The sequence below is a fragment of the Adiantum capillus-veneris genome, chromosome 19, assembly GCF_014529385.1.
Source record: "Adiantum capillus-veneris isolate H3 chromosome 19, ASM1452938v2, whole genome shotgun sequence".
NCBI lineage: Eukaryota > Viridiplantae > Streptophyta > Polypodiopsida > Polypodiales > Pteridaceae > Adiantum > Adiantum capillus-veneris.
The window spans coordinates 56,629,667-56,773,845 of record NC_140949.1 but is presented as its reverse complement, the minus strand read 5'-3'; the positions used below and the strand labels follow the sequence as shown (position 1 = coordinate 56,773,845).

Here is a 144,179-nt window from a genome sequence, read left to right as displayed (position 1 = left end):
AAGGGAACCTAACTATGGTTAATCACCTACCCTAGTCAAGTTTAACCTAACCCAAGGTCTTGTACAGCTATAAAAAGGCCCTTTGGCAAGCACAAAAACACACACACCTACTCCATTGCTGCAAATAAGCTCCTCTAAGGTTAGGGAAGCCCTAATCTCTCTCTCCTCTTGTCTCCCTATCCATTTCCTAAGCTCGCTATCATAAGCGGCACCATAGAGAGAGCATCAATATGCTATTGCTACCATTCTCTTGCAAATATTTCTCTTACCATACTCATCCCTAAATAAGGATTGTAGATTCTATATGAGAGCAAGGATATCAAGTTCAATGATCTATCTCATGGTTTGATCAACAAATTGTTGCAATTGGGGTGTCGTCGTCACACTTTTTCTCTAAACGCATGTAAAATTGGTAAGCCTATCTTGGCAGCTTCTCATATTTTGTGCTCATTGGGTTGCTTGTTTGTTGAGAAAGTTTTTGTGCACCATGGTGTCTGTTTGCTTGGCTTCTCTCCTTATGTTGTGTGTAAGTAAGTCTTGGGGCTGCATAGATGGAGAAGAGCTCTCTATGCATGCCGCCTTATGTGTGTAAGTAGTCTCTTCTTTTGGGAAAGGAAAGGAGTTGTCAAGTATTTGTGCATTATGGTGTTTTGAGTTTTGAGGTTTTGTGCTTGCTTTTCTTAGAAGTATATGAGCACTAATATGGTGAAGGTCAATCTTTGCATGTGAGTTTGTGCAGTGTTCAAAGGGATTGCTTAAGGAGTGTGTGTTGAATGGTTGAAGGGCATTTTGTGTTGAAGCACATAAGGAAGGTGTGAGTGTGTATGTGTGTGTGTGTGTGTGTGTGGTATATGGTTTGTTTTGGTTTCCTTCTTTCTCCATAAAAGAGGGTGGTGCCCCTAAGAAATATGCGTGTGTAGGGTCTCACAGAGTGGTTTTCTGGTGGGAGCCTTGAGTTGAGCCCCATCTCAAAAAATCCGCTCTCATAAAAGTGGTGCCCCCACTGAGGAAGTTTCCTAATTGCCTTCTATTCTCCTCATGAACAATAGAGTTGCACCATATGCTTTTCATTTTTCACAACGCATCAGAATTAACATTTGTGTAGATCGCAAAATTTTTTACCAACAACGCATTGTTTTTATGTTTGGAGCAGAAAGACTTGGTGAAATCTTGGCATCTCCAAATCCCATCATTCTTCCATTCATTAATTATGATGATTCATTTGATGTCCATGTTTTTATTTTGTTTTGAGGCAGGAACAAGAGGCGCTTAGATAGCGATCCACTCAAAGGAAACTTTCTTCAAGAGAAAGAAAAAGGAGAACACATTGTCACATGGACCAACCTGGAGTTGCTTCTCCTTTTACACCCATAGCTCGTCAATCTGTGCACATCATAATTGCTACAGAATTTAGATTTCAAGCAACCATTAGGAGAATTTTTGGACCCACTCGCCTTAATGAAATTAATGCCTCAATCAACCCTTTTATTTTGCCTATGATAAATTATGAACTAACACTTGAGGTATATATTTTCATTTTGAAGTGATCACTCATCGTAGTCAAAACTTTGTGGTACACAAGCCTCCTTGTATTGTAAAAATGTCGAGCACTTTTCCTACCTTTCATTCTAAAAATGGTGAGGATGCACAAGAATTTTTGGATAATTTGGAGATGGCACACCTCATCTCTGGGAGAGATCAAGAAGAGGTAAAGCTGCGTGCTTTTCCACTCGTTCTCAAAGGGGAGGCTAAGGCATGGTACGAGGCCTTGCAACCTCAAAACAAAACCAATTGGGAGAGGCTACGTGCAATTTTTCTTGCCAAATTTGGGCAAGGAGATACTCCAGAGGGTCTTTGGAAGTGTCTACTTCAACATAAACAGGTATTCCTTGAAGACTACCCATCTTATGAGGCCGTTTTCCTTAACCTATGGGATAGATGGGAGGCTACCTTACAAAACCAAGGTGGTGCACCAAACTTTCTAAAAAAAGATAGGTTCATGGCTGGCTTGTATCCAATTTTGAAGACCAAGGTAGAGTTAAAATTCCGATCAACATTTGAGGAAGCACATGAGGTGGCCATGGTCAAATTCAAGAAGTTAAATTTTCAAGCACATAGAACAAGGGACCTAAATGAAGTCATTGAGAGGGATTCTTCACCAAGCATGGGAGCACAAGTTAGGGGCTCTCTTGCCCAAACTTCACAAATAGGGGAAGGATCACAACAAGAGATCTTGCAAAGATTAACTCAACAACTAGAGAGTCTCACCTTGAATCTAGTGCAGGGCCTACCCCAACAACGACAACCAAGAGAAGGGAATCGCAATCAACGACGTCAAGCACAAGAGTTGAGATGCTGGAATTGCAACGAAGTTGGTCATGGCATGTATAATTTCCCTCACCCTCGAAGGCTTCCAGGGGACATATACCCTCCTAGACCCCCTCCGCTCATGGTGCAGCAAGAGCATGCTCAAGCCCCGCAAATTCTTCGTCGACCACCACCACCTCCAGTGGCAAACATCCCTCCTGTCCCACCAGTGGAGGAAGAGAGGGGAGTAAATGTCACAAAGCTGGAAGAGGAGATAGAAGTGAGCCCTATACATTTTGATGTTATGCCAGCAGAAAAGCGCACAAGAGCACACAACAAGGATGAAGACACAAGGAATGAAGAGTCAGAACCTGCAAGGAAGGAGAGGAAGAAAAATTCAAAGAAGGAGGAAGGAGGCAAGAAGCAGAGGTCAAGGCGAAGGGAGATCGGCATCAACGATTTTCCATTAGGAAAGAATATGGAACCTTACAACATCTTAGAAGATTTGCAAACTCAAAAGCCCAACATTTCTTGGCCTCAACTCCTACATCTATCACCCAAGGTGAGAAAGCACTGGTCCAAACTTGTAAGCACAAGACTCCCAAGAAAGAAAGAAAAGGTGGCAGTAAAGGCATTGACTTCAAAGCCACAACAAGATGTGGAACCTATTGTAGATGCTTATGTAAGGGGTAGGAAGGTATCCAATGTGTATGTTGATGGTGGAGCACAAATGTGTGTGATTACAGAAAGAGCCATGAATAGACTAGGGCTTGAAATCACTAAATCCTCTAATTGTCAAGCTAGGCTGGCCAACAATGCAAGCGTGAAGTGCATAGGGATCATCGAGAATGTAAAATTTTCTGTATGTAATATAGATGCACGTGTGGACATGTATGTTATGCCAGCCAAGGGGGAGGGCTATCCCATCATCCTAGGGAGGCCTTGGCTCATTGCTGTGAATGCAGATAAAAAATGGGGACGAGGACAATTGATTCTCAAAAAGGGGCAACATGTAGTATACGATTGGCATGAAGGAAAGCAACTCGACATCAACTATGAGACCACGGCTGATGAAGAAAGTGAAGAGAGTTTTGGCTCAAGCGACGAGGAAGGTTCAACCACTACATCCAATAGCGAAGAAGAATCATCTTTGGAGGTAATGGGAATCATCTTCAACACATCAAAAACTCCATCAATAGAGGTTGACCCAACAAAGGAGCAAACAAAGGATGACAAAGGTGACCACAAGCACTTTGAAGACTTTGAGAGGATGCTTGCAAAAGATCTTACCCCTGAGGAGAAGCGGTCCTACATCGATATGCTCAAGAGGTATCCCAATTTGTTTATCACTGATTACTCACAAATTAGAGGTGTGGATGTTATAGAGCATGGCATAGAATTAAAACCAGGTACTAAACCTGTGGCTCAAAAGCTAAGGCGCCTAGGAAAAATACAACAAGAGGCACTTTTGACAGAGGTTAACCGACTCCTCAAAGTTGGTTTCATTTACCCTGTGTCTAACTCTGAGTGGGTGTCCCCAATTGTAGTAACCCCTAAAAAGAACGGAAAATGGAGGGTCTGTGTTGACTACAAACCGCTCAATGCTGCAACAAAGAGGGATCATTTTCCTCTTCCTTTCCAAGATGAAATCTTAAACGAAGTAGCCGGCTATGAATGTTACACTGTGTGTGATGGGTATTCAGGGTATTTTCAAATCAGAATAGCAGAAGAAGATCAGTTAAAAACCACTTTCATCACACCTTGGGGTTGCTTTGCCTATAGAGTGATGCCATTTGGGCTCACAAATGCTCCTAGTACCTTTATAAGGTTTACAACTCTTGTCTTTCAGCCCTTCTTTGGAAAGTCAATTAGGGTTTTTATGGATGACTTCTGTATCTATAGTAGCCAAAGACTTCATTGCCAAAAAGTTGAGGAGGGGCTTAGGAGGCTTCATCAATTTGGGGGACAGCTTAACCCTGAGAAGTGTCACATTGCAGAGTCACAAGTGGTATTGCTAGGTCATGTGGTTTCTTTGCAAGGAATTCAAGTGGATCCATCAAAAGTAAATGCTCTCTTGTCACTACAACCACCAACGACAACCAAGGAGCTCATGACTTTCAACCACAAAGTAAGGTACATATGTGTCTCGTTTCATTCACCTTCTAGCAGAAGCTATTGCACCTTTGCACAAGCTAGCAAACAAGCCCACATTTGAATGGAGAGAGGAACACGAATTATGCTTTACTGAAGTAAAGGGTATTCTCAACTCTCTTCCAACAATAATGCCACCAAATCCAAAGGATACATATTACATCACGCCAAGTGTAGGAATGGAGGCCATCGGTGTACTTCTCATGCAAAAATACCCAAAAACATGCTACATGAGGCCAGTATACTTTGCAAGCAAATTCATGACCGCTGCAGAGAAGGGCTACACCGATATGGAGAAGGTGGTATTCACAATTATGTTTGCGGTAAGAAAGTTTTGATCATATCTCTTACCTGCACCATTTGTCATTCTCACCATGGAAAACAATTTACCATATGTTGTGCAACACGTGAGCCTCTCATCTAGGATAGCCAAATGGGTTCTAGAACTTCAAGAGTTCGAATACACTTTTCTTGTGGAAGATAGCACAAGGGCAGGTCTTGCAGACATTCTCACATACAAAGTGAGAGAAAGGAAAGAGTCACCAAAGGCAGGAGACAAAGCTACACCACAAAATAATGAGGAGGAGATGGACAATGCACACATTTTGTGCTTTGATGGAGCTTACCGACGACAACACGATCAAGCAGCAAGGGGGGTTCTTATTCTAAGTCCACAAAGGGAAGTTCTTGTTAAGAAAGGTATCACCTTGGAAAATGTTCATTCTAATAATGAAGCTGAGTATGTCACCTTAAAGTTGGGGCTTGAAGAATGCAGAAAACTTGGCATTGAAAGACTTATAATAAGAGGTGATTCCTTACTAGTTATTAGGCAAATCCAAGGGATATGGAAGTGCAAGAACCCTACTCTAGTGGAGTGGCTTAGACAGGTGAAGGCTTTGATAAAGAACTTTGAAGCTACGCAGGTACAGCATGTTGTGAGAACCCTCAACAAAGAAGTAGATTATCTCGCCAATGAGAAACTTTTGATCATGGTGGGAGGTGTGAAGCTCTACGAACCAAAGTACCAAGGCCAAGAGGAATTGAAGGACATTATATTTTTCCTCCAAACTGGTGAGTGCCCTAAACACTTGGATAAAGTGCAAAGGCATAGGTTGGTAAAAAAGGCAACTCCTTACCAACTCATAGGAGATGATCTGTATCATAAAGGGAAAGATTTGGTGCTAAGAAGGGTGCCCTCTGTTCAAGAAATAGAGAGAATCCTCTTTTCATGCCATGATGATGTCTGTGGGGGTCATTTTTCTCATGATATTACAAACAGGAAGATTTTGCAAGCAGGGTTTGTTTGGCCAAGTCTACACCGTGATGTCCAGCATTGGTGTAAGTCATGCAAAGGTTGTCAGATTGCTGGAAATCGACGACTCACTTACGAACCTCGAGTTCCAATAACTTCGTATGGTCCTTTTGAGAAGTGGGGTGTGGATGCAATAGGCCCCTTACCTCGCACATCTACCGGGAAGGTCTTCATCATTGTGGGAGTAGATTACATGACACGATGGGCGGAGGCAGCAAGTACAACACGAATTACAGTCGAGGAGGTATCAAAATTTATCTTTGATCACATATGCAGTAGATTCGTCACACCATTAGAGATTTTGTCAGATCGTGGTCCAGGGTTTAGAGCAGAGCTCCTAGATACTCTTTTGGCAAAGTTAAAAGTCAAACATTTGCATTCTACACCTTACTACCCTCAGTGCAATGGGTTGGTTGAAAAGGTGAATGGAATGATATGTAAGATCATTTCCAAGCAGGTTGCAGATCAACCAAACGACTGGGATCATCATTTGACCGCAGCTCCATGGGCATACAGAACATCTTTCAAGGTATCCACTCAATTCACTCCTTTTCATTTGGTATATGGACAGGAGGCACTCCTTCCTATTGAGGTGGAGATTGCAAGCCTACGCATTCTCTCACGGGGAGCAAAGAGGCCAAAAGAAGCTTTGCAGGAAAGAATTTTAGATCTTCAACAACTTGAGCTTGATAGAGAAGAGTCCATCGACTATTACATTGCCCAAGCCACAAGCCAAAGGGACAAAATCAATAAGAAGCTCAAGGGGAAAGGATTGAAGGAAGGTATGTTGGTTCTTCGCTATGATAACCGACTTGATACTCGACTTGACAAAAAGTTTTTGCAAAGATGGGAGGGACCTTTCATGATAAAAACAAAGTTTGGGAATGGTAGTTACAGATTAGCAGATTTATCAGGAAAACTCCACAAGACCAGAGTCAATGGATGGAGATTAAAGCCCTACTTTCAACGTATCAATCCGTTGATAGGAAGTCATCTACCTACATCGTCTAAGCTCCAAATTGGCATGGCTCCCTTCCGCTTGGCAAATGCTCCGCCTATTTTTAAAGCTTTGATGTGCAAAGAAGAACCAGCCTTGGAATCTCAACATACCCAAGGCAACCCTCCCATCTCCGATTTATGGGATTGAGGTAATGAAAAGCAGGTCTAATGGAGTAAAAGAGTGTATATCACTCCTCCTTTTTTTAGAAAAAAACAAAAAAAAACAAAAAAAAGAAGAAGAAAAAAAAACTCTTTTGTTTCATCGAGGAGCATGAATGATCCTAGATGAAGGGGGAGGGCTAATATGAGTAGCGTTAAATGGTAACCTTGCATTTGCACTACATTTCTACTCAAATGTATATATTTTTTATCAAAGTTTTAACCTAGTGTTCATTCTCTCTTTCCGTAATAGCCTTTTTCCATACAAACACGTCCCTACCCTTCTTAGATCTTTATGCATTTACATCATATTTCTCTCTTCATGCTAAATGTAAATAGTAAACTTAATTCTACTCTCCTAGTTTTTTTACTGCATATTCTTTTAACTAATTACCTTTACTAATTTAAAAAGCTATCTACATCCCATAATTTGTAAATAAATAATTTATGGGCACTTATCTTACCCATCTTCTCTCAAGGGTAGGGTTAACCTTGTAGGCCTTCCCTTCCCCACCACTATGTGACCCAAGTCTTGGATCATTTACTTGTGTTGATCAACAAATCTTAAATATAATGTATATCCCCAATAAATCAAACTTTATTGGAGCCTACCTCATTTGTTTAAGGTGGATTCCCTTTTGAAAAAGCATGCTACACCTTGGATGCATGTTAAAGGGCCCCCTACAAGGAGACTTGGTTCAAAAGGTGTTTTGGATGCATCTTGAACGCCTTAGGTCGAGGGTATACTTGAGGAACACTCCAAAATCAGCTTAAACACTTTGAGAAGGTCAACTTTGCCTTTTACAGCACCCAATTCTGAGTTACAGGCTGAAAGTTATGGTGAAAACAAGGTACTGCGGACACTGTTACTGCAGGTCAAAGTTACAATCAAGTAAACCACAAAGGTGAAAAGTTCTCTTGACTTCTTCAACATTCTGAAATACCAATGGGGAGTTAGAAACCACTTGCATGTGGAGGGGTCGGCTCAAGATGCTTCCAGAGACACAACAAACAGGATGGGGACACTCTGCAGGAGCCACTGGAGGGACATCATGGTGGGGCCCACATACATTATCAACCCTTATGGAGCCTCCACGACCTAAAAGGCTATTTTTAATGAAAAATAAGTCCCTTATTTGCATAATTGAAGGAATGGTCAAAAGGGAATCTAACTATGGTTAATCACCTACCCTAGTCAAGTTTAACCTAACCCAAGGTCTTGTACAGCTATAAAAAGGCCCTTTGGTAAGCACAAAAACACACACACCTACTCCATTGCTGCAAATAAGCTCCTCTAAGGTTAGGGAAGCCCTAATCTCTCTCTCCTCTTGTCTCCCTATCCATTTCCTAAGCTCGCTATCATAAGCGGCACCATAGAGAGAGCATCAATATGCTATTGCTACCATTCTCTTGCAAATATTTCTCTTACCATACTCATCCCTAAATAAGGATTGTAGATTCTATATGAGAGCAAGGATATCAAGTTCAATGATCTATCTCATGGTTTGATCAACAAATTGTTGCAATTGGGGTGTCGTCGTCACACTTTTTCTCTAAACGCATGTAAAATTGGTAAGCCTATCTTGGCAGCTTCTCATATTTTGTGCTCATTGGGTTGCTTGTTTGTTGAGAAAGTTTTTGTGCACCATGGTGTCTGTTTGCTTGGCTTCTCTCCTTATGTTGTGTGTAAGTAAGTCTTGGGGCTGCATAGATGGAGAAGAACTCTCTATGCATGCCGCCTTATGTGTGTAAGTAGTCTCTTCTTTTGGGAAAGGAAAGGAGTTGTCAAGTATTTGTGCATTATGGTGTTTTGAGTTTTGAGGTTTTGTGCTTGCTTTTCTTAGAAGTATATGAGCACTAATATGGTGAAGGTCAATCTTTGCATGTGAGTTTGTGCAGTGTTCAAAGGGATTGCTTAAGGAGTGTGTGTTGAATGGTTGAAGGGCATTTTGTGTTGAAGCACATAAGGAAGGTGTGAGTGTGTGTGTGTGTGTGTGTGTGTGTGTACCTATTTATTTTGGCAAAACAAAAAATAGTGAGTGAGAAGCAATCATATGTTCTGATCACCAACCCATTGAAGTTAACTAGGGAATTTATCTCAATTCCTACAAAAATCCCTAATCTTATTTTTATGCAACAAAACGTAAGAAATGACTGTTTTGATGAAAATGTACTGGTCCATCAACTTTGGAGGCTTGGTGTGACCAAAAGATGAGAAATTTTACAAGTTTCTTATTTTTTCCATGTGTTGTAGGCCTTGAACTATAACCTCATGAAAGGATTTTACAAAATGAGTGGATCTACTATGGTTTTGGAGGTTTTTTTCCAAACCCTGAAAGGACACTTTTATGTCCTGTTAGGTTACCAACTTAGTGTTAATGGATCTCCCGCCTTGCTTCACTCTCACCACCTCACACTCACCTTGTTGCATCAACTTCACACTATGAAATGTGTGTAGAAATGGCCTCCTTTTATAGGCCAAAAGGGTTGCCCTCTCTCATGAGAGGCAGCCATGTGTAGCCGCCCTTGTGCGAATAAGTCCAAATTGGACCCTCCAATCCGCCCATGTGTGGCCGCCCTTAAGAAGACAAGTCCGCTTTTGAATTCGGCCACCGGCCCCGCCGGCCATTGACTTCCAACCACCGGCCAACCGACCGGTTGTTTTCCGACCACTTTCCGGCCGCCGGCCGGCCATAATATTCCGGCGAGGGAAAAAAAGTCTCGGGGGCGGGCCCCTAAAGTTGCCCCTGATTCTTGTCCGTGAAAATTTTGCTTTCCGGTGAGTGATTTTCCTTCACGCACGATGGCTTCTCCTCATAATGGGGGCCTTACAAATGTGCGTTTTTACCATAAAAAATTACAAGGGTAAATCAGGCTCCATACTTAACATTTGGGTGCTAGGTGTAAAAGAAAAGGCTTGACACAACATCGATGGCACAGTAGGCAACCGAGTGGGCAAAGGTGCACACCATGCGCAGGGTACTACTCCTTGGCGTGAGCGACAGTGTTGAGTTTTCTTGCTCACAGCCTCGCGCACCCGTCAAGATCCACAGTGCAAGGTTCTGAGCCAGTCGACCCACCACCTCTCCTCGCCCCAAGAGGCCCTGCACACGGATCACCCCTTTGTCTTCGTCCCCGCCTAGCAAGAGGTGAACTCCATGGCACCTTGCATGTACATGCAAAAATCAGAAGACCATGCCCTTGCCTGGCTAATTTTAGCTCTGATACCAATGAGAGGCCCAAGGAACTGCCCAACTAGATTCACCGCCCAACCTCCCTTATATAACCCTTGGCTACCGAATCCCCTGTTCCACACTCACAGTCGGCCACCTACTGGCCCATGTTCGTGACCCCCCCCCCCCCCCGGGTATGCCCTTGGCATGACAGCTTCCTTTGTCTTCTCCAAGCTATGTGCATTTCTTAGCAACCCTAATTCCAACATGTCCAAACATGATCAAATTAGAGGCTATATATGCCATGATAATGAAATCAAGATACTCAAAATGCTGAAAGAACCTCTCCATGACATGTTGAGATATCATAGGCGTATGATTTTTCTTGTAAAATTGACATTTGAGCACTGGGGTATGATGTATATGCTATGTGCATGCCTTGTGTGAATTTTCTGTGAGTTTGGTGCACTCTTCCTATGTATAAGCCCATATTTTGGCCAAGGACTCCAACTGAGGGGTTTTTGGCTAAATGGTGGCTTGATGTGGTCCAAATTGCATGAGACTTGGTGTATGAGTTGTATAATGCATGGTTAAGGGGCTAGTGTGGAAAAAATAGCATTTGCATGTGTAGAAGTGCCAACCAGGCATCATATGTGTATGATGTCTAGAATGCAAAATTTGAGTTTTGATGCATGGGGAGGATGTGTGCCAGTGCCCTAAGACCTACTTGCTAGTTTTCAACTTAAGAAGTCAAATTTTTATCATAGAAACTCCTTGTTTGGAATTTGAGTCTCTAAAATGGATTTCCACATTTGCTTGATCACCTAAGCTTGTAGATGCAGTAGGAACCTTTCCATGGCTTTGGTGTAGCCTTTGGCCTTACAGATACCATTTTTGGTGATTTGTCGCTCAAATTGCATCTTTCTGAGAGGAGATGGTCGGTGATGATTTTCCTTTATGCTTGACCATATGTTTTGGTTGTCGATGGTATGTCGATGATGCCCGTAAAGTTTGGTGGCAAATGGACGCACCGTTTGGCCGTGAGAGCCAAATGACGCTTTGCGTGTTGAAAGCCAAACTTGATGTTTTGGTCCACTTCTGCTAGTTTGATCATTGAGGAAATTACATGGGCTTGTAGACACCCTTGAGCACCGCCTACTCAGGAAGTTTGGTGTCGATCTGACGACTTGTTCCAAATTGATTTTTGCAGGCCCCGAGAAATTAGGGTTTTTCTAGCTTACCTAAACTAGCATAGGAGGACATATCCGTGTTCATTTAGCTTAGGGTTAACCCCCTATCAAATCTTGTAGCTATCGGGTCAGTCAGTGGTTGTTGAGTTACAAAGCCGTTTCGGTCTCTTCCCCCCGATGCCACATTGCCGCTTTTATAGGTTTCTCGCAATGAAGTTAGCATAGAACAAGTAGAGTACAAGGTAATGAGCCTACCTCTCATGTCTGATGTCGGTCGGTGTCTCGTGTGTGACGTACAAATACATAGAAGGTTCGCACGCTCTAGGTCTCTCAAGCTCCCTCTTACTATGAAAAGTGAAAATGAGGTAGTAAATGGGGCCCAAAATATCTTATATCGAGGGTCCTCAGGCCACTTGTCACAAGATCTAACATGTGCTCCTATCTTGTCAAGAAATGCGCTTTAGGCTAAAAAATCTCTCCATTTGGACTCCGTTTGCCCCAATTTTGGTAAATTTGTCATTTTGTCCAAAAATTGGCCGGATTGGGCTTCCGTAACTTTTTTTCATAATTATACCCCACATTTCACCATATGTTGCCCTTGGCTTACTGGTCACTCTTGTATTTTTCTTTTGTCGTTCCATCTCCACTTCACTTGATTTTTCTATTTGTTTTGTTTCTCTCTAGATAAATAAAAAAATTAAAAGTAAAATAGACAAACTAACCCAAAAAATATGAATAAATTAAAATAAATAAAAAATTAGCACAATAAACCATTATGTATAGTCATTTGTAATATTTTTAATTGGATTGCTCTGGTTTTTTTCATTATTATGCATAAAAATTGTTATTTTTACACACACACCTACAGGCTCTTTTCTGGCATTTGTCCTCATGTCTCTCTAGAACTGCATTAGATAAGGGCATATATACTTAGGTTCACCAAAAATTTTTTACAATCAAATGCAACAAAATCCAAAAACATAGAAAACATTGCCCTTTTAGTACTTTCTTAGTCTGTCGGGTTCGCATCATTGAGAATGCATCCCCCCCCCCGTCGGAGTCCTCCCGGATGATGGTGTATCACCCTAGGGTATGTGTTGTGCATATGTTACCAAGTTATGCTAATGCAAGCCATGTAATGCGGCCCTATATCACTAGAATGGTAACCTAACAGGACATAAAAGTGTCCTTTCAGGGTTTTGGGAAAAAATTCCAAAACCATAGTAGATCCACTCATTTTGAAAAATCCTTTCATGAGCTTATAGTTCAATAACTACTACATATGGAAAAAATGAGAAACTTGTAATTTTTCTCATCCCTTGGTCACTACAAGCCTCCAAAGTTGATGGACCAGTGCATTTTGCCCAAAACAGCAATTTCTTACGGTTGATTGCATATAAATAAGAGTGGAGATTTTTGTAGGACATGAGATAAAATGCCCCGTTAACTTCAATGGGTTGGTGACTAAAACATATGGTTGCTTTTACCTCACTAATTTTTTTTTGGGCAAAAAAAATAGGTACAAAAAAGTTGCATTTTTGCCATTCTGCGGACCTATCATCAAAGTTTCTATAGTCACGCTCAATACAGATACTATATACATGTTTTCTTAGTTCCCTTTGGGCCTCTGGATTCAAAAGGAGCCATGGAGCATGTCAAAAGGATAATGGATCTCTTACAATTGGAACCTTGCGGGCAATGATAAAGTGCTAAATACAACAAACATGAAAAAACTGGGTTTAGCATTATGACCTCTAGAAACCCATAGAAACTACTCAATATCTAGCCAAGTTTGTACTCTATGATTAGATATGGTTACTACCTACAAAATACACACAATTGGCCTAAGAAACTAGCAATATTGAGAAAGTTATACTTGCTACTCTAAAATGTATCGTATTCTTCAGCAATCAAAAAACTCAACCATCATCATATACTATGCTATATAGCATATAAGGTCCCCCAAAACTCAAGGAAGATTAGCTTTATGTTATACGTTACACTTACACAATCAAAATTGAATTTGGATATCAAGAAAGCCACCAAAAAAATCATAAAAGTGCTAATTTTGGCCAAAAAACAGGATTATGCAATTCTTGTAAATTGGTCATAACTTTCAATTTTAACACTTAGCTCTCCCTACAAGCATCAAAACATGTTGAGAACTATGAAGGCCTAACCTCTAGCCATCTAAACCTCACAAACATGAAGTTTAGAGTGGTATAGTTGCCAAAAATTGAAAAAAAACCCAAAAACAGGACCCGTTTTTTCACACAGTTTAGGTTCAAAAATGTTGTGCAAGAGTAAGGTCAATGGTGAGATCGATACTAAAAAAAAATGCTAAGTTTTTTTCAGCTCATAAGGAAACTTTGTGGATATATAGCACCTAGAAATTCATTTTCATACTCTTCAAATAATTCAAGCAAAATGGTCACTAAATAGGACACAAAAGTGTCCTGTTACCATTCTAGTGATATGCATACTTGGTCAATGCATGGTAAAATTAATGCGGTTCAAGAGGAGGGTATAAGCAATGTGCTTATTGGCATTTGATGTTGAGGTTTCCTGTTAAGTCAGTACCAATAGGATAGCAGCGAAATAACAATCGTTCTACGTGTGCTGCTCGTTGTTTGATTGACAATGGTTGCTTGGGTACTTCTTGTTTGTGTAGGTGCAAGTGATCAAGCTACTTAAAGTTTTACTCACTCCCAAGAGGTACTGTCTCCCAAATGTTCTCCTCCTTTCAATGAAATAGAGAGTGCTCTCTTATCCTCTATGTAAACCACAAAGACGTGCACTACTGCCATTGGATGCTATGGGCAACAATAAGACTGGTTTCTCCTCCCGTGCAAAGCAAAATGAGAGGATAGGTGATTTTAAGAGTCAAGTACAAGATGAGGGGAACAAAGGGGAGGCTAAGGGAGAGCAAGGCCTAGCCCATGAGACTAAGGAAACATTTTTCATATCTACCTACCATGAAGGCAAGCCTCAGAATGTGCAAGAAGACTTCACAAAGACACTTGGTTGGACAGATGGAATGAATTACTCCCTCGGTTTGGATATTCTGATGGATGCAATGCTAGACTGGGACAAGAGTGAATCATTTGACTGAGATGCTAAGAAAATGAGAGTTAATTCATTGGAAACTTGAAGAGAATTGGTCAAGTGATTCAAATGCCCTTACTCTTCTAGTTTTTGACCCATCCTGAATTGTGTTTGGACTCAACAAGATGTATAGGATAAGAAGGAAATAATTGCAAATATTGTGTAGTTACTAGTGTCTCTGTAATTTTATGCTAACTAGCATCCTCCAACTCCTTGCCTATATGCTACTTAGCATATTCCATCTGTGTCAAGTGTTCATCTACTAGCATCTATGTAATTTTATGCTCATTATCATGCTCCATCTCTCTGATTTCATCTCTGTAATTTTATGCTAATTGGCATACTCCATCTCTCTCTCTCTCTCTCTCTCTCTCTCTCTCTCTCTCTCTCTCTCTCTCTCTATATATATATATATATATATATATATATATATATACACACACACACACACACACACACAAATATATATTACAAATATAAGTCTCCCTCCTAAGGCACACATGGATAGAAATATTCAAAAGCTAGTGTATCCACGTACGCCATAAGAGATTTATCTTGTAACTTTCTTATGCTTTCTTTTATAGCACGCATAGATGCATTCATCTAGAACAGACACAACTTTTTGTGCCATTGGGAAAAAAAAAAGAAAAACAATTAAGCACAGGAGAATAAAAACATCCATGAAAAAAATACCTTTCCTTGTGCTTGGCATGGCTTACTCCTTTCTCTCTGAGATATGGGTAATATTCTAGCTCTCTATAAGAGACGTGGGTGACTTCATGGCACCAATGACAAGAGCAAGGACTACTCTCTCTCTCTCTCTCTCTCTCTCTCTCTCTCTCTCTCTCTCTCTCTCTCTCTCTCTCAACTTCTTTGTTTCAGCTATATTACATTATCTTATAGATTTACATCATCTACAGGAATTCCATAATCAGTTCTTGCTGAGATAAGGGCTGAGCCACAAATTCTTCAATCAAATTATCTTGGATCATATTCCATGGCAGGGTAAAGCTTTGAAAAGAGTGTCTATCAAACATAGCCGAGTTTCTAGCATTCCTCAAAAAAGACAACATCCAAACTCTATGAGAAGTAATACACAAGTCTAATCCTGCAAAGTGTGTTTGTATTGTTCCAATTAATAGTCTAAATTTGGAGACCTTAATCTTCCAATGCACCATACATACATCATACAAGCAATCCCACCAATCATGCATAGTAGGGAAATTCCAACAGAGGTGTTTGACTGTCTCTAGCTAACCACATCTGGGACATTTTGCATCTAGCATTTTCTTTCTTGCTAATAGCTCTCCTATAGGAAGAGCCCCTGCCAGAATCCTCCACAAGAAGACTTTGTGCTTGAAGCTTATAGCAGAGCACCATACATGGTTGAGTTTTTGTAACCACCATTTTTTATCCCTATAGAATTGCCAAATCCTACTACATCTGATTCCCTGCTTCAATAGAGGGTCCATATGTTGAGTTAGCCAGATCTTATTTTTAGTTGAAGTAATCAATGGTTTCAACTTATCCCAAAAATCCACCATGGTTAATCCATAAACACTAGGACTCTTATCATTGCTAACTTTTAAGAGCCCATTGTAGCTTCGATTGATCAAATTGTTGCTCAAGTGTACTGGCGTTTCTCTCCTCCACATGGACCAACTACAGAATGCAAGAGATCAACAACTTTCCACCTTTCAGAAGATTTATCCACTTCCCTATTCAAAATACTCTCAAAGTACCCTTTACATTCTTCCATAAGTGCCTTTGATTGGGTTACCACTGTACCATCTTCTTTCACAATTTTAGCTATACATTCCCTTGAATACTTTGATTTGAGTCAAAATTCTTTTTAATGAACACTATACATCTCTGATTTCGGACCATCTGCACAAAAACCTAGCCCTCCTTTTTGCCATGTCAAAATCGAACTGTTTGAGGGTTAACCTTGCTGCAGATAGATTTACCAGTCTAAGTCTATTAAATTGAATACATCATTGGAAAAAATGTTTTATGTATTTAGATGCATCTGCTAAATGTTCATATCTCTGGGTTGCTACCTACTTATTAACCTTCCTGATGCATTGTTGCATATTAACACACAATAATGCCAAGCTTGCACATTATCTTTTCCATTAAGTAGGTCATTAACCCGATCAATCAAGTTCTACACAAACAATGAAAATAGGGATGCTTCAACAAACTTTTATTAATCATAAGAGGTCTAGCAAGGCCCACATTCCTCATGTTAGAAATATACAAAGCATCATAAAGAGAAAGCACCAATGGAAAGTGGTCCGGCATTGAGCATTGAGTATCCACTGTCATTTCAACATTAATAGGTAACCATTTATTCCCCACAAAATACATCCTATCTATCCTGGACCAAGAAGACAAATGTGACTGAGAGTGAATGGTAAACCCCTGATTTTGATGAGAAGTACAGAGCCATGCATACTTTAAGGCCCCGGCAGCAACAAAGTACTCCTAAGATTTACTTTCTAATTTGGTAATTACAGTGCCATTGGATGTAGTATCTAGGGCCCCACATAGTGAGGCTTGAAGTTAGATGGGTATTAGCCAATCAATTCCACGACTCCCCTTTAAAACTTGGGTTATTATCTGCATATACATTAATAACCAGCAGTGGACCCCATTGAAATTCAATAGAAAAAATAGAGCATCTTCCACTTGGGTGATCCATGATCCATTGCAGATTAAGAGATGCTTTGATACAAGTAAGCACTCTAGAATAACCCCCCTTAGCTCCACCATAAAGCATTGCAATCCCCTATAATGCAAAGTTTGGCCAACTCTATCACGTCTCTTATGTTCTTGCACAAAGAAAATATCAAGTTTACTAGACAACATCAATGTATTAAAGGTATATAACCTGGTGGGGTCATTGAGCCCCTTGACATTGAAGGTAGCACACTTCATAATGGAGTATTGTGAACCACCTGAGTCTCCCCATCACTATCATTATCATGCATGTGCACTTCCAGTTGGATTCTTGGTGGGCTGGCCTCCTCTGAAGTCATTTTCGCTTTTTTAGAGGAATCATGAGCTTCCATGAGATTATCTATGTCAGCTAGGGTCTCAGAGATGGCATGCCCTCCATCAAAGCCTCATAGGAATTATTGGAAATGTACCCAGACAAGAACCTCCTAGCCTTGAAGGTTTTCTTTGGCATAGCAAAACCTTCTAAATCTACCACTCTCACACCTTTATCAACCCGCTTTGGATTGCCAGATGTAGATGCCATCGTGTTCCTACTCTTGGGCGCTTGAGGAGATTCTAGCCCTTGGCGCTCTTGCATACACTGACAAATCATTAGCCTGCTTAGCATTAGTAGACGTACCTTTCCACTTTTATCCCTTGGATGGAGATTAACCAAAGATCTGTTCTTGAGGCACCAGGGTCCTACTCCTAGGGTAGAACAAAATCAACTAAGCTGTCGAAATTACGATGGGGCAATTCTTAGAAAAGTGCCCAAGGTGTCCACAATGAAAACAAGATCCCACCAAGTTCCCCCATTTGAGATAAATCACTACTCTACCTATAGGTTCCAGCTCTATTTCCAACATCTTAGAGAATTTTTTGTTTGTTTGCCATAGGATACATGCTTTATTCCTATTTGGAAACTGAATGGTAGGAGTGAATAGAACCTTTCCAAGAGAAGCAACTAGCTACCCAATACAAAGCCAAAGGAAGGTGGACAGATCTACAAACAATCGTTGAAGACTACCAATTGAGACCAGACCATCGACAAACTCAAGGTAACCTTACGATCCCCTTTGACCTCAATGTGAGGGGTTAGGGCATCTTTCAAGAAATTAGCCATGACCATAGGGTCATGTTCTACAGAGCACTGCCCTAAAATCTCGTGCTCTGCCACAGCGTGAGGGTCTAGCTGAAATGCAAAAAGCAAAGCTATGCTCAATCAATCAAAAGGCTGACATGATGCTTAGGTTGGTAAATATTGCTCCAAAAGCATTTTTTGTCGATGAGAGGGGGTGTCCGTGGTGCAATTGTTGGAATTAGGGTTGCAGAAAAACGCACACAGCTTGGAGAAGACGAAGGAAGCTCAAGGCACACAATAGAGAGTGTGTTACTTAGTGTGCAATGGAAAGATAGATAGCCCTAGAGTGATGGGCGTATATACAATGCTCGGGGGAAAAAACCTTCTAAAGAGGGAAAAAATGCCCCGGCGGTCCTAGTGTGTTTACACACATCACTACCACATGTATATGGTAACAAATCCCCCCTAGAGTGATGCGGTGAACAAGAGTTGGCACATGAGTAAAGGGAAGTGCCATGCCCTGAGGACATGATCAGTCCACAAAGAGGAGTAAGGCCACAGCTTTGCGGAAAGCTTCAAGCTTCTCACGAGACAATGCCTTTGTGAAAAGATCTGCAAGGTTGTCCTGTGTTGGCACATAAGCCAAGCTAATCTCTCCTGCTGAGAGCCTACCCATGACATAGTGTTAATGCACCTCAATGTGCTTTGTGTGAGCATGAAAAACTGGGTTCCTCGCAACTGCCAATGCGCTCTGACTGTCAGTGTAGATAGTGTTGGCAGTGTCCTATCCAACACCCAAATCAGCCATAAGGCGTCTGAGCCATACACACTCAACCATAGCTATGAAGACTGCCATGTACTCAGCCTCACAACTTGAAGCGGCCACAGTAGGTTGCTTCTTTCTCAACCATGATATACATGAACTGCCAAGCATGAAACAAAAACCACTTGTGGACACTCGCGTGTCAAAACAACCAGTCCTGAGTCCGAAAAAGCATGTAAGTCTAGCGGCAATGATCCCCCCTTGGGATAAAACAAGCCAAGATGTAAAGTGCCACTAAGGTAGCGGAAAATCCTCTTTACAGCGTGCATCATATTCTGATTGCATGGCCGCCATCCAATTTTTTGAATTCTGTGCTTCATCAAAAGACAAAGGCTCCTCAACATCATGTAAGCTAGACACAGCCAAAGCATAACAATCTGATGCATAAGATGCATGGCGAGAACTGAATGAGTACGACTAGACAAAGGTGCATCCAATTTACTGTCACGCAAAGTGTGCACCAACCATTTTGGCATACCTCTAGCCTACTCATTTTCAGCCCTTTCCTCATCAAGTACATCATGTACATTTGCATCAGTAATAGGCTGATCTGTAACATTTTCAAAAACCCCCATAGGCTGTACATTTGCCTCATTGTAACATACATTCATATTTCCACCACTAAAAAGAGGCAACAAAGTGTCATAAATGTCCTGTGAGCTTACATTACTGTCTCTAGTACATGGCAGCAAGGGCTGAACAGAATCTTCCACAAACACTACATCTTGTGAAACCAGAATACGTTTTGTTTGTGGATGATACAACCTGTAACCTTTGCTTTCAGCACTATAACCAACAAAAATACATTTGACAGCCTGTGTTTGTGGCACCAAAGCATATGCCAAACAGCCAAAAACACGCATGTGCTCAATAGAAGGCTTTCTATCATGTCATGCTTCATATGGAGTAATAGACTGCAAATCTTTCATAGGACACCTGTTTAGTACATAAGTGGCACACATGATGGCCTCAAGCCAAAAATAATGCGGCAAAGCTTGAATTTTGACCATACATCGTGCCATTTTTGTAAGTGACCAATTTTTCCTCTTAGCAACACCATTTTGTTGAGGTGTTTAAGGCATTGTACATTGGTGTTTTATCACACGACTAGCCAGAAATGCATTGAATTCATGAGACATATACTCCCCCCCTCAATCGGAATGGAGGGTGCCCGTAGTACATTTCGAGACATTTTCAGCCATAGCCAGAAATTGTTTGAAGCACATAAAAATTCGGGCTTTTCTTTAAGCGGAAATACCCATGCATGCCTGGAGTAATCATCAATCAAAGTCACGAAGTAAAGGTAATTGCCCAAGGACGGAGTTTGCATGGGCCCACAAACATCACTATACACAAGCTGCAACCTGCATGTGGCCCGAACTGAACCATCCTTTGGAAACTTAGAACGTTGCATTTTACCCAAAATACAGCCTTCACAAACATGTTTGACAGGTGCTTCAAGAGGCAGCAAAGAAGCAACCATATCAGATTTCTGCAAACGCAACAAACTGGAAAAACTCAGATGACCAAAACATGAATGCCAAAGTTTTGCATCTGAAATAGCCCTTGACTCTGCAACAGCATTTGCAAAATTTTGTCAACACTTGTCATACAAAGTGAGCTTATACAGCCCACGGCACAAAAGGCCAGATGCAACAATTTCATCACCAAAACTGAGATCATGAATTGTACATATGTCATCCACAAATTTGACTACAAGTCCAAGTCTAGTAAGTGCGGATACAGACAAGAGATTCTTCTTGATCCCAGGTACATAAAGTGCATCTACAAGTTTGAAGGAACTGCCATTTGCAGCAGTAAGCACAATCTTTCCAACTCCCTGAACCAGATAAGAGGCATTGTTGGCACAAGTGACTGAATTCCAATGAGGGACAGACTCGAGAGAGGTGAAAAATTCACGATGTGAGGTAATGTGCTTTGTAGCACCACTATCAAAAAACCACACATGTGAATCTGCAGCAACTGATAAGCATGCATCATGGACAGCAAGATTGTAAGTGCACTCTGTGCTAAAAGCCCATTTTGCATCAACATCAACAACACAGTCTCCTTTCACATAAGACTCAACAATGGCTGCATTTGTAGTGGAACCAGCATTTGTTGTGGAGCCACCCTCTTTCTTCTTAGCCTCTTTGGCCTTCAAATTAGGACATGACTTGATCAAGTGATCATTAGCTTTACAATAATGGCAGCGCATTTTCTTTTTGCCCTTATCACGAGAATTTCCAGACGAATTCCTACCAGCAAAAGCATTAGGAACAGAAGTTTTGCCACTCACAGCAGAACCATAAGAAATGGTTGCATTGCTGTTACCACCCTTTCTTTAAGAAGCAATAAAAGCCTGTTCAACTACATGCTGCCTAGTCCTGTTTTTCCTGGAAAGTGACTCTTGCAACAACAATGTGCAAAATGCATCAAACTTGACAACTTCAGGATTTCCTTGGATCATCAATCTCCAAGTACTAGCAAAAGTCTGGTAGGAATATGATAAGGCATCAAGAATAGTCTACACAAGGGAACTGTCTGAAATGACCTCACCTGCAGAAATAAGTTGATCATTGATATCCTTGACACCAGCAAGGAAAGTGTCCATATCATCTTCCTCATACATAATCTTCGACTCCATCTCTTTACGCAGCAAAGCAATTTTAGCCTCACTGTGACTTGCATAAAGACTAGTCAATATAGCCCAAGCCTGTTTTGCATATTTTGCTGAACGGATGTGAGGAACAATGGTGCGCTTCACAGACAACGCAATCAATGCAGAGCCTGCGCATCTTTTACATCCCAACGCGCTTGTTCTGCCGTAGGCAAAACAACTCTAATAGCAGCAATCCTTGCAGCAAGACCTGTAAGATCCTCAACATTGCCTACATCCTTAAAACCAGGACGTACATCAATGTCCTGCACAATATTCCAGACGCCCTTTGACACAAGAACGTGTTGCATCATATAAGCCCACATAGGGTAATTGTCCCCATCCAACCTGTCCTCAACAGCAAACATCTTGAAGACATTTGTGTTGTTGTCAGCCATGGTAAATGTTGCACCTGATGTGAAAACTGCCCGAAAATAGGAGAAACGGAGCAAGAACAACACGTGCTATATAGCACAAACCGTAGAAGACTGTAAGGCACCTGTTATGCAGATATTGGCACTGACAGAAATTCTACACAAAACCTGTGCAGACCTGTCTGTAGTGGAAACAGAGGCCGAAATGAGCCCGAAATATTTGTCGACCTGCGAACGCTTGCCAAACCTCACTGTAATCGGAGAAAGTGAGCAGGCGTGTGCTAGAGCAGTTGGCGACTAAGCCCGGGAGGACGTAACCTGCTCTGATACCAATTGTTGGAATTAGGGTTGCAGAGAAACGCACACAGCTTGGAGAAGACGAAGGAAGCTCAAGGCAAAAAATAGAGAGTGTGTTACTTAGTGTGCAATGGAAAGATAGATAGCCCTAGAGTGATGGGCGTATATACAATGCTCGGGGGAAAAAACCTCCTAAAGAGGGAAAAAATGCCCCGGCGGTCCTAGTGTGTTCATACACATCACTACCACATGTATATGGTAATAGCAATCTCAAAACTTACTTCATGGTGAACCCTAGCAAGTAGAGGCGGTCTTCTCTCTCTCTCTCTCTCTCTCTCTCTCTCTCTCTCTCTCTATATATATATATATATATATATATATATATATATATATATATATATATATATATGTATGTATGTATGTATGTACGTGCGTGTGTGTGTGTGTGAGAGAGAGAGAGAGAGATGAATGTACATAACTCGAATGGTCTCCCTTAGTGAGATCCAATCTTTCTCTCTCTCTCTCTCTCTCTCTCTCTCTCTCTCTCTCTCTCTCTCTCTCTCTCTCTCTCTCTCTCTCTCTCTCTCTCGCAACTGTTTTTTGACCTAGTAGACAATAGTTCACTCTTTTGATCATAACTTCTTCATCCGAACTCCGATTTGGGTGATCTATAGCCTCAATCAAAGAGCACGACTTCCTCTACGCATTGATGTAAAGACAAAAAAATTCAGAGTTATGGAAGGCATTTTTGTAGCAACATTTCTGATGTGAATAGGTTCAAGAAAGTTGACTTTCATCTCTTATTTTACATACAATGTCTTCCGGCACTCACAAGGGTTCCTCTTCAACAAGGTCCACAACCATTGTGGAAAATGATCCAAAATCTCCTAAGTGTGGAGGTAGAAACACAATCACTCAATCCAACGACATCGGAAGCCATGATCATGGCATACTTGGTATCGTTCCAAGAGACCGTAAACAAACAAGGCGAAGACTTACGGGCACTTGCAATGGTGAATGGCACGCTAAGAGTACTTGTGGTTGAGAATGAGAATCTCAAGAGGACACTTGAGATGCAATCAACACGTTTGATGCAGCTTGAACAGGAAGTCAAGTAATGTAAATGCTCACTTGTGGACTTGAATGCTTTGAAGGAGCACATAAGCAAAGTATTGAAAGAGGAGAAATTTAACACCATGAGTCGAGATGTATGCGACATGAAAAATGTATGCACAAACAAGTCTTGGGCTGATGATGTGATAACAATGTGGTTCATAATTTCTCACTCATGCATGTTATGGCCTCAAACAAAAAATGTTGAGAATGTGGATGTGGAGGAGTTGACGGAACGGGAGCGACGTTCCAAGAACATTGTTATTCGTGGAATTCCCCAAGAGAAGTTAGAGATGCCTCCTTCTCTTGCCATTGTTATTGAAGATTTCTTCAAAAGCCACTTTGGCATGTCCGGAGTTATGATCTATGGAGCACATAGAGTGGGTAAGCAAGGAGCTCCTCGCTCGGGAGAACGGCCATTGTATACACCATGATGGATAGAAGCATTGAAAGCCTAATGAATGAAATTTTGTTCTGTCAATATATAATATAATTTTAAATTAAATAAATTGCATAAAACTTTTGAGCACTCACATGCAGCCTATTTGAGCAAGAAAGGGTCTTAAAAATGTCTTCAAACCTTCAAAAATGCACACACACACACACACACACACACACACACACACACACACACACACACACACACACACTATGTTAGATACACATACAAGCAAACTTGAAAAAAATCTCACCTTGATGCTGGGAAGTAGTCCACAGGCAAGAATCTCACCTCCGACAACTCGTTGGGCAACAGATCTGCAGAAGCAGAGCAAGCAGGTGAGGAGGAGGAGGTCAAGAGAAGAGGCAGAGAATGAGGGAAATGTGCAGGGAAAGACCCGGGGGAATAAGAAAAACAAGGATATCTCTTGCGAAGAAAATATACCCAAGGAGGAGGCAAGTCCCTTGAGCAAATAGGGATGCGCAACCTATGAGGCCGAGTTACAATTGAAAATATGCTTTTGGAATTGATGATGGATACCCATGGAATCTGGGGATTGGAATTGATGAACTAACAAGAAAAGCCTATGTTGTACTTTTTGTTGAAACTTGGCAGCATGATACATAAAGGATTAATGGCTTGGAGGATTACAATGTACATTCATTGATGTGGTCAAAGAATCTCAAGCAACGAAGAGGGCAAGGAGGGGTGGCATGTATGGTTAAGAAAGGATTGGAAGATTTTGTATCAATAGTGAAAGATGACAAGAAAAAATATTATGTATGGCTGAAAATTATGACACCAAAAAGAGCACCCATTTTTGTAGACGATTGCTACATTCTTCATCATGATTCCCCCTTTTATGCTTGCATGGATAGAGATCATCCATATTGTTTATTTAGAAGAGTACATTGCTTATTTCAAAGGCAAAGGTGATGTTATTGTATTTGGGGATATGAATGGTCACACAAAAACATTGCAACATGATAACAATTTGATATGCCATACATTTCAAGGGAGTTGGAGGAAGTTCACTTGTATGATTGTACTTCAATGGATGAGAAAGAGCCGGATCATTATGGAAAGTTACTTTTACACATGTGTAATAGCATGGGTATGCTCATTGCTAATGGTGTATCTTTGTGGAGTGGAACCAATGGATTTACATGTAGAAAACATAATGGGAATAGTGTAATTGACTATATGCTACTCTCCGAAGCCATCATGTATCACATAAAGAGTTTTATGTTTGGCCGATGGACCCCGGAATCAGACCATCGGACCTTATGTATTGACCTTGCATGTGGAGAAGCAACTAAGCATGATAATCTCAGCCAAAGGGAAGAGAAGTTATCACTATGTATGGATTTCAAACGGGCACCAATGTACATTGAAATGGTTGAGCAAAAGTTATGGATGAAAAAGCTTCAATATGACGCACCATTGGAAACAAAATGGGAAGCTTTCAAGAAAGTTATTTATTCTTGTGCCGAAGAATTCTTTGCCATAAAGCATCTCCATGGTATCAAAAAAGATAGGTCACACAAAAGGTGGGTTGATAAAGAATGTCAAGATGCTCAAAAGTCCTTGATAAAGCTTGATGCAACTACGGACAAAGAAAACTATCAAAATCATTTGCATACATACAAGGCATTGATTCAAAATAAGAGAAGAAGATGGGAAGTAAAGCAACAACTTTCTCAAGTCCAAGACAATGCACGTGGATGTGGAAGATTTTGGAGAAACTTGAGGGACAAGTAGGTTGAGAATTTTGGTAACTTGAGTCTTGTGGATATGTACACACATTTTAAGCAATTATATGAGCAACCAAATGCTAAAAAAGTGTCATTTTATGGTTCACTCCTATGTATGCCCTCTTTTTTTACTATTGAGGATGTATGCGGTGGGCTTGAAAAGTTAACCACTCGCAAAGCGAGAGATCTTCAAGGTATCAAGCCGGAGATGATCAAATGGACGGGAGATTTTACCCATGAGTGGATGTGTGGTATGTTCAACCTTGCACTTCAACATGGTATGCATTATGATTGGAGTATTATGGGCCTTTGCATAAAGGAGGGGATGTGAAGAATGCTGGACTATAATAATTGGGTCTCTTATGGAAAAGCTGTTTCGGTGCATAATGGAGATGAAATTGAGTGATTGGGTTGAAGAGAATGACAAGCGTGCAAAAGAACAAGCGGGTTTTTGTCGATGCCATAGCACCATTGACTATCTTGTCACTCTTCGTGTTCTCAACTTCTCATGGAGGAAAGTCGGTTGAAAGGAAAGCAATTGTATTGTTGTTTTGTGGACTTTAAGAAAGCCTTTGATATGATTCCACATAGCAATTTGTGGAGAAGGATGGAAGAACTTCAAGTGCCAAGTGAGTTTATGCTTGCGGTTTCTCAAACCTATGAGAAGGTGATGTGTCAATTGCACATGGGAAGAGGAATTTCAAAAAAAATTGTAAGCACTATTGGGGTTAAACAAGGATGTCCGTTGTCACCAACTCTCTTTGGTCTATGCATTGTTCAATTGAAACAAATGGTACTTGACTTTATGCAAGAAGAAGGCATAGAAGAGGTCACTATTTGCAATTTGGTAATCATGCTTTTGTTGTATGCAGATGATATAGTGCTTCTAGCACACACTTTAAAGGATGCACAAAAGCTTATGGTTGTCCTTGAGAACTTTTGCTTGCATAGTGGGCTGATTGTGAATGAATCCAAAATAGAGGTTATGCTTGTAAAAAGCAACCATAAGGATAAGCCATGCATTGTGTACAACAATGAGACACTTGAAGTTTTTGAGAGCTTTAAGTACCTTGGCCTTGAGGTTTCGTTCAATCACAAGTGGCATGAATGTGCTATGCATCATTTGAAAGCGAGAAAGAGAGCATATTATGCATTTGAGAACATGTGTAATGTGGGAAACATCAAGTGTTGGATTCTCAAGAAGTACCTTTTTGATGCATTGGTGACATCGGTTCTTCTTTATGGAGTTGAAGTGTGGGGTGGGAGCATCTCAAAGTCTACTTGGAAAGAGTTTGAGAATGTCAAAAAGCGTTTTCTTACAAATTAGCAAGCATGATTGTCCCAAATCGGATGCTAAAAAGGCAGAGATGGCAAAGGTGTTGTATTCTTTGGCAGTTGACAGTCTCATGTTTTCCATGGTTAGCACACAACCAGACATTGCATATGAAGTGGGAGTGGTCAACAGGTTTATGACAAATCCAGGCAGAAACCATTGGGGAGCGGTGAAGCACATCTTGAGATACATCAAGGGCTCAACTAGCAAGTGCTTACACTTTGGGAACAATGATGCATCCATAGTTGGATACACTGATTCGGATTATGCGAGTTGTGTGGACACTAGGCAATCCACATCTGGTTACGTTTTCTTGTTTGTTGGAGCGGTAGTTTCTTGGAGATCATGTATCCAAAATTGCACTTTGTCTTCCACCAGTGAGGCAGAGTATGTTGCAATTTCTAGTTCCATTAAGGAAGCTGTGTGGTTATCTGGTCATGGGAGACCTTGGTATACACTAGAATCTAGTGCTACATTGCGATAGTCAGAGTGTGATTAAGCTAGCAAAGAACCTCGTGTTTCACTCCAATTTGAAACACATAGAGATCAAGTATCATGTGGTACGGGATATTTGGGCTAGCAAATGCATTGAGTTAGTCAAAGTTCACACGGATGAAAATCCAGCAGATTCTCTAACGAAGAGCTTAGCCTCAAGGCGGTTTGCACATTGCATAGAGATGATAGGTGTAGGGTGAAGCTACAATCATGATTCATGTTTTGTACATTTGTACATAATAGCCCCTACATTCTTTAGCCACTTGGGCCACGTTGGCCTTCAAGTGGGAGATTGTTAAGTTTTAGGCCCCATGACGACGCCCCCCCCATTACTATTCTTTTGGATATAATTCCAATAAGGAGAGTGAGACCTTTAGTCTCACAAGCTCCACCAAAGACCTATTGTGTGCTCATCTCCTTCCCCCCCCTATCTCCTTCCCTCTCTTGCACTCACTGCACATATTCTACACTCCGCATAAGAGTAAAAGCACCTCCAAAAGCACAGAAACCTATCTCCTTCTTCTTCTTTCCCTCTTCCCCCCCATTCAGAGAGAGAGACCCCCAAGATTTTTCAAAGAACCTCTTCTTCTTCTTCCTCTCTTCCCCTTTGTCTTTGTTGAGAGAGAGAGAGAGAGAGAGAGCATAAGAAGATGCCATCCTTTATCTTCCCTTGTGTTCGCTCTTCCTCTTTGTTGAGAGCGAGATCTGCTGTGCAAAAAACCCCTAGTCCTCCTTCTCTGTTTTGCTTCTTTGCCTCCAAAAGCACCTCCAAAAGCATAGAAACCTATCTCCTTCTTCTTCTTTCCCTCTTCCCCCCCATTCAGAGAGAGAGACCCCCAAGATTTGTCAAAGAACCTCTTCTTCTTCTTCCTCTCTTCCCCTTTGTCTTTGTTGAGAGAGAGAGAGAGAGAGAGAGAGCATAAGAAGATGCCATCCTTTATCTTCCCTTGTGTTCGCTCTTCCTCTTTGTTGAGAGCGAGATCTGCTGTGCAAAAAACCCCTAGTCCTCCTTCTCTGTTTTGCTTCTTTGCCAAGAAAGAGAGTGAGTGAGAGCTGTCAAAAATCCCCCTCTTCCCCCTCCATTGAGAGAGAGAGAGAGACCCCCAAGCTTCGTAAAAGAACCTCTTCTTCTTCTTCTTCTTCTTCCTCTCTTCCCCTTTGTCTTTGTTGAGAGAGAGCGAGCACAAGAAGATGACCTCCTTTATCTTCCCTTGTGTTCGCTCCTCCTCTTGTTGAGAGCAAGTTCTGCCGTGCAAAAAACCCCTAGTCCTCCTTCTTTCCTTTGCTTCTTTGCCAAGAAAGAGAGTGAGGGAGAGCCATCAAAAAGCCCCCTCTCTTCCCCCCCCCCCCCCCCCCCCCCCCTCTCGCCCCCTTTCTCCCTTTGTTCGTCACTTCTCCCAAAAACTTTCAAAACATGCCCAAGAACTCTCCTTTTTTCCCTTGTCTCCTTGTCTGCTCATGATGCGTTGCCTTTTCCTTTTTTGCTCAGTAGACTCCCACAAGAGCAGCCAAAAAGAGTTGGGATTTTTGCCAAGGCTCAACTCAACATGTGAACATCCTCAGCATAAGGGACGGCCATGTTGCCCACCCGCATGGGAACCCATAGATCATAGGCTACCAATGGTCGTCACCAATGCACCCACCGATAGCGATAGCGACCGGCACCACCAACGACACAACAATGACACTTGTGCGCTAGGACTCATGCTCACCATTGCTAAAGAGAAGAGGAGTTCCCTCTCTCTCTCTCTCTCTATATATATATATATATATATCTATATATATATATATAAGCTACCAAATGCAAGGCCATGCTTTTGTATTTATGCCACATGCTCCTTGGCCATAAAACCTCGTGTGGGTTTATGTAGTTCCCTGTGACATCATGTAAGCTTCTCCTCCTTTCGAATCCAAAAATCCCCCCAAAAAATAATCCTCAATAGGATTTTTTGGCCACAATATCTCGGGGTATTAACTACAGGTCATCGTATGGTATTAAGTGAGTGTACAATAGGGGGTTTTATAAGAAAAAAAAGATAGATTTTACAAAGGAGGGTCCCCGATTATAGGCTTCAAAGGGAATTTTTGGTGCACGCAGGTGACATCTCCCTATTGCTAATAGTGAATGCCCATGGCACAAAAACCACACCCTAAGCGCGGATGAGCACTTGAAAAGCCCAATAGGTTCTTGAGCCCTCTTTTCAATTTACTGATTTAGAAGGCCAAAGTGACATGACGATTGTGGAAAGAAGATAACAGGTCCTTTCCATCACTTTCATTCTTAATAGTCACTTTTTTGCATGCAATAAGAATTTTCTTTTTCAAAAAATGCAAAGTTCTTTTTAGTCAAGGAAAAAAGAGTGAGGCAATGCTAAAGTAATGCCCTTTGGGCATACCAGAAACAATTTAATGAAATGTACCTTTCTAAGGTCTCTAAATACAAAGATTGTTTCACTAATTAAAATATCAAGAAAAATTTCAATGTTTCAATACTTCACATCATGGGATCAAACTCTTATGAATTCACTCCTTAATGCCTTGTTCTCTGAGGCCTTTTTTAGTAGGCCAACAAGTACAGAACAAAAGTCACATGATTTTTGAAATGAAGGGACCCATTCACACACTTAAAATAAAGCAAACAAACACCTTTCTCCTTCTCCTTAAGGCATCTTGTAGCATGCTAGAAACTTTTGTTGAAAACAACAGCGAGCTAGAATAAGAGTTGAGATTAGTGTGATCTAGAACTAGTAAATTAGTGTGGTCTAGCTCTAATGCATAGTCCCATTGTTTCTTGCCACAAAAAGGTTATGAAAGAATCTTTTTATGAATGAGGTTAAAAGTGTACATGACGTAAACGTGTACCTCTTACTCCAAAGGTACAATATCAAAGTCAATTATTCATCGGTTAGTAACCCTCAAAAGGCTCTAGTATAAGAAGAAGAAAAACATTAGTATCTTTACAAACTTTTAGGATCTTCTCTCTTCTCATCTCACAAAATCAAAGAAAATGAAGTGTGACTACAATTTAATTCCACTAATATTGTTAGTGCATAGTGAGACCTAGCTCTAAGCTGCCTAGAAAGAATTGTTATTACTATTACTTGTTTTGGACATTTCAGCAATTTTGCCTATGTTTTATTCTCAAAACCATTCAAAGGAAGCAATGTAAATAGAACTCTTCTTTACCTACTATTCTTAGAGTTTAAGTGAAAAGCCACCACTTCTATTTTTGGGTGCATGCATGAAGAGAAAGAGAATCCCAAAATCACATCTTCGCGCACATCACACTTTTTTAGTAGGAATTAGCTTCTTGGCTCTTCACGAGGAAGACGAGTGCTCTAAGAGCATCCTGACTAGGGAACCTAGTGTTTTGGTTCTTCATGTAAAAGGTGGAACACACTCTATCATGTTGTTTTGCAAGCACGATGAGAATATCAAGAATTGGATAGCTTTCGATTAGTTTTTCCAAGTTGGAACGTTTCAATACTCACTGTGATTGCCAAATTTAGTTGCATATGGTGGGATGAACATGTTTTATGCAAAGAACACTGCTGAATTACTAGAATGCAAGCAACAGTGATGAATTGCTAGAAATTGAGTATGGGATTGAGCCTAACTTTTCCAAGCTTCAATCAGGTTTGAAACATGCCTGAAATGACCAAGTTAGATTCACTTGTGGATATTTTACAAGTTTTGGGAATTAGTCCATGTGCTGCAATTGAATGTAATGATTGATGTGTTTTGCGATTCACGATCCAAAATTGAAGTTCGGGGTGTGGGCGGTGGGTATTTCAGAATAATAATTTGGAAAGGAAGTGGCAAGTCTCTTAAATCCTTTGATCTTGTTGTTTAAGTGGGACCCTTAGTTACAAATAAGGCATTTGTGATTATGTTTGTATAATGGACAATACAATTTTATACATTATACAATACAATTTTATATTAAACCACAACAAAAATGACATATGATTGTCAACACTTATCCATACTTATTCCCCTCTACTCTCATCCCCTCTTAACTTAACATGCCTTCTTACTTCTCATAACTCTCATCCCCCCTTAACTTAACAAACCTTCCCATTCCTCATAACTTTCATCCCCCCTTAACATGTTTTGTAATGCCAGTTTTTTTGTATGTCTTTAAGTTTGTAAATGAGTGTCCTTCCTATGCCACTTCTTTCGCTTTTAGCTTTCTTTGTTATTGAATGCGAACATGAAACTTCACCTTCCCTTTGTGACATATAGAACACCCAAACATGCTCTTTTTTAGCCTGTGCAAGGCGTGTGTGTGACACAAGCCTTAAGACCATGTCAGACACATCCGGTTGGACCAATCCAAGCAATTGTCATAGCTGCTCCCTGACACACACATCCAAAGGACCTCTCCCTCCATGCTCTGCTAGTGTGCCATGTCATGGGCAACAACCCCTCACAGTTGGGGGACCTCTTTGGGGACTAAGTGACATGGGCATAGGAGGGTGGGATCTACGATGGGAGGATTGTGGACCATAGATATGAGATGCGGGTACCCTAGATTTTTTTTTGTAATCTAGGGTACCTTAGATTACAAAAAGTAATATAAGGTACCCCATTTTGCATCCGTGAGATTTGAACCACGTGACCTTACCCTTGTGAGGCACATGTCTTAACCACTTCGTCTTGCGCACGCTTCTGCAACGTGCAACCCTAATTTATTTAAAACATGTAAGACGACGACGTCAAAAGTAATCTAAGGTACCCTAGATTACAAAAAGTAATGTAAGGTACCCAAAACCAGATTCCTTTCGATGCCGTCGTCAAGATCTACAGTCCGCAATCGCCTCACCGTAGATCCCACCCTCCCATGCCCTTGTCATTTAGTCTCGAGGGGCGACCGCCCCAGTGGCCAAGAAGCATTTCAACAGTATTTTGGAATAGTTTCATTCCTTTTCTATTACTTGTGGCTTTGATATTATAATGTATAACGAATCTTCTGAAATCCGAGATTGTAATTCATTTCCTGGCTTGGCGCACGTAGAGCAGCAAAATTCACGGTCGGTTTCCAAAATTGAACTATGACGGGCCATGCCATCAAATCCCAAAGCTAACCAGCTCAGCCAGCCGCTTCCGATGATAGCAAAATACACCTTTTATTTTATAAAAAATGTATTTCAACCCCTTCCCAGGCCCTCGTCCACCTGCGCCCTGCTGCTCCACTTCATGCCGTGTGTTGACCTCTCTCCCTTCCTCTTGCGCTTCCATTCCCTTCGCCTAGCTTGCTGGTGTTGACGACTGCGCCATCCCAGCTGTTACCCACGCGTCGACAGAAGCACTTTTGGGTTTGCTTTTGATAGGGCATCATCTTAGATTCGACATAATTACATCGTAGGGACATACTTGTTTCTTGCGTTGAATGGGCGCCGCCGGTGTGTGACACAGACCTTAGACAGCTCCGCAAGCCGAAACGTGGCAGAGCTCTAGAGCAACAGGCGCTCAAGCTTACAACGAGCTCACAAGCAGCGGGATGTTGGTTTCTGAGCGCAGGCAACGAGAGCCAGTCGTCTCCTATCTCGCATTTAGCAGAGGCTTTTCATAGCGAGAACTGCAAGCATGGCGCTGTTATTATGCAAGCAGATGGGGTTCATTTTTGTGCGCGAGAGAGACAACTCCAATGGGAAGCTGCCAAATGGATGTGCTGAGAGCCCAAGAAAGCTGAATTTGATCTTAGGCTTTCCATGTAAAAGTGACCAGGGTTGAGGGATCAAGGATGTTGGGTGCTATCAAAGAAGGTATTTCATTTCATCGCATCTTGATTACGATTATGGGGTGCAAAGTTGCCTTAGCTTCTGGATGATGGCTTTACCACCATGGTAGACTGTCCATTTACCTTGTTTATGAGCTTCATGCATCTTCTTAAGCTCGCTTGCTTTAAGCTTGAGTTGATTTGTGGTTAATTCCTTGGTGATCCAAAGCTTCGTCTCCTTGAGGCGATAAGATTGACGTAGTAGCCTCGTCTGTTCTTCTTTGTTTTTGAAAGTGAGGATACATTGATCAATTGACACATGTCTATGTGTATCGTTGATCCAAGAGATAGTGTCAGGCTCGATGTTGATTGGTTGCACAATGTCATTGAGCTTGGTGATGGCTTCTTCGAGAGGATCCTCTTCATTGCACCATGGTGAGCAAAGCCCTCCAATCCGAATCTTGAGGCCGAGGGTTTCTTGTAGCCGACATTCTTGTAAAGCTGCTTGTATTTCGCTATCAATCTTCTTATGTATTTCTTGGTGGTCTTCTTTTTGGGCTTTCTTGACCGTCTCAGTGAGAGAGGATTCGACTTCATGTGTCTTTGCAAGCAAAATTTCACTCTCCTTCGCCTTCGTCTCGAGCTTGCTGAAGCGTTCTTTGAGTTTGGTATTCTCCAAAAGAAGTTCTTGGATCTGATCTGATCTGATCTGATCTGATCTGAGAGAGAGAGAGAGAGAGAGAGAGAGAGAGAGAGAGAGAGAGAGAGAGAATATTAGCCATTGTGTTTGGGTTTGCCCGCATACACATATGGTCTGACGTGTAGTTTGTGCCCTGCAATGTCCGGTGGGTGTTCACACAGTTTTTGCCCTAGCAACCTATCATCGACGGCCTGTGTTCGAGATGGATGTCAAGTCAGCTTTTCTCAATGATGACTTAAGAGAAGGAGGTGTATGTGGAGCAACCTCCAGGATTCTCAGTTCCAGGATTGGGTGACAAAGTTTACAGGTTGTGGAAGGCTCTCTATAACTCGAAGCAAGCTCCTCGAGCATGGTACCGGAAGATCAAGGCTTTCTTCTTGCGATATTCCTTTGTTGTTCAGACTCATATCTATATCTTCTCAGAGAGGGAGAATTCCTAACACTTGTTATCTATTACGTAGATGATCTTGTTACTACAGGTAGCTATGACCATCATATTCACTGTACGATGGAGAGCTTGATGAAGGAGTTTGAGATACAGATCTCGGCTTGCTTCATTACTTTCTTGGACTAGAGATATGGCAAACAAAGGGGGGCATCTGTCTCTCTAAGCAACGCTATGTCCAAGAATGACTCTTGATATAACTGAGTGCAGGTGGATCTCTACTATAATGGATCCCCGCTCTATGATCCCTTAGTTGTAGCTGTCAGCAGCATGCCATATGTTCAATGACTCACTGCTTCAAATAATGCAAGATTCAAAGAGCCTGGTCTAAATGAGACTTTGCACGCTGCTACACGAATGAATTGAGAGGTTCCATAAGGAGACTAATGTCGAAACGGCCGTTCAACAACCAAATAAGAAAATTGACCAGATTCCAAGACTTTGTAGCATACTCTTTGAGGATGGAGTGATTCCAATTTGGGTGGAGATCTAGATGGACAACGGTTGACTACAGGTTACACCCTTTAGTTTGGTTGAGGAGCGATTTTGATTGTGCAAATCCACAGTCGCCTTTTCTTCAAAGTGGTAGAGTATTGTGTTGTTTGCAGTGCTACATGGGAGTCTATTGGGTTATGAAGGCTGCTTCTAGAGATTGGTTTTCCTTAGTAGATGGCCACTATTTATTCAACAACCAAGACTTGTATAGCTATTGTGAGGAACCAAGGGTTTCATGCTTGGACCAAGCATATAGAGATATAGTATCTTGTTGTTGGGGAAAGATCTTGGATGATACTAAACGTCTTCTACGTCTGATAACCTTGTTGATGTGAGTGCGCGTGTGCGGAAGAGAGAGAGAGAGAGAGAGAGAGAGAGAGAGAGAGAGATCACAACGTTATGTGAAGGAAGAGGGGGCGATCAGCCCCCCATGACTACCATGAGCAGAAGACCCTCAGTACAATCAATATAATGGAAGTGTGTACTCCCTGGCCCCATAAATAGGTGCCCAAGGGGAGGTAGGGCAAGGCATGATAAAAATCCCCAAGACCCAACAAGAGTATGATATATGGAAATATATGAGGACGCCCGAACAAGGTGGGCGCCCAGACAATGTAGCCTATATGGATATGCAAAGGGTGGCCAGCCTGGAGGCACACTAGTTGTACATGTATGCCCTATACCTGTGAAGCAACAGAGTGGTATAAATCTCAGGGTTCTGAGGCTGTTTCGTGTGTAAGAGTGCACGTGAGAGAGAGAGAGAGAGAGAGAGAGAGAGAGACCACAAATCAAAAGGCTGGAGTAGAGAAGAGGGGGGGATCGTCTCCCCATGACTATCAAAGCAAGAAGACCCCTTACAACCGTACATGTTAGGTGTAGCGGAATGAATGTTTGCGCTTTGCTCAAGATGAGTGCTCCGAAGTGTGCTCAAGGTTCCTTTTGTTCTTATGGAAGGTAGAGCCTTCCGTTCTTAATGAGAGAATGCTATGATCACAAACAAAGTGAATGGACACTGTGCGTGCAAGTGTATGAGACTGAGAGATAGAGAGAGAAGAGAGATACGACACTAGAGACGTAAAATCCTCCTCCGAAGGTCCCACTCTCGTCAGCGAGAGTGGTCTACTTATGATTGCACAATCTGGTACAAATGGTATGCATGAGACTGATGCAAGTCTAGGCTATGTCAACGATGACGACGGTGATGACGAAGTCGACCTAATGGCTGAAATTTGCAATCTTCCACTTGCTATCCAAAAACGCTATGGGCTGAAATCTGCGATTGAGCCAGAAAGGCTGATTTTGGGGCTGTTTTCGGTGGGTCTTTGACGATGAAAATGTGTAGATTTAGGGCTGAAAACAGAGGTGTCTTTAGGCTGAAAACTGATGATCTTATCAGGTTGAATCTGCAACCTTTCTAGGGCTGATCTTGCAGGTCTTCTGATGACAAAAACGTTGCCTCGTTGAATTTGAAAACGCTGAATCTGGGACCAAAAATGCTAGAGGTTGAAGTTGGACCAAAAACGCTAGGCTAATGTTTCTGCTGGCGAGGATGCTGATGCAAAAACGCTATATGCTGTGTCTTTCTGGCAAGGACTTGCTGATGCAAAAACGCCAATCTTGAGGATGGCTGGCGATGGTTCTTGTTGGAAACGCTAGGCAATGGGGGGATGTGTTGCTTGGAGAGAACCACTAAGGCTTGGTCTTGCTGAGAACTGGCCTGCTGAGCTTGGCTTCTGTTGCCTCTTCTGAAACCGGCCTGTTAAATCCAAAAAGGGCGGTAAACCTTAGACTTAAACTTTATTTGCTTTCACCCATTTAATTTGTCGCCCACTTTACCTGTACTTTCAAGACACAACAAAGGGGAAAGGGATACAGGTTGCTATATTGCACCTGTATGAGAAGACCAACACCAGATTGGCCCCTAAATAGGCGCCCCTTTCGGTATTTCTTTATTCTTTAAAAGAGGGAATAAAAGCTGCGGTTCCCTACAAGCTGCCCTGCACAATCTGGGCTGAAATTCATCTGTTCTGGCCCGATTTCGGTAGCATAACTGTATTAGGACCCTTCACAGTCAGTATCCCCACGCATTAGATGACTTTCCCGATGCATACGGACACTTTGCAAAACCTAGCGAGAATCTGTAGCACGCTGAATTCTCTGTTTTCTGCCCCGAAAATGCGCCAGATCACCTGTACAGCGGTCCCCTCGCGTCCCCGAACCTCCTGGGGGTATTAGGGTCCGTTTAGGGCCGAAACCCTAAACCTGCAAAAATACACAGCAGGCTGTAATTCACTGTTTCGGGCTCCGTTTCGCTTGCCAGTCACATCCGTAGCAAGTCCTCGAGCTCCCGAACCTGTAGGGCTACTTGCCCTTTGAATCGGACGGGATTCCGCACGTGAAACCTCTCCGAATTCACCTGTACCTGCGGGGGATTAGCCGCTAGCTAGTCCAGTATCTGTGCAAGAGGCTCTTGCCTCGGCAATCGCGCATGAACCCACATATCTGTACATTGGTCAAATGAAAAGCCTACTAGAGGGGCATAACATACTGCTCATAGGGGAGAGAGAGAGCAGTGCGTAGGGTGCAGGGTATCACTCCTGGCACCGCATTGTACATAAGAGGGAAAGGAAGCACTCCATAGCTCTTAACCTGTGACAAAGCTGCAAATGAGTCTCCTCTCTCATTTTAGGCGTCCCCTCTCTGGCCAGGAGTAGCATAATGCTCATGGAGTGCCACATGGCACACTTTCTGACTTTGGGTATTCCCGACTAATAATGTCTCAACTGGTGCATCAGTTGACTTTGCAACAGAGCAATAAAATGTTCCTCTCGTCATTCTAGAGCTAATGACGCGAACATATTTTCAGGTCTAAAATAGAAGTTCCCTAAATTTTAGGAGATGCTGCCATTGTATCTTTCTAGGTCATCTGACCCTCTTTGTACACTGCAGCCACACCAAGAACTGAAATGTAGCCTATGTAGCAAAGGATTCCACTTTGGCTAGTCAATTACCCCACTTTGGCTAACCCCTTGTCCAACCTTAGTGCTCTCTTGCCCTTAGGCCTGGACTCCCTCTGAACAGTTCCACACTAGCTATGCAATGCAGGGCAGTTAGATTTCTTGAGCGGTATTTTCAAAAAGTGAAAATAAATAGATAATAAGAAAGAAATCAACAAAAAGGATAGACAATAGTCACATGCTGGTGACATACCCCCCTCTTGAAATCTCAAACGTCCTCGTTTGCATCTATGTCGTACATGCTCACAGTCAACACTCAGGTGTGCGCACACCTGTTGACACATGTACGACACATACATGCTCATTGTCAACCCTGGTGTATTCAACACCTTGTTGATACATGTATTGCCTGCGTCTGAACCCTGTCCCAATGACATAGTGGTAGCTTCGCACTCTGCCATTGCTTTGAGTCATTAACTTTCCAATGACAAAATGGTAGCTACGCATTTTGCCACTGTCTTTTAGTACACGTTGGATCCAGTAACACTTTCGAGCATACCCAAACCGACAGTTTAAGAATGCAGTTACACATGTACTCTTTAATAGAAGCAGTTACTGTATCCTTGACAAACTGACAAGAAATACTCACTTCTATAGCACTAACCAAACTTTTGGACATTCCATAAGAGCAATTGCCAAACTGACAATCTATACAGCTTTAACATTCATGTAACATGTACTTCATTTGGGCTCACTTTCATTTGAGCTCACTTTAAATAACATGTACATCATTTCTTTCAGAAGCCATTGTCACACTGACAATCCATGTAGCTCTGAAACTCAAGGGGTCAAGGTAGGTTGCGAATCGAAGGCTTTAAGGTAAAGTGATAACACAGTTGACTCTGCAAGTTCACCTTCTTCCATCCACTTAGCATTCATTGGTGGATAGTTTCTGAACTTTACCAAGTAACGCCTAGCAACCTTGCCTTTCACTTTTCTTTCTTTATGTGCCAAAACCTGTTCCGGGACCAAGAGCTCGTCAAGTTCCTCAACTTCTGGCTGATCTTCAGCTAGCATATCTTCTGGCACATCACCTACATAGGGTCTGAGAAGACTCACATGAAACGCATTGTGAATCTTCCAACTCTCAGGCAATTTTAGTCTATATGCAACATCATTGATTATGTCGCATACTTGAAAAGGCCCATAGTAATGCATGCTGAGCTTTGGAAACAGTCTTTCCTTGCCCTTCATCTTCTTTAACCTTGCCTTTTCAAAGCGCAGAAGCACTCAATCACCAAGTGAAAATACCACTTCACGACAGTGACGATCAACTGCTTTCTTTTGCTTTGCCTGAGTCTTTTCTAAGGCCACTTTGACCTTCTTGTACATTTCATCCATGTCCTAACATACTTATTTGCTTCAAATATCTTGTCCTTTGTATGCAGTATGGGAGGAACTTTCTTGCCACCTTTAACTATCTCAAAAGGTGTCTTGCCAGTTGATGAATGCACTGTATTATTGTATGCATACTCCACCAATGGCAAATACTGCTCCCACTTTCCTTTATGCTCTGACACATAGCACTTCAGCAGATCTAGGACAGTAGAATTTGCCTCTTCTGACTGCCCATATGTTTGAGGATGAAATGACGAAGAGAATTTGAGCGTTGTGCCATATTCTCAAACGAGCCTCTCCAGAACAAACTTGTCATGCGTGGATCACGATCGCTAACAATCGACTGTGGCATGCCATGATACTTGAAATATTGCTCATAAACAAGCGTGCCATCTGATATGGCTTTATCTTCTTTCTGATAGGAATAAAATGAGCCTGCTTGCTGAATCTGCAAATGATGGTCCAAACACCATCATTTCCTGTCCGCGTTCTCGGAAGATCAAAGATAAAATCCATAGCAATACTTTCCCATGGTTTATCTGGAATAGGCAGTGGTTGCAATAACCCTGGTGCCTTTTGCCTGTCAAACTTGACCTTCTGGCATATTAGGCATTCTCGCACAAAGGCATCGACATCTCTTCTCAATGTAGGCCAGTAGAAGAATGTCTCAACCGCTTCAATTGTAGCATCGATACCACGATGCCCTGCATACGGTGGGACATGACTCTCTTCTATAACTTTGCGTCGCAATGGCTTTGTGACACACAGTTTGCCATGCATCATCATAAAGCCATTTTTGAGAAGATAGTGTTCATGACGTTGTCCATCCATTAGCTTCTCGAATACCCTTGCAAAATCTTCATCATTTGCATACTGTTCCCTCATATCATCAAGCTCATGATGATAAGGAATTGACACAGCTGAAATTTGTGGCTTCCTTGACAAGGCATCAGCCACAACGTTCTTCTTGCCTTCCACATGCACAATCTGAAAATGGAACATGGACAAGATATTTGCCCATCGCATATGCTTCTCAGATAACTTTGCCTGTGTCAAGAAGTATCGCAAGGTCTGATGATCCGTTTGGACAACAAAATCTGCACCTAGCAGGTAGTGTTTCCAACTTAAGAGCGCATGAATCACGGCCTGCAGTTCTTTTTCATAGACTTGCATAGTCTTTTCTGGCCCTTGCAAGATTCTACTCTCATAGGCTACTACCCTGCCATCTTGCATTAGCACTGCACCAATGCTACTACCGCAGGTGTCAAACTGGACTACAAATGACTTCCTAAGATCTGGCAACACAATGATTGGATTTGAAGTCATCTTTTCCTTTAAGAGATTAAAAGTTGAAATCTCTTTTTGTGTCCATCTGAAGGTGACTGCCTTCTTCTGAAGAGCATGTAAAGGTGAAGCAATCTCAGCGAAATTTCGGATAAACCTTCTGTAATAGGAGCATAGTCCCAAGAAGCTTCGGACATCGTGCACCGTCTTCAAATCTGGCCATGACTTGATCGCTTCAACTTTAGCAGGATCCATTCTGACACCATCCTTTGAGACAATGTGTCCCAGTAGTGAATCTCTTCCAGAAAAAATTCACTTTTCTTTGGATTGATGAGCAACCTATGGCTGCGTAGCTCTTTGAACACAATGGCCAAGTGATGCCTATGCTCCTCTTTATTCTTTGAGTAGACTATCATGTCGTCAAAGAATGTACCAACAAACTGCTGGTGTGGACGGAAAATTATGTCCATCATCTTATTGAACGTAGCAGGAGTATTTGTGAGACCAAAGGGCATCACTAAAAATTTGTAAAGGCCAAACGTCGTTCTAAAAGCAGTCTTGTGCACATTCTCTGATCTAATGCGGATCTGATGGTACCCACTCTTTAGATCTATCCTGCTAAACATAGCTGCTGCTTCTAATTTGTCCAGAATATCATCAATTCTAGGTATAGGGAATCTATTCTTGATGGTATTCTTGTTCAGTGCACGGTAGTCGATGCACATACGCCATGAGCCATCCTTTTTCTGCACCAACAGCACTGGAGAACAGAATGGAGATGAACTGGGCTGAATCAACCCCTTTTCTAACAGCTCTTGTACATAGCTGCTCCTTCTAATTTGTCCAGAATATCATCAATTCTAGGTATAGGGAACCTATTCTTGATGGTATTCTTGTTCAGTGCACGGTAGTCGATGCACATACGCCATGAGCCATCCTTTTTCTGCACCAACAACACTGGAGAACAGAATGGAGATGAACTGTGTAACAAACTGTTGACGTGTCAAAGCCTAAAGAATGGAGTCAACTTACAGGGGCCTAAACCCTAATTTCTGCCAAAAACCCTAAAACCCTAATTTTTGCCAAAAACCCTAACTGCTGAAACCCTAATTCCAGAATCCCTAACTGCTGAAACCCTGATTCTGAAAACCCTAACCCTAAAACCTGCAAACCCTAATTTTGAAAACCCTAACCCTAAAACCTACAAACCCTAATTTTGGAAACCCTAACCCTAAAACTGCAACAGCGTGGCTGATTTCCAAAAATTGCGCTTGCATGATGACGTGGCAGGTTGTATGGATTTCCGTGATTTACGCTGGCAGCTTTTGGCATTGCTTTTTGGCAAGAAGCTTTTGAGTTTGAAAGCTTTTCATGTAAACTGCTTTTTGGACCAGAAGCTTTTGATTTTGAAAGCTTTTCATGTAACTGCTTTTCAGGCCAAGGGCCTTTAAATATGAGGCTAGGGCTCATTCTCTGGCATGCTTCCTGGACAAGGTGCAGAGTCGGGAGTACCGGCTTGTACTTTGATGATGCAATATAAAGAAATACCGAAAGGGGCGCCAAGGTTTGGGGCCAATACTCTCTGGGGTGGAATTCCGCCACTCCGTGTCGCGTGTCGTCTCTCTCTCTCTCTCTCTCTCTTTCAGTTCAGTTGTTATTGAAGTGCTAAAAGTCTGTTCAATCTGTCCTTTTCTATTGGCACGTGGTACCCGCCTCGTGACAGTGGTATCAGAGCATCAGGCGTGTGCTTTTCTAAAAGCATACCGGTCCTACAAAAGAGCAAACAGAGCTATTGGAATTTGATTCGAGGTATCTTCGCCCTCCAACCCGGACTTATTAGCCACCCCCACCCTTACTTCATCGCGCATCGGGCGCGCTCCCGTCTTCACCGCAGTGTCTTACAGGGCATAGGCCAATTCAGATCACGTGCAAGAGAAGGATCCAGATTTGTTTCAAGTCACTGTTTTTCTCAGAAGCAGTGCTATGCAGATGTTGATTTCTACAGCTACCAAGCAGCATACTCCAAGTACTTGGCAAGCTTTCAAGAAAATTTTTTGCCCGAAGTTATATGGTTTCTGACATCTTCCTTCAGAGTGCAACTTCTGGCAGAGTGGGGTATCCTGAAATGCTTTCCGTGGAAACCCTAGCAGATTATAACTTGAAGTTTCTCGACATCTCCCAGTAGATGTCTCTTCACAAGCAGATAAACTTGGAGACCGAGTGCGATTGCTATCTTGGGACTACCATCGCCGCCAAAGAAACACTGTTTATCCAAGAGCTGATGGACCATGCTGTGCTCGGCTACCACCTTATGGAAGAAACCTAACCCTAATTTTTGGTGCAGGTTTCAGGATGGAAAGTCAGTCGACTTTTCGAGCTCGACTGATGTCGAGATTGCTTTTTAAGTTTGAGTTCTGTTTGAGCTTGTTTGGTGATCCTGTTTGGAATTTGTTTGAAATGGATGGTATCTGTTTTGAACCTGTTTTGGTGCCGATTTGAATTGTTTGACTCTGGTTTGATACTGGTTTCAATGATTGGTGATTTTACTCCCGGGTGGAGAAGTGGTAAATACTGTTTAGGTATTGTTTGAACCTCGGAACGACGCAGGCCGATGCCTGGGGAGCGTTTGGTTGTATGCTTGTAAAATAATTGTTGTTGTGACTCCCGGCCCGGAACTGGATGGTTATGCGGGAGGAGTATTAAGAAGTCTGAGCAGTGGTTACTCTCAGCACCTCCAAACGACGCAGGCTGCGATCTGGGGGGCGTTTGGTTGTAAAAGGCCTCTATATCTCCCGGCCCGGACCTTTTTAGGTTATGCGGGAGGAGTGATGAGGGAGTCGTTGAATATCTCCCGGCCCGGACCTTGTTAGGTTATGCGGGAGGAGTGTTCATCGGCGGCTTTATGTTTCTATGTCTTGTAACATGCATATGTGAGCATTTGTGTTGCATTGTGATGTGCCAACCACTGAATATTCCTAATTGGATGAGATTGCCTGGGTATGTAATTTTAGTGCATCAAGACACCCGTGGAAGATCAGTACGGTCTGGGTGTGATGGCTAATTTTACTACGCCGGAATATCAAGAGTTCCGATCTGGACGAAAGGAGAAGCTAACTCCTTGATCAAAACAGCCGATAGGAGCAACTAACTCCTTGATCAAAAGAGCAGAAAGGAGAAGCTAACTCCTTAATAAAAAGAGCAAACTGATTGTCCCTTGGAATGTCTCTCGGAATGACCCTCGGAAATTTTTGAGCTAACTTGAGTTGTTTTGCAGATATGTTGTAATTGCGGACGATTACTCTCTTTCAAGAAGGGGAGATGTAACAAACTGTTGACGTGTCAAAGCCTAAAGAATGGAGTCAACTTATAGGGGCCTAAACCCTAATTTCTGCCAGAAACCCTAAAACCCTAATTTTTGCCAAAAACCCTAACTGCTGAAACCCTAATTCCAGAAACCCTGATTCTGAAAACCTTAACCCTAAAACCTGCAAACCCTAATTCTGAAAACCCTAACCCTAAAACTTGCAAACCCTAATTTTGGAAACCCTAACCCTAAAACCGCAACAGCGTGGCTGATTTCCGAAAATTACGCTGGCATGATGACGTGGCAGGCTGTACAGATTTCCGTGATTTACGCTGGCAGCTTTTGGCATTGCTTTTTGGCCAGAAGCTTTTGAGTTTGAAAGCTTTTCATGTAAACTGCTTTTTGGACCAGAAGCTTTTGATTTTGAAAGCTTTTCATATAAACTGCTTTTCAGGCCAAGGGCCTTTAAATATGAGGCTAGGGCTCATTCTCTGGCATGCTTCCTGGAGAAGGTACAGAGTCTGGAGTACCGGCTTGTACTTTGATGATGCAATATAAAGAAATACCGAAAGGGGCGCCAAGGTTTGGGGCCAATACTCTCTGGGGTGGAATTCCGCCACTCCGTGTGGCGTGTCGTCTCTCTCTCTCTCTCTTTCAGTTCAGTTGTTATTGAAGTGTTAAAAGTCTGTTCAATCTGTTCTTTTCTATTGGCACGTGGTGCCTGCCTCGTGACAAACTGGGTTGAATCAACCCCTTTTCTAACAGCTCTTGTACTTGGCTCATTATCTCTTTCCGCTGAGCCGCACTAACCTTGTACGGAGGCCTATTTGGTGGGCTACTGCCTGGCACCAAATCTATCTCATGGTCCTTGGGTCTCTCTGGCGGTAATTGAGACGGTAATGAATCGGAAAAACAGTCACTATACTATTATAAAAACATTGACCTTTCTTTATCTAACACAGATAAATTTGATTCATCACAATCTGACACTTCACGTGCAAAAATTAAGTACGCAGAAAGCTGCTTTTTCATTACAGAAGTAATAGCAGAAGCTCATACAGTGGGAATAGACTCCCCTTTAAGCTTTACATCCAGAATGTGAGTCTTTCCCCTGCTCTGTACAATGATTTTTTTGTTGTAGGCATCCATGATTCCCTTTACACGAAACAACCAAGGAATGCCTAGCAACACATCACATCCGTCCAGTGGCATGATGTAAAATTCTTCAGCATTTACATAGGACTGGATATGTAGGCGCAACTTTCCGATGATGGTTGTCACAGCCTCTGTATGGCCAGGACATGCTAAACCTGTCTCTGCTATATACCCCATCTCTTCAGGTCTGATACCCAACTTTGAAGCTAATTCTGGGGAAATGAAGTTGGCTTTGGCACCTGGATCAAAGAAGATAAGCACTGTTTGATCCCTGACCTTTCCCCATGCTCTGCAAAGCTCACTTACATCTGAATTTGGCTTGTCGTCCACCATATCTGGCACTAGACCAGCCATGGGCTTTCCTTTCCTGTCCTCCTTGTCTTCAGAATCAGTTGGCCTTTTCTTTTGATGACAATTCTGAGCAATGTGGCCAGGTTGCTCATAGATAAAGCATTTGTTCTCTGACCTTAGGACCTTCCTTTGCTCTTCCGACTTGCGAGGAAAAGGTCTTTTCCATTTCTTTGCTGGTCCCTTTGCTGGTTTAGCCGTGGCTTTGCCTTTCCATGCTTTGGCTGGCTCCTGAGTCGCTCTAGGAACCTCATTGAGAACGTACTTCTTCGTTGAATTTTTCTTGGCTGATCCTTCGTTGATGTCAGTATTGAATTCACAATCTTCTCCCTTGAGCAAACCATTGCCAGTGTTTGCTACCTCGATGAGCTGCGTCAAAGTAGTGACTTTGGTCTTCGTGTAGTACTTCCTCAATCTTTTGGGTGCCACAATAGTATTTTTCAATCTGTTCTATCAACTGCACAAACCTATAGGAAGTTACTGGAAGTAGAGCTTTCCAAAACTTCCGATTGAAGTCATCCAGATTCTTGCAAGTAGGAGCATTAAGCTGGTGCCATTCTGTCATGACATCTGCCTCAAAGTCATCAGATAACCATGTTGATGCAAAAATCTGCTTGAAGTAAATCCATGTGGATGGAGCTTGCCCTTGAAGCAATAAGGTTGTCCACCATTGTCCCGCATTCCCTGTCAAGAAGGTGGCTGCCTTGCGGACCTTTGAAGCCTCTGTAAAGTTTCCTCCTGCATAGGCCTTGTCAAACTGCTGGAGGAATGAGAGCCTTCTTCCTGTCATCAAACCTTGTAAAGGTCGTGAATATCACACCTTTGCCACCTTCTTTGTACGGAGTTGGCTTCTCCAGCGGCGTTAAGTTGTTATATGGAAGTGACTGAAACATGGGAACACTGTTAGGGTTCATCTGTGTTCCTTGGCTGCTATTAAGTTGACCTGGAGATGCCATATTTGGCTGTTGATTTGTAATTCCAGCCATACCAAAATTTGCCTGTGGCATCCCAAATTGGCCCTGAGTGCTTTGAAACCCTGGTTGCATGCCCATGACACCATACATGCGGTTAAGCATCATCGTTTGAGCACCCCTGAACACTGTTCCTGGCGTGTAAAACCGATTTCCAGGTGCATGACCAACCATGCTCTGGAATACTGATCCACCTCCAAAATAGCCAGGGTGTATTGAAGGTGGTGGGAAGACCTGTTGCATAGCCTATAGGTTGCTTCCCTGCCCATTAGAACCAGCTATAGGCTGCTGAAAGGTGGCTAGCTGAACTGGTACAGCTTGAAAGACTGGCGTTTCAGCCACCTGTTCTTGCACCTTAGACACAGGTTTTGGAGACTGCACGGTCTCCGTTAAGTGTATAGGGGTTTCCATTGATTCTGCAGTATGAATCACCTGTGCTTGAGCCTTAACAGGCTTTTGAATACGATCCAGTGACCCAACTTGCTGAGACGGAAGAGGAGGTTGCAGAAAGGCTAAAAACCTCGGGTTCTGCATTACCTGTGTGAACATAGTCACAACAGTAACCAATTGGGTCCTGAATATATCATCATCCGTCTCTGGTGGTCTTGAAGACTCACCCACTTCATGTGTCTGTTGACCCTCTGAAGAGGAAACCTCTTCAGTCACATCATCTGGTCTGTCAGCCATAATTGCAATTCCGTGTGTCTGGTGTATGATCCCCTGTGTCTTCAAACCCAAACTGACCAAGGCTCACTTCTATGGGAAAAAGTGATTTAATCCCGGCGATGGAACCATGAAACCGGCCTGTTAAATCCAAAAAGGGCGATAAATCTTAGACTTAAACTTTATTTGCTTTCACCCATTTAATTTGTCGTCCACTTTATCTGTACTTTCAAGACACAACAAAGGGGAAAGGGATACAGGTTGTTAGATTGCACCTGTATGAGAAGACCGACACCAGATTGACCCCTAAATAGGCGCCCCTTTCGGTATTTCTTTATTCTTAAAAAGAGGGAATAAAAGCTGTGGTTCCCTACAAGCTGCCTCGCACAATCTGGGCTGAATTTCATTTGTTCTGGCCCGATTTCAGCAGCATAACTGTACTAGGACCCTTCACAGTCAGTATCCCCACGCATTAGATGACTTTCCCGACGCATACAAACACTTTGCAAAACCTGGCGAGAATCTGCAGCACGCTGAATTCTCTGTTTTTTGCCCCGAAAATGCGCTAGATCACCTGTATAGCGGTCCCCTCGCGTCCCCGAACCTTCTGGGGGTAGTAGGGTCCGTTTAGGACCGAAACCCTAAACCTGCCAAAATACACAGCAGGCTGTAATTCACTGTTTCGGGCTCCGTTTTGCGTGTCGGTCGCATCCGTAGCAAGTCCTCGAGCTCCCGAACCTGTAGGGCTACTTGCCCTTTGAATCGGACGGGATATCGCACGTGAAACCTCTCCGAATTCACCTGTACCTGCGGGGGATTAGCCGCTACCTAATCCAGTACCTGTGCAAGAGGCTCTTGCCTCGGCAATCGCGCATGAACCCACATAACTGTACATTGGTCAAATGAAAAGCCCACTAGAGGGACATAACATACTGCTCATAGGGGAGGAAGAGAGTAGTGCGTAGCGTGCAGGGCATCACTCTTGGCACCGTATTGTACATAAGAGGGAAAGGAAGCACTCCATAGCTCTTAACCTGTGACAAAGCTGCAAATGAGTCTCCTCTCTCATTTTAAGCGCCCCCTCTCTGGCCAGGAGTAGCAGAATGCTCACGGAGTGCCACATGGCACACTTTCCAACTTTGGGCATTCTCGACTAAAAATATTTCAACTGGTGCATTAGTTGACTTTGCAGCAGAGCAATAAAATGTTCCTCTCGTCATTCTAGAGCTAATGACGCGAACATATTTTCAGGTCTAAAATAGAAGTTCCCTAAATTTTAGGAGATGCTGCCATTGTATCTTTCTAGGTCATTTGACCCTCTTTGTACAGTGCAGCCACACCAAGAACTGAAATGTAGCCTATGTAGCAAAAGATTCCACTTTGGCTAGTCAATGACCCCACTCTGGCTAACCATAGTCCTTGTCCAACCTTAGTACTCTCTTGTCCTCAGGCCTTGACTCCCTCTGAACAGTTCCACACTAGCTATGCAATGTAGGGCAGTTAGATTTCTAGAGCGGTGTTTCCAAAAAGTGGAAATAAATAAATAATAAGAAAGAAATCAACAAAAAAGATAGACAGTAGTCACATGCTGGTGACATCTTTTGCGATTTAGTGCTAACTTTGGTTTGCTTATATACAAACTTAGCAAAATTGCCCTACCTACTTTTGTTGGAAAGTCACTTAAATCAATAAGTGAAAAATGCCAAAAATAGGTAAAATAGGCTAAATGCACTGGAAAAGTTTCCTAATAAAATCTGATGGATTCTGGTGGGAATACTGATGATCATGTTGTGTGCAACGAGAGGATATGTATCTACACTAAGTGACTGGACATACACGGTGTACGAATAGACTCACAAAAGTGCCAGATCACTTCTAATCTAGACTGACTGGACTGACTGAACCCTGATCATGTTGTAGCTTGTCCACGGACACATAGGGTTGGATGTGTCACGTGAGGCACTGATACCGAACTGTATGGCATCGAGAGAGATCGCCAATAGCATCCGGAATCCTGGAAGGGACTCTTCGCCGGCCCACTCTGATGTGTGGGTCGTGTGGTACTTGAACTTCATAAAGGTCTGCAACGCTTGCTTCTTTGGGCCGCGCCGAAAGTGATACAAAGCCTTCTGAGTTTCCTTCCTTGCTTCAACTCCGTCTAGAGTCATGCTTCTTTCTTCTTGAAGAATCTCTGAAGCTGAAAATTCCTAAAAACCACTTCCAACACAAAACCATGAACATACCTATTCCATGTAAAGTGAGTGGAAAAAATCTTGTCTTCGTCAAAGACTGTGCATGCAATGTAGATGAACAAAGAGACGGAGTGCGAAACCGTTCACCTCACACGCTCAAAAAATGAGATCGAATCTTTCTCTTATGATCTAAATCAATCAACTGTGGCAATTCACAACGGAAATGCCCATGCTTGGTGCTCATACTTTCATGTGCTCTTTCTACAACTGTGTCGTGCCAAGGAAGAGACATGGATTGTGACTTCCTTGAATGCATACTTTTCAGCTTTTCATGAAAAATCCGCATACATTCGTGCTCATCCATGAGTGAAACGTGCTCAACGTACAATATGTCATGCCTAGGAAAAGGGATCACATAAAGACGCTGACTAAAATATAGGAAACTATCACGAATGAGACACGCGAACAATGCGTGCGTATCAATCGTGCGAACACATAATACTTCTTGTGAGGGTTCGTTGGACCTAGGCTCGAGAACCAAGTTCCGTTCTTCCTGAAGGGGTTCTTGGGACCTAGGCTCGAGAGCCAAGATCAGCTCTTCGTGACTGATCGAATCTGCAATGAGGTTAGCTTCACTAGAGAAAGTATCAACTAACACATCCTCCTTGTGAACAATCACGTCATCTTCATGCAAATCATCTTGCTTGTGAGAAATCACAGCTTGATCATGCAAATCATCATGCTTGTGAGAAATCACATCTTGATCATGTAAATCATCATGCTTGTCATTGTCATCCAAATCATCATGCTCATCATCATCATTCAAATCATCATGCTTATCATTATCATTCAAATCATCATGCTTATCATTGTCATTCAATTCATCATGCTTCTCATAATCATGCAAATCCTGTGTGTCATGCTTGGGAGAAGAAGAGATCGAGAGAGTCTCCTTTCCCCAAATCTCTTGCATCTGTGCCTGCACTTGAGAAAAGAGTCGCAAGAATTGTTGCATGTGTCGGTTTCTCTGTTCGGCCGCCAAGCGCGCTTGCTCATGCTCACGCTCAAAGGCTACCATTCTTTCTTGGTGTTTGTGCTCCATTTCTGCTCTGCTTTCTGCGTGTCTGCGTTCCATTTCTGCCATTCTTTCTGCATTTCTTGCTTCGCGTTCTAACTTCCTTTCCATAAACATATGGTCCAACTCCTCCAAAGGAGTTAGTGCAATCCTTGACGTAGATGGGGAAGGGGGAGGGTCGGAAAAACCTCTTGGTGGGGAAAATTCTTCTTCGCCTCTCTCATGCTGTTAGGTGCAGCGGAATGATTGTTTGCGCTTTGCTCAAGATGAGTGCTCCGAACTGTGCTCAAGGTTCCTTTTAGTTCTTATGGAAGGGAGAGCCTTCCGTTCTTAATGGAAAGTGCTATGATCACAACAAAGTGAATGGACAATGTGCGTGCAAGTGTGAGACTGAGAGATAGAGAGAGAAGAGAGATACGACACCAGAGAAGTAAAACCCTCCTCCGAAGGCCCCACTCTCGTCGGCGAGAGTGGTCTACTTTTGATTGCACAAAGTGGTACAATGCGTATGCAATGGACTGATGCAATTGGACTATGCCGATGACGACGACGATGGTGACGACGACAACTTGAGGGCTGAAATCTGTGGTCTTCTATCTGCTGAATTTCTGGGCTGTTTCGGTGGCTGAAAATGACTGTTTTGGCTGCGTTTTTATGGCTGAAAATGGGGATCTTTTGTAACCAACTTGGGCTGATTCTACTGCTGATCCATAGGGCTGAAAACGCTACCTCTCTGACGCGGCAATGGTTGAAAACCACTAACGCTGGCTGACTCCTTAGCAAAAACGCTAGCTTTATGAAATCCAAAAACGTTGATGGGCTGAATTGGAAAATGCTAGCCAAACTGGGATTTGATGGCGATCATGGGAATCTGCAAATGCTGGGGTGCTGAGGGTGATGGCGATCATGCAAAGGATGGGAACGCCATGGATCTGGGTACTGCTGCCGATGTGGAAACTGTCAAGACAGAAAACGCTAGGGGTTCCTGCTGAGAAGTTGCCTGTTGAGCGGGAAGCTCCTGCTGCCTCTTCTGCTAGAAAGTGCTAACTTGGGTTTGCTTATATATTAACTTAGCAAAATTACCCTACCTACTTTTGTTGGAAAGTCACTTAAAAATAATAAGTGAAAATACCAAAAATAGGGAAAATATGCTAAATGCACTGGAAAATTCCCCCGATGGAATGATTGATTCTGATGGGAATATTGATGATCATGCTGTGTGCAACCAGAGGATATGCATCTATACTAAGTGACTGGGTATGCACGGTCTACGAATAGACTCACAAAAGTGCCAGATCACTTCTAAATCTAGACCGACTGGACTGACTGAACCCTGATCATGCTGTAGCTTGTCCACGGACACATAGGGTTGGATGTGTCACGTGACACATGCTCATCACCTCCAAGCGAAGTATCCATTCCGCTTCGAGTGATCACCATTCTGAAGTTGTGGGTTCTTGTGGTCTTGGGTTGTCACGTGACACATCCCAACCTTATGTGTCCGTGGACAAGCTACACCACAGCAGGGTCCAGTCAGTTAGATTAGTAGTGATCTGGCACTTTTGTTTCGTAGACCGTGCATGCCCAGTCACTTAGCATAGATGCATATCCTCCGGTTGCACACAACATGATCATCGGAATTCCCATCAAAATCCATTAGCATCAGTTAGGGGAATTTTCCAGTGCATTTAGTCTATTTTCCTATTTATTGGTTATTTTCACTTATTATTTTTAAGTGACTTTCCAACAAAAGTAGGTAGGGCAATTTTGCTAAGTTAATATATAAGCAAACCCAAGTTAGCACTTTCTGGCAAAAGAGGCAGCAGGAGCTTCCCGCACAACAGGCAACTTCTCAGCAGTACCCCCCCTCATGACCCTCCATCGCCATACCTCCCACTTCCTTGGCGTTTTCACAGAGCATCAACATCGTCTGAAGTCTTCCCCCTCTTGGCGTTTGTCCCTTCAGATCAGCCCCGCCCTCGGTGTTTTTCCCGCGACAGAACCACATCAGCATTAGCTTTTCCCAGAGTTCAGCCTGGTAGTGTTTTTGCCTTACCTCAGCCATACTAGCTCCCATGGCGATTTCAGCCTTTGCTTGATTGCCCTCACCCCCCAAGTCATCTAGCGGTTGCAGATTCATCCCGTTTGCAGCAGCAGTACCCATAGCCTTAGCGTTTTTGAACCAGCGTTTTCAGCCAGAAAACGCAGCAGCACCTCTGCCATTCCAGCGTTTTTGGATCAGCAATTCAGCATTGGAAAACGCAGGATTATCAGCAGTTGAAGCACAGTAGATCAGCCCCAGATTGGTTGCAAAAGTTCCCCTATCTTTAGCCCAAGAAAATGCAGCCAAAACAGTCATTTTCAGCCACCGAAACAGTCCCCGAATTCAGCGATTAGAAGCCTATAGATTTCAGCCATCGAGTCGTCGTCGTCATCACCGTCGTCGTCATCGGCATAGTCCAACTTGCATCTGTCCATTGCATACGCATTGTACACCTTTGTGCAATCAAAGTAGACCACTCTCGCCGACGAGAGTGGGGCTTTCGGAGGAGGGTTTTACAACCTCTCGGTGTCGTATCTCTTCTCTCTCCTTCTCTCAGTCTCATTCACTTGCACGCACAATCCATTCACCGTGTCGTGATCACAGCATTCTCCATAAGATGGAAAGCTCTCTCTAAGAACTAAAAGGAACCTTGAGCAATAAAGATCACTAATCTTGAGAAAATGCAACATTCATTCCGCTGCACCTTACATTGGTATCAGAGCTTTGGAAGTGTTCTGCATTACTCAAGGAAAGAACCACAAGAATTTTTTTTGCTTGATGCGATCGCACGAACCGAAGTTTACTTGGGCGTGGCGATTCCTAATCGTGTTTTGTTGAAGAGTGACAATAATCCCAAGAAAGAAGAGCTTGTCCAGCCTCCCTTTGTGTCTCTTTTCACTCATTGAGAGCGGACCGTGCACTTAGCGGCCGGCCAATTGACGTGAGGTGGGAAAAAGCAACCTTGGTGTGAGCGCAAGGCCGCCAAGGGGTGCGCCCGCAGAAAAGGGTAGAACTCGGGTGAAGAGAAGATTCTTCTCCAACGCGATTTGCAAGCGAAAGAAACCCTCAAGAACCTCAAGATCCTCAAGAACCCAAGAACTCAAGAACCTCAAGAACCTGAAGACCCTCAAGAACCAAGTTCCTCGTGAACTTAAGAACCAAAGATCCTAGTGCATGGTCGTCACCCGAAGCGGCATGGATACTTCGCATTCAAGTGATGAGCATGAGAGAGGCGACAAAGGATTCTCTCTACTAGGAGATTTTTCCAACCCTCCTCCTTCGCCATCTACGCCAGACCCTATGGAGGCAATGATGAAGCAGATAATGGCCATGATGGATAGACAGGAAGACAAGCGCCTTGCTTTAGAACGGGAGCGCGACGCAAGAAAAGAAAGAAAAGAACTCAGGAAGGAAGAAGCGGCAGCACGAAACGCAGCATTGGAGGCTGATCGTGCCGCTCATAGATTGGCTTTACAGGCCGAGCGTGAAGCTCGACGAGAGCTACGCACTCAAGAATTGATTGCCCAAGTCTTAGCCTCGAAGTCCGAACCACCCAAAGATCGTGGAAGTTCGTCAGGTGGGGCAAGCCACGACGCGGATTCCAACCATCCAGTTACAGAAAAGTTGATTTTCAGTAAGTATGACGGTAAGATAGATGCTACAGTTATTCATTCTTGGTTGCATCAATTTAATGCTTATTTTGCGACAACTAAGAAGACAAGCAATAGCAAAGTTTTGACGGCAGCTATGTACCTTGCGTGTGATGCCATCAATTGGTACCACGCATGGCAAGAGGCACAACTAGCAGCGCACCTAGAGGCCGTCGACGATTTCACGCCCCTCTCTTTTAGTTGGGTTGATTTCCAAGACAAGCTCAAGGTGCGGTTTATGCCACCTCAGTACCTCGCACGATTGAAGGACGATTGGCGCGCTCTCAAGCAAAATGGTATGCCGATTATGTCTTTTTCTAATCGTGTTTTGCAGCTAGGTACCCAACTACGCATGTCGGATGATGAACGCAAAGAGGCTTTTCTCTTTGGATTGGATGAGTATATCAAGTACGATGTCGAGGTATTCGATCCAATTGATCTCAACAAGGCGGTAGCGATTGCTCTCGCACAAGAGATGAAGCACAACAAGGAAAAGCCTAAGGAGAACAAGACGTCCACAAGTACCTTGTAGACTCCTCAGAACGGTAAGAATGGTAAGAATGATAACTCTTCTAACCAATCTACCAACAGTATCTCATCAAAGAATTCTTCCAATGAATCTAAGGGTAAGGCTAACACAACTGCTAAACCTAAGCTTACTCCAGATGAAAAGGTAGCACAAGGAATTGTAGGAGGATACATCACGTCGGAAGAACAAAGCACTTATTCTAAAGAAGGTCGTTGTTTTCATTGTCACATTAAGGGTCACATAAAAAGAACATGTCCTAAGCTTGAATCGAATGAATCTAAAGAACCCACAGCACCCACTACATCTGTCAATGCAATGAATGATAATACGATTGTGCCCAAAGTTTCTCAAGACCCTCCCATTGATGATTCTCTCATTAAATGTTATGGTGGTACGTCGGGGCACCGTTTTGTTATATTGTTTGACCCAGGTAGTATGCATGATGTGATCAGTTCCTCTCTTGTTAAGAGAGTCCGCCTCGAAGTTAGTCTGAGATCTCCTATTGAGGTCTCTGGCTTTTGTCCCGGTACGGACGCTCTCATCACGGAGGAGTGCCTTGATGTGCTGCTTGCAATTCAACAGACTGCCTTCACTAGAAGATTTGTTGTTTCTCCTCTCTCAGGATCTGATATGATTTTAGGCATTAAGTGGTTTCGTGAGACTGATGCTGTCATAAAAATTGCGGCTAACACTATAACTCTCAATGCCGACAGTGATTCTCCTACTGTCTTTCATGGAGTGGATACTTCTCCATCTCCATCTCTCATTGCTAATATGCAGGACAAGATTGAAAGGATTCGAGTTAAGGAGACTCTTTCAGTCTCATTTTCTCCACAGCATGACACACAGAACTTGCATGATTATGAGAAGCATGATGATTTGAAGGATAATGATTTGCATGATGATTTGGATGAAAAAGACAAGCATGATGAATTACATGAAGATGATGTGATTGTTCATAAGGATGATGTGTTAGTGGTGGATGCTTTTTCTAGCGAAGCTAACCTCGTTGTAATTCGATCAATCACGAAGATCCGATCTTGGCTTTCGAGTCGAGGTCCAAAGAACCCCCATAGGACAATTTGATCATTCAAGACGAAGCGATCTTGGCTCTCGAGCCTTGGTCCAAAGAACCATCACAGGAAGTATTGTGTGTTCGCATGATTGATACACACGCATTGTTCGAGTGTTTCATTCGTGACGGTTTCCTGTATTTTAGTCAGCATCGTTATGTTATCCCTTTTCCTAGGCATGACATATTGTATGTTGAGCACGTTTCTCTCAAGGATGAGCACGAATGTATGTGGATTGTTCATGAAAAGTTGAAAAGTTTGTATGTAAGGAAGTCGCATTTCATGTCTCTTCCTTGGCATGACACAGTTTCTGAACGAGCATATGATAGTATGAGCACCCAGCATGGGCATTTTCATTGTGATTTGCCACAGTTGATTGATTTCGATCAAACAGAAAAGATTCGATCTCATTGTTTGCATGTGTTTGATGAACGGTTTGTCATTCCGTCTCTATGTTCATCTACATTACATACACAGTCTTTAGCGAAGACAAGATTTATTTCGTTCACTTTACATGGAATAGGTATGTTCATGGTTTTGTGTTGGAGATGGTTTCAGGAATTTTTAGCCATGGAGATTCTTGAAGACGAAAGAAGCAGGACTCTAGACGAAGTTGAAGCATCAAAGGAGCCACACTTTGAGTCGCTTTCGGCGCGGCCCAAAGAAGCAAGCATTGCAGACCTTTATGAAGTTCAAGTACCGCTCGACCCACACATCAGAGTGGGCCGGCGAAGACTCCCTTCCAGGATTCCGGATGCTGTTGGCGATCTCCCTCGACGCCATACAGTTCGGTACCAGTACCTCACTTTGAAAAAGAGGGGATGTCACGTGACACATCCCAACCCTATGTGTCCGTGGACAAGCTACACCACAACAGGGTCCAGTCAGTTAGATTAGCAGTGATCTGGCACTTTTGTGAGTCTATTCGTAGACCGTGCATGCCCAGTCACTTAGCATAGATGCATATCCTCCGGTTGCACACAGCATGATCATCGGAATTCCCATCAGAATCCATTAGCATCAGTTAGGGGAATTTTCCAGTGCATTTAGCCTATTTTCCTATTTATTGGTTATTTTCACTTATTATTTTTAAGTGACTTTCCAACAAAAGTAGGTAGGGAAATTTTGCTAAGCTAATATATAAGCAAACCCAAGTTAGTACTTTCTGGCAAAAGAGGCAGCAGGAGCTTTCCGCTCAACAGGCAACTTCTCAACAGTACCCCCCACTCATGACCCTCCATCGCCATACCTCCCGCTTCCTTGGCGTTTTCACAGAGCATCAGCATCGCCTGAAGTCTTCCCCCTTCTGGCGTCAGTCCCTTGCAGATCAGCCCCGCCCTCGGTGTTTTTCCCGCGACAGAACCACATCAGCATTAGCGTTTCCCACAGTTCAGCCTGGTAGCGTTTTTGCCTTTCCTCAACCATACTAGATCCCATGGGGATTTCAGCCTTTGCTTGATTGCCCTCACCCCCCAAGTCATCTAGCGGTTGCAGATTCATCCCGTTTGCAGTAGCAGTACCCATAGCCTTGCGTTTTTGAACCAGCGTTTTCAGCCAGAAAACGCCGCAGCATCTCTGCCATTCCAGCGTTTTTGGATCAGCAAATCAAAATTGGAAAACGCAGGATTATCAGCAGATGAAGCACAGCAGATCAGCCCCAGATTGGTTGCAAAAGTTCCCCTATCTTTAGCCCAAGAAAACGCAGCCAACAGAGTCATTTTCAGCCACCGAAACAGTCCCCGAATTCAGCGATTAGAAGCCTACAGATTTCAACCATCTAGTCGTCGTCGTCATCACCGTCGTCGTCATCGGCATAGTCCAACTTGCATCTGTCCATTGCATACGCATTGTACACCTTTGTGCAATCAAAGTAGACCACTCTCGCCGACGAGAGTGGGGCCTTCGGAGGAGGGTTTTACAACCTCTCGGTGTCGTATCTCTTCTCTCTCCTTCTCTCAGTCTCATTCACTTGCACGCACAATCCATTCACCTTGTTCGTGATCATAGCATTCTCCATAAGATAGAAAGCTCTCTCTTTCCCTAAGAACTAAAAGGAACCTTGAGCAATAAAGATCACTAATCTTGAGAAAATGCAACATTCATTCCTCTGCATCTTACATGGGTTCTTGGGGGTCTTGGGTTCTTAAGTTCACGATGAACTTGGGTTCTTGAGGTTCTTGAGGTTTTCTTTCGCTTGCAAACCGTGTTTGAGAAGGATCTTCTCTTCACTTGAGTTCTACTCCTTTCCGTGGGTGCACCCCTTGGCGGCCTTGCACTCACACCAAGGTTGCTTTTTCCCGCCTCACGTCGATTGGCCCGCCGCTAAGTGCACAGTCCGCTCTCAATGAGTGAAAAGAGACACAAGGGGAGGCTGGACAAGCCCTTCTTTCTTGGGATTCTTGTCACTCTTCAAAAACACGATTAGGAATCGACACGCCCAATTGAACGTGGGTTCGTGCGATCGCAACAAGGAAAAAAAATTCTTGTGATTCTTGTGGTTCTTTCCTTGAGTGATACAGAACACTGCCAAAGCGCTGATACCAATGTTAGGAGCAGCGGAATGAATGTTTGCGCTTTGCTCAAGATGAGTGCTCTGAATTGTGCTCAAGGTTCCTTTTGTTCTTATGGAAGGTAGAGCCTTCCGTTCTTAATGAGAGAATGCTATGATCACAAACAAAGTGAATGGACACTGTGCGAGCAAGTGTATGAGACTGAGAGATAGAGAGAGAAGAGAGATACGACACCAGAGACGTTGTCAAAACCCCCTCCGAAGGCCCCACTCTCGTCGGCGAGAGTGGTCTACTTATGATTGCACAATCTGGTACAAATGGTATGCATGAGACTGATGCAAGTCTAGGCTATGTCGACGATGACGACGGTGATGACGAAGTTGACCTAATGGCTGAAATCTGCAATCTTCCTACTGCTGTCCTTAAATGCTATGGGCTGAAATCTGCGACTGAGCCAAAAACGCTGAGTTTGGGGCTGTTTTCGGTGGGTCTTTGACGCTGAAAATCTGCAGATTTAGGGCTGAAAACAGGTGTCTTTAGGCTGAAAACTGATGGTCTTATCGGGCTGAATCTGCAACCTTTTTTTGGCTGATCTTGCAGGTCTTCTGATGATGAAAAACGCTGGCTTACTGAATCTGAAAACGCTGAATCTGGGACCAAAAACGCTAGAGTCTGAAGTTGGACAAAAAACGTTAGGCTGATGTTTCTGCTGGCGAGGATGCTGATGCAAAAACGCTATATGCTGTGTTCTTCTGGCGAGGTCGTGCTGATGCAAAAACGCGAATGCTGAGGATGGCCGGCGATGGTTCTTGTTGGAAACGCTAGGCAATGGGGGCATCTACTGCTTGGAGGGAACCACCAAGGCTTGGTCTTGCTGAGAAGTGGCCTGCTGAGCTTGGCTCCTGTTGCCTCTTTTGCCATTTAGTGCTAACTTTGGTTTGCCTATATACAAACTTAGCAAAATTGCCCTACCTACTTATGTTGGAAAATCACTTAATGCAATAAGTGAAAAATGCCAAAAAGAGGTAAAATAGGCTAAATGCAATGGAAAATTCCCCTAATGAAATCTGATGGATTCTGGTGGGAATACTGATGATCATGCTGTGTGCAACCAGAGGATATGCGTCTACACTAAGTGACTGGGCATGCACGGTCTACGAATAGACTCACAAAAGTACCAGATCACTTCTAATCTAGACTGACTGGACTGATTGAACCCTGATCATGCTGTAGCTTGTGCACGGACACATAGGGTTGGATGTGTCACATGAGGCACTGGTACCGAACTGTATGGCGTCGAGGGAGATCGCCAATAGCATCCGGAATCCTGGAAGGGACTCTTTGCCGGCCCACTCTGATGTGTGGGTCGTGCGGTACTTGAACTTCATAAAGGTCTGCAACGCTTGCTTCTTAGGGCCGCGCCGAAAGCGACAGAAAGCCTTCTGAGTTTCCTTCCTTGCTTCAACTCCGTCTAGAGTCATGCTTCTTTATTCTTCAAGAATCTCCGAAGCTGAAAATTCCTGAAACCACTTCCAACATAAAACCATGAACATACCTATTCCATGTAAAGTGAGTGGAAAAAATCTTGTCTTCCTCAAAGACTGTGCATGCAATGTAGATGAACAAAGAGACGGAGTGCCAAACCGTTCACCACACACGCGCAAAAAATGAGATCGAATCTTTCTTTTATGATCTAAATCAATGAACTGTGGCAATTCACAACGGAAATGCCCATGCTTGGTGCTCATACTTTCATGTGCTCTTTCTACAACTGTGTCGTGCCAAGGAAGAGACATGGATTGTGACTTCCTTGAATGCATACTTTTCAGCCTTTCATGAAAAATCCGCATACATTCGTGCTCATCCATGAGTGAAACGTGCTCAACGTATCATGCCTAGGAAAAGCGATCACATAAAGACGCTGACTAAAATACAGGAAACGATCACGAATGAGACACTCGATGTAACCTGCTTTAACTTCAAAAAGGGCGGTAGACTTTACTTCAAACCTTGATTTAGCTTTCACCCATTATTAGTCGTCTATTCTACCTGTGCTATAATGACACAAGAGAGGGGAATGGGATATAGATGCTAGAATGCATCTGTATGCGAAGACCGACACCAGATTGGCCCCTAAATTAGGCGTCCCTTTTGGTATTTCTTTATTCTTTAACAGAGGGAATAAAAGCTGTGGATCCCTACAAGTTGCCCCGCACAATCTTGGCTGAATTTCAATTGTTCTGGCCTGATTTCAGCAGCATAACTGTACTAGGACCCTTCACAGTCAGTATTCCCACGCATTGGATGACTTTCCCGACGCATACGGACACTTTGCAAAACCTGGCGAGAATCTGCAACACGCTGAATTCTCTGTTTTCTGCCCCGGAAATGCGCCAGATCTTCTGTACAGCGGTCCCCTTTCGTCCCCGAACCTCCTGGGGGTATTAGGGTCCGTTTAAGGCCAAAACCCTAAACCTGCAAAAATACACAGCAGGCTGTAATTCACTGTTTCGGGCTCCGTTTCGCGTGCCGGTCGCATCCGTAGCAAGTCCTCGAGCTCCCGCACCTGTAGGGCTACTTGCCCTTTGAATCGGACGAGATTTCGCACATGAAACCTCTCCGAATCACTTGTATCTGCGGGGGATTAGCCGCTAGTTAATCCAGTACCTGTGCAAGAGGCTCTTGCCTCAGCAATTGCGCATGAACCCACACAACTGTACAGGGTCAATCTGATGAGCCCACTAGAGGGGCATAACCATAAAGAATAGGGGAGAGAGAGTAGTGAGAGGTATACAGGTCATGACATCTTGCACCTCATTTTACATAGAGGGTAAGCAAGCACTCCATTGAAGCTCTCCCACCTGTGAGACAGCACTCAAAAACGAGCTCACAGTTGAAAATCACGTTTTTGCCTTCTCTTTAAGTAGTAAACTAGCCTCAGAGTGTCAAGTGTCACTCATTTGTGTATTTTCCCGCTTTAGATCCTTGGGTCTAAAAATATCTCACCTGCAGCCTCTGTTGACTTGGCCAGAGAGTAACAAAATGATCCCCAAACTGCACGTAATGATGCGAAGACGTTTTGCCGTCCAAAAATAGCAGTCCCTAAAATTTAGGAGTTTCTGCCATTACATTCTTCTAGGTCATCTGACCCTCTTTGTACACTGTAGCCACACTCAGAACTGAAATGTAGCCTATGTAGCAAAGGATTCCGCTTTGGCTGGCCAATGACCCCACTTTGGCTAACCATAGTCCTTGTCCAACCTTAGTGCTCTTTAGCCCTCAGGCGTGTACTCTCTCTGAACAGTTCCACACTGGCTATGCAATGCAGGGCAGTTAGATTCCCAGAGGGGTGTTTCCAAAAGGTAAAACAAACGAAATTCCCCAAAGAAAGAGAAAATAAACAAAAATGGAATTGCCACTGGTTGGTGACACTCGAACAATGCGTGCGTATCAATCATGCGAACACATAATACTTTCTGTGAGGGTTCTTTAGACCTAGGCTCGAGAGCCATGATCGGTTCTTCGTGACTGATCGAATCCGCAATGAGGTTAGCTTCACTAGAGAAAGTATCAACTAACATAGCCTCCTTGTGAACAATCACGTCATCTTCATGCAAATCATCTTGCTTGTGAGAAATCACATCTTGATCATGCAAATCATCATGCTTGTCATTGTCATCCAAATCATCATGCTCATCATCATCATTCAAATCATCATGCTTATCATTATCATTCAAATCATCATGCTTATCATTGTCATTCAATTCATCATGCTTCTCATAATCATGAAAATCCTGTGGAGAAGAAGAGACTGAGAGAGTCTCCTTTTCCCAAATCTCTTGCATCTGTGCCTGCACTTGAGAAAAGAGTCGCAAGAACTCTTGCATGTGTCGGTTTCTCTGTTCGGCCGCCAAGCGCTATCGCTCACGCTCATGCTCAAAGGCTACCATTCTTTCTTGGTGTTAGCGCTCCATTTTTGCTTTTCTTTCTGCTCTGCTTTCTGCGCGTATGCGTTCCATTTCTGCCATTCTTTCTGCATTTCTTGCTTCACGTTCTAACTTCCTTTCCATAAACATCTGGTCCAACTCCTCCAAAGGAGTTAGTGCAATCCTTGACGTAAATGGGGAAGGGGGAGGGTCGGAAAAACCTCTTGGTGGGGAAAATTCTTCTTCGTCTCTCTCATGCTCATCACCTCCAAGCGAAGTATCCATTCCGCTTCGAGTGATCAGCATTTTGAAGTCATGGGTTCTTGTGGTCTTGGGTTCTTAAGTTCACGAGGAACTTGGGTTCTTGGGGGTCTTGGGTTCTTAAGTTCACGATGAACTTGGGTTCTTGCGGGTCTTGAGGTTTTCTTTCGCTTGCAAACCGTGTTTGAGAAGGATCTTCTCTTCACCCGAGTTCTACTCCTTTGGGCGCACCCCTTGGCGGCCTTGCGCTCACACCAAGGTTGCTTTCTTCCCACCTCACGTCGATTGGCCGGCCGCTAAGTGCACAGTCCGCTCTCAATGAGTGAAAAGAGACACAAGGGGAGGCTGGACAAACCCTTCTTTCTTGGGATTGCTGTCACTCTTCAAAAACACGATTAGGAATCGACACGCCCAAGCGAACTTTGGTTCGTGCGACCGTAACAAGCAAAAAAATTTCTTGTGATTCTTGTGGTTCTTTCCTTGAGTGATATAGAACATTGCCAAAGCTCTGATACCAATGTTAGGTGCAGCGGAATGAATGTTTGCGCTTTGCTCAAGATGAGTGCTCCGAACTGTCCTCGAGGTTCCTTTTGTTCTTATGGAAGGTAGAGCCTTCCGTTCTTAATGAGAGAATGCTATGATTACAAACAACGTGAATGGACACTGTGCGTGCAAGTGTTTGAGATTGAGAGATAGAGAGAGAAGAGAGATACGATACCAGAGACGTTGTAAAACCCTCCTCACTCTCGTCGGTGAGAGTGATCTACTTATGATTGCAGAATCTGGTACAATGGTATGCATGAGACTGATGCAAGTCTAGGTAGGCTATGTCGACGGTGACGACGGTGATGACGAAGTCGACCTAATGGCTGAAATCTACAATCTTCCTACTGCTGTCCAAAAACGCTGATTTTGGGGCTGTTTTCGGTGGGTCTTTGACGCTGAAAATCTGCAGATTTAGGGCTGAAAACAGGTGTCTTTAGGTTGAAAACTGATGGTCTTATCGGGCTGAATCTGCTACCTTTTTTGGGCTGATCTTGCAGGTCTTCTGATGATGAAAAACGCTGCCTTGCTGAATCTGAAAACGCTGAATTTGGGACCAAAAACACTAGAGGCTGAAGTTGGACCAAAACCGCTAGGCTGATGTTTCCGTTGGCGAGGATGCTGATGCAAAAACGCTATATGCTGTGTTCTTCTGGCGAGGACCTGCTGATGCAAAAACGCCAATGCTGAGAATGGTTGGCGATGGTTCTTGTTGGAAACGCTAGGCAATGGGGGGATCTGCTGCTTGGAGGGAACTACCAAGGCTTGGTCTTGCTGAGAAGTGGCCTGCTGAGCTTGGCTCCTGTTGCCTCTTTTGCCATTTAGTGCTAACTTTGGTTTGCCTATATACAAACTTAGCAAAATTGCCCTACCTACTTTTGTTGGAAAGTCACTTAAATCAATAAGTGAAAAATGCCAAAAATAGGTAAAATAGGCTAAATGCAATGGAAAATTCCCCTGATGGAATCTGATGGATTCTGGTGGGAATACTGATGATCATGCTGTGTGCAACCAGAGGATATGCGTCTACACTAAGTGACTGGGCATGCACGGTCTACGAATAGACTCACAAAAGTACCAGATCACTTCTAATCTAGACTGACTGGACTGACTGAACACTGATCATGCTGTAGCTTGTCCACGGACACATAGGGTTGGATGTGTCATGTGACAGTACAATGAGCAGATGATAATAAAATGTAAACCCCCCGGACCTCCCTATATAAGAGTGCCCAAGGTGGGTGCCCAACTCAAGTGGGCGGCCGGCCCCAAACTCGGGCGGCAGGACAAGGTACAACATGTTATGGGTGGCTATCCCGGAGACACTAGCCGTACAAGGAAGTGCCCTAGACCTGTGTGAAGCAGTAGAGTGGTGTAAGTCTAACACCCCCTCTCAGCACCTGATGCTGAACAAACCGCGTGAAGCCGAAGATGTAAGGCAAATGATGAAGATGTCTGCTGCAAGGAAGGAGACTCCATGAGTGTAGGAGCAGTTCGAGGTGGCACAACCTTCGAGAGATCTCCATGGTAAAGTGTCGTCACAAGCAGTGTAGCAAACTGCTGTACTTCGTTGATACAGGGTGAAGATACTATGTGAAGGTCCCAAATTGAGTGTGAAAACAACTCCTTGTTGTAAAAGAAGTGTCAATAGACTTACAAGTGTCCTGCCCAATAGGATCTATGGTGTCTGTAGTCAAACTGTTTGGAGAAAATGGGAAAGCCGAGGAACGATCATGAGAATAATCGGAAGCCTGTCAATGCATGAACCTGTAACCGAGTGTCGCTATCACAAAAATACGGAATAAACTGACTTTTAATTGTACTTCAAATACTCAAGAGAATTGGAGAGAGAGAGGAAAAGCTTGACACTTCATTGGGGACTAGAAGATGGGCTGGTCCCCCCCCATAAAGAGAATATCTTTATTACTAAGGGAGAATCTTTACAAGCACAAGAACGGGGCAATAGCCCGTCCTCTATTCTTTCTTTCTGCTTCTGACTGAGAGAGTGCGAATGCTACTCTCTGAATACTGAGAGGATCTTCCCTTTGCTATGAGATTTTGGGAAGCTCTCAAAAACAAGAGTCTATCTTCCACAAAACTCAACGGAAGCTCTCGAAAATGAGAGTCTACCTTCCGCTAACTGAGTCCCTTTATGCATAATTATTCCTGCAACAAAAACAAGGGAGAAACACGCAAAATGCACGCACACATGCTTGCTGTAATTTTTTGCACATAACCTGAAAATGTTACCTGAGCACCTTCCAGAGCCGAAAAAGAGACCTTTTCCGTGATGGAATTGCACGAAACTTGGTGTACGCGTAGTGTAGGTAGAGAAGAACTAGATTCTATATGTATTTTTGTTGAAATTCAACCTAAAGGAGGTGATTAAGGGCTGAAAACAGAGAATTTACAGCCACCACACTCTACGAAGAGAGTGCTTGTTGCAACTTCTCGCGATGAATCCTCACCAAAAGCTGGCTATGGCTATGAGAGCCCTTGTTCTAGACAATGGGAGCACGAGGCCACCACATATGTCACAAGGGACTGCTCTCAAGCTTCCATGGAGGGCTCCAATGCGTAGGGCATACTCACAATAGGGGGGGTAGGAGCATTGCCAACACTGAAAATGGGGGAGTAGGGCCTCCTAAATAGCCATCAGGGAGAGGGGGCGCTAGGAAGAGAGAGAGTGTGAGAGTGAGAGTGAGAGAGAGTTAGTTTGCATTGGTAAGTGTGCCACTTGGCACACTTACTTAATAACTTAAAAAACCCTTCAACTTTCACTTTTAAAAATCCCTAGGCTATTAATGAAATGTGCAAATTAACTCACAATTGCACACACAGATGCTACTAATGAAATTGTTAGCTGCTCCCTAGCGCAATGCCGTACCGACACTGCTCTGGCATTACCTGTTCGCACTTGTCTGGTCATTTGGTCCGGCATAGACAATTTAAAAATACCTTAACTGACTTATCCTAAGGCCGTAAAATGATTCAGGCCTTAGGGTTATTATTCTAAGGACCCCATCTCATTCCTGTGCTTGCACTAGCGCGCGTAATTTTCTGAGCCTGAAATCTGAGGCTACTATCTACCCCTTCATTGAAGACCCGATTTCCCAATCGCTAGGGCTTCAGGGTATTTTCTGCTAGGGTCTCCCTGAGGTGCACTGGCCCAAACTTGGGCGCACGTGAGGCCCCAGAACTGCTAAATCTATTCTGATGTGCACACAACTAATTAGATAATTCTTTTCTTGTAAATAAATTAATTATTTACAAAGTCTGACTTAGTTACATTCGCTAGGTAGCTAAGCTGTGTAAAACTCCAGGAAGGCCAAATGTAGCAATCTGCGCCGTAAGCGTTCTTCGAATCAAGGAAAGCCAGACTAAGCAGTCTGCACTATAGAAGCTACCGTAAGCTGTAGCAGTCACTGATAGACCGCACAGACCACCACCGGATGGTGTCGTGTCAGTAGGTAGGGTAATCCAAGATGAGAGGAAAGCCAGACTCAACAGTTTGCACTGTGAAGGGCCTCTAAGAAGAGGTGTAGTCAGACTAAGCTGTCTGCACGGTAATCATCCTGTAGAAGAAGGGAAGCCAGATTGAGCAGTTTGGCTGTGAAGATCCTCTGAGAAGAGAAAAGACTAGAAAAGACCAGACCAATCTGTCTGGCCCTCGATTACGCCTACAAAACAGACAGAGGCCATAAACCAATTCAGTAGACACTGACTCTAAGTACCGATGCACTAGACACGACACATTTAACACTTGTACTAAGATGATAGTCATATCTCTGCACATGACATCACAGGACAAATCAATCACAGAAAAATTCATTCCAAATCTTAGACCGTGACTGCTAGCAACGTATTTAGTAACCGCATCTAGATCCATCCTTGACCTCATTGATGTCGGATTAACTAATCCTTATTGCGATCATATCTATAGAGATTTATGAGATCGAAATGCTGCTTTCAGTTCCTGCACTCAAAAATTCAAGTGAGAGAGTACAAATCAATCATATTCAATTTCGGGAATTCCGTTTCATAAAGTCATACAGCAGAATACTGTCAGCCCAACAGTATCCTTGAAACCCAAAGGGAAGATTGTGACTCTATTCAAGAGATAATCTGTGACAAAGGAGCGGAGTGACTCCTGTGTTGTGAAATCCCTCTGCACCAGATTCAACCTTGCTGATCTGTGGGATCTATCGGAGTAGACGATGCTAAACCGAATGCTTCAAGGTAAAGTTCCAAAATCTGAGGAGTATCTGCTAGGTCCTCCTCCTCCATCCACTTTGCATCTAATGCCGGATAGTTCTTGAATTTAACCAAGAACTGCCGAATCACTTTACCTTTCTCAAGCGTGTGGCCGGCCCCAAACTCGGGCGGCCGGACAAGGTACAACCTATGCTATGGGTGGCTAGCCCGGAGACACTAGCCGTACAAGGAAGTGCCCTAGACCTGTGTGAAGCAGTAGAGTGGTGTAAGTCTAACAGTTGATATCTTCAGCAAACCTCTACCGTAGGCGATATTATCCCTTCATGCCAGCTCCCTTGGATTGGTTCCTCGTCTAGGAGCTGAGAAGAGATGTTAGAATTTTATTTTCTAATCGGTGGTGCTGACAATATCTCCTAAGAGTTGATTAGGGAGTCGGGGTTGTTTTGTGGTTGTGCCTAGCCATATTTCAGGTAAATGCATTGGAAGCAATTTTTTGTATGGTAGAGATTTTATCGTTCATACTGATCATCAAGCTCTCAGTAGCTCCAGTCTATTCCTAGTGCACATTGGAGTGACCGTGAGGCAAGGTGGTCTCACTTTTTTGAGCAATCTGGTGGTTTGATTGAATATGTTCTTGGTAAACCCAACCCCGTTGCAGATGCATTAAGTCACAAATGATAGATCTTGGCTCTTGAGTCAAGTTCAAGAGTCTCCATTCAGGGAGTATCTTTTGACAACATAAAAAATCAGTATGCAGATTCCGAGTTTGGTAAGCAATGGTTGCATGCTCTTGTCGCCCAAGGGCCCAACAACTATCTCATTCATGATGGTCTTGTATTTTCATCATCGTCTTTGTGTGTTACCTTCTCTTAGGCAATCCATACTGCACGATGCACACGATGCTCTCACAGGTGGACACAAATGCATGCATATCACTTTAGAAAAAGTGGAAAGATTCTTTTATTGGACTAAAATGCGAAAGTAAAGCCCCTAGGGGTAAGTAGCAAGGTCTTTTGATGCCATTGCCTATTCTCGAAGGCCCATTTCAAGACAATTCCATGGATTTTGTGATTAATCTTCCACCTACTTTGCATTCAAGGGATACATAATGTTCAACAATTGTTGATTTGCATTTTAATTCCTTGTAAGGCCACAATTACACACAAGATATATCATGATTGTTCTTTAAGCATTGGTATCCCCTTTGTGGGTTTCCAAAGTTGATAATGTTAGATAGAGATGTCAAGTTTACATCACATTTGTGGCAAGCACTCTTTGAAAATTTTGGCACTAAGTTTAATTTTTTATCTACGTTTCATCCAGAGTCAGATGGTCAAACTAAGATTTATAATCAATTAGCCTTCAATGTCTTAAAGTCATATGTTCATGCTCAACTGTCTCATTGTGAGCATTATCTTTCATTAGTACAAGCTATTTTGAATGGTTCCTATTCCAATGCCATTGGTAGAACTCCGTATGAGGCAACATTTGGCCATCCGTTCCAATCTTTGTTGACTAGATCGGTCAGTCAGTTGGCTGATGCCAATGCTATGAGGTGACGGACAAGGCTCTTTGCACCGTTGGTCCGCATTTCCTTGGTGGGGCTCAAGTGATTGGAGCTACCTATGGGATCCGTAGAGGGGTTGCTGTTCGTATGAGAGAGATTATTGAGGCCATTCCACCCGAGTGACATGCCTTCATCGGGGGACAAACTCTTTTACCTCTCATCAAAACTTGTGGGTGTACTTCGATCCGCGCTTGGGATTCTAGATTGTTGCTCAATAGGAGATTCTAGTCTTTAGCATTGCTAAGGCTGGCCATCATGAACATCACATCATGTTGGAGTTTCAAGGCGAGGTTCCACCTGATTAGAAGTTGACTGCCCATTGGCAGCCTTGATAGGCTCTTTGTAGAGGAGATCATGTGCTCACCTTGTTTTCACAACTGAGGAGGTGCACCACTTTCCCACAGAAAAGGCCCCTTGTTCAACTAGACTGGGATCCAAGTTAGTGACAGTGGCCCTTATAAGAGTCCCGTACGACTAAGAGTGCTTAATGCTTAAAGAACTTGACAAAATATTAATCACAACACTTCAAAGAGACAAGAGGCAGAATGAGGGTTGAAGATGGGCAACCCTCCCCCCGAAAGAAATAGATTTCTACTCAACCCAAGTACCTTAGGATTGAACTCATTTACAATCAATCCGAGAGTGAGTTTAAGAAGACACACTTGTAGAACATGCAAGATGCCATGTGCACATTCATAGAAGTAAACATAAGTAGACTCTCAAACATATGTACAAAGATAAAATTCAGCTGCTGTGTATGCTAGAGAAGAGATCTAGTGTCTTGTTGGCTTGTAGGATGAATAGAAGAGAGCAAAACTGAAGGGAAACAACAGAATTTTCAGATTTATAGGTGTGCTGCCCTGAAAAACAGCAAGCTAGAGAGAGAGATAGGGCTTCTTGAGGATGAAGGAATAGTAAGCGTAGAGAGAGATGGTGATGGTAATGAAGGGGGTTTCTTGGGCTGATGGTAGAGGAAATTCAGCAACTAGGAGATGGGAAAATGAGAGGGAAAGAGGCTTTATTTATAGAGAATTTGCTTCAAGAGAAAAAGGGAAAAGTTGAAGAGGATTGTGACAAGTGTTTAGTAAAAGATAAAGTTGGCATGACAAGTGTCCACACACTTGTCTCTTCCTTTAAAAGCTTTTTGACAAGTATCCACACACTTGTCCCTTCCTTTGAAAGCTTTTTGATAAATGTCTCATCTTTTGGAAAGTTTGTGATAAGTGTCCCGCCACATGTCCTCCTTTTGGAACTTTCCTTTAGAATCTTCTAGAAGCTTCCATCTTGGAACTGCTAAAAACACATATTAATATGGGTATCAATTGAAAGCTCTTTCTGAACAATACGGTTTTTGCTTCAAAACATGGATTTAACATCTCTATGAGGAGATAAAGCATTCAATGCATTCAGCTTACGTATGCATAATGAGGAGTCTTCATGATTATGCCATCTTGTTGATTGTAACCGTCTTTTCAGGCGGATCTAGCCCACACTCCAAGGCATTAACCCTTTCTATGTGCAAGTGTGATCCGATATGCATGAGTTACAAGTCAGAGGCGCCCTATTGGGTTATTTAGGTGGGAGTGTGCACTATCTATGTTCTAACCCACTGTGGGGATCCACCTTAACCTATGACTACTCATCGGTGATCATACTACGGTGCACTGTTCTAGCTATCTTGTTTTACAAAAGGAAAACACACTTGTAAAATTTAAGACTAATAGAAAAAAGATACAAGTTCTTTTCTATTGAGGTGTGACAGCTCACCCGCTCTTATTCAGCTGTCCTCAGCTGAAAAGCTTCCTCGTATTGTTTAAGAATCTCCGGGTAAGCCCGCATGAAAATTTCATCCACCCACTTGGCATCGGCTGTGGGTAAATCTTTAAACTTCAATAGAAATTTCCGTGTTAGAAGCCCACAACGGATGCCAAGTGGATGGATATAAATTTCATGCGGGCTTACCCGGAGATTCTTAAACAATATGAGGACAGCTGAATAAGAGCGGGTGGGATATCACACCTCAATAAAAAAGAACTTGTATCCTTTTTCTATTGATCTTAAATTTTACAAGTGTGTTTTCCCTTGATAAAACAAGATAGCTAGAACAGTGCACCATAGTATGATCACCGATGAATAGTCACAGGTTAAGGTGAAGCCACACAGTGGGTTAGAACATAGATAGTGCACACTCTCACCTAGATAACCCGATAGGGCGCCTGTGACTTATAACTCGTGTATATCGGGATCATCCTTGCACATAGAAAGGGTTGATGCCTTGGCGTGTGGGCTAGATTCGCCTGAAAAGACAGTTACAACCAACAAGATGGCATGATCATGAAGATTGCTCATTATGCATATGTAGGCTGAATGCATTGAATGCTTTATCTCCTCATAGATATGTTAAATCCATGTTTTGAAGCAAAAACTGTATTGTACACAGAAAGAGCTTTCAATTGATACCCATATTAATGTGTGTTTTTAGCAGTTCCAAGATGGAAGATTCTAGGAGATTCTAGAAGGAAGGTTCCCGAAGGAGGACACGTGGCGGGACACTTGTCACAAACTTTTCAAAAAATGACACTTGTCAAAAAGCTTTCAAAGGAAGAGACAAGTGTGTGGACACTTGTCATGCCAACTTTATCTTTTACTTAACACTTGTCACAATCCTCTTCAACTTTTCCCTTTTCTCTTGAGGCAACTTCTCTATAAATAAAGCCCCTTTCCCTCTCATTTTCCCATCTCCTAGTTGCTGAATTTTTCTCTACTATCAACCCAAGAAACCCCCTTCATTACCATCACCATCTCTCTCTACGCTTACTATTCCTTCATTCTCAAGAAGCCATCTCTCTCTCTCTCTCTCTCTCTCTCTCTCTCTCTCTCTCTCTAGCTTGCTGTTTTTCAGGGCAACACACCTATAAATCTGAAAATTCTTCTCTTTCCCTTCAGTTTTGCGCTCTTCTATTCATCCTACAAGCAACCAAGACACTAGATCTCTTTTCTAGCATACGCAACAGCTAAATTTTATCTTTGTACATATGTTTGAGAAGTCTACTTATGTTTAACTTTATGCATGTGCACATGGTATCTTGCATGATCTACGAGTGTGAGTCTACTTAAACTCGCTCTTGGGTTGATTGTAACCGAGCGTAATCCTAAGGTACTTGGGTTGAGTAGAAATCTATTTCCTTCAGGGGGGGGGGGTTTGTCCATCTTCAACCCTCATTCTGCCTCTTGTCTCTTTGAAGTGTTTTGATTAATATTTGTCAAGTTCTTTAAGCATTAAGCACTCCTAGTTGTACGAGGCTCTTACAGTTTGCTCTGTGTCTTCAACTTCTGGGGGATCCTCTGTAATAGGCTCCTCTGGTATTGGTCCCATGTAAGGCTTTAATAGGCTTACATGAAACGAATTATGTATCTTCCAATGACTTGGGAGTTCTAGCTTGTAACATACTTCATTAATTTTCTTGATGACCTTGAAGGGTCCAAAGTATCTTTTTGATAGCTTCGGAAAAGACCTTGTTTTCCCTGAACTTTGCTTTAACTTGTTCTTATCAAACTTTAGTAAGACATATTGTCCTTCTTTGAAAACCAAATGCCTTCGTCGCTTATGTGCTTGCTTCTTTTGTTGTTCTTGGGCAGCTTTGATAGTGGCTCGGACTTGATTCATAGTTGTCTTCAAGTCCGAAACAAACTCATCAGCGGCAAAAATCTTGTCTTTGGTACGGATAATAGGTGGAGGTATTATTCTTCCTTGCATTATTTCGTTTGGAGCCTTCCATGTAGAGGAGTGTCGGGTGTTGTTGTAGGCAAACTCCAATAGAGGTAAATACTTCTCCCACTGTGACTTCTGCTCACTAACATAAGCTTTTAACATACCAAGTAAAGTGAGATTCATGACTTTAGTTTGCCCATCCGTTTGTGGATGAAATGATGAGGAGGACTTTAAGGTTGTTCCCAAATTCTCAAATAAAGCACACCAGAAATTATTGGTAAACATGGAGTCCCTATCAGAAATAATTTCTGAAGGCACACCATGCAACCTAAAGATATGCTGTATAAAGAGTCGTACAGCTTGTGAAGACTTCAATATTTTATGGCAAGAAATGAAATGTGCTTGCTTACTGAATTTATCTATGATGACCCAAATCATGTCACTCCCATGTGGTGTCCTTGGAATTTCTGTGATAAAATCCATGGTGATAGACTCCCAAGGACCATCTGGTACTTGCAAAGGTTGTAATAATCTTGGAGCCTTTTGTCTTTCAAACTTTGATTTTTGACAAACCAAACATTTTTCGATGTAGTTGTGTGTATCCTTTCGAAGTGTTGGCCAATAGAAAAAGCGCTCTAAAGCATTTAGAGTGGCTGCTTGTCCTCTATGTCCTGCATAAGGTGGTTCATGACTTTTTGTAAGTACTTTTTGACGAAGAGGGAGAGTGATGCATAGCCGATAATCCATCATGAGATATCCATCTTTGATGCAGTAGTTTGGATAAGGCTCTCCTTCTTGCAACTTCAACCATATTGTTTGAAAATTTGCATCCTTGTCATAGGTATTTTTCATAACATGAAAGTCTTCATGATGTGATGGTTGAAAATTCGGGGGACTCTTGAAAGAGCGTCTGCAACCACATTGTGCTTGCCAGGAGTATATAAGATTTGAAAATGAAACATAGACAAAAAGTTTTCCCACTTTGCATGCCTTTCCTGTAAGTGCTTTTGAGTGTTGAAATGCTTCAAGCTTTGGTGATCAATTCTTACAATGAATTCATTGCGTAAGAGATAATGTTTCCAATTCTTCAAAGCATGAACCACAGCCAAAAGCTCTTTCTCATAAATATCATACCTCTTCTCTGATCATTTAGGCGTCGGCTTTCAAAAGCTACTGCATGGCCTTCTTGATTGAGCACAGCACCAATGCAATTGCCACAAGCATGTGCTTCAACTATGAATGGTTTTGCCAAGTCGGGGATGATAAGAACTGGGCCTGAAGTGAGTGCGATTTTCAGCTTTTGAAAAGCTGCCCTCTCTTTCTCCTTCCATTGAAAAGTGCTAATCTTCTTGGTTAGGTCATGTAGAGGAGAAGCAATGTGCGAAAAATGCTTGATGAAGTGGCGATAGTAAGAGCATAACCCCAGAAAAGATGGCACCTCATGCACATCACGAAGTTCTGGCCATTCTTGGATTGTTGTGATCTTCTCTAGATCCATTTGAATGCCTTCTGAAGAGATTACATGCCCAAGATAATTTATTTTATGCATGAAGAACTCACTTTTCTTACCATTGATGAGAAACTGATTTTCATGAAGAAGTTGCAAAACACAGATGTTGCCGATGCTCTTGTTCATTCTTGCTAAACACAAGAATATCATCAAAGAAAGTGCCAACATATTGGCGGTGACCCCTAAAGATGCGCACCATTATGCGATTGACAGTTACCGGTGCATTAGTTAATCTGAAAGGAATCACCAAGAATTCATATAAGCCAAAAGAAGTATGGAAAGCAGTCTTGTAGGTATCTTGTGGAATCACCCTGATCTGGTGATAGCCGCTCTTTAGATCAATCCTATTGAAAATCTTGGCGCCACCCAGGCGTTTTAAAATGTCATCAATTTGTGGAATGGGAAACCTGTTCTTCACAGTTATTTTGTTGAGTGCCCAATAGTCGATGCACATTTTGAAGGTGCCATCCTTTTTCTGAACAAGAAGAACTGGAGAACAAAAGGACGAGCTACTAGGCTTAATCAACCCACGTCTAAGTAGGTCTTCCACTTGCTTCCTAATTTCCTCTTGTTGAGGACGGCTTACTTGATAAGGCGCAATGTTGAGAGGAGAGTTACCAGGGATGATATCTATTTGATGATCTTCAGGCCTTTCTGGAGGTAGTTGGTAAGGAAGATCTTCTGAAAAACAATCTTTATACTTTTCCAAGACTTTGAGTTGTTCGTGATTTTCAACATGCATCTTATCATGACTATCATTTACATAAAGCAAACAACATTGCACACAATTCTTAGTTGCTCTGGAGGCTTGAGTACGGCTTACCATGGGTATGGTGTCCCCACTTACGCCTGCTTTGATCTCGTACTTTTTGCCTTTATGGGTGAACTCGACGGTCTTCTTTTGAGAGTAGATGGCTAAGTCACTCTATGGTTCGAAGGCATGCCAAGTATGACATCTGCGGCGTCAAGATCTGCAATGCAAAAGGTGTCTTGATCTTTGAAACCTTGAAGCTCAAATTTAAGCTTGTTGATGTAGGATACAATTGTCTTCAATGTGTCTTTGTCATTGGCATTTAGGGCTTGGTGAAGGTATCTCCATGTCTTCATTCTTCAAGCCAAGTTCTTTGGCTAAATTCCAAGAGATGAAATTTTCGTTTGCCGACGGATCGATTAGAAACAAAGCTTGCTTTCCTTGAAATTGTCCCCAAGCCTTAAGTAATTGACGCATTGCTGGAGTATGGTTTGTATTGCCAACCACATCTCGTACAGCGTTGATTGTGGCCATTGGCTTGGTTTTGTCTTCAGAAGGAACCTTGTTGTTTCCTTTGTTTGCACACTGCTTTGCTATGTGTCCCTCTTTACCACGTTTGAAGCACTTCCCTTCTTTCATATATTGTTGTTTCTCTTCCTCAGTAATGTAAGGTGCAGCGGAAGTGAATGTTGAACTTTGCTCAAGATGAGTGCTCCGAACTGTGCTCAAGGTTCCTTTTACTTAGGGAAGGGAGAGCCTTCCGTTCTTTAATGAGAAAGTGCAAGTGGTCACAAACAAAGTGGATAAACACTGTGAATGAAAGTGCTGAGACTGAGAGATAGAGAGAGAAGAATACGACACCATGTAAGTTGTCAAACCTCCTCCGACGCTATCTCTGCTGTCCTACAACGTTGCGGTGCTGTCCTTCCAAAAACGGTGGCCTAGTGCTTGTAAAAACGCTGGTCTGCTGGTCATTTAAACGGCGATTTGCTGACTGTATTTCTTGGGAAAAACGCTGATCTTGATGTTGTTTTGCCACTGAATTCCTGCTGCAAAACGTTGGTTCATGCTGCTACAAAAACGTTGGTTCATGCTGCTACAAAGACAATGGTTCATGCTTTAAAATCGATGGTTCTGCTGCCCTTTCACTTACTGAATTTGCTGGTCTTCCATGGCTGAAAATCGCTGCTGCAAACGCCAAGTACAGGGCTGAAAAATGCCAGGTTGAGGGCTCAAAGATGTTGGAGTTCTTTGCTGAAAATGCTAGTGAGTCCAGGGTGAAAACGCTGATGGGTTTAGGCTGAAAACGCTGGTGGGTTTAGGCTGAAAACGCTGGCTCCGCTCATGAGAGAAAACGCTAGGTCCTTGGTTGGTCTTGCTTGAGAAGTTGCCTGTTGAGAAATGCTATTGTTGCCTCTTCTGCCAGAAAGTGCTAACTCTGGTTTCCTTATATATTTCATTAGCAAAATTGCCCTACCTAGTTCCCAACAAAAGTTACTTAATAAATAAGTGAAAAATGTCAAAAATAAGGGAAATAGGTTTAATGCACTGGAAAATTCCCTTGATGGATTCTGATGGGAATGCTGATGATCATGCTATGTGCAACCGGGGGATATGCATCTAATCTAAGTGTCTGGACATGCACGGTCTGCGAATAGGCTGACAAAAGTGCCAGATCACTTCCTATTCTAGATTGACTTGACTGAATTGAACCCTCATAGTCCTCACCTAAATCCACCATTTTGACAGCCATTTGATGGGTCTCTCTTCACACATGGGCGAGATCGTCTGTGCTTTTCAATCTGCAGATGTCACGTGCATGTCTAACCCTATGTGCATGTGGGCAAGCTATCTCAGGTCTAGGGTTCAGGTCAGCCTAGAAAGTGTTCTGACACCTTTGTGAGCTTGTGCGGAGGCCATGCATGTCCAGGCACTTAAGAGTAGTTGCATATCCTCTAATTGCACACAACATAATCATCAACATGGTTTTCATTACCCATCATGAGCTTTTTACAGAGCATAGAACCCTTTTTCCCAAAATACACTTTTTCACTTATTTATTAATAAGTGACTTTTGTTGGAAAAGTAAGTAGGGCAAATTGCTATGGAAATATAAAAGAAACCTGATAGGCACTCGGTAGAAGCAGGAGAAACAAAGAGAGCATAGGGAATTTCTTGCAACAGGCCCTCTAGCGTTCTTCCTCAGCAAGACTCCCTCAAGCAATTCAGCGCCAGCGTTTTCAGTAGCTCTCCCAGCGTTTTTCAGCAAGTGCATCAGCGTTTTCAACAAGCTTCATCAACAGCGTTTTTCAGCCAGCCAGTCATAGCGTTTTCAGCTTGACAACCCAGTGTTTTCAGCCCTACAGCAGCAGCATTTTCAGCCTAACAGCAGCAACGTTTTCAGCCGGATAGCATCAGTTTTCAGCCCTAGTTGTCACCGCCGTCGTCGCCTTCGACTTAGCTTTCCCTTGCATCATGGTATCAAGTTCATTGCATCAACACCATTGTACCAGATTTGTGCAATCAATAGCATAGACCTCTCTCGCCATCGAGAGAGGGGCTCTTGGAGGAGGGTTTGAGAACCGCCTAGTGACGTATTCTTCTCTATCTCTTCTCTCAGTCTCAGCACTTCCACTCACATTAGCATTCACTTTGTTTGTGATCATTGCATTCTCTCTCTAAAGGAACGGAAGGCTCTCCCTTCCGTAAGTAAAAGGAACCCTTGAGCATAGTTCGGAGCACTCATCTTGAGCAATATCAACATTCACTTCCGCTGCACCTTACAGCATTTCAGCCGCATTCAGATTTCAGGCCCAAAACAGCCTAGCGTTTTGCAGTTTCATCACCAATCAAGCAGCGTATTGCAGATCAGCCCTGTGGCGGCATGTCAGTTGCAGAGCCATAGCATTTTCAGATTCCAGCCTTAGCATCGTCGTCGTCGTCGACATAGCCACATTAGCTCATAGGATCCAGAAGCATTGTACCAAGGGGTGCACCCGCAAGAAAGAGTCCAGCTTGGGTAAGAGAAAAGCCTTTTTAAACGCAGATTAAAAGCCAAGAACCTCAAGAACTCAATGTCACGTGCACACTTCACTTGCGCCACGTAGACATGCTTCATCCATAGTCTAGCGTCAGTCTTAGCTTAGGACTGAGCCTGGCACCTTTGTGAGCCTCTAGTAGGACTTGCATGTCCAGGCCGATCGCACTTGCATACCCTCTCTTGCACAGTACAGTCATTTCAGCATGAGCATTTTCCAGAGCATTGAACCCTTTTTTCGCTTATTTATTAATAAGTGACTTTTGTTGGAAAAGTAGTTAGGGCAAATTGCTAAGAAACTATAAAAGAAACCCATTGGGCACTCAGTAGAAGCAGATGAAGCAGGGACACAAGGAGGCAGACACCCAACAGTCAGGCAGCACCTCAGGTACCCTAGCGTTTTCTCAAGATCAAGAAGACCATCGTTTTCAGCAAGGAGAACGGGCGTTTTCAGTTTCAACCCTTAGCCTCACGAGAACCTTCAACTCTCGTTGAAGATCCTTGCCGGGTTTCCCATCAACTAGCATTTTCAGATTCAACAGACCTCAGCCAGCATTTTGCAATTTCAGCCCAGATCAGCCAGCGTTTTTGCATTTCAGCCCTTGCACGACCCGGCGATTGCAGATCAGCCATAGCACCACCAACAGTTGCAAATTGTTGCAGAGCATCTAGCATTTTCAATTTTCAGCCTTGATGCCGTCGTCGTCGACATCACCATCGTCATCGCAGATCGCTATCTTGACGACGACACCTTCGTCGCCATAGTAGCAGATCCCTGACTTGACATCGTCGTCATCGTCGTCATCGTCAGAGTCCCATCGTCGTGGTCGTCGACATAGTCGTCATCAAGTACCACAACATCAGTACCTATTAGCATCAGCATCTCAGCATTCAATCATTGTATCAACATTGTGCAAGAATAACGAAAGTGCTTGCTCTGGCAACAGAGCAAGGGGGCCCTTGAGGGTTGGGACCACACATCCCTATGTCGTCTCTTTTCTCTCTCTCATCTCTCTCTTTCTTTCAATTCAGTTCAATTTTTTCAAATGGAGTAAAGTGTCCCTTGTGTTTGTGTGTGGAGTACTAGATCCAAGCAAAATCCTTATTCTCTTTCGCTGCACGTGACACTCAAGAACCTCAAGAACGCAAAAATCCAAGAACCCAAGTACCCAAGAACTCCGTGCATGGTCATCACTCGAAGCGGAATGGATACTTTGCATAAAGGTGATGAGAGTGGAGTTGGAGAAGAAGAAGTTTCTACACCGGGAGGATCGTTCTCCGATCCTCTCCCATCCCCATCTACGCCACGGATTGCACCAAACCCTATGGAGGCTTTGGTCAAGTCGATGATGGACATGATGCTACAACAAGAGGCGCAACGCGCCGCCATGGACTGCGATCGTGAAGAAAGAAGAGAAGCTATGGAGCTTGAGCGTGAGCAAGCACGCGAAGCTCAACACTTAGTGGCCGAAGAAAGAAGACAGCTATGGAGCTCGAGCGTGAGCAAACGCGTGAGGCTCAACGCATAGCGGCTGAAGAGAAGCGCGCGGCTATGGAGTTAGAACGAGAGGCGCAAAGGGACCAACACATGAAAGAGTTGGTCCTATAGGTACTCTCCATGAAAGGCTAGCCACTCAAGGAGCCTGGCGAGTCATCCCGTAGCACAGGTAGAGGCGACGACTCCATCCAATTATTGAGAAGTTGATGTTTAGTAAGTATGACGGTAAGATGGATGCTTCTGTTATTTATTCGTGGTTTCATCAATTTAATGCTTACTTTGCGACTAACAAGAAAACAAGTAACAGTTAATTTTTGACGACTGCCATGTATCTAGCAGGGGATGCCATTAATTGGTATCAAGCTTGGTAGGAGTCACAGTTGGAGTTGGCTGAGCATCTTGAGCATGCCAAGGATGGTGTTCTCCTCTCTCTGAGTTTGAGCGACTTCCAAGACAAGCTCAAGGCTCGCTTCATGCCACCACAATACCTAAATTGGTTATAGGAAGAATGGCATGGTCTCAAGCAAAATGGATCTCCTACCATGTATTTTTTAAACCGTATTTTGTAGACCAATTGCGCAAATTGGATGCCGAAAGAAAGGAGGCTTTCCTTTCAGGTTGGACGAGTACATCAAGTTTGATGTGCAAGTCTTTAGCCCTATGGACTACAACACGGCAATGGCAATTGCTCTCGTCCAAGAAATGAAACACAACAAAGGCAAGCGTACGGAGGCCAAGTCGTCTGAAAGTACCTCTCCGAATCTTCAGAACCCATCGAATGGTAAGAACGTTAAGACCAATGGTACGCATAACAGTAACTCTTCTTCTCAATCTTCTTCCACACCTAGAGCATAGAACTCTCACAATGAATCTAAGGGAAAAAACAAATCTCAAGGTAAACCTAAGTTGACACTTGATGAAAAATTTGCTCTAGGAATTGTAGGAGGATAGAAGGAGGAGCCGCTTATGGCAAAGAAGGAAGATGCTATCAATGCTCTAAGGGTCACGTTAACAAAGATTGTTCTAAGAAAGCACCACCAAAAGCATCCACAAAATCCACATCTTCTGTCAGCACTTTGATAAACCGAGAAAGTATACCACATGTCTTTGATGAGCACCTTGAAGAGTCTCTCTTTAAGTGTTATGGGCATGTGAATGTTCAACGCATTGTAGTCTTGTTTTGACTCTGGCAGTATGCATGATGTGGTCAGCGATTCTCTTGTAAAGAGGGCTCGCCTCGAAGCTCTTCCAACATCTCCTATCGAGGTGTCTAGATTCGCTCCCGGCATGCACTCTTTAATCACGCATGAATGTCCTAGTGTGTTAGTTTCTGTTCAGAAGGCATCTTTTCGTCAAAAATTTGTTGTTTCTCCTCTCTCAAGATGTGATATGATTTTCGGCATTAAATGGTTTCGTGAGCACGATCCACAGATTAGTTAAAAAGAAAATACGGTAACTCTCTCACCGGAAGGTTCCTCTCCCGTGGTTATCTGTCATTCATTCTCTCAAGCATTGGAAGCATTTTTTGTATGGTAGAGAGTTTACTGTGCATACTGATCATCAAGCCCTCAAAGGGCTTCGGTCTATTTCTAGTGCACATTGGAGTGACCGCTAATCACAGTGATCACAGTTTTTTGAGCAATCCGGAGGTTTGATTGAGTATATTCCAAGTAAAGCTAACCGTGTTGCAGACGTGTTAAGTCGCAAAGGACAAATTTTGGCTTTAGAGACAAGTTCAACCATCCCTATAAGGAGTCTTTTTTGACAGCATGAAGAACAAGTATGCAGATTCCAAGTTTGGTAAGCAATGGTTGCAGGCTCTTGGTTCCCAAGGGCCTAACAACTATCTCATTCGTAAGGGTCTCTTGTATTTTCGCCACCGTCTGTGTGTTGCCTCCTCTTAGGCAAGCCATATTGCACGATGCACATGATGCACTCACGGGTGGGCACAGAGGCATAAATACCACTTTAGAAAAGGTAGAATGTAACAGACTTGGACACTCCAAGTCGAGATTCTACCGCGACACCACAATAAATTACTTCAAAAAAGTTCACAGTTCGCAATTGATTCGACACTGGCCTAGCGGAGTTCCGTGCCTAGAGATATTGGCCCCAAAGACTGGCGCCCCTTTCGGTATTTCTTCTTGTATTAATCTGTTGCAAAAGTACAAGTGAGTGGGAGGCTCTCACTCTCAGACTCTGCATCTAGATGCTCTGAGAAGTGGGAAGCCTGCCCACGTATTTAAAGGGTTTACAAGGGATGCCAAAAGTAGAGCCCCAAAAGCTCGTAAATCAAAAGCCTGTCTCTCTCTCACAAGCTCTCTCTCTTGAGAGAAATAAAGCAAAAGCTCTCTCTCTCTCTCTCTCTCTCTCTCTCTCTCTCTCTCTCTCTCATATTGCGTAGCCAAAATAAAGCAAAGCCATGCAAAAACTGCCCAAAAACAGCGCCGTAAAAACTGCCACATTAGCAGTACAGAATTCAGTGAAATGTACCGCAAAACGCGGGCGTCAATATAGCCTCCATGTGTCGGTAGTTCCGCATTTTCCGGGGCCCTGTCCGTACGGTGCAACCACGTCATCATCCAGCAGATTTTTCCAGGGGCTGTCCATGCGGGGAGGGTGTGTGTGTGTACAAGGCAGCCACGTCACCAAGTGGGCAACCACGTCACCAGTTTGTGACATACCCCCCTCTTGAAAGCATTGTAATCGCCCTCGATTACGCTTGCAAAACAGACAGAAGCCATAAACTGTCTTAGCAGACACTGACTATTAGTACCGATGCACTAGGAACACACATCTAGCACATGTACCAATTGGCAGTCACGTCTCAGGACATCACATGACAAATCACATTCAACATTCATTCGGATCTCAGATCATGATTTATCGGCAATGCAATTAGCAATCGCATCTAGATCCACTCAGGACCTCATAGATACCCGAATGACTAACCCCTATTGCAACCATGTCTATCGAGATCATTCAGACCAAAATGCTGCAGTCATTTCGTCTATCAGTTTCTGCACTAAAACAAGTCAAGAACAAATCAGTTTCATATTATCCGGAATTCCATTTCATAAAGTCATACAGCAGAATATTGTCAGCTCTCAGTATCCCTAAAGCTCAAAGAGACATCAGTGACTCTAGTATTCAAAAATCGAGGCATCTGTTGACAAAGGAGCAGAGTAACTTCCCTCTTGTGCATACCCACTGCACCAGATATCCGGCCAAGCTGAATTCGGGTTCCATTTGGAATAGACTATACTAAACCAAAAGCTTCAAGGTAAAGTTTTATAATCTGAGGAGTATTTGCTAGGTCCTCCTCCTCCATCCACTTCGCATCCAATGCAAGATAGTTCTTGATTTTAACCAAGAACCGCCTTCTCACTTTACCCTTAATCTTTCTGTCCTTATGTGCCAATATCTGTTCTAGAACAAGGATCTCCTCATTTTCTTCCACTTCGGGTTGCTCATTAGGCTCCCCAGCTTCAGGCACATAGCCTTTAAAAGGCTTCAAGAGACTCACATGAAATGTATTGTGAATCCTCCAAGTGTCGGCAGCTTCAGTCGGAAGGAGACATCATTTATCTTTTCGGAGATCTGGAAAGGTCCGTAGTATCGCATACTAAGCTTTGGAAAAAGCCTCTCCTTTCCCTTCTACTTTCTCAGGTGTGCCTTCTCAAAATGTAAGAGCACCCAATCGTTCTCCTTCAATTTCAAATCGCATCGATGGCGATCTGCTTCCTTTGTCTTCCTGGAGATTTCTGCAAAGCCTTGCGGACCTTGGCAAAAGCTGTGTCCAAGTCGCGCGTGTACTCATTGGCTTCAAAAATCTTATCTTTCGTGCTTAGGGTGGAACCTTGGCAGCACCTTCAATAATCTCAAATGGCGCCTTCCCCGTCAAAGAGTGTATCGTGTTGTTGTAGGCAAATTCCACCAAAGGTAGATACTTTTCCCATTGAGTCTTCTGATCCGAGATGTAAGACTTCAATAAATCTAAAACCGTTGCATTGGCAATCTCAGATTGCCCGTCAGTCTGCAGGTGGAAAGATGACGAGAACTACAACCGCGTGCCAATGTTCTCCCAAATCGCCTTCCAAAACAAACTCGTGAATCTGGGGTCCTTGTCGGAGACCATCGTCTCGGGCATGCCATGTAATCTGAAGGCCTGGGCCACAAACAGTCTCGCTAAGTGATCCGGCTTGACTGTTTTCTTCACTGGAATGAAATGAGCTTGCTTGCTAAATCTCTCAATAACAGTCCAGATACCATTGTGACCACTCTGTGTTCTCGGGAGATAAAAAATGAAATTCATTGCAATACTTTCCCAGGGGTGGGTGGGTATGGGCAAAGGCTGTAACAATCCTTGTGCTTTATGCCTGTCAAACTTGACCTTCTAGCATACCAAGCAACTGCGCACAAACTCATCCACATCCTTCTTGAGTCTCGGCCAAAAGAAGTATCTCTCTACCCCTTTCAAGGTGGTAGCAATGCCGTAGTGACCCGTAAACGGCGGACAATGGCATTCGGTCATAACCTTTTCCCTCAACGGTTGTGTAACGCACAACATGGTTTTCCTCATCAAGTAGCCATCCCGAATGGAATATCCCGCTTCCCCATCCCATATCCGTGTGAAAATGTCTGCAAAATCTGTATATGTGGCATACTGATCGACCATATCCTCGAAGCTCCTATGACGTATCGCGGAAATAGCCAGAACCAACGGCTTCCGAGACTAAGCATCTGCCACCAAATTCTTTTGTCCCTTTACATGGACAATCTGGAAGTGAAACTATGACAAGATGTTCGCCGACCACATCTGATTTTCCGATAGCTGCTTCTGTGACAAGAAGTAGCGTAAACTCTGATGGTCCGTAAAGACGTAAAAACCCGCTCCGAGTAGGAAGCATCGCCACTGAGTAAGAGCATGGATAACCGCCAAAAGCTCTTTTTCATAGATCTTTGCAGTCAATTCCGGCCTTGAGAAAAATCGGCTCTCGTAAGCAATGACATGGCCTTCTTGCATTAAGACCGCACCCAAACTACGACCACAAGCATCACAATATACTTCAAATGAGTTCTGCAAGTCCGGCAAAGTCAAAATTGGTCCTGTAGTCAATTTGTCTTTCAATGTCTGAAAGGCAGTCACCTCTGTGGGTCCCCACGAGAAAGGGACTCCTTTCTGTGTCAAAACATGCAAAGGGGAAGCAACCTCTGCAAACTTTCTAATGAACCGCCGGTAGTACGAACACAATTCCAAGAAGCTTTTAACTTCATGGACATTCTTCAAATCGGGCCAATCACGGATAGTCTCTATCTTGGCCGGGTCCATTTGCACTCCTGCTGCTGAGACAATGTGTCCCAAAAAGTGTATCTCTGGTAGGAAAATTCACTTTTCTTCGCATTAATCACTAACTTGTGATCTCATAATGCCTGAAAGACTTGAAGCAAATGTTCTCTATGTTTTGCCTCATCCTTGGAGAAAACAATGATGTCATACTCTCGAAAAATCTTGTCCATCATCCGGTTAAATGTCGTAGGAGCATTGGTTAGGCCAAAAGGCGATCACTAAAAACTCAAATAACCCAAAAGTCATCCGAATGGCTGTCTTGTAGGCATCTCCCAGCGTGATTCGGATCTGATAATATCCGCTTTCCAAGTCGATCCTACTAAAGCACGAGGATCCGTGTAATCGGTCAAGTATATCATCGAGTCTCGAAAATCTGTTCTTGATGGTGATTTTGTTGAGAGCTCTATAATCGATGCACATTCTCCAAGATCCATCTATCTTCAAAACCAACAACACTAGAGAGCAGTACGGTGAAGTACTAGGCTGAACAAGATTCTTTTCCAAGAGGCTTTCACTTGGTTCATAATTTCTTCGTTCTGGGCTCGGCTCACACGGTAAGGTGGCTGGTTCGGTGGTGTGCTTCCAGGTATCAGATCAATGGTATGATCCTCAGGACGAGCGGGTGGTAACTCGCCTGGCAGGCCCTCTGAGAAGCAATGGGCATGAGTGTGGAGAAAATCTTGGCGTTCTTTATCAAGTTCATACATATTTGTCCTATTCTCATCATTCATTCCTCTCAAAAAGATCGAGTAAACAAACAGACTGGGTTTCATTAATTTTGATATGGCCGAAGCCAATACAATAGGGACAGACTCGCCCTTAAGTTTTACATCTAGTACAATGGTTCTGTCTTTCTCTGTAGTCAAAGTCGCTTTTCTCGCCCGATAGTCGACCACGGCGTTGTTCTTGTGGTACCAGGGAATTCCCAAGAGGACATCACAACCTTCCAAAGGTATTATGTAGAAGTCCTCATGCCCCAAATACCCCCGACAATGCAACCGAAGTTTGCCAATGACAGGTGTAATGGCTACGTCCCTGTCGGGTGCCGCTAGAACTGCCTCTGCTAGTGGTCCCATCCGATCGGGTGTGATCTCAAGCCGCGCCGCCAATTCCGGTGAAATAAAGTTGGCCTTGGCTCCTCCATCAAAGAAGATCAGGGCTTCTTGGTCTTTTACTTTACCCCGAGCTCGGCAAAGTTCTTTACTCTCGTCCATCGTGCTGAGGTCAGTACCCACACAATCTGGAACCAGTCTTGTTTTCATCTTGCCTTTTCGTCCACGTTCCTCAGCTGCTCTTGGACTCTCAGGCCTTTCATCGTCCTTGTCTTTCTGTTCTTTCGGTGCCTTTTTAGAGCAGTTCACGGAGATATGCCCAGTTTTCCCCGCATCTAAAGCACTTCCCCTCTTTGATGTAAAGAGCTCTCTCTTGACGAGTGAGCTTGGGTCGTGCATCCTTTTCTTTCTTTTCTGGGTTACTCTTCCTCTTTCTACTTTCATTTTTCTAAGTTTGTTCGGCTCAAGACATTTCCATGGATTTTGTGACTAATCTTCCACCTAGTTTGCATTCAAGGAACATTCAATGTCTCACAATCGTTGATCGTTTCAGCAAGTTTTGCATGTTTCTTCCTTGTAAGGCCACATTGATAGCACAAGATGTAGCACGTCTATTCATTAAGCATTGGTATCCCCTTTGTGGTTTGCCAAAGTCGATTGTGTTAAATAGGGATGTTAAGTTCGTGTCGAATTTTTGGAAAGCACTTTTTGAAAATTTTGGCACCAAGTTGAATTTCTCATCCGCATTTCACTCACAATCCAATGGTCACTTAGATTAGATGCATTGCACACAGCATGACCATTAGATTCTAGTCGGATCCCATCAGTAGCATTTTTATAGTGCATAGGCCTATTTTCCCTATTTTTGACATTTTTCTCTTATTATTTTTAAGTGACTTTTGTTGCAAAGTAGGTAGGGCAATCTTGCTAAGTTTGTATATAAGCAAACCTAGCACTAATTGGCAGAAGAGGCAACAGGAGCACTCGCTCAACAGGCAACTTTTCAACAGAACCCCAAGCCTTAACGTTTTTGCTCCATAGCAACCACCTAGCGTTTTTGGACCGGATCAGCCAGCGTTTTTGCGTTTGCAGACCCCTGGCGACAACAGACTCAACAAGAAGCCTAGCGTTTTGCATTTGCAGAACTACCGGCGACAGATTGCAGATTTTCAGCCCTAGCGTTTTTTATTTGCAGATCAGCCCCAGCGTTTTGCAGGTTTACCGCGACAGAACATCAAGGAACATCAGCGTTTTCAGTTTTCAGCCCTTAAACACCGCAGATCAAGTCCCGAATCTCGCAGATCTCACCTTCCGCAACAGTTCCTCGCCGCACGGTCAGTTTCCGCAAGGTTTACAGTTTCAGCCCGGAAAACGCAGATTTCAGCATCTGGGTTTTCAGCGCGTCGTCGTCGTACCGTCGCCATCGACATCATCATCGACATAGAGTCAGAATTCAGCAGATAGAGATTTGCAGATTTCAGTCCTTCGAGTTTTCAGATTTCAGCCCGTCTCGTCGTTGTCCTCATTGTCGTCGACATTGTCGGCAAGTCCAAGCATTGTAGAGATTTGTGCAATCATAAGTAGACCGCTCTCGCCATAGAGAGTGGGGCCTTCGGAGGAGGGTTTTACAACATGTCTGGTGTCGTATTCGCTTCTCTATCTCGTAGTCTCATGTACTTCCATTCACAATGTCCTAGAGAGTGGGGCCTTCGCAGGAGGGTTTTACAACATGTCTGGTGTCGTATTCTCTTCTCTATCTCTCAGTCTCATGTACTTCCATTCACAGTGTCCATTCACTTTGTTTGTGTCCATTGCACTCTCTCACGAAAGGAATGGAAGGCTTTCCCTTCCGTACGTAAAAGGAACCTTGAGCACAGTTCGGAGCACTCATCTTGAGCAAAGTTCAAACATTCATTCCGTGGCACCTTACATTGGTATCAGAGCTTTGGCAGTGTTCTGTATCACTCAAGGAAAGAACCACAAGAATCACAAGAATTTTTTTGCTTGTTGCGGTCGCACGAACCCAAGTTCGCTTGGGCGTGTCGATTCCTAATCGTGTTTTTGAAGAGTGACAGGAATCCCAGGAAAGAAGGGCTTGTCAAGCCTCCCCTTGTGCCTCTTTTCACTCATTGAGAGCGGACCGTGCACTTAGCGGCCGGCCAATCGACGTGAGGTGGGAAAAAGCAACCTTGGTGTGAGCGCAAGGCCGCTAAGGGGTGTGCCCGCGGAAAAGAGTAGAACTCGGGTGAAGAGAAGATCCTTCTCTAACATAGATTGCACGCAAAAGAAGAACCTCAAGAATCTCAAGATCTCAAGACCCTCAAGAATCCAAGAACCCAAGTTCCTCGTGAACTTAAGAATCCAAGATTCACAAGAACCCACAAGAACCCACGACTTTAGTGGATGGTCATCACTCAAAGCGGAATGGATACTTCGCTTGGAGGTGATGAGCATGAGAGAGGCGAAGAAGAATTTTTCGCCACCAGGAGGTTTTTCCGACCCTCCCCCTTCCCCATCTACGTCAAGGATTGCACTAACTCCTATGAAGGAGTTGCCACAATTATTTATGGACACAAAGTAAGACCGAAAAGCAGAAATAGAGCGTGAACACGAAGAAAAGAGTGGCAGCCATACATCGCGAGAACAAAGCAAGACAAGTAGAATATGACCGCGAGACCAAAGCATGGCAAGAGAAGAGCGATCAACACATGAAAGAATTCTGGCGACTCGTTTCTCAAGTTCAGACACAGATGCAAGAGATCCGGGAAAAGGAGTCTGACCTGTGTCCCATGTGCCCTTTTAGAAAAGGGGTGTCCCTTGGGTGAGTGGAAGGTTAGGTCAAAGATTCCCCTAACTTTGGGACTTTTATGCATAGGATCTTCTTAAGAAACTTCCTCATTAAGTGTGTAGAATCTCTTTTTGACTCGAGCATCTTACCTCCCATGCATAGGAAGCTTCTCAAGCAACTTCCTCATTAACATTATAAGAAGCATGATGAATTGAATGATAATGATGAGCATGATGATTTGAATGCCAATGATTTGCATGATGATTTGGATGACAATGACAAGCATGATGATTTGCATGATCAAGATGTGATTTCTCACGAGCATGATGGTTTGCATGATCAAGATGTGATTTCTCACAAGCATGATGATTTGCATCAAGATGACGTGATTGTTCACAAGGATGAGTTAGTTGATTCTTTTTCTAGCGAAGCTAACCTCGTTGCAGATTCGATTAATCACGAAGGATCGATCTTGGCTCTGGAGCCTAGGTCCCAAGAACCTCTTCAAGAAGAACCGATCTTGGCTCTCGAGCCTAGGTCCAAAGAACCCCCCCCCCCCCCCCCCAGGGAAGTATTATGTGTTCGCATGATTCATGCGCACGCATTGTTGAGTGTTTCATTCATGATCGGTTCCTGTATTTTCGTTAGCATTTTTATGTGATCCCTTTTACTAGGCATGATATATTGTACGTTGAGCACGTTTCACTCATGAATGAGTACGAATGTATGCGGATTGTTCATGAAAAGTTGAAAAGTATGTATGTAAGAAAGTCACATTCCATGTCTCTTTCTTCGCATGATACATTCGTAGAACGAGCACAAGAAAGTATGAGCACCAAGCATGGGCATTTCCGTTGTGAATTGCCACATTTGATTGCTTTAGATCAAAAGACAGATTCGATCTCATTGTTTGCGTGTGTGTGGTGAACGGGTTCGCACTCCGTCTCTTTGTTCATCTACATTGCATGCACAGTCTTTGAGGAAGACAAGATTTTTTCCACTCACTTTACATGGAATGGGTATGTTCATGTTTTTGTGTTGGAAATGGTTTCAGGAATTTTCAGCCATGGAGATTCTTGAAGAAGAAAGAAGCATGACTCTAGACGAAGTTGAAGCATTGAAGGAGCCATAGAAGACCTTGTGTCGCTTTCGGCACGGCCCAAAGAAGAAGGCATCGCATACCTTTATGAAGTTTAAGTACCGCACGACCCACACATCAGAGTGGGCCGGGTAAGAGTCCTTTCCAGGATTCCGGATGCTATTGGCGATCTCCCTCGACACCATACAGTTTGGTACCAATACCTCACTTTGAAAAGGAGGGGATGTCACGTGACACATCCAACCCTATGTGTCTGTGGACAAGCTACAACATGATCAGAGTTCAGTTCAGTCAAGTCAGTCTAGATTTAGAAGTGATCTGGCACTTTTATGAGTGTTCGTAGACCGTGCATGTCTAGACACTTAGATTAGATGCATATCCTCTGGTTGCACACAGCATGGCCATTAGATTCTAGTCAGATGCCATCGGTAGCATTTTTACAGTGCATAGGCCTATTTTCCCTATTTTTGACATTTTTCACTTATTATTTTTAAGTGACTTTTGTTGGAAAGTAGGTAGGGCAATTTTGCTAAGTTTGTATATAAGCAAACCTAGACTAGCACTAATTGGCAGAAGAGGCAGCAGGAGCACTCGCTCAAGAGGCAACTTCTCAACAAAACCCCAAGCCCTAGCAGTTTTGCTCCACAGCAACCACCTAGCGTTTTTGGACCAGATCAGCCAGCGTTTTTGCTCTTGCAGATCCCTAGTGACAGCAGACTCAACAAGAAGCCTAGCGTTTTGCATTTGCAGAACAACCGACGAGCGACAGATTGCAGATTTTCAGCCCTAGCATTTTTTATTTACAGATCAGCCCCAGCGTTTTGCAGATTTACCGTGACAGAACATCAAGGAACATCAGCGTTTTCAGTTTTCAGCCCTTAGACACCGCAGATCAAGTCCCGAACCTCGCAGATCTCACCTTCCTGCAGCAGTTCCTCGCCGCACGGTCAGTTTCCGCAAGGTTTACAGTTTCAGCCCAGAAAACGCAGATTTCAGCATCTGCGTTTTCAGCGCGTCATCGTCGTACCGTCGCCATCGACATCGTCATCGACATAGAGTCAGAATTCAGCAGATAGAGATTTGCAGATTTCAGCCCTTAGAGTTTTCAGATTTCAGCCCGTCTCGTCGTCGTCCTCATCGTCATCAACATCGTCGGGCAAGTCCAAGCATTGTAGAGATTTGTGCAATCATAAGTAGACCGCTCTCGCCATAGAGAGTGGGGCCTTCGGAGGAGGGTTTTACAATGTCTCTGGTGTCGTATTTTCTTCTCTATCTCTCAGTCTCATGCACTTCCATTCACAGTGTCATTCACTTTGTTTGTGTCCATTGCACTCTCTCACTAAAGGAACGGAAGGCTTTCCCTTCCGTAAGTAAAAGGAACCTTGAGCACAGTTTGGAGCACTCATCTTGAGCAAAGTTCAACATTCATTCCGTTGCACCTTACAATGTTACTATCCCTTCTTACTATCAAGGAAGGGAATTGGGTCTATCTTAGGATCATGAATCAACGTCTCAAGCAAGTAGGAAAAAAGTGTCCAAAGTTGTCTTTTTGTATGTATGGTCCTTTTCCAGTCATTAAAAAGATAAATGAGGTCTCTATGAAATTACAGTTGCCTAACTCATGGTCAATGCACAACGTTTTCCATGTTTCTTGGTTGAAGTTGTTTCAGGGAGACCCACCAAAGGGCATTTCTGAAGAAGAAGAACTCGAGCATTGATGAAGCAAAAGTCATGGAACCAGAGCAGATTCTGCTGCGTCAGTTTCGCCATGGATCAAAGAAGCTAGCACGACAATACCTTTTGAAGTTCAAAGATCGAGGAACTCACGAGGCAGTGTGGGTTGATGAAGCATTTTTCACAAATTACCTTGAGTTCTTGGCAGACTACAAAGAAGCCATGCAGCTCGGTACCAGTACCTCACCTTGAAAAGGGAGGGATGTCACGTGCACATCTAACCCTATGTCTACGTGGACAAGATGTTCCTATTTCTAGGGTTTAGGAAGCCTAGGAAGTGTTTTGGCACCTTTGTGAGCATGTACACAGGCCGTGCATGTCCAGGCACTTGAGAGTAACTGCATACCCTGTGATTGCACAACCTAAAGCATAAGCATTATCACTCGCATGAACGATTTTTCATAACTGCATAGGAACCACCCCTTAGCAGTTATTGTATAAGTGATTTTTTCACTTATTAAATTAAAAAAGGAAAATCGTGGAGGGTGCAGGCTGGCTGCTCAACCCACTTCAAAACTCCTGCATAAGAAGAGGCAGAGAAGAAGCGGGAGCACAGTGCATCCAAGCAGCAGGCCTCCCAACATTTTTCTCCAGCAATTCAGCCAGCGTTTTTTGCATCAGAGTCAGCCTTTTCAGCGACAAGATCCAGCATTTTCAGTTTCAGCACTTAGCCTTGCGAGATCCTTCAACAATAGTTGCAAAACCTCGCCGGGGTACCCATTATGACCCAGAGTAACCTAGCGTTTTGAGTTTTCCAGCAGTCAACAGCCTTTTGCGTTTGCTTTTTTTTTTTTTTTCCGAGAGAAGATCCTTCTATTAGTTAATGAAAACTGCCCATAGGGCTACAACCACCTCTGCAAGAGAGGGCTACAACAAGCATGATGGGGAGACTCTCCCAATGAAAAAATAGTATATCAATGAGGCTAAATCAAGAGATGGGAGGAGGGAAGAGCCACACAGGTGGACAGTAGTGCCATGTGAGCACCCCCTGGACTATGGTGTAGAAAGGCCCAAGGCGCCAGAGTTGAAGGAAAGCCTCGCGGCGCTCCCGCATGCGGTCGGAGCTGCCCTGTAGTCCCTCAAGGTGTCCTCTGAGAGTATGGATCATCTCTAGCCAAAAGTCACGAACAGTCTCTGTTGGTGGCACAGGGCGAGTCTCAAAGATGCGAAAACAGCGGGCCCGCCAAATGAACCAAAGTGTCAGGCCACTGATGAGCTCCCAACACTCCTCTCTCTCATTGCACCACTCTTGTGGAGTAAGCTCTGTAGCAGGCTGGAGTGTAGGATGTCCCCCCTGCATCACTATCATCCTGCTGGTGGAAGATAGCTCAAACTGAAGTGCCGGGCCCGTGAGGGTGGACCAAGCTGCTGCCCCCCAAGTGTACTGTCGAGCCGTGGAGAGAGCAGGCATCAGCCGAAGAACTTGTAGCCACACCTGCTGGGCCGAGGGATAGTCCCAAAGACAGTGACGCTTACTCTCCACCAAATGGTCACAAGCTACACATGTGGTCGAGAGACCACTATGCACTAGCCAGCTCCCTACTGCTGTGGCTCTGTGTGCGACCAGCCACTGAAACAAGGTGACTCGCCTCGGCTGTCTGGAGTCCCACAACCTCTCCCAAAAGACTACCAAGAACTCGACTGTGAGACCCTCCTCCTGCCAATGACGTGCTGCAGCGGGGAGGGCCTCTCTCTGTGCTGGTAGTATATGACGTCCCAGTCGAACAGTGTACTGAAAGAACGGGACTCCTGGGTGGTCTGCAGAAGAGAAGGGGTCCCTCCATAGCCACTCACCAGGATCCCACTGTACTCGTGCCAACGGACAACACTCCCAAGCCCATAGCCTCTAGTGTCTTGTCTCAAGAACTGTGGGGTCAGGGTCTATGACGCAGGTCCTCCCACAGATGCCCACTACTCGGATCCTCTGAAAACAGCACTCTGCTACCTGCGGGGCCTCTACTGCAACTTGCTGTAGTCGTCCCCCACCCTGAAGCTCGAAGAACAGGGCTGAGACAAACTCTGAGCAGGCCCTGACTGAAATGAGAACCTCCAGTCGTGTGAAGGCTCCCATCCACCGGGGTACTACTTGCTCGAGAGGCGTGAGCCACTTAGTTGGAACTGACTCTGTGATGTCCTGACACATGCTCTGCACCCCTCTCATGCCCTGTAGGTGGAAACCCTGCACCTCCTCTGACAAACCTGTGAACTCTAGCCAGTCACCTAGAGAGCGCGCTGGACTTGCTGCCATGGGACCCCAAGAAACATGAGGCCGACTACCAACCAAGTGGCCTCTCTGAGTGCTAACCATGGGGTTCCAGACGAGGGGCTGCCGTAGGCGCTCCTCCGTGCACGTCAGCTGTCTCTGCTCCAGGCCACGCCGTAAGAGCTCCCAAGATCGAAGCAAACTCACAGCGAAGCGGTCCTCCAGTCTCCTGCTCAAACCAACTCGGCGCAACTCTGTAAAGATCCATCTGGTCGAAGGTTGCCAAGGGCCTCCTGACTGAGGCACCCTGGCACGAAGCCTCTGGAGCAAGAAGTCCTTCCAGGGCTCCTCTCCTGGAAGAAGTCCTCTGACTACAAACTTCCCAAGAAGGGCTCTGCTCTGCTGTGCTGGATCAATGATCCCAAGCCCTCCCTGAGAACAAGGAAGTGTGATGACCGACCAAGCCACCTTGGCTCGGGCAATCTGAGTGTCACGACCTGACCAAAGGAAGTTCTTGATCAGCCTCTCTACCTGGTTGATACAAGAACTCGAGAAGATCCAGCAAGAAGTGATGTACCACATAGTCGCCAACAACACCTGGTTGGCAACTACTACTCTACCAGCCAGCAAAAGTCGTGCTGAGCTCCAATGTAACAACTTTCTCCTGATGGACAGGAGAAGAGGAGCAATCTGCTGCTCAGGGGACAAGTCCAAACCAACCTGACAACCCAAGTACTGAACTGCAGTCCCTGCCCTCTCCTGGCATCCAATCTGGCACAGGGGCACTGCCAACCGAGAAAGCCACTGTCTTTCTCCAGTTGATCAGTGCGCCCGATGCACAACAGAAGGTTTCCAAAGCCTGCTCACATCTGTGCAGACTGGCCTCTTGGTCCTCTAAGTACAAGGCTGAGTCATCGGCAAACTCAGCGTCCAGTAGCTCATCTCCCCGAATAGGGAGTGCTAAGCCCCACAAACCAACCTGCTGTGACACCAAAAATCTGCTCATCGCCTCCGCATAGAACAGAAAGAGAAAGGGGGCAAGAGAACAACCCTGTCTGACCGAGCGTGTGAGCATGAAGCGCTCACCTCTACCTCCTGCCAAAAGCACCTGACTGTGAGCCTGTCTGTACAAAGCTGACACCCCTCTGATCCAAGCATCTGAGAAGCCCATCCTGCGTAGAGTGCCCTCTAGAAAGTCTCAGTCAACTCTGTCGTATGCCTTCTCAAAGTCGAGAAGAAGAATCACAAGGTCCTCCCCACGGAGCGGTGCCAGGGCAGAAGCCTCCCAGAGAGTGAAGATGTTGTCAGGGATACTGCGTTCCTTGACAAAACCTATCTGAGTCCCATGTATAAGGCTCTCCAAAAGTGGCTGAATCCTCAAACTCAGAGCCTTGGCAAGAATTTTGTAGGCCGAGTTGAGGATGGTGATGGGGCACCACTGTCGAATCTCATCCAAGGAGCCACCCTCCTTTGGAATGAGGTAAATTAGGCCCTCACTCATGCTATCAGGCATCACTCCTGTGTGCAAAATGTACTGAAAGGCACTACAAAGATTTGGGCCAAGCAGGTCCCAATACTCCAAGAAAAAGCTGGGAGTCAACCCATCCTCACGTGGACAGCTACCACGAGGGAGGGCCCTAAGAGCCGTGTGCAACTCCTCAAGCTGAAGTGGCATCTCTAGCCTCTGGTGCATCTCCTCTGTCACAAGACAAGGCATCTGTGCCCAAACCTGCTCCCTGCATGCATCCTGCCGCTATGACTGGGGCCCAGCCGACAGTAACTCACGATAAAAGTCAGTAGCAACTGCACGCATATCCTCGGGCTCACAAGTAACCGACCCATCGGGTCTCCTCAACTGATTGACCTTGGCATGCGAGTGCCGAGGTCCCACAGTCTCAAAAAAAGCACCCGTCACTCTGTCACCCACCTGAATTCACTGAGATGCCTGTCGGTGAAAGGCAAACTCATGACGCCTCTCCTCTGTGCTAGCAAGCTCCTGTCGAGCCTGCTGTAACTGCTCCTCCAACCATGGATTGTTTGGATGTTGCTCCTGCATCCTCTGTAGTGAAGCAATGCCTCGTTTGAGACGCCGCTCCTCCTCTCTCGCTGTAGCCCGGCGAGCCAGAGACTCCTGGAGAAAAAAGTGGCTAAGCTGAGCTAGGCCTAAGGCCGCTCTGTCTGCAGGTGGAACTTGGCTATCCATGCCCTCTATCCAGAGAGCCTCTACCCTCTCTCTGAGTGCTGAGTCCAACAAGACCCGCTCTGGGATGCGAAGCATCGTACTCCCACTCCTCTTCTTGTCTGCCACTATGAGGATCACTGGTGCATGGTCCGAGAAGGATGTCCCTGCCAGGATGCCCACTGATCCCTCCAAGTCACTGAAGTGGTCACTGGTGTAGAAGCGATCTATCTGCGATAGATTCACTCCTCCCACTCTGCGGTCTGATCTAGAGAAGGCAAGACTGGCTGGAGGCCTCACAAAGCCAGAGTGCTGCCATGTATCCGAGACCCTCAAAGTCATACACAACCTCTCCCAAGCTACTAACTCGACTCCATGCACAGTAGCGTGGTTGCCTCCAATCCTGTCAGAAGGGTCCTCCAACATGTTGAAGTCCCCTCCTACACACCAATGGTCGGCCTGCGACAAAGACTCAACAATCTGTGACCAAAACTCTGCACGAGCACTCGCCACATTGGGTGCATAGATGTTCAGGAAGCCCACAAGGCCACCCTGAGCCTGCATAGTAATCCACTGAGCCCTGCTTGGCACAATAATCCCTGTGTCCACAATGGCCTGCTGCAATGAATCCGCAATAGTCATACATACCCCACCCTGGATGCCTCCAGGTCTAAAAGCAGCTGACCAAAAGGTATCATATCCATAGTTACCCGGAACGCGGAACGGGAACGGCAACGGGATCCCCGCGGAACGGGGTAACGGCTAGGGGTCCGGAACGGGAACGTCGCGGAACGGGAGGTATAAAAAACACCCAAATAGTGCAATTTTTAGCTCCTTGTGTTTAAATACAAGGAGTATTAGAGTGCTTTGACTCTAATACTCACAAAAAACTCGTTTTGAAGACCATTCAACCTTGCTATGACTAGATGATGAGAGAGAGAGAGAGAGAGAGAGAGAGAGAGAGGGAGAGGGAGAGATTTGAGAGAGTGGGAGGGAGAGGAAGAGAGCTTGAAGGCTTGAAGCCTTGAGCCTTGAGAGAGTGAGTCTTGAGAGGGAGAGATCTTGAGAGTGAGAGGGAGAGCTTGAGCCTTGAGGATTAGCTTGAGAAGAGAAAGGGGAAGGGGGGTGCATTTTATGAGTCCTTGAGGCCTTGCACACTTTCAAAAGAAGCCCAAACATTTACTTCAATTTTTTCAATTTTTGCCAAATTTGTTTGTAGCCGTTGGCCGTTCCAGGGGCATTCCGGAACGGTCCGGGGGCGTTTTGGAACGTTCCGGAACGGCTGTTCCGGTTTGCATTGGCCACCCGGAATGTTAGACATTTCGGGACGTTCCGGAACGTTCGAGAAGAGAACTGCCTCCCGGAACGCCGGAACGGGGGCTAGGGGGCGTTCCCCGGTAACTATGATCATATCGTCCACGCAAAATCTGACCGCATCGCCGAATGCGGCTCTCACACAGATGGTGCTCCTGAAGCATAAGGAGATCAATCTCTCCTCCCACAAGGCAACGCTGAAGCTCCTGACGCAATCGGCCCCGTTGTCACTGAAACTGGGGCCCACCTAGTCCCTGCACGTTCCATGAGACGATCCTCATGGGGAGCGAGAGAGGACAGATGCTGCCGCAGCAGCAAGACGGGCTATCTTCAAGGCTGGCTTGGATGGGGAGTAATCCGCATCCGAGCGTCCTCTAGATAGGCGAGACTGGAGTGAGTGCCTAGCCCAAGCCCAAGCAGAGCGAGCCATGCTTAAAGCAACTTCCCCTATCCAAGAGTCCTCATGAATGTATACATAGCAAGGCAAACACTGCGTATCAGCAAAGAAGTACACCACAATGTGCCTACATCATGTTGAGTCTGGGGGTGTCACCGCAAACTTGGCCAATGGCCACAAAGTCTGCAGCAAATCGGTAACTCCAAGTTCTCCCATGTGATGAGAGAGCTCAAGAACCTTTGTATGCAACCGTCCCAACACTGAGTCGAGGGACCACTCTGTCTCGGCCCTACCACAGAGGGGGAAGGAGAAACCAACTGTTGAGTCCAAGGCCTCTGTTCCCCCAGCGGCGAGGAACAAAGCATGGACCCTGAAGCAGCCTGACTCGTGGTCTGCTGTGCGGAATCGCCAAGAAAGCGAGTGAACTCGTAGTCGAACAAGTCCCAGCGGCGTCGGTGGTCAATGCTCGTCAGACCACGAGGGATAGCCGCAAGGGAAGATGTTTGAATTTGCAGAGGGCGCCGCAAGAAGGGTTGACCCTCTCTCGCTAGGCGACTCGTGGCAAAGGCACTGCCAAGAGATCTGCTAGCCGCCGGAGAGGGACCAGTCTCCTGAGTCGTCTGTGGAACTGGAGCAGGAAGGGGGGGAGAAGGAGCCGGGGGGAGCAGAGGAGAAGAGGAGCAGGGTGGGGCGACAGAGGTAGAGGGGCAAGGTGGAGAGGCGACGGGAGCAGAGGGCGGGGGGGGGGGGGGGTTGAGGAGGAGGAGGGGGACTCTGAAGGGGGAGCGGCTGTCGAGGGTGAAGCGGAGGTGGAGGCTGGCGTAGGGGACTCCTCCTGCTCAAGAGGACCAAAGCGGTTCCCCGTGGGAACCCACTGCTGCTGAGTAGGCACTTGTCGCGCTGTGGCCCCTGGCGTCGACGGCCACGGGCCTGCTGTTGCCACCCCTACTCCGCTGGAGCCCCAGGCTCGGAGGGTGGCTCTGCATCTGTGCGCTGTGCCGCTGACTGTGGCTGCAACCCAGCTTGCCAGCCTTGGCAGGCTGGGGCTGAGGCTTAGGTGTAGGTCGTGGTCTCCTCCGTAGACAGACCTTCGCAAGGTGGCCCATCTGTCGGCAAATGAAGCACCGGTTCGGGAGGCCCGAGTACTCCACACTCTGTCTAAACCAACCCCCACTCACCTGAGGCAGAAGGATGACCTTCGGGAGCGTGTTGGTATCTCTGACCAAAACTCGAACCGAGGGGATGCCAGCCGCCTTGGCAGCTACTGATGCTGCCGTACGAGGTGTCTCCAGGACAGTCCCGATGGCGGAGCCAATCCTAGAAAGAAGTGGTAGGTACTCCCTCCGTAAACCCGAAAAGCAGACTAAGATGGGGATGTCTGCCTCCTCTACTAGAACATCCGAAGTCGGGTCAAAACCATGTCGCCAGTGTCGAAAGTGGGCGTGTGATGCTCGGATGGCCAGTGGACTCATAGCTATGACCTTGGACGCCATCTCTGAGGTCTCGAACTCAATCTGATAGTACCCCCGTCCGAGAATCTCGACATCCAAGATCTTGCCCACCTCTGCGAGAAGGCGGGCCTGGAAAAGGTCTCGCAGCTCTCCTCTGCTAGGTCGGGTGCCGAGAATCTTGCAGATGACCGAAGTCGCCTGCAATCGCTCTACTTCTGCAACAAGGCTCGCTTGCTCTATCGTCGGCGAGAGAGCAAGTCGAATGGTGGGCTCAGCGGGGTCGGGCGAGGGGGCTTCTGGCGAGTCCCTCTCTGGCGAAGCTGGAGCCTCCATCTGTGTCTACTGCTGTGTCGAAGAAGAGGGCGACGGGTGGACGCTGCAATTAGGCGCAGGAGACACTGCCCCAAAAAAATGAAGTAGTGTCGAGGAGGCCGAATTGCAGGGGATGACGGGGAGAAACTGAGGCGGCGGGCGGGAGGACGGGCCCGGGGGGGGGGGGGGGGGGGGGGGGTTGGGGAGGGTGGAGGCGCTGGCGGCAGCAGGAGGAGGGCAGCAGCGCGGGGCAGGCAGCGGGCGGGCTGGCAGGGGGGCGGCTAAGGCAGCAGGCATCGCGGGGCAGAAGGGCAGGGAGGGGGGGGGGGGGGGGGGGGGGGGGGGGGGGGGGGGGGGGGGAGCGATGGCGTGCGCAGGTGAAGCAGCAGCAGCGAGCGGCAGTTTTTCGGATGCTTGCATTTGCATTTTTCAGCCCTTAGCCTCATCGAATCCGACCCGACCTAGTCGCATTGCTGCAGATCAGCCGCATTCAGATTCAGCCCGAAAAAAGCCTAGCGTTTTGCAGTTTCATCACCAATCAGGCAGCGTTTTGCAGATCAGCCTCGTGGCGCGACGTTAGTTGCAGAGCCGTAGCATTTTTCAGATTAAGAACAGAAGAAGTCGAAATGTGTTGGGGAAAGCCTTTAGCTTACACTCTAATGTGACCAAAAATCTAAAGCAAAGCATACATGCACGCACCTCTATGTGCATGGATACAACTTCGTACATAGAACCCTCATACATGTTACTCATGCTATGCATACATGCCACCTTCCATCTTGAGCTTATAATACCTCTATGCAAAGTTTGTATTTCTCTCTCAATTTTTGTAATCAATCAAGCAATTTTCCATGCCATTGCGTACACTCTACTTAATCTACCTATCCTCTACTGCTATGGTGTCTATTGGATGATGAATGCCACAATGGTTTATCCACCACAACTTCTACATGTGGTATCGGAGCTAACACGTAATTAGTATTTCCTAATAACATTGGTTAGATCCCCATGTTAGACTTAGTGTTCTCTTTGTGTAAGCACTAAGTTGATTCACAACTCTTTAGAGTTTAAGGTAATTGCTACTCAATTCTAGTTTTCTCTAGCATTCACCTTTGGGCATGTCTATACGGCCACTACCTTTGCTAATGATTAGCGGTAATTAAATTGGGTTTTTCTTCTTCATTGGACTTGCTTGATCACATTTGAAGCATGCATTTTATCTCAATTGTGCTTTTGTGTGCTTCTAATTGTTGAAATTGACCTTCGATTGGTTCAATTTCTTGGTCAAGTATGCTTAATTTGGGCATTTTTGCTCACTAGTCGAGTCATTTTTCACCAATTTTGACTGTTTTTTTTGCTTGATTTTTGCACATATTCAAAGCCTCATTGATTTGCATTGGAATTTGTGCGTGGAGCTCTCTGATTTTGGCTTCATTTTGAGTCCTCAAAATTTGAAAATAGAGAAGATTAGCCCCTAATTATTCTCTTAATTGTGTGTGTGCGCGCGCTCTTTGATGTATGGGAACCACCTTTAGGTGAGGACAAAGCTGGGCTAATTGGCCTCTGCTTCCGTCACGAAAGGGGGGAAACGGGGTCAGACTATCCAAATGTCAAAGGTGTAGCAAAAAAGGGTGAATCAGGTGATGATCTCATCTACAACCACGAGCGAACCTCATCTCGGGAACATGTAGCCAATGGATCTCCAATCTATTGCGACAGATCTCCTTGTAGAGAAACTCCAATTTTGTGCTACCCACCGAACGCGCACGGATAGCAATCTGCAAGTGCACGGGTGCACGTAGGGCTCACCGCGGAGGGAAAGTGGAGCGCTAGAGAGAGGGAGAGGTATCGATGGCAAAAATGCTAGAGAGAGAGAGAGAGAGAGAGAGAGAGAGAGAGAGAGAGAGAGAGAGAGAGAGAGAGAGAGAGGCCGCACACACAAATGCTAGAGAGAGGGTGTGCCCAAAACGCTAGAAGCTTTGCACTGATACGACATGCCAAAACTACATGTGGGGGGGGGGGGGGGGGGGGGGGGGGGGGGCGGGGGGCACACCCACGAAACAGCTCACTCCCTAATCTACCTCTTGGAGATAAATGAGCCACCAGCGGGCTGAACTCTTAACACCCCTCTGTCATGAGGACGTGGCAATTGCTAACCTTAGCTTTTGGTTTCTTTCCAATGATTTTTGTTTTATTTTTGAGACCCTCTTTTTGAAGCTGCAAACGGTCGGACATTGTATGGCCAATGTGACGGTAGTTTCATCCGGAGACGGGTGGATACTAGAAAGTGAACACAATAAAGGCATAAAGTCAAGGTGCGATCACCAACAGAAAGTATCTGGCAGTTGGGCCACATTGCACTTTTGGATGCGGTCCCAATGAGGATAGATGGTCAGATGACCAATGGGAGCCCAACGGAAGCATCTCCTAAAAATTAGGGAAATGTTATTTTGGGCCGTGAAATGTGTTCGCGTCGTTACCTTCGGTATGACCAGCGGAACATTTTACAACTCTGCCGCGAAGTCAACTGGGCAACCAGTCGGGAGATTTTTAGGCGGCAAACCCGAAACGGGAAAATGCCTATAAATGCACCAAGTGGTACATTTCTGTGCACTTTCCTCTTGCATCAAGAAGTGTATAGTGTGGTGCTAGGAGTCTTGCCCTGTACACTACACACCTCTCTCTCTCTCTCCCCCCTACGTACAGTTATGTGATGCCCCATAAGAGGGCTCTTCATTTGACTGATGTACAGTTGTATGGGTTCATGCTTTTGTGCTGAGGCAAGAGCATCCTTGAGTAGGAACAGGGGTAGCTAACTACTACTCCAAAGCAGCCACCGGTGAGGGTCATAACCTCACCGTACAGGTACGTTTTTAGCGTTGTGTATGCACTGTAAATTAACTGTTTTTAAGCCATACGGACGCCAGAACCATTGGGAATAGTGCCCCATTGGCAGAGGACAGTTAGGGGACTGTTTGGGGCTGAAAACAGGGCAAAAACCAGTAAATACAGCATGCTGAATTTACTGTTTTTGGGCAGGAATCAGAGGGTTTATGCCAGTGGAAGTGAGCTCCAGCAGGGGAATTGGTTTCGCGCAAGTTTTGGGGCTGTTATGTTGCCGAAATTTGGCCAAAACAGGTGGTATCTAGCGGGATACTGGTAAAGGATTCCAAGGACTCTACTTTGTAATTTACCCTCCCAAAGTATAAAGAAATACTGAAAGGGGCGCCAATTTTGGGGCCTACAGGTTGTCGGCGTCTGCTTAGAGCATTCTAGCTTCCGAGACGTGTGTGTACATAAGTGTTAATTCCCGTCTTAGGTTTCCTTTGCACATTCTCTGTGTGTGTGTCTAAAGTAAAGAATTTCGGATGAAAGCCAAAGCCTACCGCCCCACGGGCCGGTTTCAAGGTTCCATTGCCGGGATCTCAATCACTTTTTCCTCAAAGAGTGAGGCTCGGTTGTTTTGCGTAAAGACACAGAGTACAGAAACGCGGGATTACACTATGGCCGACAAAGGGAAGGGCGTTATGGAAGAGGGTTTCTCTTCGGAGGACAGACAGGAAATTGCTATGGTGTTCGAGATTGGCAAGAGCTCATGGCTACGTCAGTATATACCTCCTGATGATGTGAATGTCCCTCTAGTAGTACAGGGCTGTATGACTGGGCAACTCGAGGATGATGCGTTCAGGACTCAGTTAGTTGCCGCTGTGAATGTCTTTTCGCAACTGGTGCAGAATCCAAGGTTTATGGAGTTCTTGCAAGCGTCACCAGTGCAACAGCAAAATAGGCAACCTACACCGCGTACAGAGCTTTTTGAGACTCAAGCCTAAGTACTTCATGTGACTCAGTAGGATAGGGAACACTCGCATGTTGCGGAGTCAGAGACTAGGTTCCTCCTGTGCTCGAACAGGTGGCCAGAACACCTATTCCACAGGTTATGCCAGTTCAACCCGTCACCTTTCAGAGCTCGTATGCTGTCTTGAATGGACAGGGAACTGATTACCAGGTAATGCACCCAGTTTTTCCACCACCCACGGTACATCGTGGGTGTATTTTGAGGGTGGATCAGTGTTCCAAAGTATGGTTGGTTATGCGCCTGGAAGTCAGCCGTACATGCCAGGAACAGTGTTATGGGGTATGCAAGGCATGATGCCAAACCCCATGTATGGTAGTATTGGCATGCAGCAGGGTTTTCAATGCAACCAGGGTCAGTTTGGGGTGCCACAGGGTCATTTTGGCATGGCTGGTTTTTCTGGGCAGTAGCCAGATATGGCACCTTTGATGCAAAATGTTAATGGCCAAGATGTGCCGATCATGCCTACTACAGTGCCCATGTTGCAGACCATTCCTCATGACAATTTGGGGGCACTGGAGAAGCCGAATGCATACAAAGAAGGTGGTGCAACTGTTAAGTTCAACACATTCAGTGGCTTCGAGGATAAAGCAAAGGCTCTCACTTTCCTCCAGCAGTTTGATACAGCTTATGTAGGAGGCAATTTTACAGAGGCCTCTAAAAGTAAGAAAAGCTGCCACTTTCTTAAAAGACAATGCGCTTACATGGTGGACGACATTGTTAATGCAAGGACAGGCACCCGCCACTCGGGTTTACTTCAAGCAAATGTTTACATCTGCTTGGCTGTCAAATGAATTTGAAGCCGACGTCATGACAGATTGGCACCAGTTTACTTCGGCTACATGCAAGAGCTTGCTGGACTACAATCGGAGGTTTTGTAAAGCGTTACTCTCAGTGACCTCCTATAGATTTGTGCCATTGACAGAGCAGATAGAGAAGTACTGTTGTGGGCTGCCTAAAGGGCTTCGGGACTACTGTACCAAGAACAGAGTGGCTACCCTCACCCAGCTCATGGAAGTTGCTAACACTGGTCTTGCCTTGTTGAAAGGAGAGCACAGTGGGTTTTCGAGCAACGAGAAAGGAGGGCAGCAAAAGAAAAATTCAGCAAAGAATCCCTTTGTGAAAACGGCTCCTGAAGCGTCAGAGGGGTCAAAAAAAGCCACCAAGGACAAGGATTTAGCCGGGACTTTTGGAGCGCAAGCAAAGAAACAGAAAGGAAGCGTTTTGTGCACAAGTCGCTCGAGGAAAAGAAGGTCCCAATGGCTGAAAATAAATGCTTTATATGCGAGCAGCCTGGTCACTTTGCTACCAATTGTCCACAAAGGAAAAGACTAGCTGACTCAGATGATAAAGAGGACCAAAAAGGAAAAAAGCCTAAACCCACGGTAGATTTGGTGCCAGACATGGTGGGTGACAGGCCCAGTACCGATGCCAATGAGTTATGCAGGGCATGGGGTAAAGTTAGGGATCAGACGGCACTCATCTTCTTTGATCCAGGTGCCAAAGCCAACTTTATCTCACCAGAGTTAGCTATGAAGTTGGGCATCAGAGCTGAAGAGATGGGGTACAGAGCACAGGCAGGGTTGGCATGTCCTGGCCACTCAGAGTGTGTTACTCCCATTATTGGAAAGCTGCGTCTGCATATTCAGTCATATGTGGACACAGAAGAGTTCTATACCATGCCATTGGAAGGGTGCGATGCGCTACTTGGAATTTCCTGGATGTTCAGAGTACATGGCGTGCTGGATGTCTTCGGCAAGACGATCACCCTTCAGCATAGGGGCAAAACTCATGTTTTGGATGTAAAACTCAAAAGGGGAGTATATCCATATTGTATCTGCTTCTGCTATCACTTCTGTATTAAAGAATCATCTTTCTATGTACTTGATTTTTGCACGTGATGTCTCAGATAATTGTCAGTCAAATTTATCTGTGTTAGATAAAGAAAGTTCAGCATTTTTGCGAGAGTTTAGTGATTGTTTCTCTGATTCATTACCGTCGCAATTGCCGCTAGAGAGCCCTGAGGACCATCGGATAGATTTGGTGCCAGGGTATAGCCCACCAAATAGACCTCCCTACAGGGTTAGCGCGGTGCAACAGAAAGAGATTATGGGCCAGGTTGAGGAGTTATTAGAGAAGGGGTTGATTCAGCCTAGTTCTTCACCCTTTTGCTCCCCAGTGCTCCTAGTGCAGAAAAAGGATGGCTCATGGCGCATGTGTATTGATTACCGTGCGTTGAATAAGAATACCATCAAGAATAGGTTTCCTATTCCTAGAATTGATGATATTCTCGATCGTTTATAGAGGGTGCTACAATTTTCAGCAGGATAGACCGTCAAAGTGGGTACCATCAGATTCGTATAAGGCCAGAGGATGTGCACAAGACTGCGTTTGAACGACATTTGGTCTTTATGAGTTTCTAGTGATACCGTTTGGTCTAACAAATGCTCGTGCCACATTTAATAAAATGATGGACCGGATTTTCCGCTCGCATCAACAGTTTGTTGGGACGTTCTTCGATAACATGATAGTCTATTCGAAGAATGAAGAGGAGCATAGGCGTCACTTGATCATTGTGTTCGAAGAGCTGCGCAATCTCACAGGCTACTTGTCAATCCTAAGAAAAGTAAATTCTTCCTGGAAGAGATCCACTTTCTTGGCCACATAGTCTCAAAGGATGGTATCAGAATGGATCCCGCAAAGGTCGAAGCTATTAAGACATGGCCAGACTTGAAGACTGTGCACGATGTCAGAAGCTTCTTGGGATTATGTTCCTACTATAGAAGGTTTATTAAAAATTTTGCAGAGATAGCATCGCCTCTTCACGCTTTGCAAAAGAAAGAGGGCACTTTCAGATGGACCCAAAAAGAGATTTCAGCTTTTAGTCTTTTAAAGGAAAAGTTGATCTCAACAAGGCAGTAGCGATTGCTCTCGCACAGGAGATGAAGCACAACAAGGGAAAGCCTAAGGAGAACAAGACTTCCACAAGTACCTCGCAGACTCCTCAAAACGGTAAGAACGGTAAGACTGGTAAGAATGATAACTCTTCTAACCAATCTTCCAACAGTCTCTCATCAAAGAATTCTTCCAATGAATCTAAGGGTAAGGCTAACACAATTGCTAAACCTAAGCTTACTCCATATGAAAAGATAGCACAAGGAATTGTAGGAGGTTACATCACGTCGGAAGAACAAAGCACTTATTCTAAGGAAGGTTGTTGTTTTCATTGTCACATTAAGGGTCACATAAAACGAACATGTCCTAAGCTTGAATTGAATGAATCTAAAGAACCCACAGCACCCACTACATCTGTCAATGCAATGAATGATAACACGGGTGTGCCCAAAGTTTCTCAGGACCCTCCCATTGATGATTCTCTCATTAAATGTTATGGTCGTACGTCGGGGTACCGTTTTGTCATATTGTTTGACCCAGGTAGTATGCATGATGTGATCAATCCCTCTCTTGTTGAGAGAGCTCGCCTCGAAGTTAGTCCGAGATCTCCTATCGAGGTCTTTGGCTTTTGTCCTGGTATGGACACTCTCATCACGAAGGAGTGCCTTGATGTGTTGTTTGAGATTCAATAGACTGCCTTCACTAGAAGATTTGTTGTTTCTCCTCTCTCAGGATGTGATATGATTTTAGGCATGAAATGGTTTCGTGAAATGAACCCTCTCGTTGATTGGGAGGCTAACACTTTAACTCTCAATGCCAAAAGTGATTCTCCTACTGTCTTTCATGGAGTGGATACTTCTTCTCCATCTCTCATTGCTAATATGCAGGACAAGGTTGAAAGGATTCGAGATAAGGAGACTCTTTCAGTGTCTTTTTCTCCACAACATGACACACAGAACTTGCATGATTACGAGAAGCATGATGATTTGAATGATAATGATTTGCATGATGATTTGGATGAAAAAGACAAGCATGATGAATTGCATGAAGATGATGTGATTGTTCACAAGGATGATGTGTTAGTGGATGCTTTTCCTAGCGAAGCTAACCTCGTTGTAGATTCGATCAATCACCAAGAATCAATCTTGGCTTTCGAGTCAAGGTCCACAGATCCCCCACAAGAAGATTCGATAGATCCCGAAGAAGCGATCTTGGCTCTCGAGCCTTGGTCCAAAGAACCATCATAGGAAGTATTATGTGTTTGCATGATTGATACGCATACATTGTTCCAGTGTTTCATTCGTGAAGGTTTCCTGTATTTTAGTCAGCATCGTTATGTGATCCCTTTTCCTAAGCATGACATACTGTATGTTGAGCACGTTTCTCTCATGGATGAGCAGGAATGTATACGGATTGTTCATAAAAAGCTGAAAAGTTTGTATGTAAGGAAGTCACATTCCATGTCTCTTCCTTGGCATGACACAGTTGTAGACAGAGCACATGATAGTATGAGCACCAAGCATGGGCATTTCCATTGTGAATTGCCACAATTGATTGATTTCGATCAAACAGAAAAGATTCGAGCGCATTGTTTGCATGTGTTTGATGCTCAGGTTGTCACTCCGTCTCTATGTTCATCTACATTGCATACACAATCTTTAGCGAAGACAAGATTTTTTTCCTTCACTTTACATGGAATGGGTATGTTCATGGTTTTGTGTTGGAGATGGTTTCAGGAATTTTCAACCATGGAGATTCTTGAAGACGAAAGAAGCAGGACTCTAGACGAAGTTGAAGCAAGGAAGGAGCCACAGAAGACTTTGTGTCGCTTTCGGTGCGGCCCAAAGAAGGAAGCGTTGCAGACCTTTATGAAGTTCAAGTACCGCACGACCTACACATCAGAGTGGGCCAGCAAAGAGTCCCTTCCAGGATTCCGGATGCTGTTGGCGATCTCCCTCGACGCCATACAGTTCGGTACCAGTACCTCACTTTGAAAAGGAGGGGATGTCATGTGACACATCTCAACCCTATGTGTCCGTGGACAAGCTACACCGCAGCAGGGTTCAGTCAGTTTAGATTAGCAGTGATCTGACATTTTTGTGAGTCTATTCGTAGACCGTGCATGTCCAGTCACTTAGCATAGATGCATATCCTCCGGTTGCACACAGCATGATCATCTAAATTCCCATCAGAATCCATTAGCATCAGTTAGGAGAATTTTCCAGTGCATTTAGCCTATTTTCCTATTTATTGGTTATTTTCACTTATTATTTTTAAGTGACTTTCCAACAAAAGTAGGTAGGGCAATTTTGCTAAGTTAATATATAAGCAAACCCAAGTTAGCACTTTATGGCAGAAGAGGTAGCAGGAGCTTCCCGCTCAACAGGCAACTTCTCAGCAGTACCCCCCGCAGCATCAGATCCATCGCCATACCTCCCACTTCCTTGGCGTTTTCACAGAGCATCATCATCGCTTGAAAGTCTTCCCCCTTCTGGCGATAGATTCCCTGCAGATCAGCCCATCCTCAGCGTTTTTCCTGCGACCAACCATCAGCATCATTAGCGTTTTTGACAATCAGCAACATCAGCGTTTTTGCTTTGCAGAGCCAGATCAGCCTCACATGCACCAGATCCATCAGCGTTTTGGGATTGCAGATACAAATCAGCTTAGCGTTTTGGTGAAGGCCAGATTCAGCCAGCGTTTTGTCTTTTCAGCACTAAGCCACTTCAGACCACAGGTTTTCAGCCATGACAGAGTAGCAGATTCCCCCGAAGTTGGTTGCATATGATCCCCCATTTTTAGCCATAAAAACGCAGCCAAAACAGTCAATTTCAGCCATGAAAACAGCCGGAAGAAGTCATTTTCAGCCACCAAGAAGACCATGAAAATCAGCAGATAAAATTTCACAGATTTCAGCCATCAAGTCACCGTCGTCATCACCGTCGGCGGCATAGTCACATTGCATCAGTCCATTGCATACGCATTGTACACCGTTGTGCAATCAAAGTAGACCACTCTCGCCGACGAGAGTGGGGCCTTCGGAGGAGGGTTTTACAACCTCTCGGTGTCGTATCTCTTCTCTCTCCTTCTCTCAGTCTCATTCACTTGCACACACAATATCCACTCACTTTGTTCGTGACCACAACACTCTACAAGATGGAAAACTCTCTCTTTCCCTAAGAACTAAAAGGAACCTTGAGCAATAAAGATCACTAATCTTGAGAAAATACAACATTCATTCCGCTGCACCTTACATTTGGATGTGGTCCCAATGAGGATAGATGGTCAGATGACCAGTGGGAGCCCAACGGAAGCATCTCCTAAAAATTAGGGAATTGCTATTTTGGGCCGTGAAATGTGTTCGCGTCATTACCTTCGGTATGACCAGGGGAACATTTTACAACTTTGCCGCGAAGTCAACTGGGCAACCAGTCGGGAGATTTTTAGGCGGCAATCCCGAAACGGAAAAATGTCTGTAAACGCGCCAAGTGGCACATTTCTGTGCACTTTCCTCTTGCATCAAGAAGTGGCGCTGAATTTGTAGCTGGGAGACTCATTTTTCAGCTTTTGTCACAGGTTAAGAGCTATGGAGTGCTTTCTTTCCCTCTTATGTACAGTGTGGTGCTAGGAGTGATGCCTTGCACACTACACACTGCTCTCTCTCTCCCCTACGTGCAGTTATGTGATGCCCCACAAGAGGGCTCTTCATTTGACTGATGTACAATTGTGTGGGTTCATGTTTTTGTGCTGAGGCAAGAGCCTCCTTGAGCAGGAACAGGGGTAGCTAACTGCTACACCAAAGCAGGCATCGGTGAGGGTCATAACCTCACCGTACAGGTGCGTTTTTCAGTGCTGGGTATGCGCTGTAAACTGACTGTTTTTCAGCCATACAGACGCGAGAACCATTGGGAATAGTGCCCCACTGGCAGAGGACAGTTAGGGGACTGTTTGGGGCTAAAAACAGGGCAAAAACCAGCAAATATAGCGTGCTGAATTGACAGTTTTTGGGCAAGAATTAGAGGGTTTATGCAAGTGGAAGTGAGTTCCAGCAGGGGAATTGGTTTTGCGCAAGTTTTGGGACTGTTATGCTGTCGAAATTTGGCCAAAACAGGTGGTATCTAGCGGGATACTGGTAAAGGATTCCTAGGTTTCTACTTTGTAATTTACCCTCTCAAAGTATAAAGAAATACCAAAAGGGGCGCCAACTTTGGGGCCTACAGGTTATTGGCGTCTGCTCGGAGCATTCTAGCTTCCGAGACGTGTGTGTGCATAAGTGTTAATTCCCGTCTCAGGTTTCCTTTGCACATTCTCTCTGTGTGTGTCTAAAGTAAAGAATTTCGGGTGAAAGCCAAAGCCTACCGCCCCACAGGCCGGTTTCACCCTCTCAGCTCCTTGACGACAATAATTCTCGTCTGAGGTTTCCTTTGCACGTTCTCTCTGTGTGTGTCTAAAGTAAAGAATTGCGGATGAAAGCCAAAGCCTACTGCCCCACGGGTCGGTTTCACCCTCTTAGCTCCTTGATGACAATAAACAAGCCCAAGGGAGCTGGCCTAAGAGGATAATGTCGCTTGTGGAAGAGGTTTGGTATATCACCAAGGTTATCTAACGCCGGAATCAGTCGAATAGAGCCATCCTTGGTTTGCTCGCGAACAAAATGGTACTGTATCTCTATATGTATGAGGCGATCCTTTTACAGAGTGGGAGGTGGAGCAAGAGGCTCCTCAAGCAGGTGGAGATGCACATCCACCAACACCAGGTACTTCATTCGTGGTTGAGATCAAGCCGGGCCTAGAGCTTGATGATGAGGAATGGGAGGAGGATGTGCATGATTTACAACCGGCTACTACGGATTGGGAGGTCTCTCAGGCTAGTGGCTCTTGAGTCTTGAGTCTTGAGGCTCGAGAGTTGCGACTCTAGGACTTCTATTATCCTTACCTTTATGTATGGTTACTTAAGCCTTGCTCTCTTTGACATTTGTAGCTACTAGCATCTTTATGGTATTTGTCACCTTCAATCTTTTGGTATTGTGGTCACTGGTTTGGCCCCCTTGTAGTCTCGACTCTCATTATGGTATATGTTACCTTTGGTTTTTTTGTAGCGCCTTGGCGGGCCTTGCTAGCCAGAATTAAGCGAAATGTGTTATCTCTGACTTCTACTCTTGCAATTATTTGAGAGCTCTAATCTATAATTACATATATTATTGACAATTGTGTATGGGCATTGTGTTTGTTCAATGTTGTGTATGTACTATATACTCTGGGCGCCCCACATCCCAACCATGTCATAATAAGGTTGAATGGTCTTCGAATTGTGTTTTTGGTCGGTATTAGAGTCAAAGGACTCTAGTACTACTTGTATTCAAACACTTAACGCTAAAAATAGCATTATTTGGGTGTTTTTTTAGCCGCCCGTTCCGCACCGTTCCCATTCCGGACCCCTTCCCGTTCCCTCGTTCCGCAGGGAGGCCCATCGCCGTTCCCGTTCTACATTCCGTGTAACTCTGCATGAAACACCGGGTTCCTCGCAATGGGTATACAACTCTGGTTGTGAGAGACTAGAGTACATCGTGGTCGTGTGCTGCGGAAATCCAATCTCCGAAATTAGCCTTTGTAACCACACTGACTCACATGTAGCACTACAAACAACCTTGTACTCTACCTCTGTGGAGGATAAGGTAATTCTCAGTTGTTTCTTGTTGCTCCATGAAACTGCTCCTGAGCCAAAAGAGAAGGTCTAACCTATAGTCGACCGTTGTCTGTCTGGATCTCCACCCCAATCTGAATCACTGCATCCCGGTAGAATGATCTTGGATTCTGTACCTCTAGTTGCATAGTGAATGCCTAATGACTTAGTCGCCTTTAAATACCGCAGAGTTCGAAGAGCATGCTCCAAATGTGACTTGGCAGGTCTCTGCATGAAAGAACTAAGAAGTCCTACTGGGAAATTGACATCAAATCGGGTGTTAAGAAACCAAATAAGAGGACCAATCAGTTTCCGATATTGTGTAGCATACATTTGAGGGTCATATTGTGACAACTTTTGATTGGGATCCATAGGGATTGAGATACAAAATGCTTCCAACAATGCTTGGATATAGTGCTCCTAAGAGAGAAAGAAGCCCCCCTCGGTCTGCCATATCTCCAATCCAAGAAAGTAGTGAAGCAAGCCGATATATGGGGTCGTTGTGGAAGACTTGGGAGCAGAACTCCCCTTAGAAAGAAGAAACTCGTCGAAGACGACATCACGGCTGACAACATCCTTCTTGACTGGATCATAAAGACAATCATAAAGACCATATCTTTCGGAAAGAGTTGCAGCCGACAAAAAACATTCTCCTGGACTTGGGGTCAAACATCCCCCTCTGCTCCTTTGTTACACAGACGTATGCATTGCTTGTAACCGGCTTGGACACTCCAAGCGAGAAATCAATAGCAACACACGAACAAAAACTTTATAATCACTGAACTTTAATGGAGAGAGAGAGAGAGAGAGAGAGAGAGAGAGAGAGAGAGAGAGAGAGAGAGAGAGAGAGAGAGAGAGAGAGAGAGAGAGAGAGATTCGACACGGTCCGGCGTAGTTCCGTGCCCATTTGGCCTCGGCTAACTCTGTAAGATGGCCGGTTCGGTGGTGTACTACCAGGAAGCAATCATGCGATCTTCACGACGTAAAGGAGGCAACTCGCTTTGTACGCCTTCAGAGTAACTGTCAGCCCCTATTGCAGAAAATCTTGTCGTTCTTTTTCGAGGTCAAACATATTCGACCTTCAATTATTATTCAGTTCTCTCAAGAAAATCGAGTAAAAAAACTGAATTTCATCAAGTACAATCTTCTTGCCCTTCATTTGTCAAAGTCGCTTTCTTAGCCCGATAGTCAACCACGGCGTTGTTCTTGTGGTACCAAGGGATTCCGCGGAGGACATCACACCCTTCCAAAAGCATGATATAAAAGTCCGTGTCCTAAACACCCCTGAAATTGCAAATGAAGTTTGCCAATGACTGGTGTAATGGCAACATCCCGTCCGGGTGTTGCTAGAACTGCCTCCGCTTGTGGCCTCAGCCTGTTGGGCGTAATTCCAAGTCGAGCCGCCAATTCAAGTGAAAAGAATTTGGCCTTGGCTCGTCCATCAAAGAAAATGAGGGCTTCCTGATCTTTCACTTTGCCCCATGTGCGGCAAAGTTTTGTGCTTTTGTTCATCTAATTTGGGTCGGGCCCCACACAATGTAGTACCAGTTCTGCTTTCATCTTTCCTTTTCTTCCGCACTCGGTTGCTGCTCTGTATCTCTCAAGTTTATCTTCCAGTGGTCCTTTGGTTCATCTTCTTTTCAAGAGTTCTTGTCCATCTCTTTTTGCGAGTACAGGTTTCGCTTTTCTGCACTCATCTGTCCTTTCGGCTTTCCTCCTGACGTGAGAAGAAAAGCAATGGCCACACACCATCTCGAGTAGATCTTATCAATTGGGTAATCCTTCAGGTGTCTCGCAAGTCTCGGGTCGATGGAGTACTTGATCAATCTTTTCACAGATGTGTCAACTTGTAGTTGACGTTTGTACTCCGTTCTGGCAAAATTTTCCACCAAGAATTTGTCCAAATCTTCATTCTTTTCTTTAGTTCCTGCGCCGGATTTCAACTTTTCTTTTGTCTGTCCACTGAGAAATGTTATCTTTGTTAGATTCTCCATGAGAACCCATGTGTAATCTTAATCTGGGATTCTTTTTGGCTTTATGCCTTGTAAGACAGAGCGATGAAGACGGGAGCGCGCCCGATGTGCGATGTATGAAGGGTGGGAGTGCCTAATAAGTCCGGGGTTGGGCCATGAGGATTCTTTTACAAAGCCTGCGTGTGCTGCAAAAAAGGATCGGATCCTCCGTAGAAGAAGAATCTTTCTGTGCTCTGATACCACTGTAACCGGCTTGGACACTCCAAGCGAGAAATCAATAGCAACACACGAACAGAAACTCTATAATAATTGAACTTTAATGGAGAGAGAGAGAGAGAGAGAGAGAGAGAGAGAGAGAGAGAGAGAGAGAGAGAGAGAGAGAGAGAGAGAGAGAGTTGACACGGCCTGACATAGTTCCGTGCCCAGAGGTATTGGCCCCAAAGACTGGCACGCCTTTTGATATTTCTTTTATATTAATGCTTGATCAAAGTACAACTTCCGCGGGTGCTCGCTCTCAGATTCGCGTCCAAATGCTCTGAAGAGTGAGCCCCCTTGGGTCTCTTATAAACATTACAAGGGGTGCTAAAAGCAAAGCTCCCAAAAGCTTCAAACTCGAAAGCAATAATCCTCAAAAGCAACTGGCTCAAAATCTGCCAGTAAAATCAGCCAGCACAAAAAGCGGAATTTCGTATAGGCTGCCACGTCAACACCTGTCAGCACAAAACGCGGAAATCCATATTGTCTACCACATCAGCATGTCAGCGCAGATTCCAAAAATTTGTACAATCGGCCACGTCACGTGTCCGTACAGTGGCCACGTCAGCAGTCTGCGGGCAATCATGCCACGTCATCATTTTTTGACATTGCTCTCAAATATGCGAAAATGAGAGACATCATGTTTTCTACTAAAGTAAGCCTCGAATAGGGTCTTTCCTGGAACTAAAGAGGTTGGAGATTGGTTTATGATATGAACTGCCGTCGCAATTGCCTCCGCCCGTAGAGACTTTGGTAGGCCTCGATGCTCAAGCATAGTCCGCACCATCTCAACCACTGTCCTGTTCTTCCACTCCACAATTCCATTCTCTGAAGGCGATCCGGTATTCATAAGCCCTCCCTTGATGCCATTGTCCGCACAAAACTGAATGAATGCTTTGGAGGTAGACTCCCTGCATTTGTCCGATTGAATAGTCTTCAACACTTTATTGCTCTCCTTCTCCACAAGAACGCTCCAATTCTTGAAGAGGCCAAATGCCTCGAACTTGTACTGTAGAAAATATACCCAAGTAAAGCGGCTCAAATCGTCTATCGGCAACATGAAATAGAGAGCTTTGCCAAAGGAAGGAGTCTGCATAGGTCCACAAAAGTCGGTGTGAGCCAACTCCAAAGTGGCAGTAGCTCGATGTGTAGCAAGCCTCTGAATAGCATCTCGATGTTGCTTCCCATGAATGCAAGTAATTTATTTGGTAAGCATCTGCTCACTTCCTACATTTGGTAAGCTTGTAGGCATCTGCTCACAAAAAGCAACCCGAAGAGCATTATTGTTCAAATGACCAAATTTGTAATGCCAAAGGTCACCTGTAGGTATCATGATTGTTGAAGAAAGAGCATGGAGCCTGTAGAGTCCGTTCTCCATTGAGCCCCCTCCGACCTCCTTGTCGAAGTCACGATCCTGAATAGACACCGCTTCCTCTATAAAAATCACCTCCATGCCTAGCTTGCACACCTTGTGCAGAGACATAAGATGAAATCCCAGCTTCGGAGCATAAAGTATCTTGGAGGTATGCATACCCCCTTTGCCGTCAAGAATCAACTCCATAGATGCCTCACTATGAATAGGAATTTTAGATTTGTCGACAATGAAAATGGTACCATAGTGTCCCCGCATGTTGGAAAAAAGATCCTTCAAAGGTTTCATGCGCCTCACGGCGCCACTATCCAGAATCCAATCACAACCATCTCGAACCACAAGAGCTCTCGCAGCCTCGGATATCGTTGGAGATTCCTCTGAGGGTAGAATCTCCAAATGAACAAAGGCTGGTGACTGCACCTCCGCCGCCAAAGAAGTCGAAGCAGCTCCAACTTGGTTTCGACACTTCTGCCAATAATGACCCTTTTTCCCACAATTATTGCGATGCCGATCTGCCTTCAAGGCTTCCTTTTCAGCATCTTACCTTTTCTTTTCTTTGTTGCTGCTTTTCTTCTTACCTTTTTGTTTCTTGTTGTTTTTGTTGTTGTTGTTGAAGAACCGGTCAAGGCTTCGGAGCCTGACTTCTTCTTCATATTAAATTTCCCCTCTTGGTCTCGTTCCAAGAAATAGTATTTAGCCAGTAATTAGCGAAGAATAGAAATTGGTATACCGAGGAGGTAACTGGGCCAAAAGTTGGATGGCCATGTGCTTTGAATTGATACGCTTTTCCATATGAAGTATCTCCCGCTGAAGCTCCTGCAACTTGTTGATGTGATCCCTCATGGATGAGTTCTTCACATCCAGGGTCCTCAACTGCACCTCTTAAAGCTATCCGCTTCATTGGAGAAATTTGATCATATAGTGAAGAAAGCCAATCCCAAATCAACTTCGCGTCCTTCATCAATCGAATGTGGCTGAAGACTGATGGTATACTCTTGAGGATTATGAAAGACCGGATTCGAGCATTGACATGCTCCCATAACTTCGCTCCCGCAGGATCCTTTGGCTTTTGAAAGTTGCTCGTAACAAAGCCTCCGAGCTCGTAAGAGTCGAAGGCCACCATCATGATCGCTTTCCAAACGGCATAGTTCTTGCCATTCAATTGCCGATCTGTGGGAAAGGTAGAAAGGATAGGTATCTTGATTGGTTGATCACCTACGCCGGAGTAGAACTGGGACCAATCTCCCCACTGCTCGTTGACGGGTGGTTCACCACCATTGCCAAAATCAACCTCGGGTTGTACTTCTTCATCACGGACCAAGTTCATGTCAGAATCATCACTCCTCTCCATCGTGTGAGAGAACTTGGGCATGTGACGAGGCTAGGTCGAGGTAGCAGAGAGGAAATTTTCAAATTTGCCCACTACAGCCCCAAATGAGTGAAAAAAGTAGAAAAAACAGCAAACTGTCTCTTTTCTGGCGGAATTCAGCACCAAAAACTCGCAGACATCACCATTCGGATTCGAGAGCACGCCGTGGCTCTAATACCATGTCAAAGGTGCAGCGGAAAAGGGTGAATTGGGTGATGATCTTGTCTGCAACCGCGAGCAAACCTCCTCTAGGGAACAGATAGCCAATGGATCTCCTATCTATCGCGACAGATCTCCTCGTAGACGAACTCCAATCGCGTATCATCCACCGAACAGGCATGGGTAGCAATCTGCAAGTGCGCGTATGCACGTAGGGGCTCACCGCAAAGGGGAAGTGGAGGCGCTAGAGAGGGGGAGAGGTATCGTTGGCTACAAAACGTTGGAGAGAGAGAGAGAGATCGATGGTGCCAAGAAAAAACGCTAGAGAGAGAGAGGCCGCACATACAAACACTAAAGAGAGAAAAATGCTAGAGAGAGGGTGTATCCAAAATATTGGAAGCTCTGCAGTGATACAACATGCCAAAACTACAAGGGGAAAATGCTAATAAATATGTAACTCACTAAAAGTGACCTAGGACACATAGTAGCACAATTGCAGAACACTCGAGACTCTAATCCCGGGAAACGCTAGGAACAGGGGTCTCGCCTCATGTCAGCCTATCGAGTAGGCAACAGTGTGGAGTGCATCGTTGAGAAAAGATACGTCTACCTCAAGTACGGCCGGGCACAACCACAAAACAACCCACTGCCTAGTCTGCTCCTGGGAGATACTGGTGCCACCACCAGACAGGAATCTGAACTCTAACAAAGTAACCCATGTTAAACTCTATGATTAGAATCCATGCTTCTAGTGTAATCTTTAGCTTTCGGGGGTGGTTGTTGGGATAAGCCTTTAGCTTACGCTCTAATGTGACCAATCCCCATACATGCATGCACCTCTATGTGCATAGATACAACGTCCTACATAGAACTCCCTAACAAATGCTACTCATGCTATGCACACATGCTACTTGTTGTAGCCCACATGCTACTTGCTCTCTACCATATGTGGTGCATATCCCTCTCACCACCTTCCATCTTGAGCCACTATGCAAAGCTTGTATCTCTCTCTCTCTCGATTTCTATAATCAATCAAGCAAGATTCCATTCCATTGAGTACATTCTACTTAATCTATCTATTCTCTATTGCTATGGTGTTTACCCCATGATGAATGCCCCAATGGTTTATCCACCATAGCTTTCGGTTCTGGTAGAAGCTGTGTTAAACCTCAAATAGCTATTAGAAATATAGTTTTGTGTAATCTAGTGCACTTTTCTAGATCGCGTCTAATGGGCATGCGAAACATGTTTCTAGTTGAAGTGCTCTTTTAGCTATTCTATATGTATTTCACTTGTGCTCTTGTCTTGCCTCCGCTGGTTGTAACTTGCAACCTTTTTCATTTGTCGTCAACTGTATCTAGCCATATTTTTGGCACGTTGTCACATTTGTTTGTATGGATCATAGGAACTTTGTTTGAATCTCACCTTTTGTTAACCTATTTGGGTATCATATGATATTCATGCGAACAGGGGTCCATGCATAGATTGCTAACTTTCTTTTTGGGGGCCTGATAAGCAGCATAGATGGTAGGAGCAGTTTGTGTAGAAATGACCAATTTGATGTGTATTGTTTTTCTTCTTTTTTATGCTCAACTTGGATCCTGTTTTTTATCTAGTTGTTGAAAAAGTTGGACTTGGTACAGATGTGAATGCTATGATCTATATGACCAGTGCATTCCCTACATGGACGCATGGACATGGCAAAAAGCTTTGGTAAAGAAAAACATAGAAGCAATACAAGAGGGTCAAGATGTAGATGATGCACTCATTATTCTGCAGCACAATTCCGTGTACACAATGGGAACTCGAAGCTCAGAGAAGTTCCTACTTTTTGATAAAGATCAACCTCCTTGTGATCTGTATCGCACAGAACGTGGTGGGGAGGTTACATATCATGGTCCTGGACAGGTGATTTCTACCTTCTGTTACCTCTATGTTTTGTCTTGAACTTTGTACCACTTTCGTTATGTTTTGCCTCTTTTAGGTAGGTTCGTACTAGTATTCAATTCTAGTATTTAGCGTAAGTTGTCGTGTGGAGTCTGATTCCTAGGGTTAAGTCTTTTGATGTCTTATTCTTGTTAGTTTAAAGTTGAGCACTTGTTTCAAGTTTTAGTCAAGTAAGCTTCTTTAACTTATTTTGCTTATGCCTTTTCTAAGAGCATTTTTAAGTGAATACTGGTTTGTTTTCATCTAGTTTTGTTGAGTAACAAAGACAGTGATTTAGAAAGACAGTTATTTTAACGCGTCTCTCTCTCTTAAGTTAGAAAATGCCGAAAAATGTGCCAAGTGACACTCATGCATTAATTCCCCGTTTGGACCTTCTGGTCTAAAAATATCTCAACTAGTTGCTCAATTGACTTAGCGGCAGAGTAATGAAATGTTCCTCTTGTCATTCCGGAGCTAATTACGCGAATAGATTTCATGGCCCAAAATAGCAGTTTCCTAAATTTTAGAGATGCTTCCATTGGACTCTCACTGGTTATCTGACCATCTATCACCACTCCGACCATATCTAAAAATGCAATGTAGCCCAATTCTCAGGTGATTTTCTCTGGGTGACCCCACCTTAGCACTATGCCTCCATTGAGTTAGTTTCTAGTATCCACCAACTTATTAAGTGTGGCGAGCGGACCTAAATGACTTTGAATTGAGCCTACAAACCCTTTTACTACTCGAATTCCAGTGCCGACCAACTTCTTGCCTGCGGGTGAAACTACCGTTTCATACTGGCCATACAATGTCCGGCCATTTGCAACTTCAAAAAGAGGGTCTCAAAAATTAAACAAAAATCATTGGAAAGAAACCAACAACTTAGGCTAGCAGTCTCCACGTCCTTGTGACATACCCCCCTCTTGAAATCACAAACGTCCTCAATTGCATACCATAAATACATGCCATTGATGATCTTGTGTTGTTAGCACTCTTTTATCATCGCATGTATGTGCAAGAAAGATGATAAGACAGATACAAATGACTTAATGAAACCTGCATACTTTTGTCATTTCCATCTAGGATAGAAGTGAACATTGTACATTTAACATTTAAAGAACGATGCACACTTCTATTACACTGAATCCATATGTACATTTGATGTGCTAGCTCTATCATTACCCCTCCTTTCCACACGTTGTTTTGGGGCATACGTAGGCTGTAACCCAAAGGCCTCATCTGACTGTCCATCAGCTTGTGGACAAAATGAAGACGAGAACTTGAGCGTAGTGCCCATGTTCTGAAACAATCCTCTCCAAAACAAACTTGTCATGCGTGGATCACGATCACTGACAATCGATTGTGGAATACCATGGTACTTGGACACATTGTACATGAATAACCGTGCCATATGATCAGATTTTATCTTCTTCCTGACAGGGATAAAATGGGCGTGTTTGTTGAACCTACAAATAATGGTCCATATACCATCATTCCCTGTTGGCGTTTCGAACACAATAGTCAAGTGACTCCTATGCTCCTCTTCATTCTTCGAGTAGACTATCATGTCGTCGAAGAATGTGCCAACAAACTTTTGATGCTAGCGGAAAATCTGGTCCATCATCCTATTGAACGTGGCAGGAGCATTTGTAAGGCCAAATGGCATCAGTAGAAACTCATAAAGACCAAATGTCGTTCTATAGGCAGTCTTGTGCAGATCCTCTAGCCTTTTACGAATCTGATGGTACCCGCTCTTAAGGTCTATCCTGCTGAAAATTGCAGCACCCTCTAAACGATCAAGAATATCATCAATTCTTGGGATAGGAAACCTGTTCTTGATGGTATTCTTATTCGACGCATGGTAGTCAATACACATGCGCCAAGAGCCATCCTTCTTCTGCACTAAAAGCACTGGGGAGCAGAAAGGTGAAGAACTAGGCTGAATCAGCCCCTTCTCTAAAAGCTCCTCTATCGGGCCCATAATCTCTTTCTGTTGAGCCGCACTAACTCTGTAGAGAGGTCAGTTTGGTGGGCTACACCTTGGCACCAAATCTATCGTATGGTCCTCAAGCCTCTCTGGCAGCAATTGTGACGGTGATGAATCAGAAAAACAATCATTAAACTCTTGCAAAAATGCTTACCTTTCTTTATCTAACACAGATAAATTTGATTGGGACCAAAGTTACATGTGATGTAGTATGTGTATGGATGATGAGTGACACTCGAGGCTCCAAAATTGTGGTGATGAGAGTCATAATGGAGAGCCCAAACTGTGACTGGGAGAGCGAAGTGTGTAGGTCTAAGTGATGGCTGAAAATGTGAGAGAAGAAAGTTCGGATGTGACCAAAAGCTGAGCACTCTAGTAGTGTGTGGTACTCAGACTCTTGAACTTGCAGTGACCATAATGTGCATAGTCAATTTGACTCTTCTCCATTGCCCCAACGCCCTGTCTCTAATCGATGGGAATGTGAGGTAAGCCAAATGGCTACGATAGTGTGTATCGCCAACAAGGGGATAGGTTCAAGCATGTAAGTGTGAGTACGGTTTCCTCTTTCAGCAAAGTGACATTGTTTTGTAGTTGGGGGCCTTATGGGTGGTGTAATGTATGAAGCGTGACCCACTGGATTTCTCCCAAGCCGTAATATATTGGCGTCGTAGAAAAGCTTCATTCACTTGGCAACTGTAATGCATCCCATCTCCCAAACCACTTCTTTATGTCTTGCATCCATCCCGTGCTCAAGATCTTACTTTTATGCATCTTTTGAACTTTTTTGCTTGCTTCCCATGAAATTTTAGGAAGTCGACGTGAGGGGTTTTGACGCATCTTTATCATTTACTCACGTGCAAAGATCGAGTACACAAAAAGATGATTTTTAATTACAGAAGTGATAGCCAAAGCAGGTACAATAGGGACAAACTCCCCTTTGGGCTTTACATCCAAAACATGAGTTTTGCCCCTATGGTGAAGGGTGATCGTTTTGCTGAAGACATCCAGCACGCCATGTGTTCGGAACATCCACGGAATTCCTAGTAACGCATGACACCCTTCCAATGGCATGATATAGAATTCTTATGTGTCCACATACGACTGATTATGCAGACGCAGCTTTCCAATGATGGGAGTAACACGTTCTGAGTAGCCAGGACATGTTAACCCTGCCTCTATCATGTACCTGATCTCTTGAGCTCTGATGCCCAGCTTCATAGCTGATTCTGGTGAAATAAAGCTTGCTTTGGCACCTAGATCAAAGAAGATGAGTGCCGTCTGATGTCTGTCTTTACCCCATGCTCTGTATAACTCGCTAGCATCTGTACTTGGCGTGTCAACCAAACCTGCCATGGGCTTAGGCTTCTTTCCTTTCTTGTCCTCTTTATCATCTGAGTCAGCTGGGCTTATCCTTTGTGGACAATCTGCAGCAAAGTGACCAGGCTACTTACATATAGAGCATTTATTCTCAGACATCAAGACTTCGTTTTCCTCGAGCGACTTAAGCAAAAAAGGCTTTCTTTTTTGTTTCTTTGCCTGCACTCTAGAAGTCTTGATTGAGTCCTTGTCCTTGTTAACCTTTTCTGACCCCTGTGATGCTTTAGGGGCCGTTTTCGCAAAGGGTTTCTTTGCTGAATTTTTCTTTTGCTGCCCCCCTTTCGCGTTGCCCGGAAACCCACTGTCCTCTCCCTTCAACAAGGCAAGACCAGTGTTGGTAACTTCCATAAGCTGAGTGAGGGTAGCCACTCTGTTCTTTGTACAGTAATCTCGAAGCGCTTTAGGCAGCCCACAACAATACTTCTCAATGTGCTCTGTTAGTGGCACAAATCTGTAGGAGGTTACTGAAAGCAATGATTTACAAAACCTCCGATTATACTCATGTAGGCTTTTGCAAGTAGCCGCAGTAAGCTGGTGCCAATCTGTCATGACATCGGCTGCAAATTCATTTGACAGCCACGTAGATGCAAATATTTTCTTGAAGTATACCCATGTGGCGGGTGTCTGTCCTTGCATCAACAATGTCGTCCACCATGTAAGCGCATTGCGTTTCAAGAAGGTGGCAACTTTCCTGACCTTAGAGGCCTCTGTAAAATTTTCCCTTGCATAAGCTGTATCAAACTATTGGAGGAAAGTAAGAGCCTTTGCCTTGTCCTCAAAGCCGCTGAAAGTTTCAAACTTAAGAGTTGCACCACCTTCTTTGTATGCTTTTGGTTTCTCTAGTGCCTGTGATAAGAATCATCGGCGCGCCTTGGCCATTGACATTTTGCGTTATAGGTGCCATATCTAGCTGCTGTCCAGAAAAACAAGCCATGCCAAAATTGCCCTGTGGCACCCCAAACTGGCCCTGGTTGCTCTGAAAGCCTTGCTGTATGCCGATGCTACCATACATGGGATTTGGCATCATGCCTTGCATACCCCCAAACACTGTTTCTAGCATATATTGTTGGTTTCCAGGCGCATAACCAACCATACTTTGGAACACAGATCCACCCCCAAAATATCCAGGATGTACCGTGGGTGGTGGAAAAACCTGATGCATTGCCTGGAAATTGGTTCCCTGTCTTTGTAACGCAACATGCGAGCTTGGAAAGGTGTCGGGTTAAACTGGCAAAGCCTGTAGAATAGGCGTCCTAACCACCTATTCATGGACGGAAGGAACCTGTTTTGGAGCCCCTGACTCCGCAACATGCGAGTGCTCTCTATCCTGCTGGGATGCATGAAGTACCTGGGCTTGAGCCTCAACAAGCTCCACGGGCTGTGTGAGTTGCCTTGATTGCTGTGACACTGGTGGCGCTTACAAAAACTCCATAAACCTTGGGTTTTGCACCATGGGTTCTGCACCAGTCAGGAAAACACGTTCACAGCGGCAATTAACTGAGTCCTGAACGCATCATCTTCAAGTTGCCCAGTCATAAAGCCATGCGCTGGTGGAGCATTCACATCAACAAGAGGTACAGACAGACGTAGCCGTGAAGTCTCGCCAACCTCAAACACTGTAGGGATTTCCTTATTTCCTTCGAAGAGGAACCCTCTTCCATAATGCCCTTCCCTTTGTCGGCCATGGTGTAATCCCGCGTTCCCGTACTCTGTGTCTTCACCAAACTGACCGAGGCTCACTTCTTGAGGAAAAAGTGATTCTGTCCCTGCAACGGAACCATGAAACCGGCCTGTAGGGCGGTAGACTTTGGCTTTCACCCGAAACTTTAATCTTTAACACACAGAGAAACCTCGCAAAGAGAACCTGTAACGGGAATTAACACTTCAAAGCACACACTGCTCAGAAGCTAGAATGCTCCGAGCAGACGCCGACAACCTGTAGGCCCCAAAAACTGGCGCCCCTTTTGGTATTTCTTTATTCCTTTAGAGGGTAAAGTTACTAAACTAGAGTCTTGGGGATCTTCACCTGTATCCAACTAGATCACACCTGTTTTGGCAAAATTTCGGCAGGATAACGGCCCCAAAACTTGCGTTGAACAAATCCTCTTGCTAGAAGTCGCTTCTCTTAGTGCTAGGCTTCATTATGGCTGAGTCTGCCCTTGATCTCCAGAGTCATGATAGAAACTCAGCACGCTGAACTTTGTGTTGATGTATGCTCATGTGTGTGAGCGTGTGGTGTGTGTTGTGTTTGGGAGCATATGTTTGTACCTAGTTCTACACCCACTATTGGGCACTGACGACGTTAGTGTGGATGTCGTGGTATTTAGTCAATACTATGCATGATGGAGCTGATGGTTATATTGTCTCGTGGGTGACTACCATGAGTCTATACCTTGCACTTTCCTTCAAGGGTGAATCTGGGTATATCCTGGATTCATCTAGGTATATAAATCCTCTTGCTAGAACTCGCTCACAAAGACATAAACCCTCTGTTTTTAGCCCAAAAACAGCAATTACAGCTTGCTGTATTTACTGGCTTTATCCTGTTTTCAGCCCTAAACAATCCCGGAACTGTCCTCTAAGAGAGAGAGAGAGATCAGTGTAGAGTGTGCAGGACATCACTTCTTGCATTACACTGTACATGAAAGAAAAAGCTTGCACACAATAGCTTTGGTACTTGCAACAATCCACCATATGGCTGAAAAATACAACCCACATTTTATTTTAACGCTTCTCTCTCTCTTAAGTTGGAAAATGCCCAAAAATGTGCCAAGTGGCACTCATGCATTAATTCCCCGCTTTGGACCTTCTGGTCTAAAAATATCTCAATGGGTTGCTCAATTGACTTAGCGATAGAGTAATGAAACGTTCCTCTTGTCATTCTGGAGCTAATGACGCGAACAGACTTCATGGCCCAAAATAGGAGTTCCCTAAATTTTAGGAGATGCTTCCATTGGACTCTCACTGGTTATGTGACCATCTATCACCACTGGGACCATATCTAAAAATGCAATGCAGCCCAGTTCTCAGGTGATTTTCTCTGGGTGACCCCACCTTGGCACTGTGCCTCCATTGAGTTAGTTTCCTGCTTATTAAGTGCAGCAAGGGGACCTAAATGACTTTGAACTAAGCCTAGACACCCTTTTACTACTCGAATTCCAGTGCCAACCAACTTCCCGTCTGCGGGTGAAACTACCGTTTCACACTGGCCATACAATGTCCGCCCATTTGCAACTTCAAAAGAGGGTCTCAAAAATTAAACAAAAATCATTGGAAAGAAACCAACAACTAAGGGTTAGTAGTCTCGACGTCCTCGTGATAGCAAACAAGTGAATGTCAATGTCGATCCTCCTAGTTGCTGGTTCCTTCTATTTATTGTCTCAAGTGCCCACATTCTTCTCCATCTCTTGCAATTGTCTTCCAAACACGAAAACCACAATCTTCGCAAACACATAGGACAAGAGAATGCTTACACTAGAGTAGATTGAACAAAGCCTCTGCAATGGAAGTCGTTGAATGGCTGAAATATTCAATCCTAATGCAATTCTTTGTGATAAAACTTTTCCATTGTCAATGTAGGTTGAGGAGAGAACTTCCACATCATCTCTGAAGAGGGATGACTAAAATTGCAAGAGAAGGTCCCCAAAGAGTTAGTCTAAGGGTAAGGCTTTGGCCTCTCAACCTACGGGTTGTGGGTTCAAATCCCCGTTGGGTCACACTCTAGAGGGACACCTTGTGCTCACGTGGTGTTCACATTGCTAGGGCTCTTGCCCTTGGACACTCGAGTGCATCCTCCTCCTGGGGTGGGTCACCCGAGGAGGAGGTTCCTAGCTGGTTGCTACGAGTTCTCTCCGTCGTTCCCAGCATGTGGTGCATCAATTAGGTGGCCATGGTGATGCCTACGCGTGGCTCTTGCCTGATGGTACGCGGCCCTTGCCCGACCATGTAACATGGCTAATATTTGGAAGGGATAAGCACCTCCCCCTGTGGGCCCTCTAGTGTCGAAAAATAAAATAAAAAATGCAAGAGAATTGCAGAAAAACAGAGAATTGTCTGTATGTGTAGAAAAGTGGCGTAGGATGATGAAAATAAGCTCCCCCAAGGTAGATATAGCTATGGAAAGATCCAAAGTGCAAACAAATGCTGTGAAAACTGAGATTTACGCCCCCCAAAATGCCCTAGAAGCTCAAGCTCGCAAATTCTCTTATAAAACTTGTCAAAATTCTCAATTTGGTTAAAGGGCTTTAATTTAGGTCCTTTGTCCACTTCAAAATTTAAAAAGGTTTGTGAACACACATTTTTTTATATTCTAAGTGACTTTTTGGTCGCCCAAGGCTCTAGTGCTAGAATTTTCTCATCCCGAAAAGAGGGTTATACTGGCTACCTGTTCACAAGCCACAAAATGTGTCAGCAAACAGCATACACAGTTTCAGGGGGGCATCTCCATTTCCCAAAACAATTCACGGCATTCATTCAAGAAAGTATCCTGCAAAGATAAGGCCCACAAGCACATATATGTGCTATGCAATGCAACATCGGTGTTGACAGTCCCCATTCCTGAGCCTATGATTAGAGGACGTTCCCGCGCAAGTACACGATGGTACCAAACTGTGCAAAAAGCTCGCACTCAGGGCATGTGCATGTGAGCACAAGTCCCAAGGGAAAGCCAAGTCCACCGTTCCGAGCATGAACTCAAGGTTCAAGACCCAATGGAACATGAGATTTCTAGAAAGAGGTATCAACCCATGAGGTATTATCATTTTATTTTCCTCAATGCAAGCATAACATTTGGACCATGCGCATTCAAGCGTTCAAAAGGTGACATCAGACTATTTTGCTACACTTTGTACTGCTGAGCCGGTCATTCATGCCATTTACATTGCTAGTGAGGAGGTCATATGTCTGTATTTACTTCAGATATGTGTCAGATTTTGATGGCACCTTTTATTCTCAACAAGATGCATGATGTTTGTTGTACATGGTATTCATAGTGCTTCCTCTTCGGGGCAGCATGGTTGGACTTTGTCAGTTTTTCTTCGGTATTGCAATCTTATCTGCCGTCCTTTGTTGCAAGGTTTACATCACATTCTTTATATTGGCGAGATACCTGCATCTATGTCGCCTTGGCTGATATCTTTCATATTGAAGGGCACTAATACCTCCTATGTTCGTCACTGGAGACACATCACCCACGTCTTCGTGTTTTAGATATTGGCACAGATGATTAGTGCGAAATTGCACCCTTTCTTATTGGATCTCATTTAGGCGTCGCAAATAGGCTTTGTTCAAGTCAGATGCAGCTGGAGTCTGGACAATATATACACCTTTTATGAGGTTGCTGGAATTTATGAGGTTGCTGGAATGGGCAAGACAGTTGGCCTAGCCACTTGCCGTCATTCTTCTTGATTTTGAAAAGGCATACAATTGAGTTAATTTGGGTTTTTTAGAGCGCAATTATGGAGGATGGGGTTCCTAGAGCCATGGATTTCTGGTGTGGCATCACTACAGATCTGCTTCGATATACAGGCAATCAGTTTGGTCTATCCTGATCGGTGCACAAGGGATGCCTGACGTCCCTGTACCTCTTCTTGTTCTTCACTGAGTTTATCTCTCTATGGTCTTCCAATGCCTTATGCTTGAGGAGCCTGACCTTTGAGATTAAGAGTATGTGGATGTTATACTCCTGTTTTCACATTATGAGGTACATGTACTTGACAGGTTGCGAGCAACACTCTATTTTCTGTTTGTGCAGTGGAGCTGTCATCAATTTGGCACAAATCGTTTGGTTTTTTGTTGGGTGTTGAGGAGTAGTGCCATTGGAGCTCGTCAGATGATTTCACTTGGCTACTTCCCAATCAGACGTGTCATTATTAGAGATTTCATGTGGGCATTGAATTTTCTGCACAGCAACAGTTTGAGCGAGTTTTACAGTCCATTCAGAGAAAGCTCTACCATTGGTCTTCTATGCACTTGTCACTTGCTGGCAGGACTTGGCTGTTAACCACGTACTTCTTGTGACATCTTGGTATACTACCTCCTGTTGGATGTTGCACCCAGGGGTTTTATCTCAGCTGCGACACCTAGTGTTTAACTTTCTTTGGGGCGGTTCTGATGGTTCTAGAGAACAACCGTCCTCGAGTTGCATGCCATACTATCATTATGCCGAGGGAGCATGGAGGCTTGGGTATTATTGAGCTTTGAGATGCAGAGCAGTGCATTGCTTTCCAAGCTCATCGTCTGAGGTCTTTTCCTTGGGGCTGAGCATGGGAAGCAGTTTTTATGCCATACATTGTCACGTGTGGCCAAGAGCTGGTTCTCGTTCGCACGTGACAATGGAGGACATTCTCATTTATTCTCATTGATGCCCCTTTAAAATACAGCTCATGCTTCGACGTTTGTGCGTTGTCTTGTGCGTATTTGATTGGGTATGCGGAGTGGATTGTCTCCAGTGTGTGGAGGAGATAGAGAGACAGCTTTTGATTTGGACTGACTATTTCAGGCATCAGGATGGGCATCAGTAGGGAGACAGGACTCGTATAAACTGGGCAGATGGGATGCAGATCCAGCGTTGTCTGCTTTATTACTGGCGGGTGACGACGATAGATGTGGAGTTCATTGGCCCGGAGTATGGGGTCAGGAGAGGGTAGCCACCCGTATGGCTTACATTTATGAAGCTATTCCAGACAGCATGTTGATGATCGAAAAATAGAGCAAGGGGATCCCAGTCAGAAAGTATTAGAATTTAGGACAGTAGTGTAAGGGTTACCCACCTTCCTAATTTGAAGGGAATTAGGCTCCTCCTGGAGATGTACTACAATCCTATTGACTTATCCACGAGATGCTCTCCCCGCTGACAAGAGCATCCATAAGTGGCTCTTCCAGTTTTGGTCTCTATATTTGATTGTTTCGATTCCTTCTACAGGCATTTGTTGACTTGTTGATAGTAATACTGTTTAATATTACTAAGGTTTATTGAAAACATTGCTCTAATTGTCAGCTAGTGATGTACCCAATCTTGAACCTGCGGCATTTTCAAATGGACCTTCATTGGTATCTAAGAACACTTGAGGAAGTGGTTATCCAAGCGCTTTGGAATGCGTGTGGCATTGAGGCCGTACGCATTAAGGGGTTAACAGGTGTTTGGGTTGGTAAGCTATCTATGTGCCTTTAGTTATCAAGACCCCTTCGATGTTTTCATCTGTGGGTAGTTACTAAGCTTTAACCTAATATTAGGGACTGAGAAGGTTGCTGCTATTGGTGTTCGAGTTTCACGGTGGGTAACTTATCACGGGCTGGCTCTAAATGTGACGACTGATCTTTCTCCGTTCAAGAGGATTGTGCCATGTGGCATAAGCAGTTATTCAGTGGGATCTCTGGCTGAGATTCTGAAAAGGCGGGGTCATTTTCAAATGTTTCAAAGACAATCACCCATAGATGACTTGTTAGATCTTTTACATAAACAGCTGCTAGATGAATTTTCTGAGGTGTTTGGGCTAAATCTCTCACAGGTTCGTTGTGAAGATGCATCCATTTTTAGTACTGGCTATATACCTTTTATTGGCACTACCTTTCGAGAGAAAGGTAGTGTTGATGTGGAGGTCTTTTAAGGCTTTTTTGTAGACTTTATCATCAATTTGAGTTGTGAAGAAGAAGTAGGTTTGTGCCTCCATCTCCATTGGTTATGTGCATGTGTTCTTCCAAGAGCTCAAGCTCTTTCTTTCTCTATTGCTTTACATGGTATCAGAGCCTAGTTCTCTCTCTCTCTCTCTCTCTCTCTCTCCCCCCCCCCCCCCCCCCCCCCCGAGAGACAACACGATCATTTGCAGAGACAGACGCCTTATTTGTATTGCCTAGAAACATGGCTGATTACTATACCCACTCCACATATATATATGTTCGATTGTATTTAAAGTTTAGTACATAATATATACAAAAATTCCCCATGAATGATGCAGGGGAACAGATGATGCAATGTAAGCGGCACAAAATCATCTTGCTATTGAATTTTCATTTCAAAATTAAAGATTAGTTTTTGCTTTTGTCCAAGAGATCCATTTGTTACTAGTTGAAAGACACACCCAGTTAGCTAGTTTGAGGTTTTCATGGCAATTGCTGAAGGTCAGAATTGTAAGGAGTAGTTGTTTGGCCAAGCTTTATAATTATCTTCTTTTGTTGCCTCCAAGGAACTCTTATGAGTGTATTGAACTTAAACAAACCCTAACTTAGCAATGATGAGAATCCATGAAGGCATATGGCAGGGTTGCTTTTTAATCTGCTTGATGGCATCTACAATTGTGATCTAGCTCAACACCACCCAAATTGATTGGGTTGTCCTCATTCCTGGCAAGGAAATGTACTTTTATTGATTACAAGTGGCTACACTGCCCTAGGGGGATTCACTAGTAGTAATATTGATATGGAGACGTAATTCCGTGCATCAAATGTCTCTTTTTCATTCCTTTATACGGAGTGCCATTCTTTGGAGAATGCACCTTCTCCTCCGTTAGGCTCACACAATCCCATATGATAACCCACAATGAATCCCTTGCTGGTAAATGGTAGGCGGTTGGTATATATCTGCTTCAATAGTGAATATGTGAAATAGGTTGTTGATGGATCTCAAGTGTATAGAGTCAAAGCAAGGGAAGGAAGGGATAGGCAAAGGTTAACTCTCATCTTGAATTTTATATTTCTCCTTATGCACAATTGTAGTTAAAATGACAATTATGAAGAGCAACCTGGGCTCTGACTGGTTTATGTTGTTAAGTACATCAAGCTTATAATATGATGTTATTTGCATGTAGCTTAAGGGAAAAGAAAATTGTTATGCCTCTTTTGCGGTGACGGCAAAAAAGAAGAAAGTCTCTTAGCATTCAAACTGCAAGTTGAACTAAAGAATGTACAAGTGTTAAAATTGTTTAATTTGTGATATTGGAAAAATTCTGAAGTGAAAGAAATACAACAAATAGGAGGAAGTTTGAAGGCAAGAGGTTTTTGTAGTGGGCTTTGAGTTGTGTGATCAATATCGAATGCGGTTTTGGCTACCTATGGGATTAAACACCACAATGACCATTGCCATATATTCCCTAGTAAAATGATCATTGAAAAGAGAAACATGTCACTTATGGAGATAACATAGTGTATGGTTAAGAACCAACCAAGCTTTGCCATTTGTTTTTTTAACAAAAAGATTCATAAAGTCTGAGTTGAAATATGAACTTGAAACCATTCACAATGAGTTATAACTATTCTTAGATATTCCTTGAAGCATCAACCTACCCTTATGTGTTCTTGCAAAATACACTTGTTGAACATGGAAACAACACAACCATATAAGGTAGCAAACACAAAAACAGCAAGTACACATGAGAGAAACATTTGTATCTCAAAAGCTAAACAAGAGTTGAATTATTTTTGCACGTGCTATTTTTTTGGACAAAGAGACAATGAATTTGCGTGCATCTTTTTGCTTTGTTTTTTTAATGTAACTAAGAAAGCACTCCAGTTTGAAGAAGAGAGACTATAATAGGTTCCTATAGAGATCTTACAGAAACTACTTTTCCCTCCTCAAATAGAATGGAGTGTCCATATAACTTTTGAATACATTTTTAGCCATGAACAAAGTTGTGGTACTTAAAGAGTTTTAAGCAGATACACCTATGTATGCCTTGAGTGGTAGTCTTCAAGGGTCAATATTTGCACATGCATACAACTCAATCTACAAAAGTCTTTGTGCTTGGCCTTGTTGTAATTGACCTTGATTACATTGGGTTTATGCTGGCATTTACTCGACCATTAGAAATTTTGGCATTGACTATCGACATGTGAACTTTGTCGTATTCAACTCTAGGACAAAGATTTTTTACCCCTTGTTAACATGAAAAGCACTCTAAACGTTGGCTTATGAAGTTTCGTTGTGGAATTTCGGAGAACTTTTCCAACGAACCCGAGGGAATGTTAGATGGGCCATTCTAAACACTAGCTACAATTCTTGTCATCATGATAGCTACAAAATAGAAATGTTATAACTCAAGGCTTTTCTTCACCTCTAAACCATAACAATTTTGGCCTTGACTATCTTTTGAGAACGTGTCAACCTTGTCCTTTTAAACTCTTGGGGTAGAAGGTTTTTAGCCCTTATTACTCAGCATGGATGTCACTTTAACCTTTCGTGCTTTATAGTTCGTTTGAATTAGGCTTATAGAATTATTTCTAAGGAATTTTGGATTGATCTTTTCTTGGCATTTGCTACTATATTACACTCACTCAATTTTGATCACATTGAAAGGAAAGGGAAATTGTGGCAACTAGGTCTTCACATGCACATTATGTGAACACTAGCCTATGTGATTTTGGTAATTTGACCATTGCTTCACTTGGCTGCTCCTTGGCCTTGGGGCATTAGCTCGAAAGATTGTTGTAGCATTATATTGAGGTTTCTTTTCTCCCTTAAACCCATAATGGGTACCTTCTACTTAGATTGTTTCTTACTATGTTGAGGTAATGGTTCTATGCCCTATCACCATTGATGGATATTCTTACCTTGTTTGAGAATGATACCTCGATGATGAATATGATATGGTTATGATATTTAGCTACTTCATTGATGGGTAGATTGATGTATTTACTTAGTTAGGGAGACTTACCCCTTGAGATGGTACCATTGTAGTGCTATTCCTTTTATTGTATTCTATTGTCTATCATTAAGAATTGCTAATCTAGAATGTTTTGGGAAATTTTGACCCAAATTGTATTAGGATTCTTGACCTTATGGATTACCCCTTCAATTACCTTCATTAGGAAGAGAATGGGGTCTACCAAGGCATTTTTATGGCACTTTAAGGAGTCAAACCTATATTATGAAGAAAGTAGTGAAAGGAGAAATTTTGATTCAAATAGGAAAAAATGGCTTGTTAATCTAAGTTCAAATTTTCCTTCTAAAATGAAATTAAGAATCTAGCAAGAAAAGCTATATCATGCAACATATCTACAAAAAGAGCTTGGCATGTAGATTAATCTTTGATTAGCTTAAAGGTTGTATGTAGAAGTTATGGATGCCCAAAAATCATAAACACAATCACATTTTTTGGGGAAAAAGTACATCCTTTGACCTTGCTTGCACCACCAACATTCTTGCACATATGACATATACCTATTTGTCAAGATTTTAATCACCTCCACAATCTCATGGCAAGTGAAAAGGCCTCCTAGACCCCCTTCTCTTCCTAATGTGGAATTCTAGCTAGCTTGATATTACATGCCAACTTTGGGCTAGTTCAAGTAATAGAGGACTTTTTGGTTACTATTTGTTGGTAGGTTCTATTGCCGCTTTGTATGTTGAATGTCTTGGGTCTTTTTTTTGCATATGTGCTTGTGGAAAGATAAATTATGTGCAAGTATAGAACTTTTCAAGAGTTCTTGTAACTGTGGGGGGGGGGGGGGGGGGGGGGGGGGGGGGGGATTTCTAGTTAATTTGGTTGTACATTTTATTGGTGGGGATAAACATCACGAATGAGTGGCCACAAGAAGCAAAAGTAATGTGCAATATGGACTCACTTTGATGGTACACGACATTTTTCCCAAGGGCTAATGGCCTTTGAATGTTTATAGGCTAACATGGATGGCTTGAATGATGTAATACATACACACTTTTGCTCAGAAGACAAGTGAGAGTGAATGGTTTAAGAAAATAATAATGATGGCTTGGTAAAACATCACAAGGATCCGGTTACAATGGAAGAGGAGGTCAAGTTGCAAAGGCTTGCTTGCCTACCGCTTTCTCAAAGTGTACAAGTCTCAAATTTTTGTACGAGGATCCGGATACAATGGAAGATGAGGTCAAGTTGCAAAGGCTTGCTTGCCTATCACTTTCTCAAGGTGTACAAGTTTCAAATTTGTGTACATGTTTGTTGATCCTTAAACTTCAAATGGTTGTTGGATGGTTTGACACATTAATGTCTAAACGATCTATTTCAGTGTACTCTCTCTCTCTCTCTCTCTCTCTCTCTCTCTCTCTCTCTCTCTCTCTCTCTCTCTCTCTCTATCTAATAACATTTTCATCCTATATTTATCTCAAGCCCCTTGGTTTGGTCAACAAGTTATCTACAAGAACTCACCTTTGAAAAAAATCATATGACGTGATATTTGTCAAGCAAAGACAATCTCACTAGCCATTGCAATGGATTGCAAGAATAAGGAAGAGAATGGGGTCTAAGAAAGCTTTTTTATTTGCAAGTTTAAGAAGTCAAGCCTTTAATATTAAGAATTTAATCAAAGGAATTCAAATGAGCAACTTGCGACTAGCCAATTTAAAAGTAAAATTCCAATCCAAAACAAAACTCAAAATCTACTAGGAAAAAATATTTCATGTGCATATTTATGGAGAAGTAAGAAATCCAAAAACTATAAAAGTACCTACCTCCTTTTGGGGAGGAAAGTATCCTTTGACCTCTTTAACACCTCTGTTACACACCCAAAAATTTTGCACACATGGTGTACACCTATATGTCAAAAGTTTAATCAAGTTTATAATCTCATGCCAAGTTAAGAGGCCCTCCTAGATTCCATCCTCTTCCTAAAGTTATATCATGCTTGCCAATATAATTTTGACACATATTTAAGGATGTGAAAACCATAAAAATCTTGGGCTAGCAGTCTCATATTTGTATCAAGGTATTCAAATAGTTTTCCTTTTATTCCATGTGTACATATTGGAAATTGCATTCATGCAAATTGTCTTGCCTATAGCAAGGACAACCTGCCTCACCAAACCATCATATCTACAAATTGTATGCCTTAATACAATGAGTCCAAGAAAAGATTATGACACCATGGGATTTCCTTGTGTCAACATTGTCAAGACCATGCCAATGATTGATAGTTTTATTCCTTAAATGTACTCACCATTCTATTACATCTCTCTCTCTCTCTCTCTCTCTCTCTCTCTCTCTCTCTTTGCTATAAATTAGGTTTCACTGTGGGGATGATGCATTCTCAATGAATTCCATTTCTAGAGTCTTCGATGGAAAATTTGAATTCTTTTGTAGGCGACAGCATGAAACAAAAAGGGAGCATGGCATTAAAGTAGCAAGTGCAAGAGTTTGTAGTTGACACCACAAAAAATCTTCTACATCAAATTTCGATATGATATAGCAATGGGCATGTGAATATGCTTAGAAAAACTTTAAGTTGAATTTTAAGGTAATAAGCTAGACTAATGTGTATCAAACGATGAATGAGATAAATAAGTTATTTATTCCAATTTCATACATTGGGATGCTCATTTTTGTAGGTGACAACTAGCTCTTGACTAGGGATCCCATCTCTTCACGAAAGAAGTGGTATCGTTACCAAGAAGAAAAACTCTTTTATAAAGCTCCATTTTCCTCATTTGAGTGATTGTTATCCATTGCATTGAAAAAAAGATTTAAAATGAGTTTTAAGGTAATAATCAAGCTAGATTAATGCATATTCAAATGAGGAAAGAGATAAATAAGCTTTGTATTCCAATTTCATACATTGGGATGCTCATTATTGTAGGTGAAAACAAGCTCTTGACTAGGGATCCCATCTCTTTGACGTAAGCAGTGGTGTTGAAACAAGAAGTAAAACTCCTACATGAAGCTCCATTTTCCTCTCTTGAGTGTTCTTCTTTTCCCTAGTTCAAACGTGGTGTTATATCCTAGCTAGCTTGCCATTAGTGCTAATCTCATTATCCTTATTTATCACCTCCCTCCTTTCTATCAAATTCGACGATGCACATTAGGAAAGAAATGGACTCATTTTCGGGCCTTTCAACTCTAGTGAGAGAATGCTCCTTAGCCAATAGGAAGAAGGCTAACGTTACATTGAAAAAGCATTTTTTCTCATTTTGAAAATGTCCATGAAAACCATTTTGGTGAAATTGTCACTATCATCAGAAAAGTAAGGCGCTTCATAATGACATCTGGCACAAGCGCCGAAAGCCTTTTTATGACCCGTTGTTGCTATCATATAAAGTGAAGTACTTGTACTTGTGCATCTCGCACAAGTATCAATCACCTTTTTATGAAGTACTCGCGATTTAAATTTGAACAGATTGTACTTGATAGTGATTGATAGGTACTATTTAAGACTATGAAGGAGTCAGAACCAAACGAATAGAGGCGCTTGAGGGGTCTCTGGGATCTCTATTTGCTTGGTTCTAACCTTATGAGGCCCTATGATTAAGATATAGCACTTTTTAAGCCCACGGATGCATCCGGAACGTCCAAAAACCATAGGATAGCTCTTTAAAACACTGAAATCTGACGTCTCTAGCTCAAGATATAGCATTTTTAAGCCTAGGGCCTCATGAGGTCAGTACCAAGCGAATAGGCCTCTATTCGCTTGGTACTGACCTCATGAGGCCCTAGGCTTAAAAATGCTATATCTTGAGCTAGAGACGTCAGATTTCAGTGTTTTAAAGAGCTATCCTACGGTTTTTGGACGTTCCAGATGCATCCGTGGGCTTAAAAATGCTATATCTTAATCCTAGGGCCTCATAAGGTCAGAACCAAGCGAATAGAGGTCCCAGAGACCCCTCAAGCGCCTCTATTTGCTTGGTTCTGACTCCTTCATAGTCTTAAATAGTACCTATCAATCAGTATCAAGTACAATCTGTTCGAATTTAAATTGCGAGTACTTCATAAAAAGGTGATTGATACTTGTGCCTCTATTCTGTGGCATTATTTTTTTATTTTGAAAACAACTCTTATGTGTTTTCTCTTATCGCACATCACATCACTCATTAAGATTCACGGACATGGAATTTTGTGTACACTTAAGTTGGGCTCTCGAAAAGCATTTTGTACGAGCATGCATTTAAGTGATTGAGCAAACTTTTACGTATGTACTATGAGAAATAGAATTCAAAAAAAAAAACTTTTGCATTTTTCATAATTACCTCTCTCTATGTTGAGTTGGCGTTTCTTAAAGGGCCCAAAATTGAGTCCAAGTTTCTCCTAATGAAAGCGTAGAGACCAAGGGGAGAAAGCAAGGGGGAGAGAGAGAGAGAGAGAGAGAGAGAGAGAGAGAGAGAGAGAGACTCTTGAACCAATCAACCATGGCAATGAATCACTGATATATAATATAATGGGGGTTGAGAGTTGCTTATATAGCAACCTCAATAAATTTCCCTACCCAAACTTTGACAAATAAGTAACATACATATCTAAAAGCCAAACTAAATAATGGGATCACATTGGGCAATTCACTTGAGATGCCAAAACTCTAACACCCTCTTTACAGCTCATAGTGGACATAAATAGTGAGACCAAGTTGATGAAGAAGCTACCATGGACACCCCAGCAGAGGATACTTTCCATTGGATTTGCTACCATCAACTCTGTATCTTAGAAGAATGTCATCTTGAGCATCGGTTTCCTTTTAGAAAATTAAATTGTAGACCACATTACATCCAAGAATCCCATTCGTGAATTTTGAACACATCATGTCCAAAATACTTTCCAGACAAAGAACTTTGAAACAAATCCTGTCCATAATCCGACCAACAACAATGGATTGGTGCACTCATCCATAGTGTTTTAGATACGTTTGATTGGTTCCCTGCTAGATGCATGTGCCTTGAACTCCAACCCATGGGTTCAAACACCGATTACTTGAACTCCAACAAAGGGGTCCAAGTCAATTATACAGAGCACTATGTGCCCCTCTTCCACTCATAAGCCTCTCTTTGGATGAAACTAGTGGCACCAATTGTCCTTTGACTAGAAACCTGGTGTCGTGGCCACTGTGGTTTCCATCACGTGTGCCATGCCAATCTCCTCTGTCAAATCTTTATCACCATATTATGTTTCAATCTTGCCTTTGCCTTTGTCTCTTTGTGAGTTCCTGCTTTTGTCTTTGGCTTCAAACTCCCAAGCCAAACAAAGCGTCGTGTCACATTTTATATAATTGTGGTCGGACCTCGTGGGTACCGAGGCAACTAACTGAGTACTGGTACTATCATCCTTGTCAAGCTTGCCTTTGCCTTTGTCCTCTAGTGAATTTGTCCATTTGCTTTTGGCTTCACAATCTTGAGCAAAACAATTTGTGGATTTCCTTGAGAATTGTGCGAGTGCATAGGCCACTAACTGGATGGTTGATCTATTTTCCATAGTCATTTGTTGGTTTTAGTTGATGTTGGAGGTGCTCCGGGGGGGGCATGTTGAAGCTACAAAATATGGATACTTATGCTCCTTCTCGCAGTCCAAGATTCATACAATTCCACCAAGCCACACCAAAATCTACAAGAAGTTCCCCAAATTCGTCCTCAAGCCGTGCCAAAAGAGGGCTCTTTATAGCCTCCAATCTTCTCACTTCTTCCAAGCCAATCTGCCAAAAGGTGATATTACACCCCTCTCTTGAGCTCCAATCTTTGCCTTTTCCAAGCCACGTACACAACCCCCAAAGAGGCCTGGCACAAATTCCAAATCATTCACCCAAAAGTTTGAAACCTATGCAGGTCGCCTTTCCAAAGCCGCTCCAAAGATCTCTACTTCCAAATAAAATTTCAACTCACTTTTGTTCCTCCTCTTGCAACACACCACCCACCCCTTGCTGGCTCACGGCATTTTAAAACGTTGCCGGGTCACAAGGTGGGGGTGAATGTGGGCACCGCAGCCAAACAAGAGGAGGTGTTGTGGTCGATGTCGCCAAAAGACTGCCAAGGTGGAACGTTTTAAAATGTTGGCATGGAGAAGGCTATGCGGCATCGGCAGGAGGATCTAGTACCTATGTTTTAAAACGCAGCGCGCGTAGGGGGTCAAATTGTCCACTATCAAGGGATGCCACCAAGTAGCGTTCTAAAATGATAACCCTGCGATAGCGGCAACAAGAAAGGGTGGAGTGAGCGGCACCGGTACAGAGGTATTGCCTAGCGTTTTAGGAACATTGCTAGAGGAGGAAGGGGGCTCAAGAATGCCGCCAGGTGAGGGACGATGGTTCTTCTCTTTACAGGTCTTCTCCACACATAACATCTTGCTCGCCCAAGGTCATGGAGCACTAAGCTTTGATACCATGTCAAAGTCGACAATGCAGAAGCGTAGAGACCAAGGGGAGAAAGCAGAGAGAGAGAGAGAGAGAGAGAGAGAGAGAGAGAGAGAGAGAGAGAGAGAGAGAGAGAGAGAGAGTCTCTTGAACCAATCAACCTTGGCAATGAATAACTGATATATAATACAATGGGGGTTGAGGATTGCTTATATAGCAACCTCAGTAAATCACCCTATCTAGAGTTTGACAGATAAGTAACATAAATACTTAAAATCCAAACTAAATAATGGGATCACATAGGGCAGTTCACTTGAGATGCCAAAACTCTTAACACTTTACTCATAAGTAGCATTTACACATGTATTAAACTCGAGGGTTTTCTAATCACATTATTAGGTATGGTGTTATCATAATGGCATTGGTTTAGAGATTTTGAAGTCCTTTTAGCATCATCTCAAATAAGAGGTTGGTTTTTTCCATTTAAAGTCATTAAGGATTTTGCACCACACAATTATAGTAAGAATTTAATTAGAACACATTGTGGAAGAACCTTTCATTTAAAATTTTATTGTCAAAGTTATTTAAATAGCTTGTACTTATTGGCATCAATTTACATAAAATATATCTCAAAGGAGTGATGTTTGGCTAAGATCATCCAATCAATCAATGACTTACACAAGGGAAGAACCTTTTAACTAAACCTTTCTTGTCAAGTTTAATTAAAGAGCTTGTACTTACTAGCATCAATTTACACAATATAGCTCTCAAAGGAGTGATGTTTGGCTAAGATCATCCAATCAATCGATCACTTCGACATTACTTCCAAAGACTAGTGAGGCGGTCCGGGGCGGGCAACAAGAAGAGTGGCCTCTAAGCACCCTTTTAGGCTCTCGTGCTGCTCAATTGGGTTGGGGTTGGAAAAAACAACAAACACACACACAAACCCGCAACCTAACCCTACACAAATTTGGGGCACCACCTAGTTTTGGATGCGAACTAGGACGCATAGAGAGAGAGAGAGAGAGAGAGAGAGAGAGAGAGAGAGAGAGAGAGAGAGAGAGAGAGAGAGAGAGAGAGAGTGCTCGCGCTGCTTTGAAACGTATCATCAGTGAATATATATGTAAGAAAGAGAGAGAAGGAGGAAGGGGGTGCTTGTTGCACTAATACCTTCTTACAAATCTGTCATGACCAATCAAAGTGAGATTGGCATTTGTTCAACATAGCTTGAGTAAATAACTACCGCAACACATCGCAAGAAAAGCCACCCCAATCACTATCTTAAGGCCAAGGGATTCCTCTTCACCCTGTCGCCCTCTTACAGCATGTGGGATTTATGGCTAAATTGATAACAACACCCTTTGTGGGGTCCCTTTTTGGATGATTTTTTTGAATGCCTCCAAGAGTGAGCCCTCCATAATGCATGCATGCATGCCAGAGTTCCTTGACCTTATTTTGTGGGTCTATAATTGAATATGTTGTTGAGATCATGATATAAGTGAATATTACAACTAAGGAAATCAAATATTGAGGGGTCTAAAAAATATATACATGTCAAAATATAAATAATATAGGTGGAAAAATATAAAGGGGTCAACTTTAAAAGTAAATCTCTCTCATTATGAGACTACCATAAAAAGATGAATATTTTTTGTGTTCTAATTTATGAGAGTGAAAGAGAATAATTATAGGAAGGAGAAAATATACACTCAAATAAAACTAGTTTTTTTGGATTTTTGTTGGGGTAGAGTTATACCAAAAATATGAGAAGCTTGCATGAAATTTTTCTATATGGAATCAAGAGTATGCAAAATGATAATAAAAATTGAGGTAATGGTGAGTCAATGTACATAGCATACATAGGTAAATAACACACACCTAGGTAGAAATATTATAATAAATACCAAAATAAATCCTTATATTTAGGCCCTATATACAATGAAATATTTACACACAAAGAGGCTATAATATAAATTTGTATTTTATTTTTTAAATTTATTTTTGCTCAACTAGCCCAATGATAGCTAATTGAGGGTTTTTTTAAGGAGATATGGGAAAAGTCTCCTAACTCACACACGCCTATGTATAGTGAAATGGTAGGGATAGCCACAGTGTTTGGGTGATTTTGGTAGGGTGAGGTAGCTCACTATGACCATAGACGAAGTGAAATGGTGTGAACTCCGTGGCCTCCCTATACGTGGTTTGATATGCCCACAATGCTCGATCCAAGAATTCATCCCACAACTTTGTCTTGTTTTTCACCATCTTTTTGATGATGCATACAATGACACCATTAGCTTTTTCTACCAAACCATTTGGCTGGGGATAGTAGGGTGTATTGTGACGATGTAGAATGTCAAGTTCTTCACAAACTTCTTTGAGCAAGCCCTTTCTAAACTCTAGACCATTATCAGAAACAATCTCCAAAGGTGTTCCAAATCTACAGCAAATGTGAGTATAGATGGATTTACTCACTATCCTCTCATTTACCTTTGCCACACTTTGTGCTTCCACCCACATAGTCATATAGTCAGCCACTAGAATGTAGACTTTACCATTTTTTGTCCTAGGCAAAGGACCCATAACATCAATGCCCTTTTTTTCAAAGGGTCCATGGACCATACACCAATATTCTATTCCCATTTACCTGACAATTGTGACAATTTTTACACCAATGTTGGACATCCACATGCAAACTTGGCCAAACATATCCCGCAAGCAAAATCTTCTTCACAGTTAACTCTTGGGCAAAATGACCACCACATGTCTCTTCATGCCAACCTTTTAAAATGGCTGGAATCTCCTCAGTAGTTGGTACTCTTCTGCATACTTGATCCTTCCCTCTTTGATAGAGGGATCCTTCTAGGAAGAGATATGTGTTTGCCTTCTTCATGAGTCTCCTCTTCTAAGATTTTGTGAAGTCTTGTGGAAACTCACCCTCCAAAATCTAGCCAATGATGGGAGTCAATGACTCCAATCCCTGGTACCTCGGTTGCTTGATCGTTGCTGCCATCATGATGACTTGCACTTCTTTCTCAACACATGCAATTGCTTGTTGTGCAAGTAAATCAGCATCCTCATTTTGTTTCCTAGAAATATGATATAATTACACTTTCTCAAATTGATTGAATAACCTACGGATGGTATGAACTTTGGCCCTTAGTCTCTCATTTTTGCATGTCCAAATACCTAAAATCTACTTCACAATGATAAGTGCATCCCCTTTTAACATGAGACGTTGTATACCTTGGTCAATGCACATTTTTAAACCATGAAGTAGTGTGTCATATATAGCTTCATTGTTGCTAGTTGAACTTGGTAGATTGACCTTCTATTTCATGACCACCTCTCCTCTTGGGTTGAGCAACACTAGCCCTCCCCTTGCTTTTCCTATGGCTCATCAAAAAGCTCCATCAAAGAACAAGGTAAATGCATTAGGGATACTTTTAGGTGGTGGCAATGGTAGGGTCTTTACTTCAGGCACCTTAATCTCCTTCTCATGTACCCTATAAGTGAGAATCCCTGCCAATTGTGCACGCACACTATCTTCTACCTTGAAAGAGTATTGAAACTCTTGCAAGTCCATAATCCACTTTAAGATCCTAGTACTAAGATTCATTTGAGATGACACCCAAGGGAACAAATTTTCTGCAGTGATAATTACAAAAGGTTTTGGTAGCAAGTAGGATCTAAACTTTCTCACCGCAAACATAAGAGAAAGCATCATGAGTTCTGCCTCTGTGTAGCCTCTCTCCAAAGCATTCAAGACCCTACTAGCAAAGTAGATGGGCCGCATCCTGGTACTGTGGGGATCTTGTTGTAATAAAAGTGCACCAATTGTTTCCTTTCCAACACTAGAGCTAACAAATAATGTGTACTCCCAACAAGAAGGCATGAGTTTTGGTAGCTCTGACAAAATGAATTTAATGTTACAAAAGTACTCCTCAAGCTCATCAGACCATACAAATTTGACTTGTTGTGTCAGCCTTTGCAAAGGATGAAGCAACTCCGAAGCTAAGTGAATGAAGCATGACATATACTTCACCTTTTGAATGAATGAGATGACCTCTTTGAGATTCTTGGGTGATGGGAGCTCAATAAGAGTGTTAGAAGCTAGACACACCCCACGGCATCTAACTATTCGGAGAATTATTATTTTTGTAATTATTCATTCATTGAGGAAAACCTGATTTTTCACCTTGTAATTATTGTGACTTACAGAAGTTTCCAGATTGTATCCCAGTTTTGATAGTTAGATTGAGTAGATGGTTGATTTTGAAACTTTAGGGTTTGAGAAATTGTAAGGTATATATACCACTTTTTGACCTTAATGAAAAAAACCTCTTGTCATTTTAAAAAAACAAGTTTTGAAGTCTGTGAGTGAGCATATTGTGTACGAGAGAGAGTGTGTGAGTTTCATCTTGACGCTACGTGTGCTCCGGTGGTCGGAATCGAGTGCGGAGAAGTGCAGTGTGTTGCCCCCGACGAGAGCTACGCGCCGATACCTACATTGCACGCGTACGGTCCGGTTTTGCGAGCTCCTTCTACGAGCTTCATCGGGTGTTTGGGTGAGCATACGTTGTCCGATTTTGCATTGCAGCATATCCATGCGTTCACATTGAGTAGAACTACACACTAGATACTTTAGATTTAGGAAACGAAGACCTGCAGATTTCGGCCAGACATCCTACGTGTTTCTGCACCATGTGTTTTAGGTTGGGATTTTGGTTCTTAGACCTTAGGGAGAGCGACCTATTGGTATTAATAGGATCTCCTTCAATTTCTATGGTGTTTCGAGATTGTTTAATGGGTGTTCGACTCTAGAAAGCATTGTAGGAAGTTTCCTCTTATACACTCTTAAAGGCTGTGACTTAGACAATTGGTAGAGACCTCTGTAGGAATTAGTTAGAGGAGTCGGTCGAGTGTAGGTTGACACCTTATGCTTGCTTCCACGCGCCTGCGGGTCGATCTTCCTCCTTAGCTGACATTACATGTTAGGTGAGTTCTCCTTGTGCTGACGTCCGTCGTGGCGTATCCATCCAACATTGGCGCCGCTGCCGGGGACGAAAACCTTAGGTAGGTGACTGAGACTAATCCTTGAGGATTGGGATTTTTGGCCTGCGAAGAGTCTTGTTTTACATTTAGATAGGATCAGAGGGTGGAGGACTCTCTAGGTCTTAGAGGGAGTTTAGGAAGCGTGTGCCTGGCCTAGATCCTTCGACTTAGGTAGATTACGTAGACCAAGGTAGTTTTAGGTAGTAGTCGAGTTCTAGAGGAGGAGTTGGAGTGGTAGAAGCGGTGAGAGGAGAGCTTGAGAGTCTGGAGAGGCCAAAAAGCAACCAAAAACACCATTAACACCATTTCACATGATACGTAGGAGTAGAGTAAGTAGGACATCATGATTCAAGATCTAGAGCATTTCA

The 144,179-nt window shown here is 43.8% G+C and overlaps 1 protein-coding gene across 2 annotated transcripts; it reads left to right on the top strand.

Annotated features, from left to right (window-relative positions):
• The first annotated feature begins 32,634 nt into the window (after positions 1–32,634).
• LOC147434065 (octanoyltransferase LIP2p2, chloroplastic-like) lies at positions 32,635–129,416 on the top strand. Of its 2 annotated transcripts, none has more exons than XM_086490684.1 (4): positions 32,635–33,253; positions 118,128–118,364; positions 128,747–128,897; positions 128,983–129,416. In XM_086490684.1, the coding sequence occupies exons 2-4, from the start codon at positions 118,140–118,142 to the stop codon at positions 129,354–129,356; spliced, it is 750 nt and encodes a 249-aa protein (XP_086346810.1). In that variant the 5' UTR covers positions 32,635–33,253; positions 118,128–118,139; the 3' UTR covers positions 129,357–129,416. The 2 variants fall into 2 exon arrangements, with proteins under 2 accessions (XP_086346810.1, XP_086346809.1); XM_086490683.1 differs by having other exon boundaries at positions 118,100–118,364.
• The last annotated feature ends 14,763 nt before the right edge of the window (positions 129,417–144,179 follow it).

What these genes read in the sequence shown, in the direction of transcription:
- LOC147434065 (XM_086490684.1), top strand. Translation starts at nt 118,140, where the DNA reads ATGGACGCATGGACATGGCAAAAAGCTTTGGTAAAGAAAAACATAGAA. An exon ending in CATATCATGGTCCTGGACAG is followed by an intron (nt 118,365 to 128,746) that starts GTGATTTCTACC and finishes TCTAATTGTCAG; the next exon opens with CTAGTGATGTACCCAATCTT. An exon ending in GTTAACAGGTGTTTGGGTTG is followed by an intron (nt 128,898 to 128,982) that starts GTAAGCTATCTA and finishes ACCTAATATTAG; the next exon opens with GGACTGAGAAGGTTGCTGCT.